The 140,476-nt window shown below is 45.3% G+C and overlaps 7 protein-coding genes across 12 annotated transcripts in view; 3 read left to right on the forward strand and 4 right to left on the reverse strand.

Annotated features, from left to right (window-relative positions):
- Positions 1-19,642: 19,642 nt before the first annotated feature.
- On the reverse strand, positions 19,643-42,299 carry AREL1 (apoptosis resistant E3 ubiquitin protein ligase 1). 2 transcript variants are annotated; one of them, XM_056492784.1, is made up of 20 exons: positions 42,226-42,299; positions 37,226-37,487; positions 36,007-36,066; positions 35,126-35,352; positions 33,251-33,488; positions 32,104-32,273; positions 31,845-32,025; positions 30,881-31,128; positions 29,158-29,235; positions 28,509-28,650; positions 27,981-28,102; positions 26,322-26,397; positions 25,801-25,910; positions 25,108-25,287; positions 24,830-24,955; positions 24,503-24,632; positions 24,364-24,422; positions 24,085-24,174; positions 22,943-23,118; positions 19,643-22,764 (listed from the first exon to the last, which is right to left on the reverse strand). In XM_056492784.1, exons 2-20 carry the CDS (start codon positions 37,314-37,316, stop codon positions 22,662-22,664), a joined length of 2,607 nt encoding a protein of 868 aa, XP_056348759.1. In that variant the 5' UTR covers positions 37,317-37,487; positions 42,226-42,299; the 3' UTR covers positions 19,643-22,661. The 2 variants fall into 2 exon arrangements, with proteins under 2 accessions (XP_056348759.1, XP_056348760.1); XM_056492785.1 differs by lacking the exon at positions 36,007-36,066.
- On the forward strand, positions 42,226-47,385 carry FCF1 (FCF1 rRNA-processing protein). Its single transcript, XM_056492786.1, has 8 exons — positions 42,226-42,346; positions 42,453-42,520; positions 42,649-42,720; positions 42,985-43,133; positions 43,535-43,607; positions 44,435-44,522; positions 44,973-45,067; positions 46,765-47,385. Exons 1-8 carry the CDS (start codon positions 42,344-42,346, stop codon positions 46,811-46,813), a joined length of 597 nt encoding a protein of 198 aa, XP_056348761.1. The 5' UTR covers positions 42,226-42,343; the 3' UTR covers positions 46,814-47,385.
- A 3,335-nt stretch (positions 47,386-50,720) lies between these two features.
- YLPM1 (YLP motif containing 1) lies at positions 50,721-85,688 on the forward strand. Of its 3 annotated transcripts, none has more exons than XM_056492744.1 (21): positions 50,721-51,782; positions 56,873-57,109; positions 58,036-58,230; positions 59,383-60,125; positions 62,269-64,578; positions 66,913-67,018; positions 69,006-69,249; positions 70,418-70,510; positions 70,876-71,050; positions 71,209-71,354; positions 71,710-71,897; positions 72,518-72,580; positions 72,871-72,990; positions 73,265-73,441; positions 73,659-73,742; positions 73,977-74,060; positions 75,372-75,458; positions 78,432-78,483; positions 83,233-83,363; positions 84,727-84,906; positions 85,289-85,688. In XM_056492744.1, exons 1-20 carry the CDS (start codon positions 50,760-50,762, stop codon positions 84,871-84,873), a joined length of 6,405 nt encoding a protein of 2,134 aa, XP_056348719.1. In that variant the 5' UTR covers positions 50,721-50,759; the 3' UTR covers positions 84,874-84,906; positions 85,289-85,688. The 3 variants fall into 3 exon arrangements, 2 of the variants coding, with proteins under 2 accessions (XP_056348719.1, XP_056348720.1); XM_056492745.1 differs by having other exon boundaries at positions 71,743-71,897; XR_008840616.1 differs by lacking the exons at positions 78,432-78,483; positions 85,289-85,688 and having other exon boundaries at positions 84,727-84,815.
- Positions 85,689-101,868: 16,180 nt separating this feature from the next.
- Positions 101,869-108,078, reverse strand: PROX2 (prospero homeobox 2). Its single transcript, XM_056493319.1, is given in 6 exon segments — positions 101,869-102,054; positions 102,146-102,340; positions 102,801-102,912; positions 103,352-104,910; positions 106,473-106,654; positions 108,021-108,078. Coding segments are annotated over 6 exon segments (2,292 nt in total).
- A 242-nt stretch (positions 108,079-108,320) lies between these two features.
- On the forward strand, positions 108,321-124,745 carry DLST (dihydrolipoamide S-succinyltransferase). The gene is made up of 15 exons (XM_056493458.1): positions 108,321-108,508; positions 112,901-112,934; positions 114,237-114,285; positions 115,429-115,484; positions 115,828-115,902; positions 116,281-116,336; positions 117,035-117,146; positions 117,634-117,789; positions 118,072-118,157; positions 118,799-118,896; positions 120,758-120,888; positions 121,388-121,461; positions 122,309-122,392; positions 122,921-123,088; positions 123,533-124,745. The coding sequence occupies exons 1-15, from the start codon at positions 108,440-108,442 to the stop codon at positions 123,665-123,667; spliced, it is 1,383 nt and encodes a 460-aa protein (XP_056349433.1). The 5' UTR covers positions 108,321-108,439; the 3' UTR covers positions 123,668-124,745.
- A 972-nt stretch (positions 124,746-125,717) lies between these two features.
- On the reverse strand, positions 125,718-134,746 carry RPS6KL1 (ribosomal protein S6 kinase like 1). Of its 2 annotated transcripts, none has more exons than XM_056493457.1 (10): positions 134,451-134,746; positions 134,080-134,204; positions 133,146-133,238; positions 132,302-132,343; positions 131,429-131,561; positions 129,044-129,955; positions 128,168-128,257; positions 127,934-128,016; positions 127,591-127,686; positions 125,718-127,490 (listed from the first exon to the last, which is right to left on the reverse strand). In XM_056493457.1, the coding sequence occupies exons 1-10, from the start codon at positions 134,686-134,688 to the stop codon at positions 127,380-127,382; spliced, it is 1,923 nt and encodes a 640-aa protein (XP_056349432.1). In that variant the 5' UTR covers positions 134,689-134,746; the 3' UTR covers positions 125,718-127,379. The 2 variants fall into 2 exon arrangements, with proteins under 2 accessions (XP_056349432.1, XP_056349431.1); XM_056493456.1 differs by having other exon boundaries at positions 125,719-127,490; positions 132,302-132,349; positions 134,451-134,745.
- A 2,580-nt stretch (positions 134,747-137,326) lies between these two features.
- The window catches only part of PGF (placental growth factor), a 7,326-nt gene continuing 4,176 nt past the window's right edge, over positions 137,327-140,476 (reverse strand). Inside the window, exons 5-7 of one of the 2 annotated variants that reach the window (XM_056493461.1) lie at positions 140,301-140,330; positions 140,193-140,212; positions 137,327-139,437 (exon numbers count right to left, since the gene is read on the reverse strand). In XM_056493461.1, coding sequence (XP_056349436.1) covers positions 139,373-139,437; positions 140,193-140,212; positions 140,301-140,330 — 115 coding nt within the window. In that variant the 3' untranslated portion in view covers positions 137,327-139,372. Of the gene's footprint in view, positions 139,438-140,149; positions 140,213-140,300; positions 140,331-140,476 lie in introns of both variants that reach the window. The other variant, XM_056493460.1, reaches the window with a different exon arrangement.

Consider the following 140,476-nt stretch of genomic DNA (forward strand, 5'->3'; position numbering starts at 1 on the left):
CCCGGCTTTGGGAGCACGGAGCAGAAGACACGGATGCCAGAAGAATACACACTGCCCCTCGGCATCTGGGGACTTGTGGAGCTGCACCAGCACCGCTAGCCCTCTCGCTGCCCTGGATCACATTTACCAGGAGAAAGGCACGGCAATGGGAAGAGCCTTGCTGGCTATCCCACACTGGCTCCAGAGCTTTTAGATTCTCTCAGCCCCATTCAGGCCTTTATAAACTTCCTTGTGTAAGTTCAGGCTAGAAAAGGACCCACCTATAAGTTTCAGGTCCTTCAGTCTGAGAGATCTTTCAGGAGACATATTCCAGAAGCTTAGAGTAAGTGTCCATCCTTCCCCCATCTATCTCTGCTGAGTACCAAGATGTCGAGGGAGGACTTTAAATGACTGCTTTGCTTTATATGCCCTGAGAAAGACTGAGAGTAGGAGGAGGGAGAGCAGGGCACAAATCCCCTTTCAGTCACACACATCAGCTTGACCTTGTGCTCTGCCACATCTCTACAGATCTCTGCTGTTCTTGGCCATCTTGGGCAAGGAGCAAATCCTCCCACTGGAGTGCAGACACTGTCCTTTATTTGAGGTGGGCTCATTCCAACCCACGGAAACATTGGTTACCTTAGCTGGTGACTAAAGGCGTCTTGCTGCATCTCTACATGCAAAGACACAGATTAGGGCTCCACAAATGCTCACAGGAAGGAGATACTCACTGGATTCTGTCCCTGCAGTGGGTCCTGTGGTGAGCCTGAGTGCAGCAGCTGGATGTCTGTAGGAGAACACAAGGAACTCTGCATGTGCAAAGTGATCCTCTGGGTGCACCTTTCTATCTTCCAGCAGCTTGCAGGGCAGGGGCTCCTTCAGCCAGCTGCTGCAGCTCAGCCACTGGGTTTAAAAGGCAAATTGTTATATCAGTCCATTATTTTATCTGATTTCTTTTGTCCCTTTTGATGTGTGGGGTGACTGCAACATAGGACTGCTGGCTCCTCTTCTGTGCCCACTGCTCCCCCAGCCCATTACAGCCCCATCCTACTGATGCTCCTCTCCCTTCAGCCTCTCCTTCTACAGGTTCTGCCTTCCCTGGTCCTCACTAAGCTGTCTGCTTTCCAACAGCTCTGTGGCTGTCCAGCTCCCCCACTTCTATGCTCCAGCAGCTGTGCTCCTAAAGCCTCTTCTACTTGAAACCAGTGGGATGGGAGCACTATTGCCTACCCTCCAGTGCGCAGAGGAGCTGGGAAAGGAGCAAATGCACAGGGAATGAATCCCCCTGAAAGCATGCTGCAGTGGAGCAGCACCTCAGCACTTCCCTTCTGGCTGTGGATGGCAAGTGAGAGAGATGGGAGGTAACGTCACAGGTGAGCAAGTGTGACCAGAATGATGGGCAGAGTGGGTTCAGGTTTTACCTTGGTGCTGGCAGCTGGCTTACAGGGCAGCAGAAATACCAGAGGGTGCTTTGGCACTTGCTGGGATGCAATCAGCTTGCCTCTCTGTCCTCTCAGGGCAGAGAGAGACACTTGGGCAGGAGTTTGCGTGGCAGTGGATGTCATAAGCAATGCCCAGTAACAGCCGTGGCTTGTTTCTTTGTTCTGAGGAGGAAGAATGTCCTTTCCATCCTCACCTAATTACTTTCTTATGCAGCAGTGGAAAGAATGCTTGTGCCTAAACCTGACACGAGAAAATTATCAATGCTGTAAACAAAGCCATAAACAAAGCAGCCAAGAGCCAGGGTAGCGCTCAAAGCCAGAGCAGGAAACCCCAGAGCAGGGGCTCAAGTGGATTCCTCCTTCCCAGAGGTGCTGGATCACCCCAGAGAAGTCTTCAGCAACCCCAGGGGGCAACAGGAGCCTGCACTTGGGGCACCAAGAGTAGTGGGACTGCAGGAGCTTGTGCCTCCCTGATGGGGCTGAGAAATGAGATGTACAAACACAACAGAGCCATCAATGGCCCCCTGGCACCTCTTGCAGCCCCCCTGGCTGCGTTGGAGCCTGGCCCAGGGACTTGGCATCTCTTCTCAAATCTGCTTTGCACTGTGTTTACAGTAACCCCCTGGAGCTGGACACTGAGCTCCCTGCAGCCTCACACATGCAAACACTCCTTAGCTTTTTCAGGGATGTGCTGATGTCATTTGATCCCACAGAAGTGCTGCAGAAGAGCAGGGGCCAGCTGAGGGCAGTGGCCCCCGTTCCCCCCACCTGAGGGCTGTCTGGCACAGGAATTATGTGCAGGTGCTCCATGGCTCATATTTGGCCATTCCCAAAAACAATGCCAATGAAAAAGGGGAAGGGCAGGGGGTGTGGAGAGTCCTAGTGCAGGTTGGGCTTCAGCATGCAGCACAGTGGGGGCTCAGCAGTCAAACATGAAATACCTCATTGCTCAGGAACTCACACAGGCAGAGTGTGGATGCTTGGGCTGCTTGCTTCTGAGGTCAAGCCCACACTTGGGAAGAGAAAGCAGCAGCAGCAGAGTGAGGATGGGGCAACAGGCTGGCAGGCAGGGTTTGACAGCCCAGCCACCAGCAGCAGGGAGCACAGGGCTCCTCTGAGGACATGACCTTCAGGCAGCCAGCTCAAAGTGTTTTTTGCTGCCTTCACTTCCCTTAATTCACTATGTTACCTTCTAGACAAGAGAAATGGCACCAGAGGAGAGTCCAAGGGCAGACACAATTGCAGCACCTCTGTGAGTTGATGCTTTCTAGGGCCAGGGCACTGAGCTGAATGAGGCAGACAGTTCAGAAAGCAAGGGCTCATCAGAGCCTGCAGAGAAGAGGAGCAAGGGTGGCCTGCATTGATGGCACTTCTCACCTGCCCTGCCTGTGGCAGAGAGAGGGGGTGCCTGGGCAGCTGAGGGTCAAAGCCACAGGGCCAGAGGCAGGGGGGTCAAAGCAGGCTGTGGCCTGGAGGGACGAGTGTGAGTCACTTCATCTTGAGCCCTCTCAAAGGACAGGAGAAGGGACTCTTCCAGACTGTGCTGATGGGGGCCCCTTTGTGCTAGGCCCTCTCACACCTTCACTACCCCACCCATTGGGGTAGGGGGTCCACACCAGCTCTGCACAGCTCCCTTGGGTGGTAACACCTGGGAGCCATGCTTCCAGGGCCAGTTGGCCCCCAGATGTGGCTCCTGGCACTGTATCCCATCGATTAATTAGCCTCTTCTCTTCCTCTTCAGAAGGGTTCACAACCCACATGTGCTCCTTCCTCTACTGAGAGCATACCCTAACACACTGCAGATGGGACACATTCCATGGATTCAGGAGCTGCCTGCAGCTCCTGCACAGGAAGAAGAAGTGCTCCCCTTGCTCAGTGCTTAAGGGCAGGGGAAGGTTGGCCAGCTTCACTGGCTTAAAAATCGTGGTGTGGAGCCAGCCTTGTAGAGGTACAACTTGCAGCTTCTCTGAGAAGAGCCATCTCACACTGGGAGGGAGAACATGGCAGCTGTGGAGAGCTGGGTAGAGAAACAATTTCAAGGCAGCAGCACACAGAGGTCTCTGGAGAGGATCTCTGTGACCATGGGCATCAGAGGGGCAGCAAAAGCAGCTTCTGAACTTGCAAACACAGCCAGCAAATCTTTCATGGATAGCATTCTCACCCATTGCTTTTGCAGAGATACACACAGCTCAGCACATTCATATTTATGGCACCCAGGGAAGTTGACATTGCCACCCAACAGACAAGCCACTACAGCCAGACACAGCCTGGCCCTTCAGCCACCTCCACACACTCTTGGTGCATCCCTCAGAGCCTTGGGGACATCTTGGCTTCTCCCTGGGAGGAGGCCACCAGCAGGCAGCTGAGAGCTGTGTGAGCAGTGGTTTGTTGTCAGAAAACAGAAGAGAAATTGTCCGGTTCCTAGCCTAAAGCCAAGGTTTGCTGGTTTTGTTGTTCCTTCTGCTTTCATTTAACCAGGGCAATCTCTGAGATGGAGGCACAGACCAGGCAACTGGGTGTCCTACAACTGGATTTCTTGGTCATGCTGTTGTCTGAGCAAATGTCCATGCATTACCAAGGGCTGAGACCACAGGCTGAGACAGAGGTTACAAGAGAGGACAAACACATGCCACTAGGAAAAAGAGACCTGGGCAGCAGGATCAGATGGCAGAACCCAAGGGATGGGAGTGCAATGTGAGGCAGAGAGGAGATTACTATGGACTACTGCTGTAGAAAGGTCCTGGTTGGGCTGGCTGCAGAGCACAGCTGGTTCCTTATTTATCCATCAAACCAATTTGACCCCATTTGGCAGCTCCTCAGGAGAAAAAAAAAAAAAAAGAATGCTCAGTTAGAATGTAATTCATGCAGATCTACAGCAGCTCAATGGATTCTGTCCATTTATAATTAACTAAGTCCTGTTTGAAATTATCAGACTGCAATCTTCCCTCTTCCCAAGAGGCTGATCTGGCCTCTCTGCTTCTTCAATACCTGTGGCTGGAACTGCACATGGCAGTGAACAGGGCCTGAAAATCAGGAGAGCCTGATCATGCCCTGTGAGCACAGAGGCTGCCCTGACCAGGAAATCCATGTTCCATCACATGTTCCCTGTGGAACAAGCTTGCTCAGGACATCAGCTGGATGGAGGACTTCAGCTGCTCCACTCATTTGTTGGCTGTTCTCACTGCAGAGAGAAAGGGAAAAGGGAGCAGAACATCTTGCCATTTTTATGGGTTGAGACCCAAGAAGAGGGAGTCAGGGCACGCTGAAAACAGTGGAAAAGGCCCTGATAGTGTGAATTTCCATAACCTTCTCTTGCTCTTTTCTCTGGGGTCTCAATGCCAGGAGGCTATTCCTGGCAGCTATTGAACATCAGCTTGTCACAGACTGGAAGGGACAGGGAAGCAGGAACTGCAGCTTGAGGGTATGCAGGGAGCCTGAGGTGCTCTCCTAAGTAAAAAGTCTCCCTTCTTGGTGTCTGGTACAACTTCACAGGCAGCACTTCTGAAGGAAACCACAACCTGTAGAAAATATAAGAGATGCAAACCAGTTGATCCAGCAGTGAGGACAGAAGAAACCAAGCAATGCCCAGAATATGTTGAAGAAGATCTTCCTGAGAAATTCCTCCCATACTGAACTTCTTAACAACAAAGAAATCAGAAAAAACCAAACCAGAATCAAACTGAATTCTACAGAGTGTTTGCAATTAAAGTAGTTTCATTCCTAGTTCTGATTCCAAAGCAATCTTCCTAAAAAGCAATGATTAGTTTCCTTGAGGTTGCTGTTCCTTCCTTAAGAGCCTCATGGTGGATGCCATGGAGAACTTGGACTTTGAGTTCTTCAGCCCATAAGCTTTGCTTAGCAGAGTAAAACTGATGATGGTAGATCCTGAAATAAGAATGATTGGCGGGGTGATGTTATATCTGTATATTAGTTTGATTACTCTGCCATCCTGAGATCACAGAATTCTAGGTGCTTTCCTACCCTTCTGGGCACTGCCATGACTGTGTGAGCAGTGATCTCAGCTCATTGCAATGCAATGATTTCAAGGGGATGTTTAATAGCTTATTAATAAGTGAATCTTAGGGACCTGAAAAAAGTAGCAATTATTAGGTGGCTTGTGTTAGAGCTTAAATAGTTAGCCATCATGCAACCAAGTAGTGCATTGACACTTTACAGTCCCATTGGGTAATTATTTGGATTAGGCTGAGTACCCAATTTTCCAGCTATGACTTCATAGGCTGGGAATTCAGCTCTCTGGTGACATCAAGTTCCTCAAGTCTCCCTCACCAGTTGCCATGCTGACTACTGTAAGGTGGTGACTCCATATAGGTGTGGCACACAGCCTTAAGAAAGCACTCACACTCTTACAGGAAATAAGAATAATGATGAATGAGAGTCTAAGAAGAAAATAAACACAGGTCAGCTGCAGAGAAGATGAGCAAAGCCCCATTTCTTGCCATACCATATCAGGTCATAATCTTCATCCACTTCCCACCCAGACACAGACCACACCAGGCACAGAAGCCCATAACATGATTAAAGATGTGGCATGATTCTTCTACCTCTCCCAGAGGAGTTTGGAGCTAAAGACAAAAGCAGGGACAATGTTCTCTGGTGATGATGATGACCTCTGTGCTCAGTTCTGGCATGCATTTTCAGGCTATGCCTCTGCCTTCTCACCCTCACCTCTTTCCCTGTTTCAGCCCATCTGAGCAGGCAAGGAAGACTTGCACAGCTCAAGCACAAAGCAGTGCCAACAGCAGAGGTGGCCACCTGCCTTCTCTCAAGGCTGGCAAGCCCTGACAGCAGAGGTGGCAGCCAAGGAAGGCAGCTGGCACCATTGATGTGGGAGAGACCCTCTCCTTCCTCCCTCCCAGAGCCAGGCCCTCTGCATCCCTGAGCCAAGGGAAGCTCCTGGAGCGTGGCAGGACTGAAGGAGGTGGAAAACTCCTGATATTTCTGGGGAACATCCCTACATCAGCAGCATCAAATCAGAACTTCCTGCTTTGAGGCCATGCAAGCTGGGCTGGTCTATGAGAGGACCAGGAGGAAGGCAGACAGGGCTACAGAGCAGGAAAGTCCTTCCCCAGCCAGAAGTGCAATCTGGGAGCAGATGAGAATGAAGCAACAGCACTAGCTAGCCTTATGCCCACAAAGAGGCCCTTCTTTGGTAGCCCACTGCTGCCACTAGCCCTTCCACTGGGACTGTGCTTCTCCCCAGCACAGCTTTCAGAAACCAGATCCAGGCCCAGAAAAACACCTTTCCCTGCCCAGGAGGAACATCTGCTTTTCAGGACTAAGGTGCATGTGAAGTTTGGTCCAAGGAAGCAGCTGCCCCACTTATTTCAGTTCCATGGCAATGCCAGCAGGGAGGGGCTCTGACCTGCAGTGCCCCCCAGACCACAGAGCTCCTGGGGATGTCAAGAGAAACCACAGAGGCTGGTGGCCAGCTCTAGCCCTGTGCCTCCTCACCAGGACAGATCCAGCCAAGGCCAGTGCACCCCAGGGATGCATCTGTGTTACCCATCAAGCAGGGCAGCCTCTTCTGCCCCAGATGCAGTGCTGCTCAGCCTGGGGGCTGAGGGATATTCTGGCTTGCCCCTTTCTTCCCTCACAGTCTGACTGAGTTGATGTGAACTACAGCTGACCTACAGCTCTCTGCCTCACCTGTCCCTGCCCTAGTATCCATATCCTATATGGCATCAGCCCCTTGGCCCCTGCTCAGTTCAAGACTCCAGCTGGCTTTAGAGCCACTGCTAGAAACATTATAGCACACCTGCTCTTCAGATGAGGATTTACAGCCAAGACTAGCACATCTGGATTGTAAAATAGACATTTGGAAGTTTATCAACATGTTTCCAAACAGTCTGAGTATGGCAGAAACTCTGTCTGGTTGCTTTAGTGAAGGAAGCAGCTGGGCTATAAGGATGGTTTGGTGCCCTTCTCACGCCCCGTGCAGGTTGGGCTGAGCCTCTCCTCCCTCCCACCTTCCCCTAGAATCTGAACTGCCCCTTCCTGACACTAGTGGTCCAGGAAGCTGTGTCAGCAAGGCTCTAGGAAGGAAACAGGGAAGTGAAATCCAGTGCCCTTCCCACCCCAGAACCTGCTGACACATCTACACAAAGCCTAGACTTCAGCCAAACATCTCTCAGAAACTCCATGTGCTCAGAAAATTGATTGTGAATCTGCATCATATGGTCTAGGAGGGGGTAACTGACTCCATCATCTTGGTCCTGTGGAAAGCTCAGCTGCCAACAGACTCCAGGGCTTTTGCTCTCAGCAAAGTCCTGATCAGCAGCACCAAGCAGATCTAATGGGTTTGTCAGCACCAAGCAGATCTGAAGGAGGAACAGCCCCACTGCTCTGAGCTGTTTCACGTGCACAGCCCCTCTCATTGTATTTGTTTCTCAGATGTGCAGCACTCACACCAGTGCTAACAACAGACCTCCCATATAAGTGCTCAGTAACATACTCCACAGATTTTGGTCTCTTTCCAGGCATCCCACACCAACAGAAACACAGCTGATACTTGGGGTGTGAGTGACAGAGGCAAGAGGCACAGACAACCTGTACAGCTGATAGGCAGGAGGTAGCTCTACCCCAGCATGCAGGACAGCTTTGATAATGTGGTGGATGATTCCCACAAGATCTTCAGATGGCCTGGGCCGAAGTTAATCAGCAGCTGATTAACAGTCCTCTCATCTCCTTCCATTCTGAAAGTCTCCTTGCAGGTGAGGGCAACATTCCTGCCCTGCAGTACTGACTACCATACTGTGCTCTCATCACCCCTGAAAGAGAAACCACTCTGCTAACACAGTGGCTCAGCACTACTGAAGACCATTGAGCCATTTGGAGACTGGGGCAAACACGGATTCATCAGCTTTACCTCAGTGAATACCTTCCCTCCCAAACTCACATGCTCTCAGTAATACTGAACTACCTCTTTAGAGTCACTAATTCAAAGTGGTTCCAAATTCCAGAGGATTTTGTGGAGGAGCCTGGGGAGAGATAAACTTGTGAAGGTCAGGGGTGACCCCAAACCTTCAAATAGTATGCCTGCAGTGATGAAGATACAAATACATTTCTATGGTGCTTTGCACTCAGCCAATTTGTCTTTATGTATTTGCTTTAAAAACCTGGGGGAAAGCAGACCACTCTACAGGCCCACTCTGTGTTTGCCCATATACTTTGCTACTCACTGTGATGCTAGAACGAGCCACAGTTCATAGAACAAAGGGCAGGAGAAAACTCCTGAATTAATGTGAGAGCTGCACACAGATCACTGCTGAGGGGGAACCACCATGTTTAGCTGCTCCTACCAGTGAGCACATATAACATTGTCTGAAGTCCATGCCAGGGCCCGGTTCTACTGCTGGGTACTTCTTCCATGGGACTTGAGAACCTACAAAGTTGCTAGAAGGAATTCAGGTTAAGAGGCACTGCAAGACATAACAGAGACGAACAGGTTGGAAAATAGGGGAAGGTGATTCAAAATATCATTTGGATCTTGCCAAGCAAAACTCCCTTTTGCTTCTCCATGTGCCAGTGAGCCCATGTGCCCAGACCATTCCAGATGGTGTATTTTTACTGAGAGGGGAGGCAGCACAGCTTCACATTTCTCATTAAATTGAGCTGGTCACCTCCAAGCTTACAGGTCAATGGGTGTGCTGTCTCTTCCTCCCCCTGGACTATAAATCTGACCCCCACCCAGGCCCACCCTCCCTGAGGCAGGCAGGTCCTGCTCAGGACAGCCAGTGCTTTGTTTAGCAGCTGAGCCAACACTTCCTCCCAAGGGAGGACGTAGCTCTGTAGAGGCAAAGGTCAAGTGTGCTCTTCCCAAAGCTGAGAATTTGCCTTTGCCACTTAATCACAGCCAGCACAGAGCTTCTCTCAAGCCTGGGAACACAGCCTCTGTGGGCAGAGGAAGGCACACACCTGAGGCACAGGTATAAATGCAAACATCTGCCCTTTACCACAAGCCTTCAGGGCACCAGCAAGGAGGCAGCTAGGAAAACAAAACCCCACCAGATACTGACTTCCCCCCTATTTTGTGAAATAACCCTGCCCACACCCTCCCCAGTTGAGGCCCAATGCCAAAGACAGCCAGTGGCTGCTGGTGCCCAACTTCCAGGGCTTTACAGCCCTGCCTCCCATTGGGAGCTGTGGAACCAAGTCAGTTTAGCACCAGCCCAGCTCAGATGGCTTCCAAAAGCACTGCTGTGCCCTGGAGTGATCCTGCCCTGCAGGTCTCAGCCACAGCCCTGCAAGGATTGGCATAGGCAAGAGAGTGGTGCAGGACCCCATCACTCTGGTTTCACAGTGGAGGTGAGGAGAAAACAGCTCCTGCTGTCCTTGCCTCAGCCAGCTGTGAACCTCCCAGCCACAGCCAAGCAAGCAGGCTGTCCTGGCAGTGGAGATTATCCCTTGGTGCTCTCCCACACACTCACAGACTGGTTGAGGTGGGGTGTGACCTCTGGAGAAGGGCCCAACACTCGGCTCAGGCCAGGATGGTGGAGTCACATTCATTGAGCTGGGCCCCTCTAAGGATGGAGGCTCCCTGGGCAACTTGCTCCAGCATCCTTAACTCTTTTCTGGCCTCTAACACAGGTGTCCATCCACCAACTTTGCTGTAATGGGTTTGGTCACCATCAGAGGAGGTGGAGGTGCCCCTCTTGGGGCTGTGACACCTGTGGACCCACAGTTGTTTTTAACTGCACATCCTGGCTCCAATCCCAAGGGGCTCCCTCAGTCCCCAAGTTACAGGGCCTTGGTCAAGAGGCTGAGCCTGGAGCCTCGTTCTACCTGACCATGCAAACACATGATAGCAGATCCAGCCCTTGCTGTTTCCCCAGTTTCTTGCTCTTTCCTCAAGACAATGAAGAAGCAGGGCTGGGGAGCATGGAACATCACTTGAGAGGAAGACTTTCTTTTTTCAGAGTTGATTGCATCTGAGATTCAGGAGGATTAACTCTTCAGCCCCTCCATAAACACAGACTACCCCATGGCCACCCTCCCTACCAGCCCTTGCAGTCAGCACAGATCCATGGGGATCCCAGGCCCACATGCCTGTTTTCACAGGTCTGTGCCATTTTACCTCCTGGTGTTTTCTGGTTCTCATTATCTCTGCAGAGCTGATGACACTCAAGACATTTAATCTCCCTGGAGGCTTTCTCTGGCACTTTAACTCTGACTTATGCAACGTGTCCTGATGTCCCATTCACCCAAGCTCACCTCTGGCTTGTTAACACCCTGGCTGGCCAAGGACCCTGCCCTGCCTGCCAGCAGACCTGAACCAGGCTGAACCTCTGCACTCACTGGAGTTAAAGCTTTGGCAACTTTCTCCTCCTACCCCTTCTCCTCTTATTCATCAATGGTCATTTATCAGAGCAGCCTCTTCCCACAGGAGACCCATGTCCACAGACCCAGATCTGCCCCTGCAGCTGCCAAGAAAATCCCAGGGGCAGGCACAGAACAAGAAGACCCAATTAGCAGTTGTCAAATTATGCTACCAATGACCTTAGCCTGGTTATTAACCCCAGCTGCTGGGAGGGCATCACCAGCTTAGGATCCCTTCCCAGACCATCAGGATGTTTCTGGAGGGGAACACAGCCTCTTTCCCAGCTTTCTGACTTCTGCTCTTGTTAGAAACCAGCTCAGGAACATAGGAGTTTGAGAACCAAACAGCTCTTAACAGTTATCACTGCCTGCCCCCAGAGACAAGCCTAATTCCAAAGTACAGCTACAACACATGTATATCTGTTTGCAGCACCTCATTGGAGGAATGAAAAAGTGACGATGATACTGTACTTGGGACATGATGACAACTGCTTCATGCAGCCAAACAAGACTGAAGCCAAGGCTGGTCCAGCCTGCTAAATGGTGCTAGAGCTTCAGGCTGGGCATGGTACCAAACACTACAGTGGAGCCCCTCTACACGGCCCCTGGACATCTTTGCATTTGCAGGCCTGGCGACCTTTCCAAGCTTTTCTCCACTATCCTGCTATTTCTTTTCAGTCTGTTTCTTGCTTCTTGTCCACACTGCCTGCACAAGCTATTTTGCAGGAAGAAGGGTTGTCTCTCATGAGCTGCCTGTGCTGTCCTAATGTGAGGTGGGGTGAACAGCCTCTGCAGAGCAAACCTTCCACTGCTGGGTTGTACTTGGATGCACCAACACCGCCTGTGTTACGGGAAGGGCCTGTCCTCTGTCCAAACCAGCCCCTGCCACCACACAGAGAGCAGGGTGACAGACCTGGATGCCCCACACATTCCCTCCAAGACTTTTGCACTGCTCACATCCAGCCAGGCCCACCAGGGAGGCAGATTGAATGAGGGCAGCTGGACAGAAGCCCTGCAAAACCAACCAAGCCTCCACATACTGGCCACTGAATTTGCATTTGAAGCCACTAACAAATGAGGTGAAGGAAAAGGCTGTAACAGGGACCAAGCTTGGGTTTGAGTCCTGACTGCAGAGCAGCTGGTGCAGTCTGGCAGGCAATACACAACTCAGCTGTCCCCAACACCCTTGCTGAGCTGGAACTTCCTCCAGCCTTCCCACGGGCTAAGTGTGCCTCCTTGAACTCCTGCAGTCCCCACAGCTGCAGATAGGGAAAGGACCCTTGCCCCCTCCCAAAGCAGACTTTATGCATCCAGGGTACACGAGGGGGTAGTTGAGAGCAGCTGCTCAAAGTGGTTTGCAGTGATTCACCACAGCTGAACACCCTCAGCCCCAAATCCTAGACCCTGAGACCCCAATAAGACATCATGTAGAGCACTGGTGCTCCTCAGCTCCTGTCGTGCTGTGAGCTTCCCTCATACCATGGCTGCCCCTTCCCACTCTGCTTGCAGAGCTAGGGCAGGCTTCCTTCCAACTGGATGCCATCCAGAGCCTCCACTGAGGTCCAGAGAAGGGAGCAGGAGGTGCTCCAAGGGGTGGGAGAAGGGACACAGAGACTCAGGAGGTTAAGGTGGCATTGCAAGAGCCCAGTACCTGTGGGTGGTGGGGTGAGAGGTATCACAAGGTCATTGCTATTTTTTCTATTGCTAAAGCTTCAGAGATCTCTCTTTCCATCTGCCTTCCCACCATCTGCTGAGGCGACTGCAAGGGAGAGGGGGTTTGCAAGGGTCACTCTTGGGCCAAAGCAGATGGAAAGGACCTGCTGCAAGCATTTTACTAGACATGGGCCAGACAGCTGCAGTATGCCCCCCAGCCCTGCTGACAGCTCACTGGATCATCCAGTGCAGAGTACCAGGGTGGAGGAGCTGGCTCACAGCTGCACACACTGCCCTGGAGGCTTGCTTGCAAAGACAAAGGGTCTGCAGCTGTACCAAGAAGTGCATTAACAAGCTGTTTAAGTCCTTCATTGGAGGCCTGAACAAACAGATGCTGCCAGGAGCTGGTCTCTCCCCCTCCTGGGGACCATCCTACAGGTCAGAGATGTTTTTTCTTGGTGCTCTCTGAGGGGAAAAACCAGCAGAACCTTTGCTACCCAGAGCTCCAGGGCCTTCTCCTCCCTGTGCCTTTGAACCCTTTCCAAATTTCTCAGCTCTGCAGGCTTCCAGACCTGGCCTGCTGCAGACCTAATTAACTCTCTTGTTCTTTTATGGTCTTTTGTCACTAAAGCAAGTAATTGGTGCACACAGGCAGCAGATCCTCGTGTGCTCACATGGACTTGACTGCTCCCTTTGGTCTGCTGGGGAAGCCCTCTCCTGTTCACCAAGGGAGCCTGCAGTCCCTCCCTGTGGCCAGCCACTTCAGGATCATCTGTGGAGAGCACACTGCCTCTATTTACAGCAAGTTCTCTCAGTACTTTTGCAATCAGAAGACAGGGATCTCCTCAGGACATGGCACCTTTGAATTCCTGGGCCACACCTTAGCCCTTCTCCCTTGCTAGCACCAAGAAACCTCTTGGGGTTTCTCATCACACACTGTTGTTTGCTTGCTCATGCACACACACACATACTCAGAAGCCTCCAGCTCAGTGGGATGGTGCAGACACCAGGCCTGGCAGGGATGCTGCTGCCAATAGAGTTTCTCCCTGCATTGGTAGTCAAGTTTGCATAATGCCAGATGCATGCAAGAACAACATGACCCCACTGCTCTTTTACCACCACCACCCTCTGTGTTCCCTCTCACCCCTGGCACCACAAGGGTGGAGAACAGCTGAGAGAGGCAGGGCCCTTTCACAGGGGGATAGCTGGGCAGGATTATCCCAGGCTCCTGGACCAAACACACAGCTCTTCAGCCTTTGGAAACCTCCCTCACCTTTGTTCCTTGGCCTGGTAGCATTGGGGGAAGGGATCCCAATGAACATGTTTGTGCTGTTCTTCTTAATAGGGTGTTGTGTAACACAGAGGGAAGTGACTACACCGGGAACCCCAGCTGAGAACAGAGACTTTAATCCTGCTGCCCAGGAAAAACATGGAAAAAATACCTACATCTGTTCTGTTGCATTAGGCTCATGGCTCAGAGGCTGACAGCTGACCCTGGCTGCTCATGATGCCAAGGTACAGCCCCTGCCAAACAATGCCAGGGTAAATTACCATGACTGATTAGAAAGGCAAAAGGCAGCCAGAGAAAACTGGGGAGAGCACTCTTCCTGGACAGAAGGAAGAAGGCCAAGCTGGAGTTCATCAGGATACATCTTCTCCACTGCCATACTGGCAAACAGAGCAGAAGGAGCAATAGTGGAAGAGAATAAGGCAGAGGATGAGATGCAGAGAGAGGCAGGAAGGTGAGGAGGCAGAGAAGAAACTACAGCTGCATCCACCTCTCCATGAGGCTCACCAAGGATGAGCTTCAGGAGACAACCCTCCCTCTCCTCAAACCTGTGCTAGGCTGAGACCACAGAGGACAAAAAGTACTCTTATCTACAAGCAGGCTTCACAGCTCAAGAAGGACAAAAGGCAGGTGTTGGCCTCATGGAGCAGTACCATGGCACTCCCTGCCAGGAGTCTGCCAGCTCCAGGACATGTAAGAGCACAAGTGTGGAGCTTCCTGATGCAGCATCTCAACACAGTTCTCCTCAGGCTCACACTTTGCCATCACCCATACAACAATTCAGAGAGTGAAAAGGAAATTAGTTATCCAGCCAACAGAACAATACTGAAATTTGACTAACAGCAGACTCCTTGACACTCTGGAAATATGTCAGACTTCTCACCATATTTGGTGGAGTTCTACATTGATACATCCACTGGGAACATGGTAAGTGCTGCACTGGGACCACAGGGCAGGAGGAAGAGCCTGTTCTCCATGTAGTCCCTCTTAAAGACACAGCAGGATGCTGAGGGTGGCCCTCCCCTAGATGGGAGGGGATTTTCTGGAAAGACATTAACACCCAGTTTTGTGAAGGATATGCCTGCTCCTTACTCATGCATTAAATTGGCTCAAGCCTAATTAACACAATATCTATGATAGGATTAAAGCAGATTCTATCTTCTTCTTCCTGCCTAGGGCTACCTGCTACCAAACACTCCTCCAGGTCAGCATCCAGCACAGGGCAGTGGATAACTTCAAGAAAAGCAGAAAAAAACCCTCCTTTCTAACTTCTGTCTGTCAGAGACAGCCTTTGGCCCTGAAGCAGGAATGTTTATTTGCTTTAAATCTTATTTAGCCATGGATGTTTTCATTATCCACATGCATGTCACACTCTTTTATCTGCCCTTAGGAGGATAGGCAGGAAAGTTCATGCTTTCCTCAGTCCATATGTGGAGCAGACAGTTTTGATTAGCCACGTGCTTTTTGCCTTTCAATTCCTGCTGGCTTTCACTTTGACCTTATTCAACAAGACAAAGGCATGAGAAGCAGTGTGTTTCCTTCAGTCTCTTATAAACTTCAACACCACAACCTCACATCAAACTCTCCCCATCTCCATGGGCTAACAGTTCATGCAGTCCTAAACCTCCAGCACTAAACTGAGCACTTAAGGATCAGGGATCCTGCTGAGAAATGTAGGTCCAGGTACCTTCTGACCCAGGTGCATTTCTGCACTAGAATCCAAAGATGCCTCCTGAGCCCAACATCACCAGGCCCATGACTCTTTACCACCTTCCAGCCCTCTGCTGTTGTTGACCAAGCTGGTGCCTTTCCCCTCTGCTCCTCACACTGCAGGGGAGCAGCCCTGTCAAGGTCAGAGCTTCAGGCCTGAATTAGCTCCACAGCATCAAGTGCATTACACCTCAGTAATGTATTTGTTACACAGCTCCTCTGACATCCTGCCACTTCAAACTTGAAATGAAGCTCAGCCCTGCCCAGGGGGAGGAACCAGAGGGGGTGAGGCACAGCAGAGCCAACTCCTAGAATGACATTCTTAGAGCACTTTCCAAAGGCACTGCCAACAGGCTACTAACACCACTAACTGCAAAGTGTAAGGTTAGCTGGCCCAAGCCACCTCTACTCAAAAACAACCTGATGCAAAGAGTATTCAAGGAAGGCACTGGCCTGTGCAGGGGCCACTTGAGGACAATTGCCCCCCAGAGGGTGGTAACAGGGTCCTTTTTCCCTCCTGTCTCTGGAGCTGCTGCTCTGTTCCAGTCACTTACTGCAACTCATCCAAACTCACGTCAGCTTCCACTCTCCCAGGTTCTCTGGAAAGGCTAGTGGTGCCTGCAGTTAATAAAAAAAGTCCATTATGCTATAATGAGTCCTAAAAAGAGAATATCAGCTCTGTGCTCCAGCTCAATTCTGCTTTCCTGGTCCACACAATAAAACTCCCTCTCTCCTCTCATACTGATGAGTAACCTGTATCTCAAAGCCTGAGGGAGCACATCTAATCTGGTTAGTGTTACTGCTGTTGTTCGTTCATATTAAGAACATTATTCTTACTAAACTATTTGTGCTGAATCTCCTGAGAGAATGCTGCAGGTTAATCATACATATGTAAATCCAACTTCCTTTCATGCATTTTAAATGTGTTGCTTGTTGGAAAACAAAAGGGCAAGGAGGGGACTGGTGCAACAGGGACTTGTGCAGAACCAGCAGATGCTTTCTAGATCCTCACTTCTCACCCACTCCAGTTTAGGGATTAGAAGCACAGCAAGTGACTCTACCAGCTAACTTGTTTGCTAGATTAAGAGGTCTGCTGAACAAAAACAAAACAAAACAAAACAAAAACAAAACAAACCCGGACAACTGTAAGTCAAACTGCACGGTTTCAAGAGAGCTGAAGTTGGCCACTTTCAAAAGGAGCTACCGGCCCCCCTCTGGTGGCCAAGCAGCCACAGCCAGGGTGTGACAGCACAGCAGGGCCCCACTGTGCATGGAGCTATGCAACATCTGACACAGAGAGTCGGTAGGGTCTTTAGGATGGGGAATAAGATGGAGAGAAAGAACAGAAGATGGACAGGAAACGAGTGAGCAGCAGGAAATAAGACAGCACTGGTTAGCACAGAAGACAGCAGCCAGTGAGATGCTCCCAATGTGTGAGCACAAAGGCAACCATTCAATGTCTTACTGGAAGATACCAAGGCAACATTTTTGGCACGTAATTTTTAGTTTCAACAGTGTAGACAATCGCTAGCAGTGTATTGCATGTTCCCAATATAAAGGGGCCTAGGAGAAAGAAGGCTGAATACCCTTGCTGACTGCTCTAGTCACAGACATGAAGAGACTGCCAATTTTCCCTGTGATGGTCTGAGTCTGTCCCACTAGCAATAAAGACCTCTGCAAATCTGAGCTAACTTCCATTCAGCAAGCCACTTCTTCAGACAAACCTGAAACGCCCACAGCTATTTTCATCATCCTCCAAGAGGACTGCAGGGAATTTTATATCCTTGCATTTCTTTACCCGCTGCTGTAAAAGCAGCACTATCTTATCTCAAGGCAACTTCACACTTCAGCTACTGGAGCACAAGAAAGCCCCAAACAGCTGTTCCATCTGCTAAGAAATGAGATTTCTAAAATTACTCAGAAAATTGCATGGGTTTACAGGCCTTCAGTATTATGTTAGCACAAATCCCTAAAATAAGGGGTGGGTATGGGCCAACATACTCACAGCTTAGCTGAGAATTGCCTCAAGAGGGTTGGAAGAATTTGGTTTTGGCCATGCAGTCACTCCCCTCAAAAACACCTAAACTCACTCTGGCCTTCACGTGCCTCAGAGAAAACTCTGGAGCAATCTTAGGCCTATTCCAGTTTCTCCATCCCTCCTACATTGCAAGAGCTCCACTTCCTTTGTCTGCATTGCAGCTTTATACCAAGATGGAGAGGCTTGGCTCAGCCTCACTCCCCATTTCCAACCCAGTGTGCAGCTGCCTATGCCTCAACACACTTTGTAGCACACCACTCCTGCAGAAGGGTAGCTGGAAACGACTCATCAGGAATTTTGGGTGAACTTCAGCTACAGCTGTTTTGTTTTACCGCAAAGAAGTTACAGCAAATTATGTCTAAAAATGAACACATTCATGCAGTAACACCTCCTCTCCTACAATCAAGTTTCATGCTCTGGAAAGCAGAGATTTGCATCTCTCACGCATTCAATGAAAAAAACCAAAGAGTTTAAGAGGAATATTCTAAATCTTAGATTCTGCTCTGTACAGCTGATGCCAAGACAGGCTGAGGTTCTGGTAAGCTGTTTCCCCTAAATGTTTCCCTTTCAGAGGTCCTGTAATCACACATTCAAACACTTTCTGTGCTCATGTGCCAGGTCAGTCAGACACAAGATGGTAGCAGAACAGCCCAAACCATACAAAATGTAGTAGTTCACTATGAGAACCAGGAATTTCAGTTTGGTTCAACGGACCAACTCAGCTATAACACTATGAAAGTAAGAACAGATCTTATCCAAATCTCCCCATTTTCACATTTAGGTACCTGAAGAAATTAATTCTCTGTAATTCCACAGCTGAGGCAAAGCAAGTTGAGAAGAGGAACTGAATGAACAAAATCCATTTTCCCAAGCAGGACATCATGATACCCCTCAGGTCAAGTGGCTGTGTATGGAATCAAGAACCCAAATATATCAACTCTTTGGTATTGCTGAATAAACAAGCTGAGGCATGTAGGATTCCAGCATGAAGTGCTTGGGTATGATTTCTCTCAGAGCCCCAACTCCATGCCAAGTGCCAGGATAAATGGAGGCTGTGGAGTCAGCAACAGGGCACTGTCACCACTCCAAGAAATCAGGAGAAACTGGAGATGAGGATGGACAATGTGAGCAGCCAGATGATATCATGCATCCTGCCTGTAGATAGAGGCTGAAACTTTAGAACTTACTTCATGCTAAAGTAATCTAGCAATGCTGAGCTCTCTCCTTCACACCCAAACAGATAGTTTCTCAAAGCTCCAGGCTCAACTTGGCCCTCTTCATATGAATTGTACTGGTCATGGCATGTAAAGGCACATCCACATGGCTTGCTGTGTATCATTTTCTTCCTGCCAGGTTTGCTGGCAAAGTCACCCACCTTTTAGTAGCCCGGCCCCAACCCCAGCAGCTCTAGGCTCACAACCTCTGCAATCTTCAGGGGACACTGGAACTTCAGTTTCTGTATTCATGATGTCACTCCTGATTTATGGAACCTCCCTCATCTGAGTCCAGCACAAGATAATTCTGTTGCCACAGAAGCTTTTGAGTAATACCATGACCCAACACACTGTTAGAGGCAATTCCTAAGAATCACATGCACCACTCACTCTTTTCTTTAGCCAGTGCTCAAGGCCTGAAAACCAGAATCTACTGGCTCTGGAGGCACAACACTAGATGCTGGTTTCACATGTGAGAACATCCATCTAATTATGTGGTGGAACACACACAGCCAGCCAATGCTCTTTATCCTTAAGGTGTAAAGGACTTAAAGGCCCTTTCTTCTCCTGGCTTCACCTAATCTTGACAGTACTGTGAAGCACAAGCTCTACAAGTACCTGAAGCTCAAAAAGTCAGGTAACGCACGGTGAAATGGAAAAGTGATTTAAACTATTAATTTATATGAAAGAATCCTTAAAATTCCTTCTAGTATTACTAGCTCTTCACAGCATTTTCCAGCCTACCTGCAGTGAGGCCCCACAGTAGCCTGCAAGGCCAGCCCAGAGTCCTGCCTCTTCCCAAAAGCTCACAGGTCCTGGCTTCAGTCAGTCATCCTGAAAGGCTCCAGGTGGAGAACCATACCCTCCCCCCTGCACCAGATTTCTGCCAGACATCTGAAGACCTGGAGAGGTCCTTGCCCACAGACAGCAGCAGCTTGATTCCCTCTGTAAAGCCCAAAAAGAATGTTGAGCTGAGAAGGCAGCATTTTTAAAATATTTTATTTATTATACAAACTATTTACAAAATCAGCTACTACAACCATAGGCTTCCAAATTTTGGCTGTACTCTGCCAGAAATTCATCAGAGGGAAGTAGGATTTGACCTGTATCATCCACAGCTCCTGGTTTCTATAAACATGCAATATGGCCTGCAGGTGCAGGCTGAAGCTAGGCCCCCTGAACCTCAATGCAGCTTCAGGAAACATGGAAACCTGTCTAAGATGGTATCAGGATCCTAAAGATTTCTACAGAGGAGTCTCTATTAAGTGGCAATAAATAAGGAGTAAAAAAGGAAAGGAATGAGCCTCTGCCAGAAGTAACATACAGTATGGGTGACCAAAGCACATCCCCACTGCCAGCACTAAGGGCAGCATTAAAAGTGACTGTACTGGGAAAGGCTGTAAAGAAAGAGAAGCTTAGAAATATTGTGGTGGAACTCAGGAACATGGGGGCAGTCTAGGGGCCTGTGCAAACAGAGGGAATGGGTTTAGTTGACTCAGAGTTCCCACCCCAGCTCTGACTGCACTTGTGTTAAGAAGGAAGTCCTTGGCATCTTCACAGCTGCTGCGAAGGGTTGGGTGCTGCCTGCAATGAAATGAGAAGCATTTAGGAGCTCCTTCCAGTAGAAGTCCACTCAGTGGTCAGCTACTTCATCCTCAGAATAAAAAAAGGCCAGCTCAAGAGAAGAAGGGAGAAGATTCCTGAGGGAGATGTCATTGTCAGAGCTGACCCACAGCTACAGGACTGAAAACATCCTCAACCAGGTGAGGCTACAATATGGAAAAAACACCAAGCTATGCCTCCCAGCAAACTGGAGTTAAGCTGAGCACCACCACCTCCTCTCAGCCCCTGGAGAAAGCACTGACACAGTGGCATGGTGAACACAGGAGCTGTAACTCTACTGACCATGGAAGCCACCTGCAGTATAAATAAAATGGTACCATACTATCCACCCAAGGAAGGTCAGAACCTTGCAGAATGCAGCCTGCACTAGAAAAGGGAGAACAGCCACGACTAATGTGGTCTGTCAGAGCACAACAGTGGCAACTATCAAGCTGGCAGCCTCGCAGCACCTTGGTGCCAGTGAGGGAAAGAATTCACAAGGCAAAGAAATCCCCCTGAGTAGTCTCAATGTTCAGCTGACTGCTTTTTGGCACCAAAATGGCTTAATTTTTTCTGTTCAGAAGTAACACACTCAGCCCAAGAATGACTAAGATGCTGCCTTAAAAACATTTTATAGATGTAGAATATTTCCCACAGATTCCAAATCAATTCAACTAAGCTATATTTGAAAAGCACACACAGTTAAAATATCCATACTGTGCTCAAGTCCGACCAGATCAGCCTGAGGACAGCAGGAGGGAACTGAAGAGGATGATGTGACATTTTATCCAATAGTGTTCTAAAATTAGCTCAGGGATGCCAGTCTGAGAATCCATTCTGGAAGAAATCCAGCAATTCCATAATCCAGTGAAAGCTTACATTGCAGGTAGCAGCAATGCATTTCTCCCATTTTGACTCCTGCATGCCTTTGACTTACTTGTAGACTGTAGGATGAAAAGATCTTGAATTTTGCTTCACTGAAGAATTCACCAAGATTCCCAGATTCTCCTTCCCTTTACTTCCCTGGGAAGGGCTGAAAGGATTTTCAACTACAACAGAACCCTGTGCTTCTCACTCTGGTCTATCCACTCCTTTTCCCACAAGCCAGACAATGGTGGGTGCAAGCTGTTGAGTGACCACTTAGTGAAATTTTAGTTAACACTTTGTGCTGGAAAGCTAACAGCACTGAATGGAACATGTAGAAAGGAAAGACAAAGAAAGGTAAGAAAGCTGGAAGGGCAGAAATCTAGCTGCTATCCAGGCACCAACAACTCCCTGGACACTCTGCCTGAAATGCAGTAGAGAAAGAGAAGCCTCAGGCTGCTGCATGATAGAGGTAGAAGCCAAGATCCTGTGGGACGCTGGGGTGGAGGTACCATACTTTGCCCAGTACCATCATTCCAACAACCAATGCAAGCACAGTGCACACTGTAGCTGCTTATTGATCTGTCACTGTTACCATATAACCTACATATCCTGAAGGTGAATGTGGGATAGGCATTGGTGCTCAGCATTGAGGGATCATACTCATGCCCATACTCTCTCTCCTGAGGAAGGGAAAAGAAGGCAAGGGCATGGAATAGCTTCCTGTGCAACATCAACTGTCAGAAACATTCAATGGAGGAGAAACTCCTCTTCCAGTTCATTTGCAGAGGCTAATTACCAGCCACTGCTGGAGAAGGGCGCTTCTGCTGCTGGACCCTGGTGGAGGTAGTACAGGATCACTGTCAGGGCCAGCACTTGTGCTCCAATTAGATTGTTTTCCTCTTTGGGTTACTCCCTCCAGTGGATACTGGCCTTTTTTGTCTGTGGCACAGGCAACAACAGCATCCAGAGCAAGATGGAGAAGGAGAACCAGAAACCCTTCTGGGGTTCATGCTGAAAGGATGGACAACTCTATTCTCCTCATGAGTCATAGTGAGATATCAGGGAGCATCACTGGGAGAGTTGAGCCAAGGTAAAGGAAGTTACTAAGACTTCCTATGAGCCAAGGCTTCCAGCAGAGCTCCATGCTGGTCTTCCCTCTTCCTCCTAGAGAGCTGCAGTAAAGGCAGCTGAGCAGATCTCCTGCACCTCAATATAAGTTCTGCTTATGAACTTCATCTTCTCAGAGAAGGATAGATATATAGGGTGCAGTATCTCCTTTACAAATGCACCAGTCCTTTTGCTTTTTCACATTGAATCAAAGGGAGAACAAGGAAAAGGGAAAAGATGAGCTCTTGATGACATATTTGGGACACAGAAAGGCCACATGACATCTTCTGGATGACAAATTCCTTTACACGGAGTCTTTGTTCTGCCTCCACTGCCAAGTGAAGGAAAGGAGAACAAGCAAAGGATTGAACCTGGGTCTTGCCACAAAGAGCTGAGAGGCTAAATGGTCTCCTGGGAAGGGAAAATCACAGCATGCCAAATCCCTCACAACCCTCGCTGATAGCTAGCTGCAGCATCTTGTGCACTTCTTCATAGGAGTCATAAGTAGGGAGGCACAGCTGGTTAAAACTGTAAAACAAAAGAAAAGTTCCATTCAAACGAGGTCTGAGAGGGAACCATCCCCATTACCTGCCTTTAGATGGACTGACACAAGCATCACACACATTACACTGTTTGCCCACCACAGCTAGCTGGTGTCATTCCCAAAAGCACAATGGAGAAAGTCCTGCCACTCCAGGATACTTGCCAAGTGTGAGCTGTCGGCAAAGTACTGTGAGTTGGAGCTGCAATGATCTGGAAAGATGGACAGAGTGCAGCAAACCCTCCTGGGGGTAGCTGGGAGGAGCCAGTAGTGAACTGCAAAAGCCTGGCCAGCTCTTCCTGTGTGAAACTGGAGACCACAGTCCAAAACCATCTCATGACCTGTTACAAACCAAGAAAGGTAAAGACAGGTCAGCCAAGGAAACCAAGCAAGTGTATTAGCAACTTGCAAGGATATCAGTCAATTGCCCTCACAACCAAGTGTTCTGTGAACAGTCAGAATTAATTTGTTTTACCAGGGTGACACATACAGGCAAGTATTACATAGTTCCTAATCAGTTATTAGCATGGGACATCTCCTATCTCCCACCAATACTTTCCCTTAAAGCAGAAAGGCATCTTCTGCTTCTGCCCTCACCACAGAGATTTAATTTTCAGAAATACCTGCATAGGCAATGAGGTAGGTTTACAGCGCAGAAAACACACTTCCTTCTTGCACTATGTTAATCTTTGGGTTTTCCATATCATCTAGTCCTTCCGCAGACAAATGGAACCATCCCAGTGTTTACAGATTGAAAATTCAAGTTTCTACCTCTTAGTCTGGCATGTTTTGGCAGCTTCCATCATTTTTCTAAACAAAGCAGCTACTATTCCCATACCCCTCCCACTGGGAAATGCAGAAAAGGATAAGAATCATTAGGGGGTATGAATTTAGGCTACTACATCAGTAGTACCACAGCACTGAACTCCAAACATTACATGTGGGCTGAAGCATGTTTTTCAAGCATCGCTTAAAGATAAATATATCACCATCAACATCTTCTGTAGCAGTAATTCCCACCAACTCCTCCTGACTCCCTGCTGAACTGTTCTTAATTAGAGCTGTGTTGGATTTTTTTAAACTGCTGACAATTTGTACTTGCTGATATTTGATTAAGCATCACCTCTAGACAGCCAGGCTGAAGGGATATCTCTCTAGGGGGAAACATTATATCATAATGTGTGCAGTCCTACCTGACCCCTGAAATTTTCAATTTGTCCTTCTGAAACCCTAAACTCCAACCAATTCTGCTGTATTTGGGATAACTGGTATTGACTAGCAGGAAGGAGACAAACCCTTTCATTTACCTTCTCACGGAAGTGCCAAGATCCTCCTACCACGACAGCATGTGCCTTGAAGTCACAGACACTGATATCTCCAGTACCACACATAAGCAGCTGAAAGGCAAGAGACTGCAGTCAGAAAGTCAGGAGCCCAGGAAACAAGGCAACAGCTACTGTGAAATTGCAGATGTTTAAAGTGCTTAGAGAAGAAACATTTTGGCTATCTTCCAGATCCAGAAAGCACTCCACTTGTCAAACAGGAGGGGAAGTAAAGGTAGAGCTGCTTAGGGAGGCAGCAATTACCTCAAGCTCATTCTCATCAAAAATAGCCAGGAGGTTCTCAGGAACTAATTCATTCAGACCTGGAAGAGAAGAGAAGAGCAGCATGTGCTATGCCCTAGGACAGAAAGGCAGAGAGAGCAGGGAGAAGGCAGCATGTTACCTTTCAGGAAGTGATCCACCTCCTCTCTAACCTGATTTGCCAGCCTGTACTGTGCAAGCAGATTTAGGTACAAGATTTTGTTTTCATTGGTCACTGGCACTTGAGCCCCTCCTGCCACCAGCTCTACCACCTGAAAACACAACACTTGACTTGAGCGTGACCAGTAGCATTCCCCAAACCTAAACTCCCCAGCCACAAAAAAAAACCAAGAAAGGAGTTACTTCCCAGAGTAAGCTCAATTTTCTAGGGCATAGCAGAGCTCCCAGTCCCCACTGCTGCAGGCAGTAGGGATTAATCTATCCCACTTTCAGGAACTGCTTCCCTTACCTTCTCCAGCTGTCCTGTTTTGCTATACTTCTCTTCAGCAAAGACTAGATCCATCTCACTCACATCATTGTTCAGTATGAAGCACACTTTGGATTTATAAAATTCTGGGTCATCCGTTTCAAAATACTGTGTGAAAGAATAAGAAAGCAGGGACATGGAAGGAAGAACAAAAAAATAAACCCTTACATTGTTAGCCATAATTCTGGGTCTGCTACTACACCAATATTCAACTTTTCCCCAAAGCAGCACAGGCTTCAGACAGGGCTGGGAAGCTTTACCTTGTAGTGCATCCGGAGCCCTATGATCTGAGCCAGGAAGGATCGAGTGAAGCGAGCTCGGACCAGCTGTTTGTAAGCACCTCCCAGAGATGATTCATACAGACACTTCCCTACCAGGCGGCCTGCAAATTCATATACTTTGAGTCGTAAATACGTGGGACGCCCTGGGTTTGGATGCACCTGCAAAGGCAAAGCAAAATGAAATATCCAAGCACCACACCGACAAGAACAAATAGCAAATATGGGACCATTTCAAGTCACTACATCTCTCAAGCTGGCCAAGGAGATTTAGTGCAATGTCCTCAAAGCCAAGCAATAGAATTAAAATGCCTAAGCCTGCGTAGGAAGAACATGAAATGTTTCACATGCACACACAAGAAACTATATGAGAGCAGAAATGGATTCTGAAATATTCAGACCCAACAAAATCTCTAAACACTTTGATGTCTTGCACCTCTTCTTGCCGAATAATCCAGCCTTCCCTGCTGACTTGCCACCCTCTACTGCTCATCCAGCCAGTTCTTTGACACTTCAATATGTTAAGATCATTAAGCAAAGTTTTGAGAAAGGCACTGGAAGTGACAATGAAGGCAAATTAAAGAATGAGTCAGGTAGCACACCACTTAAAAGCAGCATTGTTTAGCCATCAATGGTCACATTTCTGTGCATTCAGCATAGGAACTGCAGACTCACCAAGGCCTGGTTGTTATCACTAAAGCGGGTAAACAGTTGATTGGTGGTATCAAATAATGCCTTACAAATGAGCTCAAACCACTCTCTTCGTGGACCTCCCCAGTCCAGAGCTACAAAATAAAACAAGTTTGGTCATCAGCTCAAGAGTTTCATGTATGCTGCTCAGTATTACCCAATACAAGAGTTCATCACAATGAACAACTCTGCAGCAATATGGCAGTAAACAGGGACTGCAAAACGATAGGTTCTTCTCCCAAACCTAGTCCTTGTTGGCTTTTTGGTTTGTTTTGGGTTTTTTTAGGGGTAGAGGGGCAGGACTTACATAAGGCTTTAGGTCCCTATGTGAAGTAGGCATAAAATAGCACCAGCAGGATAATTCACTAACATCTGTGAGAAAATAAAAAAGGGCTGGAAAGCCACAAAATAATGGACATACTACAAGAAACCAGAATTTCAGACTAAAACTATTCTGCCATCATTCCTTTTGCTTTCTCTGTGTATATATTCACAGGATAACTCACCTTCTTCATCCTGAAAAATTACTTCAAAGTTTTTGCTCCAGTCAGACACAGAAAAATTTCGTGTTGCTTTAAAAGACTGAAAAACAGAAAAAGAAAACAGCAGCAACCATTATTGCTTGGCATCCCAGTATGCAGTCCTGTACATGTGAATGGGCAAAGACAAAACCCCAATAGTCTAGCACTCGAAAGTATAAAAGTGAAAATTAGAAACACCCAAGGTCTAATTCTTACTTGTCCAAGCCACAGAAGAAACTTCCTCATTTTCTGTTATGAGGCATTACCCACATAAAATACAGCTCATCTTAAAACCAGTGTGAGGTCTTAGCACAGAAATATCACTCTCAAGGCTGCAGTAAAGTATTGTTTGAAGTATTAAAATGCCTGTGGGAAGGAGCAATTTCTGTAAAGCACTTTCAGCCCACGAATTAGATTTAAAATAGGAATGTTTCAAAGAGCACTACAAAATAGCTTGAAGAGAATTACTGAGTTCATACTTACAGCAAGTCACGATGCAAAAAAGTAATAAAATACCCCAAGTGTCTAAAATTTCCTATGCCCCGATTCTGGACTCCAATCAAAGAAACTTTAAAAAGCAACATGGTAGTCTTGAGTCATACAGGTAGTTTTGGCTTAGTTTACCCTCAAACAGGTTAGAACATCATGCTACTCACACCTCTGGACTAAACATGTTCATTGTGCCCATCAACCTTGGTCTCTAGAGCTTATATTTACTGTTATTATTATTATCATCATCATTATTATGGCACTGGATTTATTTCATCTTACTAGACTGTAACAATGCTCAAGACAGTGCAGGAATTTCCAAAATAATAAGAAAAAGTAGTCATGGAAATACTGTTTAGAAATGAAGTAATTTTGTCCAAGCTATTAACTGAAACATAATCTCATAAACTCTGCAAGCTTGTACATGCAGAAAATACTCTGAAACACAGATTTACTGAGAATAAATCAAGAGAAATCCCAGCCACTTTGTTCTTTCCTCAGAAATATTCTCTCCATCTTTGCAACATTACTGTTGTGAGATGCAGGTGGCAATTAAGTCAGGACAACTGCCTCCCCCAAATACAAAGTATTTAGAATGTCATTTAAGAAATGTATTATAAGAATGACTAAGTTTTATTTTGGAAACACACAGTTCAGGTCAGAAGTGGCAAAGACTTTACTATGTGATTCTACAGAATATTTTATCATCACTCTGAACCACTACTAGTAGCCTGTTGAGGCAAGAGTTTCATTGCATGCAGCTCAGGAACATCTGACTTGAGAGCCTATCCTACTGAATGGCTCTGTGCCAGAAAACAGTAGATAAAGACTCAGGAGCTCTATGTCCTGCTTCCAAATCTAATCCAGTCTGTCTCCAGGACTCAAGTTCCAATATAAAATAGGGACAGAATAGCATAAGCAGTAAAGGCTATGAATCCCTTTACAGAATCACTGAAGTTGAAAAGGACCTCTAAGATCATCAATTCTAACCTTTGACTGATCCTCACCACATCAACTAGACTATGGCACTAAGTGGTACATCCAGGCATTTCTTGAACACTTCCAAGGATGGTGACTCCAAAACCTCTCAGAGCAGTCCTTTCCAATGTTTAACAACTCCTCACTGGGCTGAAGTAACTTGCCTCCCACACTCACCGACTCCAGCAGACAGTGGCGGCTGACCTTCAGCGTGACCTTTGAATGAGGCCTTTTCATATGCACCTGACGCAGCTCTCGCTGAAAGAAGTTCACTTTGTCTTGGAAGGTTTCAGAGCCTCCTGAGAAGAGTGACAATTTGGGTGAGGCCTGAGCTGTCAACACCTCAAACATCTACAGAGCATTCCTAAGATTAACCTCACAGATCAGCTTTACAGCCCAAAAGTGCGTTTACCACAGCAAGGTTTGGAGACAGAATTCTCAAGGTAGTTTTGCAATTAATCTTGCTGGTATTCATACTCACAGGTGCATTTTCAAAGAGCCTGACAGAGAAGCCAAGCTGAAAAGGAACAGCTGCTGTGATGAAGTACATTCACTGGAAGCACCAATAGGAAGAGAACATGATACTCCAGGAACCAGAATTCTCATCAGAAGTCATTCAGTGCTGGCAATCTTTATTCCCCAGGGAAACTAGCAGACTCAAGTGCTAAATTCCTGACTGCTGTACCCACCTCACTGTCCCTTTACCTATGTTTTTATGCAGAGAGCGAATGAAAGTGGCTGCCAAGATGTTCCTCTCCTTGCAGCTGAGCTCCACAGGGGGTTGGATCCCATCATCCACCACCAGTGTCAGTAATTTGTGCACAGGATCAGGACCAAGGTATGAAAACTAGCAGCAAAAAGATGCAAGAAAGGGTAAACCCATCATGCAGAAGGCACAGTATGTTCAGTAGACAGAGCAACACCACCTGTGCTCTTAAGACTTTCTCTGCTCCCCCATGTGTATGCATGAAAACAGGAAAACTATTTCAAGTATCCAGACTCCATTTAGGAGGCAGCTTTAAACTTCACACAAGTCTGAGGGCTTCAACGGACACAATCACAACATTTCAGGAGGGTTATGCAGAAAATAATCAAGAAAAATGCAAAGGAATCAAGATTTTTGCCTAGCATTGGGACAAAAGGCAGGAAAAAATGATAAGACTGGCACCTAGTCACAAATACTACGAAAACTTGGGCACTGAGAGGGAAATCCAGAGTTGAAATTTATGCCACACAATGTTGTTCTGTGAGTGGAAGCCCTTCTCTCCAAAAGGAAAAAACAGACTGTGATTCACAAGGGATGACAAGCTAACAACATGGAGGTGCAGTGGCAGGTACATGGAAAGAGGCTCACCTTTGTGCCAGGACACACTCTAAAGGTGAAAAGGCGCCATGGAATGATCTTCAGGTAAAATTCTTTCACTGAGAATTGCTGAGTAACCACAAGGAAAAGAAAATGTTAAATGTCACACATCTGTTAAGGGCTATCCCTGAAACACATGAGGAAGAGTACAGATCCATAAGGCTAGACCTCCCTTCAGCCCCAGCAGCAGGTTTCTGCAGCATTTGGCACAATACTTGGGAACCTTTAAAGCTCCACAGAACTGTAAGCAACTTGTCAGTAAGACTTCACTGCGTGCATTTGTGACGCATGTGGGATGGCAGCATGACACAGATTTTACAGCAGTAAGCTATTGTGTGCAGCAGAACGTCACCAGTCTAATTGGAAAGTAATCTTAAGTACACTTAAGAAGCTGAATTCAGGACAAGACTGTAATGCACTGGCAAAAAGGTTTTGGTAAAAGTCATGTCAATGGATTGCTCTTATTACTCCCCAATTTTCACCACCATTTCAAACATCTTTTAAAAAGCATTTGAGATTCCTAAATCCATGAGATTTGCAGAAATTTATTCTTAATGTATTTCTGGCAGAACAAATGACTAACTGTGCAACTCCTGTCTTCTGGAGAGCAAGTTAGGACGAAATCTTAGCATCTTTGACAAAAGAAAACCATTGCAAAAACTGACAATCAGCATTTGTCCAAAGCTGAGTAGGAACAGCAGCTCTTTAAAATAGCAGCGTAACAGTTTTCTACTGTTTCTATTTCTATACATAGAGACATCCAGGGATACAATTATGCAAGCCTAAGAATCACATTAACAACTTTGGCACCTAAAGGGAGTACCCAACAGTAGCCACTTCTGGTGGGTGATCTGCTTTACCAAGTAACACAATAGAAAAGAGTATGGAAGTCCAAAAGTATCCACCAAGGATGAAAGGACACTGAGCTCACAAAGACACAGCAGTCAAAGTCAGTTCTTAGAGCCATGTGCAGCCCAGATTTAGAAATCTCTAGCAACTCCCTGCGTCCTATAACTGTTTCACAGCCCTCTTTCTCCCATTGGCAGGAAAGCAGTTCCTGGATTAGTCTTTCACTTTGGTATTTATTACTGCATTTTTCAGAATACTTTTGAAGAGATAGATGAACAGAATTAATTTAAATTCATTATTAGATTTAGAGGAATTTTCCTTCTAGTTTCTGAACATTTTTAGGCAAAAATAATGGGAAATAGTTACTGTTAACATAATCTTATTGCTAGAGAACCTTCAGTTTTTCCTGTTTCTTCTAATTATAAATTTACCCTTTGTTCTCTGACTATTTTTTCCCTTTTTATTTTTCAGCAAAATTCCAGAAACAGGATAAAGACATAAAATCTGAGGTGAGATTCTCTAAAGTTGAAACTCACAGGTATCAGAAACTGAGAATAGGAATTGCAGGTCTGACCTGAACAAAGCAAAGGAAAGGCAAATAGAATATCTATTGAACAATCAGCAAGAAAATTTCCAGTAAGATTTGGATAAGACCTAGAAAGATCCTAAAATCTAAAAACACAATCCTAAAACTTCCAAGGCTCATTTTAACATTATTCTCAGTCATAAACTCCATGTGTTTGCCATAAGCAAACCTTTTTTAAATCAAATCTGAGGCACCTGAATCTGAAGCTAAGATATAGAAGACAAGGAAGATCTGAAGGTCTTTAAACATGCACTCAAGTCTGGTAACTTTGATATCTACCTTAGGTGACACATAGCAGTACACTTTTTTAGGCTTCTTCACTTTCTCTGGGGTCTGGCTGTCAGAAGGAGAATCTTCATCTTCATCCTCAATAGCAGTAGAAGGACGGCGCTGGGAGGAGCTCAGGTGCACAGGTGGAAGTTGCCACTGAGTGTTGGTATAACTAGGAGCATCGTAAAGGTAAGCTTCAAAATAAATACTGACACCTGAGGTGGACACATTGCGTTCTACAATGTTCTTTTCGTTCTCTGAGGGAAACAGATATGAAAGAGTTGTGTAAATCCTAATGGAGACAAGAATGAAAAAGAATGCACAGTCCACCACCAAATCAGTGACTTTGATTTTAAAGAAAAGGTTATACATCCAAAGGAAAACCTGGTCAAGTGAAACTTTGATAAAGAGAACCCAAGAGTGGATGAAAAGATTTCAAGATGGCCATTTGTCTGTTAGTGACTGGTTGAACAAAAAAGGCATAGAGAACCACTCTCTCAGAGAACCAGCCTGAAGGCATAGCCACTTGACAGCCACACTGAAGTCTGGCTGATTCCTGAAGAAACCAGGAATTATAGCATTGTTTAAAAAAGAAAAATAACTAAACCAAAAAACCATATAGGTTACATGCAGTGTTCTTCCTCCATATAACTTAACATACAATACATGACTGGCTCAGATATCAACTACTAGTAAGCAACAAAAACTGCCTAATTTCAGAGGTAAACCTCCTGACATAGGGGAAAAACACTTGTTTTTATCTGCTGATGGATCAGAGAGTATCAGCCCCCAGAGATCTCCCCTGCTAGAAGCAAATTCATTTACCTCAGCATTTTTAAATGAATAGGCTTTCCTTCAGCAAGTAAGCATGGCCAGCCTGCAGGGAAGCCACAAATAGCTCGGCTACATGAGAGTTCAAAGCACATTGTAAGAGCACACCTGGAGAATGAATACTGATTAGGTCTTGACTCACCACTTAGAACAATGATGTCAAAATCACCATTGCTTATGGGCTGGTTCTGGTAGGAGATGCAGGCATGGAAGCACCCCCTAGAGTGCAAGGTGAGTCGAAAGAACACCTCACAAGTCTGCCGATTGGACACCACAGACTTCTCAAACACCACATCAGAGCTTGCTTCTTCTTGAGGACCCAACTAAACAGAAAACAAATTAATAAAAGGAGCTCTCCAGCTCACCTGAAGTCAAGCAGCAAGGGGTGAGGTTGCACTGACCTCGTGGATGGAGAGGCTGTAATTGTGCTCATCTATCAGGGACACAGAATTGCTGGTGGGATTGTCATACTCATCTCTGGGAGCTATCTGCAGAGTGTGCTGCTGCCCACAGGTCAGCACCAGAGTGGAGAAATGGCATACAATTTTGGTTTTGGAGGGAACCACCATTCCTGAAGCAGACAACAGTAATTCAGTCAAATAAATTCTAAGGTGAAGCTACAAAAAGCAAAAGAAAAGCAACTAGGGGCACAATACCCTTGAAAATTGATCAAATCTAAACACATTCTGTGCCCTTACATTAAAAATGCAAAGTATCTGAGCACAGAAGTACGTGGTGTAGTGCAAAGCATGTGCCTTGGATCAGAGACTTAATACTAAAAAAGCAAACTAAGTTACTAGTCCTCTAAAGAATGTTTTCCACCATTCTAACTTTCTGCTCAGGAACTTGCTCCCACTGTACATACAAAATATACGCTAGCTGACACCTAAGAAAACTTGCAAATGCAGCTTACTAAACAAACTTTATTTGGGTTAAACCTGATCTTCTTTCTGAAGGGATATTTTAGCAAGCTTTTTATCTATTCACAAAGCAATGAATAGAGGTCCTTTCAGTGACATGTACATAAAACATAAAAGATACCAATTGGGGTAAAAAAAAACAAAAGTAGAAGAAAACAAATTTTAGATTAATAAAAAGGAAATGTTTTTACAGAAATGTGTAATCAAAGGTATCAGCTGCTCAAAAGCTTTCAAGAATATAGCAGGGTATTCAGAAAAAGAAGAGGCAAATTATGACAGCATCTCCAACTCAGATACAAACAATTCAATACTCCACAAAAGGCACTCTCTGACTACTGGATTATGAAGAAGTTACTACAAAATGGAGAATGTGACAGAAGTTGATAGAGATTTTAAGTAGCACTGATGTGTTATTCTGTAAAGCAGTTTCTGTCTTGTTATGTACTGGTAGACACAAGTATGTTTTACTCATGGGTCTGTTGCTGAGATCTGCACATGGCAGGAGGAAAATGGTGAAGGGTAACCCCTTCCCTGTCACCTACCAATTTTAGCTGGAAACACATTTACCTAAGGGCCTCCAATACCTCCAAATCTACTTTGAATCATTACAGGGCCACTCAGATCTTACCTGGCTGGAAAACCTTGTAGTAGGGGCTGTAAGCCACATTCAAGCCACCGAGTTTTACGGTGATTTCGTATCTCCCAGCCCTGCGCACAGTGAAAGCCACTTTCACCACATTGGAATTGGGCTCTTGAAGAACTTCCTGGGTCACAGGAATATCAATTGCTAGCTCCACATGGCAGATGTGAACTCGCAGCCCCACAGGCCGGTGAGCAGGGAAGGGCTGCCCATTTTTATAGAACAACTGCATGGGAAACAGGAAAGTCCAGGTCAGCAAAAGCACACAGTACACAGAGGAAGAGGAAACAAGTTGCCTTAGGGAAGGGCAAGTACTTCAGCTCAGAAAAGGAAAAATAATTAACAGATAACTCTGTCACACAGACTCTATTTTCCAAAATGAACAGGGACAAGTGGGCATTGAACAGCCCCTATTCTCTTTTGTGCTGAGGTTCAAATGCATGCCCTGAAAAGAACATGCCTTTAGGCATTTCCCATCTGCACTTGTAGTGCAATATTATAGCAGAAATCATGAGAATCCACTAGCAAAAGGAAAAAAGTAAAGCCATACCCTTTCAGAGAAACAAGCTGATCTTGTTTATTTGTACAGCTAAGCTCTGAAAAAACTCTTACCAATTTGTTACAGAAAACAGTGTGATGAAGATGTTGCCCTAAAGAGTTGACCCAGTCTTTACTGCTAATAAGCATCGTAATGAAAACACCACCTTAGATAAAACCACAGGTAGTTCAATCACCAAAGTAATCTCCGGGGCAATTTCAGAAGATAACATACTTTGACCACTTTCCTTACAAGGAAAGAATTACACCTTGTAACTCCATGTATGTCTTTTCAAGAGCCAGCAGCTTGTTGGCCAGAGCCTGCCTACCATCTGCAATCAGACTGCAGTCAGAAAAAAGTTACTATTATTCCCTGTTTCTAAGTAAGAGAGTGTGTGGGGCCTGAAGCAGCTTGCATCTTGACTGAAATCAGGAGAAACTAGTGTATGCAAAGCTACTGTTGATGAATAAAGGGCTAAGAAAATGGCACACAAGCATGAAGTGGAAAGGCACATTGCTGTAGCTCACGAATTTCAGCAAGGTGAAGGAAATACATGTAAATAGTAGGAACAGAACAAGTCCCTTTCCCATTAGCTTTTTTCACTCCTTGCCCTGGAGATAGAACTCTTCGCACACCATTGAGCAGAAGAGTTTTCTTCACCTTCCCAAGAGCGATGGGTATGGCAACCCAGCTGAACCTTTCTTCCTATTTTGATACTCTCTTGGAGAAGGGAAGGTGGGATAGAAAGGCACATAAGCCCAGCAAAACCTGCTCAAACTTTCTCCACATAGCTCCAAACTCTCTGTGTTCACTCATCTTACTTCCCCTAGACTTGGCCTTTTGGGATTAGAGGGAAACAAGAGTCCTTGGCAGGCTTTTCCAAGTCTGACAGAATAACAATCCATTTTACAGTTAATGGGGAGTGGCAATGAAGCTTTACAGCTCTTGGGTTGGTAAAATGCCCATTCCCACACTCTCAATTTCAGCTGCACAACCAAAGGATAGCACCACATTTGTTGAAGGCAAGGCTCAGCCTACTCACTTCCCAGTAAAAGAAGCAGCAGTCAGGACAAGCCTGCTCTCCTCTGACTCTTCAGAGGATTCTGAAGAGAGGGAGATTAGACCTTAAGAAGTGTTAACCTCTAATACACACTTAGAGAGTTTTGCAACATAGAAACAGAGCAGAAAGCATAAACAGATAGCTTGGCTACTCCTCAGTTACATCTGGCTTAGCCCCAATAGAAAAAACATTTGAAGGGCCCACCCCTAACTCAGACCTCTATTCCCGCCCACGTAGCTGGATGGAAACAAAGATATCGCCTTACATGCACTCGGAAGGCCATGCTGTGGCCCACCTCATAGGGGTCCTTCCAATCCCAGGAGATCTTGCAGGACCGGGGGTCCAGGTAGTTGCCCCGCACGTAGTCATAAATAGTCCGCTCCCCTCGGCGCTCCCGGTCCTCATGCTGAAGGAAGCTGACTATACGTGCGGCAAGCTCAAAGAGGAACTTAATGGTGAAGAAGAAAGCTACAACAGATACTGTGATCCCACCTGCAGCAGGGAGAGAACAAAGGCTGGTTGCAGAAGCCAATGGCTGAGTCAGGCTTTAAAATCCCCTCCGCATCAGCCAAAGATGCTTTTCTGTTAATGATATTCTACTTCAATGCAAATTAGCTATTTAAGGCAGACGCTATTGTGTGAACGTTTATGGTTTATGTTATGATACAAGTAAGGTTAGAAAATATCAAGTCTCTTAAAACTCTGCAACTGACTGCAAACAAAGGAAATAGTTAAAGGTGGTAGAGAGTCTTAGGTAAGGTTTGCAGACATCCCAACAGAGACACAGTATTCCTTTCAAGTTGCAAGTTAGAACTACAGCAATACCTTTAAGGGAAACAGATAACCAGACAACTTCTGCACATCACATTATGGCTGGATTAAGAAGCATCACAGAGGCAACAACCCTCCACTAGCTCTCAAAAGAAAAAGTAAGGGGATGGCTTAGGAATTAGGCCAATGGAAGGACTTCAGGATCAAGAAGAATGGTCGAGAGGAAAGTCTGCCAAGGTGGAGGGCACAGTGTGGAGTGACAGTAACTTCATGTTTGTTAGGTAAACTCTGAACTAAAATCAAAGGCTTCCAAGAAATCCTTTTAAAGCCTACGGGGAGGTCATCAAATACAGTGGCAGCCTTCCCTTCACTTACCAATAATGTAAAACATCAGGTCCCTTCGGTGAGACACACAGCCGAGGATCACAGCTGCATCTAGAACACAAAATACGCCAAGTCCAGTCCAGTGACTTCCTCACACACACTGGCCTAAATTTAATCTATGGTTCCTCAGAAAAAATGCCTATTGATCACTTGTCTTCCTCTCCAAGGACATCCCTAAAGCATTATTCCATAAGACTGAAATATGCGAACAGCACAACATGCTACAATTAACAGTTCACCCTCTGTCACAGATTCCCATTCAGATTCAGGGATTTATAAGAAGGACAACATATCATCCCTCTGAAAACAGTGAGAGCAGGCTCTGGGTATGGCAGGAAGGAAACATTTTTTTGTAGGACCACCAGCCTAAACAACAGTGGCCAAAGCCACTCATCCAAACTGTTACACCTACTTGAAAGCCTTGAAGTCAACTTCTACTCTGATACAAAAGCACATTTCAGAACCACCACCAAAATGGACAGAAGCTGACCCTTAGCCAGCAACCTTGGAAGAAAAAACTATGGAATAAAAGAGTTGCAGACAAAACCATCCCCATTTGTTAAGAACAAACAAAATCCTTCTAGGGCAGAGTTGAATCTATTTTTGCCCTGCAAGTTTACTACAGAACGTACGAATGCAACTGGGAAAGAGTCCACTAGTATTTTCCTTCTCACTTCTGCAAAGTGGAGCCTCTCTGCTAAAACTCTCACTGATCAACACAAAACCTAAAACCTTCTGTTTGTACACCATTAAGTTTACAGCAATTTTTTTAAGAGACACCAATCTAGACTCAAGTTTTCACTGAGGGGACTGCTAAACAAACATGTTGTAAAAACACCACACCCAGAACAACATGCTGTTTGGTTGATAAGGCATAGCTGACAGATGGAACAAGAGCAGCAGCAAGGAATGTATGTGACAATTAGACAAAGGATCTGGCATACAGTGATGCATACAATATAGCTCACCATGTCACCATTCAGTTAGTGAGAAGCTACATTGTGCAATCAAGCTGCCTTCTTTTTTAAACAAACACAAAAGAGGAGTTATTCATCAGTCATCTCGACAGTAGCAATAATGGACATCAGCATGCAGGAAGCTTCAATGAGGTATTTCCCCCCAACAATAGTCATGACTTTCTAGTCCAGCAAATCTCCTTTGCTGGCCTTGCCATATAGTCCAACCCTCCAACCAAAGAGCAACCACATACCTTTACACAAGTGCCCATGTCCTAAAAGCCAAAAAGTGGGTACCCATTCTTCAGCATCCTTCCACTTTGATCCCAGATCTGGGACAAACATCAGCAAGAAGAGGCCATTGCGAAGATGATCACAGAAAGAGTAACTCTTTGAACTTGCATCACAGTATCACTGCTGTAAAATAAGGACTTGAGCACAGCAGTTTCTTCCTCTTTGTGGGAAAAGGGTTGTCCTGCTGTGCTGTTTCCTTTAGCCTGCAGTTTGCTAGCTTTCCTGGAAAAGCAAAACAAAAAAAAGAGAGAAATGTTAGATGTCTACATTTTGGATAAATCTAGCAAGCAGAAACACATAAGAGGTGCAAAACGCAAGAGCATCACTAGACATCAAATCCATGAGAGATGCTATAAAAGTACCACTGCTGATGAGGTGCAAAGCTTCACCATATCCTCAACCTCTATCTGTCACAATCTCATTTCATTATATGACCCCTGAAACTAGCATGTTCAAGATGGAACAAAACACATCCTTGCCTCCATAGGTTTCATGGAGCAGCTAAGAAACTGCATGATTCTCATAAAGGAGTATTAAGGATGGAAGCAAGAACTGATAGCCTAGGAGGAATATAGAGAGATTGTCTCAACAGCCAAAGATCATATAAGAAAAGCTAAAGCCGAACCTTGCCAGGGATATCAAGGGCACCATGAAAACTTTCTATAGGTACATTGGTGATAAATAAAGACTAGGGAAAACATGTAACCTCTCCAGAAAGAAACAGGAGACCTAGTTACCCAGGACAATGAGAAGACTCAACAACTTTTTCCCCTCAGTCTTCACCAGTGACTGCTCCACCACACCAACCAAGTCACAGACAACAAATGCAGGGACTGAGAGAATGAAGAACTGACCACTGTACCACAAGATCAGAGGGATTTTTTGCAAGGGCATGTAGTGATAGGACAAGGGGAAAGACTTCAGACCAAAAGAGGGTAGGTTTTGATTAGATATAAGGAAGAAATTCTTCAATATGAGTAGTGAGGAACCAGATCAGGAACCAGAGAAGTTGTGGCTGCCCCATCCTTGGAAGTGTTCACGACAAAGTTGCATGGGGCTTTGAACAACCTGGTCTAGTAGAAGGCATCCCTGCCCACGTCAGGGAGTTGGAATTAAATGATCTTTAAGGTCCCTTCCAAGCCCAACCATTCTGTAATCAGGTAGCCCTTCAAATCTCCATACCCAACAAAATACTATATACTATTCTCAAAACCATTTTGCCCAGATTTAAAGGGCTATTTGCAGTCAAGCCTTAAAATAAAAGAAAAAAAAAAAAAGATAATTCTTGAACCACAAAGCAAATTAGATTTTGGGTTTGGTACTGCTGTGTTAGGTATTCAGGAAATTGAGATCCTCATAAGGGACTTCAGCTTCAGCAGCACTATCCACTAAATTACAGTTTACTGTCAGGCTTGAGATAAAAAAAATTAAAATTTAACAGCAAGGATTGACGCAGCCCACAAAAACCAGGACACATGCCAGAAGAAACACCACAGAGCCTACACAATCAGTCTCTGCTCATTCAGAGCACAGATTACATAAAGGAGTGAGAATGAAAAGAACAGAGCCAGGCTCACCAAGGCAGCTGTCTGTTAAGATAGTCACATCTTCTGGGGATGTAATGTGCTCCTCTCGCCTGCCATGCCACCACCTCAGCTGTCACTTCTTCCTTAGTCCCCCTCCTCTGCCTTCCTCTTCAGATGGTTTTTCTTTCCCTCCATGCCAATAATCCTATAGATTTGGCTGCCTTTACACACTTCTACCAACCTTTCTGACACCCATGAAAATCAACCAGTAAACCTGTGCAGAGCTTTATCATCGCACTGCAGAAACAGCCAGACTTTCACTGCCTTTTCCTCACCCACATCTCAAGGAAAGTCCCACCCACTCATCTATTTTCCTCACTGCAACACTGTTGCAGTCCCCAGGGCACCCCCTCCTAGTGAAAGCATCAGCTTTCTAAACTCATACATTTCTGCGTGTTAAGGACCACAGAGCTAGCAATTTCCTTGGTATTTTAGTCATTTCACAGTATATATCCAAGATGTGCTACAAATGACTGGTTGAAACCCTGTTTCAGCACGGCCTGGCTGTGGAAGGCATGTGAGTGCTCCCCATACAGCTGGGGAATTTCACAGAAACTTACCAATATTAGGAATCTACAAAATCTGCCTCCAGCATCTTCCAGAAGCAGTCTCTTCATGTCACAAAAAAACCCACAAAGCAGTCTCTGTGGGTTCATCTACTCAAGCTATTTCTGCTTCACTCCACAACTCCTTTCCTTCTGTGAGGCACACCACAGGTTACAGAGCCTCTCTCTCAAGCATAGAAAGATCCATCGTTTAAACTTCAGGGTTTTTAAAGTCAATTGGTACCTGAATCTCTTGACCTGGTTTGCAGAACTTTTGAACTCGCTGGACACAGGGAATCAGTTATCTCAGTTGTATTAATTAATCAGCACAGCAGCTTGTCATTTTATTACCCCTACATGATGTGGTAAATGGGTGGTCACCAGAGATGAAATGGATGTTATACAATCACCTTCCTTCTAGCTTACTCACTGCCAGCAGCTTTAAGGGTGCTCTTGCAGCTGGAACATGTTGAGGTGAAGAACCTACTTGCAAGTAGGTGGTATCCAAGATACCATTTTAATTCACATCTGCATTCTGTTAAGTGAGTGGCAGTGTATCTGTGCTAAGAACTGCTAGGTAACAATCTGGGAAATAAGGTGCCATCATAGCTAGGCTGGAAAAAAGAAGTGCTGAATTATCCAACAGGTCTTAGTAATCTTGATCCAAGGACAGAGTAAACAATGGTCTCCTGCCACCTGCAGGGAAAATGGGGATTTGAAAGCTTCACCTTCGTTTGACTTGAGGAGAGGCACTGGCATAATCAGGATAGACACATGGAATCATAAAATAAACTGCATTCACGCCGTTCTTCCTCATGACAGCAAGGAAAGGAAGCTCAGTAATAGGATTACATCTAGTTTGTGTCACTGCCCCAGACGGAAGCACAAGTGTAACACATACAAAAGGAACTGTAACATAGTCATGTCACAATCATGGGCTACAGCTACAAAACCAGCTAGGGGCATGCTCTACAGAACAGATGAACTGAACTCCTAGGAAATCGGCTCTGCCTCTTGATTTTATTTGGTGCACTGATAAATTGTCATTCTTCTCTTAACAATAAACCTTTATTTTTGTTTTAAAGCCTCTTTGCAGGTTAATACTACCTCATCCAATCTCTGTGCAGAATCTCTCTCAATCCACGTGCACAAATATCTACCACCAATATCACATCTATCTCATGCCAAGCACAGATGACTATTCTCTAGTGAAAGAGACAGTATTTCCTTACACCAAGTAAGGCAGGCACAAGCCAACAAACAGGAATGCTCATGAGAAACTAACTTTAAAATACATTCACAGAAAACTAACAAGTCAGTACAAAAAGCACTAAGCAAGATTCAGTATCAGCTGTCAAGGACAAAAGGTGCATCAATGGTCAATGTCTACACAAAACAGTCATTCTCTTATTAGGGATGGAATTTGTCATGTGCATTTACATACAAGCTATATAAAACAGTGGCAACAGGAAAATAAAAACAAACAAACAAACAAACAAAAGAGGGACTTCTGTCAGCTGCTTAGGTCTAAGGACTTTCATTGCAAATGAACCACCAGCAGCGCTGCCAGCTCCTCCTGCCCTCCTAAAACACAGGAAGCCAGCCAGATGGCGACTTTCAAGCCAGTCTCATCTTAACACCAAATCTGCTTCCTGAGCCAGGACAAAATTCAGCCACTTGCCCTGCTGCCACATCAGTGGGGAAAGCAGATCACCCCCTTCTTCCTCGATTATTTCTCTTCCCAAACCATTGGAGGTCATCAGGTTGAACAGCATCATGTGAGTTCTACCAACTGCATTTCCTCAACCAAGAATTAAGGAACAGTTAACAGTATGATTGCTCAGGTGGAAAGCTCAGGCGTGGTTTTCCCAATAAACACAGTTTTTCTTTCAGTCTAATTTTCTTCCTCATTGTCAGAGCATCAGTCACAATTCTACAGAGGTCACCACTTCAGGAAAAAACTCCTGAGTGGTTTCTCATTGGCTGCTTTTTCTCACCAGCACACCAGATAAAACCGGTTGTATTTGGGAGATACTAACAGCTACAAGATCTCACTAATCCCAGAAGCTTTCGTAAGAAACGCCTTTCTTTCTCCCTTCCCTGCACAGGGCATGAGAAACCAAGTGCCCCGGACCAGTCCAAGAACTTGGAGAACATTTCCATTCATGTGCAGAAAAGACATTTCGGGTCAGACTACACCACTATGACCGCATAAAGTACAGCTAAAATTATGCTCATTCGCTAAGATTTCTGATCACAAATACAGATAAGATCTAAAGATAATGACAACCCACCGCTTTTCATTAAGAAGTTCATGAGCTAGAGCGTAGCAAAACCAGCACTACTCTTTAAAAAACTCTTTTAAAAAAACAAAAACAGAAACAGCCCAGCAAGCTCAAGTGAGTGAACTAAAGACCTCTGCAACATCCCGGCTCCGCTAAAGAGAGAAGAGGGGAGGGAGGGCGATCGGTGCGCTCCCCTCCAGCCGCAGCAGCGGGGGCTCGGAGCCCACAGTCCCCACGGCCTTTCCAAGGCAGCGGCTCGCCCCCACCCACCCGCCGCGGCCCCGGTACCCGCAGCGCCGCGCACTCGGCGGGGCTAAGCCGAAGCGAGGAGCCGGGGCCGCCGGCGGGCGGGCAGAACCGGCCCCGCCGCGGCCCTCCCGGAGCCATCCCCGCCGCCGACACCGCGGGGACCCGCCGCGGTTCTGCCAGGCCCACCGCGGGTGCTCCGCGCCGTCACCCCGCGGGGCGGCCGGGCTGCGGCTGCAGCGCCCTCGCCCCGGGAGCCCGGTCCCCGCCCCGGGAGCGAAAGGCGCTCCGCTGTTACCGTGGTCTCCGCCGACGGCCGCAAGCTCGGGCGCGCTGCCGCTGCCCGGCGCTGGCAGCCGGAGATGACGCTCCTGGGGCGGGGCCAGTGACGCACCGGGAACGCCGGCAGAGGCAGCATGGTGGGCCGGGAGCGGGCCGGGACGGGGGGTCCGGCCGGGATCGGGGGTCCGGCCGGGATCGGGTCTCTCCCTAGCTCATCGCGGCCGTGTGTCCGTGTCCTTGCAGGGCAAGCAGAAGAAGGCGCGGAAGTACGCGGTCATGAAGCGCATGATCAGCCTCCGGGATGAGCGCATGTGAGTGTGGCTGCGGCTGGGCCTGGCCCCGCTCGGGAGAGGCGGGAGCAGGTTCCGGGCCAGGTCTCAGCGCCGCTGGCAGCCCTTCCTTATCGCTGTACCCCAGCAGTGCCTGTGCTTCTTTGCAGTAAAGAGAAGGATCGCGCAAAAGCCCCCGTGAAGAAGAAGGAGGACCCGAGTGCCATCAAAGAGCGGGAGGTGTAAGTGCTGCCGAGGCACTGGGGAGGGGGAGAAGGAAGGAAGGAGGGAGGGTCGGCCATGCTGCAGTCTGGGACTGAGGGTGTTTCTGAGCAATACTGTCAGAACAACAAGTGGTGCCCCAAACGAAGGATTGTGCTTGGGAGGCCGCAGGGGGCCTGATGGGTCTTTCTGCTCGTTATCCCTTTTTCATTCTGTGCAAGCTGTAGGACTGGACATGGTGTTAAATGCAATTGACTGATTTGAATTCTTTGTCTTCCTGGCAGCCCCCAGCATCCCTCTTGCTTGTTCTTCCAGTATAATACACAGCTGGGCCCCCCTTACCACATCCTGGTTGACACTAACTTCATCAACTTCTCCATCAAGGCCAAACTGGACCTAGTACAGTCGATGATGGACTGTCTCTATGCCAAGTGTGAGTTTCTGCACCACTCACAGCTTCCCACACAGTGCCACAGTGTGCTCATAATGTACTTCGTCAGCCTCATGCCACGGGCTGAGAATAACAGAAATCTTGCAAAAAGAGTATGTGCTACAATCATGGAGCTGTGGTAACCCTGTCTCTGGTTTCAGTCAAGTAACGGTTTTAAAATGTTAATCTCAGCAAAGGTAGCGTACTAATAACTTAAAAATCTAAAATTACCATGGCATGGTTAAAGTTGGTGGCTCTACATTTCATCACTTTGAAACATTATCAGCTGTCACTGTGAGTAATACATTGTAGAGTTCCATAATGTTTCTGGGGCACGTGGGCAGTATGTAGGGGTCTGGAAATAAATACTGCTTTGTTTTAATACAGGCATTTTCTGCATTTAGGTATTCCATGTATCACAGATTGTGTGATGGGTGAAATCGAGAAGTTAGGACAGAAGTACCGTGTGGCATTAAGGTAGGGCAGGGTGTTCTCTGTTTCTAGAACTTAATGGTGTAATATAAATAAATTTAAAACACTTGCTTCTGTGCTAGTGGGTGATTAGGTTGTTGCAGGGTCCTGAACTTGATTTTATTTTTGTATCCTTTAGATCAATCCAATGGCTCAAGTTTTAGACACAAAATCCTATGTATGAGTGCACAATATTAATCTGTAAATCTTTTAACCTCCTAAGACTTTCAAAGAAATGCTTCTTCCTGTTTCTCAAAAAAAAAATTAACTACAGAATTTCTAAAAATGAATAGAGAAGTGACCCAAGTCTTACAGAACTTTTCATTCATACTCCATGTTATTCCTGTTTGAGTAGGTAGCAATGTAGTTCATGTACATCACTCAGATGTATTGTTCTTTTTATTTTGGCCTGCTGTGTTGCAAAGTATACAAGTGCATACCCTCAACAGCTTTGATGTTGCCCTTCAGGCAAGAGATGAAATATCCCTTTGTGCATGGTACAAATGATCAGGTGCCAGAAGTTCTACTTTTTCCTAAAAATTACTTATTTAAAATTACTTTGTTTGGCAATGGCCCAACATTGTACAGATTTTGAATCCAAAAAACCAGTGCTAAGAAATACTTAGCCTATAATAACTAGAAAAATTGCATTCTTTTTTTTTTTTTTTTTAGGTCATTTCAGTTGACCTTTGTCTACCATTCACTCCATCCCTTCATCCCTTGTTTTGAGAACGATGTTCTGTATATCACAGAAAGGGGTGTTCTTATTCCTCCAGACTGTGTTAGTGTACTCTCTGGTCTGATTGCTGTGATGCTGCTTTTTATGTCCCCAGAATTGCCAAGGACCCTCGGTTTGAACGCTTGCCATGTATGCACAAAGGCACCTACGCCGATGACTGCTTGGTGCAGAGGGTCACTCAGGTATTTCCCTTTCTGACATTTTCTATACCATGGTAACGTATTAAAAATTCCTGAGCCCTGCTAATTCCTGACTGACTTAAATTTCCCACAGAGGAACTATAAAATCTCACAAGGGGCGTTTTCAGTTCTAGCACCACTTTATTTGAAGCAAGGTATTATCTTCCTTGAGCATTCTTGTTGTACAGGACAGCATCAAGAAGCACTCAGAATAGGAAAGCTGTCAGCTTAAAAGGCTGGACAGAGTTTCAGAGATTTCTTGAGTCTATTTGGAAGGGCAGGAGGATATTATTAGTCTGCTGCAGAATTCTGTACAAATTCTGGTAATGCCTTGCTAAGGACTCTCACCCTTCTTGTGTTCCAGTGAGCTCGGTGAATTGGAACCTTTAGTCAGCCATGACTCCTTTCTGGGGATCACTGGTGTTGAATCTGACTCGCCTTCTTTTTTTGCAGCACAAATGTTACATTGTGGCCACAGTGGATAAAGAGCTCAAGCGGAGAATACGAAAAATCCCTGGAGTGCCTATAATGTATATTTCCAGGCACAGGTAAGGGCCTGGTGTTTACAGAGAAATTGAAGTACAGCTACTGCTGGGAAGAGACTGGTCACAGACCCATTAAACCACTTGTCTTTACCTGAAGAAGTGGTTTTCTTAAGCCAGTGTTTCCATAGATCAGTTTTGCTTACCAGCTGCAGCAGGACTACCAGGAAAATGCATCCTACAGGTTCTTGAAGAAAAGAACCATTCTTGTTCCATATTCTATTTGGTAGCTTTGCATACCCTCAGCTAAGAGACTGAATTTGCTTCTTAACTAAAAACCAAACCAACTCAGAAGGATACTAGTGCATGTTGGAAATGAGGAGCTTGATTGCTATAGAAACATAAAGTTTTAACTGATCCGTAATTAGAATGCGGCTCAAAAGATTTTTCTCTCAAAACACTTTTTCTCCTTATTCATTGTGGCCATGAACTTCTGAAAAGGTTGCCAAGGGTGGTGATGGAGTTCACCATCCCTGGGGGTGTTCAAGAAATAACTGTACATGGCACTTAGTGCCATGGTCTAATTCTCAAGGTGATATTTATTCAAATGTTGGACTCAGTGATCTTGGAGGTCTTTTCCAGTCTAAATGGTTCTGTGAATTATAAGTTGAATATAAGTTGAATCACTGTCAAAGGAAGACTAGTAAAAGCAGCTTTTAGCTGTGCAAATTGAGTTTAATGGCAAGGTTCATTCTATTACTACATGGATGGAAAATACAAAGGAAAATCGACTTAGAATCACTTTAGAATGTTTTGCATGGAAACCAGGAGTGCAAAGGAAAACCCTCCCATTGAGTCATGAGGGTCAGTCATAAGGTTCCTTACTTTTCAAACTCCTGATGGAGTCCAGATGCAGCTTCATCCAATCTTAGTCCCAGACTTGGTCAACAGTCTCTGTCTTAATTAGATTTTAAAAGCACTTAATCATTGACTGATTTAATATTTATAAAGTGATTCAATAGGGTTTACTACAGTTATAACAGTGACTTAATTATAGTTTCAGGAAGCAATATTCATACTATACTCAGTCAGAAGTATTTCAGCCAATTCACATGCATGCACACGGACACAGAGATGTATATGTAAATGTATAAAAGCACCAGTTAAACTTCCCCTCAGGTTCAGTGAAACACATGGAATGCCTCTGTGTTTCTCACAGGCAAGGCTTGAGTAATGGTCCTTCAAGTGTCTCAGCCTTGAGACCAAGAGGTGTTCTGCTGCGAGAGAGGGGCTGGTGCAGCCCATGGCAGTCCAGGAAAGCTACAAGGGCCTCACTTAAGACCACTGCTTATAGGGTCACAAGATGACTGTTTTTAATCATGCATAAATTTTGCATCTTGGCCATAATCCAGATTGGTAACTACTAGAGTTTCCAAAACTCTGGTAACATGGGTACCGTTCCACTTAGGCCACAACTTAGGCAAGATTGTCAGAGAATGACTGACAATCTCATCCTTCACCTCAGACCAGCAACAGAAGTTCCCAGGACAGTCAGTGCTGTTCTCACCTTAGTCATGCAGGGCTTCCTGGTATAGTCAAGGGTTGCTTCACCACCTAACTCATTACACAAAGGCCAAGGTCTAGCAGGAATCCCTGAGATGGTAGTGCAGCCCTGAGGAGGAAGAGGGGGGAGATGCACCACCACAGTGAGGAGAGGAGCAGTGTGGAATAGATTGTCTTCATGAGTTTTCTTTCTTTCTCAGGTACAATATTGAGAGGATGCCAGATGATTATGGAGCTCCTCGATTCTAACCTGTCCAGCCAAGCCATCAACGCCAGGACTGTGAGCCAGGATGAGGGTTCTTCTGATTCCAATCCTCCTGCTTCTTTTGTTGGAACTCTGCTCATAGGACTGTGGATAACACCAAATTGACTTATTAACCTTGTTTTTCTAAGAAAAAGCTATTTTGAAGAGTCTGGTTTTATTCATCCCTCCTTTGCATTGGTCCAATTATCTACAGCTGGGAAAAGCATATCAGAAACAGAGGACAGCAGGACCAAGAATGTGCCTAGCTCTGCATCAGGACCATTGGAAAAAGTGATTTCAGAATTCTGAATTAAATATTGATGATGCAACTCTGGCTGATAATGAAACCACAAGAGATTTTAAAAGTTTCTTACTGCAGCACCTGGAGTGGGACAGGTATTCCTTTGGGAAGCTACCTCACACCTGTTTAGTCAAATCAGAATCTGCATTCTGCAGAAAAGACATCAGATCTGCACCAGTTGGTGGCTTTCTCTGGAAAAGCAGTCTAGATTTTAATTCAGAATTGATGGGCTTTTATTCAGCTACAAAGTGAATGAAGTTTGTTTCAGTGTCCTCTTAGAGTGCTCTTCCTGTACTTGTTAGCTGGTGGTCCTTTCACTTACATGAGAGTGGTGGAGGGCAGGGTTGGGTTGGGACAGATCTCTCCCTCCTGTTTGTTTGGGCCCTATGCACCTCAAAGCCTTTTCACTTTTGTTAGGTATCAGGGACAAGAAAGAAAGTGTCTAACAGGCAAAGGTATCAATGTGGGCTGGGAGCACAGTCCTTGTAGAGGAATAAGAACAATGGTTGCAGATAAAGAGTCATCTGCAGAATTTGCTGCAGGGGAAGGAAGTGGTCAGGGAGGGAAGGAAAATAAATTATTAAGCCACATGAAAAAAGGTAGGGGGGAAAGTATTTCAAAGGTATACCTCTGCATTCTCATATCTCCTCCATTATTCCTTCATTTTTAGCAATATAATTTGCTTTTATGATCTCTGCTGTGTGGTGAGGAGAGGGTCACCAGGAGCCAACATGCCAAAGCACACTTCCTGGCCAAAATGATGGAGGTATAGCACAGGAGAAGACTGGCAATTTATATTCTTGGTATAATTAAGAAAATTTCCAAACTTTAATAGAGCTTTATCCTATAGTCCCTTACACTGGTTTGGCTGCAGAGGTGACCACAAAGGCCAACATCACCCTTGCCAGTATCAGAAATAGTGTGGCCAGCAGGACTAGGGAAGCAATCCTCCCCCAGTTCTTGGTGCTGGTGAGGCTGCACCTTGATCCTATGTTGAGTTCTGGGTCCCTCACTACAGGACAAGACATTGAGGTGCTGGTGCTTGTCCAGAAGGGCAGTGGAGCTGATGAAGGGTCTGGAGCACAAGTCTGATGAGAAACAACTGAGGGAGCTGGCATTTAGTCTGGAGAAAAGAAGGCTCAGTGGAGACCTTATCACTCCCACAACTACCAGAAAGGACAGTGTAGCCAGATCTCTTCTCCCTGGTAACAGGTGACAGGATGAGAGGAAGTGGCTTCCAGTTGTGCCATGGGAAGACTGGATATTGGGAAAATTTTCTTCACTGAAAAGGTGGGAAGCATTGGAGCAGGCTGCCTAGGGAAGTGGTAGAATCACTAGGCCTGGAAGTGTTTAAGGTGTGGATGTGGTGCTTAGAGACATGTTTTAGTGGTGGATTTGGCAGTGCTGTTTTAATGGTTAAACTCGATGACCTTGGAGGTCTCTTCCAACCTTAAAAATTCTATAACAGCTGAACTTGGCTCTCCGTATGCTGCAATGCCAGGGAACCTGTGTACCAAACAGTTGGTTCAGAGGAAAATATTTACTCCATGCACACAATGGCATCCCAGTGTCTTATCCAATTTACAGTATGTCAAAGGAGGAAAATCATTGTCACAGGAGAGAGTTTGGTAAACTACAATATTTTGATGTTCCCACAAGTGCAGAACTCTGTTAATCCAAACCAGAAGAGAAATTCCTTCCTGACTCAACTCTGGCAGATGGCTTAAACCTGCACAGGGTTTAGATATCAGATGCTTGCAGTGTTTCTTAGTAACTAGAGAATTCAGCCTCCCTGCTAACATCATGTCTCCTGCTGTAGCTGGTTTCCATAGCTGCAGAAGACCGAGAAGGTACAGGAGCACCACATAAAGAAAATCTGAATATATGCGAAGAATGGTAGAAAATAATTTCTACTCCTTTCTGGAGCCACCAGAAGGTTTAAGATTACTATAGCCTTACCAGATGAAGAAATTTAAACTGCTGATCCAAGATGTGACACTGGTTAATTGAGGGGTAACTGAAATGTGGTATAATAGTGTTTGGAAGCAGGAAGAACATGAGCTATTTAAAAAAAATTAACCCAAGCTATCATGATGGCACCCTTTAATGATACAGACTGAACAGAATAAAAGAATAAAAATAACTCATTCTGAATAAAAGAATCAGAGGGCATAATGTGAATTTAACAGGGTTGCTTTAAGGACAAGGTAACATTGAGTAAAGCCAGTGTATCCTGTCTAATGGGAGTCAACTGTACAGCAACCCAAACCAGATTTGAATATTGAAAAAGCACCTGTCAAGTTATTTGGAAGTTACATTTTGGCTTTCACAATGTAGGCTGGAAAACAATTACTCTGAAAGTGTTTAGGTACATGTATTCCCTCAAGGGAAGTAATAAGTCTCTTGTCAATATTGAGTAACCACAAAAACCAGCAAAATAGTAGGCGAGACCTGCCTGCAGGAAATAACTGTTAGTAAACTGATCACAAGAGAACTCGCGTAGAGTGAATAGATCAGGAGGAGAAATTAAAGGATGTTTGCAACAGAAATTCTCTATATGGGAAGGACAGGTTTTCAAAAGCTTCAAAAAGTGAATAAACTGGCCCATAGAATTCAGGTATATAAATGTTAAATACAATACAATGAACAGTAGATGCAGGCTGAAAATGCAAATGCTCTCTGAAAGTCATATTCCCTGCTAGAGAAGTCTAAATAGACCATCCTAAATAGAAAAGGATCAATAATCACCTCTAAATGAAAAGAAGGAATACCAAAGAATAGAAAAGGCAGTCCTATAAGTATAAAATTAAGATAGTTTTCTTGAAGATTTGCATCTCAGTTGAATTCACTCAAATGTTTTTTTAACAAAAAATGAACATAAAGTTCAGCTTTTCCAGGGAGGATAAAGCTTCTTCTCCACAAAACAATGTGATTTTCTTGATATTTCTCCTGACTGAAAAGTCTTAGGACCTGTCCTCCATACCTGCCTTTCTCCACTGGCCAGGGATCCTTGATTCAACAGGCATGAACCAGAGACTGAACATGACAAAAGTTGCTCAGGCTTTCTGTGCGTGTAAAGGAGACCAAGAAGAGACACACGCAATGCTGGTGTGCTGCTGGCCCTTGGCCACCAGGCTTCACTGCCCAGTTACCAGAATTCACACATGCACACGGCCTCTTCCCTGCGATGGGAGCTCAGCACTGGGCATGAGCCATTGCTAACTGCCTACGGGTCATACTTGTATGTTTAACTCACACTTCAGGCTGGATAACCGATACCACGGGCGGCTCTCGGCAGCGCCGGGCCCGCCGTACACAGCCTAGCTTGCGGAGCGCCTGGCGGCGCCCCTACACACACCGGAGGCCCCGCGCCGTGCCCGCAGTGGCTCCCGTGTGTCGGCTGCCCCCGTCCCGCCCGCTCCCATCCCGTCTCCGGTTCGCGGCGGGGCGGGCGGGATGCGCCGCTCCGGGCTCGCCTCCGCCCTGGGGGCAGCTGTCCGCCAGGCGGCGCTGCCACCCGCCCAGCGGCGCGCGGGGCGCTCTGGCGCGGCGCTCGCGCTCGGCGGCCCGGCGGGGCGGGGCCTCCCCGCGCAGGCGCCGTGCGCCGCCCGCCGCCGCCGCCGCGGCCTGCGTCCGCTCCGCGTTCCGCCATGTACCCGGCCTGGGGCTTGTACGGGGCGGCCGGGCACTACCCGCCGCCCCCCACCTCCATCCCGCCCCCGCCGCTGCCCATCCCGCCCCCCAGCGTGCCGCCTCCCGCCGTTCCGCCGATGCCGCTTCCCAGCTACCCGCCGCCGGGGCCCGCGCCCCCCGCCGCCGCGCCGCCGCCCGCCGGTTCCTCGGGGTTCCTGAGCCTGCAGGAGCAGCACCTGGCCCAGCTGCAACAGCTCCAGCAGATGCACCAGAAGCAGCTGCAGTCCGTGCTCCTGGGCCCCCCGCCGCCGCCGGGGCCGCCCCCGCCGGGGCTGCCGCCGCCGCCGCTGCCCGGCTCCTTCACCGACTGGCAGCAGCAGCCGCCGGTGCCGCCGGTGCCGCCGCCGGTCCGCGGCTACCAGAAGCAGTACGGCCACCGCGAGCCGCCGCACCGCAAGCCGCCTCCGTCGGCCCGGGACCGCGACGGGCAGGAGCCGCCGGGCGGGCACGGCGACTGGGGCGAGCCGGTGCCCGCCGAGCCGGTGCCCATGGACATGGAGCTGTCCTCGCCGCCGCAGTCCCCGCAGTCCGCCGCCCAGCCCTACCTGCCCCCCGGGCAGCCCTACCTGCCGCCGCCCCAGGCCGAGCCTTACCCGCCCGCAGCCCAGTCCCCGCCGCTCCAGCCCTACCTGCCCCGGGCGCAGCCCTCGCAGCCGCCCCCGTCCTTCTCCGAGCCCCCGCCCTCCTACCTGGAGCCCCCGCCGGCCACCGCCTCCCAGCCCTACCTGCCGCCTCCTGCCCAGGGCTACATGGCACATCCCCAGCCCTACCTGCTCTCCTCCCAGGCCTCCCCTTCCCAGCCCGCGCAGCCCGCCCTGGCCCCCTCCATCCCTCCCCCGGTCAAGCCATCGCAGGCTCATTTCCCCCCGCCCCAGCCGTCCTTGCCCCCGCCCGCCGCTGCCCAGCCGGAGGCCGCGCAAGGTGCTGCCAAGGAGGGCGGTGGGACGGAGCAGCCGGACCCCTCCACCATGACTCCCCAGGTAAGACGGCTCGGCTGGCAGCGGGGAGCCGCTAGCAAGTAGGGGCTGTTGCAAAGGTCCCCGACTAAGGGCAGTTAATAAACACACCCCATTTGCATAATATTGAAAGGATTTGAACGCAATCCGTGCAGATGTGGTAATGGCACAGCTCAGGGGAAACTTCATAAAGGCTGATTTATCCAGTGGTGGTTGATAGTATGTAACAAATTGATATTTCTCAAGAAAAGTTGTTTAGGGAAAAGTGAAATCCTGACTGACTTTACTTTTCTTGAGCGAGCATTGGTCTCTGGAGAATGTATTCCAAAGCACAGCATGTGGGCAACCCTCACCTAACCCCGTTTGTTTTGTCTGGCCTGCTGTGGGATGCAGCAGTCTGTTTGCTTGTTGCACATTGTGGGATGTCACTCGTCTTCAGTGATTTCTTTATTATTGTTTTTCTAAGGGGTTGAGTTGCAGTTGTCTGCCTGATTAGCAGAATTGTGACTATTTTAATCTTATCACACGCAGTTAAAGCTGCAGAAATGTTTCTGTTTCAATACAAACTTGCCCTGTACTTAGGCTTAATCCACATTTTTTGCTATGTGTGCTTGATCTTCCAGTATAAAATTGCATAGGGCATTGGAGGGAAATGTTCTGAAATGCCTTGAAGTGAAAAATGTTATTGCTGTATGTTTTTCATGTGTGCACTAGGACCAAAATACTGCAAAGTATTTGTGTGCTTCACTTCCTAAATGAGACCAGTTCCAGTGAACTTGATGGGACCATTCATCTGCATTGTCAGGGACAATCCAGGCTTAAGGTTCAGCATGCACAGTGAGGCACATGTGTTGAGGCCCTCAGCTGTGTACATGGTTTAGGCAGGTTCACTGATGCTTTTGCATGGGTTTAGAGTTATCTTATTGGGATCCACCTGCAAGATCAAAATTTAAGTGCATACTTTAAAGTTTATTTAAATCTATTTTGTTGGTAAATTGATCTTGGGGTTCTGAAACTAGGTTTGCAAAAATCCTGTTGTGTCATATTGAAGTCGCTGACACTTTAAATTTGCTGATTGCTGGGACACCTTTTTAATTGTATCTATGTAAATTCCATTTTTACATTTGCATTACATAACTAATTACTGCCTTGCAAGGTAGTACTTTCAGTTCATTTCACTTAATTTTATGATGGTTTTTGACAGTACTAATTGATCTTTTACAGTGGTAACAACAAGACTTAATTTTTTAATGACAAAACCAAAACCTCAAAAAGTCACGTGTAGAAAGTGGTGTTCATTTGGTATTGAGGCAGCTTGTTGACTTCTAAATTATTGAGCTCAATGATAAAATAGTAAACACTCTTCAGAAGAGTTGCAAATAATGCTTTATTGTGGTACACACATGGAAGCAGCAGGATACTGCTGAAGTTTGTGTTGTTTGGTTTACGAGTGTTTATACAAATAGCTTCTATCTTGAGTAGTTTGCTTGCTCACATTCACAATTCAGTGTTAATTCCAAAGGAATATGATACTTTCCTGGTAATAAATTTGTTATAACAGATTGATAAGATTTTGGTTATCTTAGGCTGTAACATGAGACAGGATTTGGAGTAAGAAGTTCTTACACAATAGGAATAAGAAAAGCTAAGTGTAATGATGCTTTCATGTTAGTCGTCTGAAAAGCTCAGTAAAGAAACTGTAATTTGTCATTTGTAGTATCCTATTAAGCCTTTGTTTAAACTGGCAATTGAAAGCAATTCTTTCTGTTCTCATCCCACAGTAACAGTGGCTGCAGACAAATATATCAGTGTTTTTTTCTTAACTCAGAAAATATTATGCAACTTGCCATGAGTTGGTGTTTTATTATTTTCCTTTCCTGTCTAAGATACTCTTCTTTGCCTTGACAATATAATGAGTTTAGCATAGCTTCTTCTGTGGGTATACAGTTGGACTAAATTGCTGGATTCTTGTCAAATCCAGTTAAAATAACTGTGGTATTTCCTTAATTTTCCATCTGCTACTTGGGTAATGTATGCTGCTATTTGTTTACAGAACCACAGAATAGTTAAGGCTGAAAGGGACCACATGGGGACACCTGGTCCAACCTCTCTGCTCAGACAGGGTCATCCCAGAGCCCATGGCACAGGGTTGTCTATTCCAAAGAGTTCTTGAATTTCTTCAGTGAGGGAGACTGCACAATTTCTCTGGGCAGTCTGTTACAGTGCTCAGTCCTCTGCATGATAAAAAAAGTTCTTTCTCATATTCAGGTGGAATTTCCTGTGCATCAGTTTCTGCCCATTGCCCCTTTCTGTTCCTTGGCATCACCAAGAGCCTGGATCCTTCCTCTTGCCATCCTCCCTCCAGATATTTGTGTACATTGACGAGGTCCCCTCTCAGTTGTCTCTTCTCAAGCCTGAACAGAGCCAGCTCCCCCAGCCTTTCCTCGTGAGAGAGACGCTCCACTCCCTTGGCATCTTTGTTGCCCTCCACTGGACTTGTTCCAGGAGTTCAAGTCTCTCTTGTACTGAGGAGTCTAGAACTGGGCACAGCACTCCAGGTGTGACCTCACCAGGGCTGAGTAGAGGGGTAGGATCACCTCCCTCAACCTGCTGGCAATTCTCTTCCTGCTCCAAGGATGTGTGGGTACATCTGTACCCATAAATATGCATTTATCTGCATCTGTTAAAGCTACCTCAGCTTTACCACCTCACCATTTAACTTTTAAATAGCCCCTTTGTTTTATAGAGGGTGCTATACTATTCATCTGCAATATTCACTTGGAAAGGACACAGTGTCCCCCAAAACTGGTATTATGTTATGGCTTAGAGTCACCTATATTAACTTTGAAGTAGTCTTTTGGTGGACTTGGCATTAACGTGTTTGGTGGTATGCCCTGTGGTCAGGAGCTGATAGTGCTGGTTTCAGTGTTCCTGTAAAATGCAACAGGCCTAGTCTCTTGGTCAGCCAAAGATGGAAAAAGGACTGTGGTGAAGCTCATATTTTCCTCAGGCTTAAGGATTATAATTGGACTTGAAAAATGACAAATCCAGCTGAATGATAAGTCATTGTGAGGAGATAAGAACTCAAATAACTGAACTCTTCATCATGAAAAATTTTCTAGACTAGCACTTCTGTTTTGTTCCGACTAAGCTGTAAAAATCTACTTTTCTGCCTTTCTCATGCTTTTCTGATAACACAGTAACAGATATCACTGACTCATCTGCTGAAAATAATAGGTAATTGTATTATCGTTGCTCTGGAAAGCCCATGTCATATTTTGAGTTCTAGTCCTATGTCCAGTTGGTGGAATGAGAAGGAAACAAAATAGATCTGCAAAAATAGATCAAAGCAATTTTGTAGCAGTAGAACATGTGCTCACCCATCACAGCATCTAGCACCATGATGGCAAATCACCTTATAGTGCATTTTGAGATGGAGAGGTGAATTAGGTTTTGTATAGATGGGAAAGTATACTCCTCCCTTGAGTTGCAGTTCTTTCAGCATGTTGTTGGAGGTTTCTGACAGAGTCCGTGCTGCAGTGTGAATACATATCTTCCGCCCAAAACTCTTGGCTCTTCTGAGACGTATTCTTGTTAAAAAGATTCATGGCAGGAAAAATGGCATGATCAATTTGAAGTCTATGAAGCATAGTCTCTCAGTTCACTGACCTCATTTCCAAGTTACAGAAGTATTTAAAATACAGATCCATTTTTTTGTTTGCTACCAAGAGAAAACATAATTTCTGATCTCAGCAGAAGGTAGGTTTCTAGTAGAAAGTTACTCTTCTTTTAAACCTGTTTAAGATGGGCAAAGTGATTAATTTTTGTCATCAGACAGCACTTACTGCTTTGATGTTGTCACACTTCTATTTTAAAATGCCTGCATCTTTTGGATTCTTTTCTGTTTCTGACTGGGCTTTATATAGGTGTTTTTTCTTAACTGTGCATGCTTGGATGGAAAGGAAGAACAGAAGGTATAAAAGATGGAAATCAGTCAGAGATACTTGGAGGTGGTGGAATTGAGAGCACAAGAATGGTTGCACTAGGTTAGACCAAAAAGTACAGTATTTTGTCATTCTATCTTTGATAGTGACTAGAATCAGATGCTAAGAGAACAACTTAAAAATCAAGGGTGTAGCAATATAGCAATACTTCCCTAAGATACAGGAGCTGCCTTAGCTGTAAATGATGCATTTATTTTTCAAATATCTGGATTTTTCTGAGCCATGTCTTGAATCCACAAAACTGTAGCCCTTGGAGAGGTTTGTAATAGGGACTCTGGTGGCACGAGATCATGTCAGATGAAGACCTGCCTCCCACAGATGTCTTTCTATTCATTTGATGCCTGATATTTCTCATATTTGAAGAGATACAGAATTGTTGGTTCTTCCTCAGGTCTCTTTAAGACATTACTACTTTAATGTTGAGATACTTATCTTTAGTCTTTTGTTCTTTGTGTTAGTGGCAGCTTACTTTTTGAAGCTTCTGTTACCTGCCTTGTGTACTCTTAATTCTACCCTGAAATATTTTAAAGAAAGCTTATTATTTCTTAAATGGACCATTTTTTTGGGTGCAATCATACCTGCTTCCCTTGTCAGCTATTGAATAAATCAGGATTAATGAGAATTCAGGTGGTACATATATACTGGTTCTGATTGTTCTTTTTACTCTCCGTAGCTTTGTTCAAACATCTTCACCACAATTTCTCAGCTGTCATTTTCAGTCTACTTGATGTGTGTGTTCTCTCTTCCTCCTCTTCATGTCTTCTGTACACTTCCTTCTTTAAAACCAATAAATATGGTATTTTATAGGATGTCTGTAGTAATTTTGCTTATTATTGCCTGTGTTCCAGATTTTTGTTATTATTGTTTGCTATATTTATAGAATAGTAAGCTTGTTTGTGGTAAAAAGTAAATTCTGTTGTGGGTTCTGTGCATCACATAGTGGTTTTTGAATTTTGATTTGATCTTCTGACATCCATTGCTGAAGAAGTGATGTTTTTCCTCAAAACAATTTAAAAAACTTCTCTACAGTATGATTCTAGTGACGATTATTAATGATTTTCTATTGTTTTTCTTGTGGAAACTGTCTTAGAAAATTTACACCTATTACAGGAACAGCAGCAATACTGGTACCAGCAGCACCTGCTTAGCCTGCAGCAAAGGGCAAAAGCCCATGCTCAGGGCCAGCAGCAGATGAAAAGTCCAGTAGTGAAGGATGAACAAAGAGCAAAGTCTGAAGAAGGGAAAATGAGTGCTTCAACTCAGCAGTCTGAACCTTCCCCTCTTAATGAATCCCTGCCTCCAGCATCCAAAGAAAACGAATCTTCTCTTACATCCACTGAAACTCAGGTAGGCTTTGTAAAGTGATGCCACTCTATTTGTGTCCTAGACGAGCCAAAACCTTCAGTAAAATTAATGCAGTCAAATTCTCATGTATACTTTGTAACAATAACTGAATGTTGTGAAGCAGTCTTAAAAAAAGCATCTGCTAAAGCTGCACCAATTAGAAAATATATTTCTTGCGTATAAAATTACTTATTCACCCACACATGCACCAAGCAAGTCTGAGCTGACTCCCCTGCACCTTCCACGACATTGTCATCTTTGTCTGTGAGAACACCTTATGATACCAAAGTGCAAAATCAGGTAAGTACTCCATAGCTGAGGAAGATGTTTAAGACACTATTTCTTAGTTTCTCTCTGGCAGTTTGTGAATTCTGGCTCCCCTTCCATCTGGGCATTAGAGTTGATCTGAAAGCCAAGAATTTTGCAGAGGATTTTTTGTCAGCATGCTCGGTAACAATTACTATATAATAGATGGAGGTCATGATTGATGTTTGAGCAGTATGTGCTCCACTTTAACTTACAGCATGCAGGTTCCTACAAAGTGGCAAAAATAATGCACTTGGAGTTACTTTTCCTTGTCATGAAAAACCACTGTTTCTCATTACCTTTGCTGTGAGCAACAGATAACAGATTTTCATTAATCTCTTTCCTGTAGGTGGTTTCTTTATGTATGAGTAACCTAATTGCCATTGCCTAACCTTTAGATTAGACTGTTCACATTATGAAGAGATGTGAAAAAGAAAACATTAAGGAAAAGTGGGATAAAAATCAGCCTTCCAGAACCACCAGAAGGGTGGCTGGAACACTGAAATGGAGTGATAAAGTAAGGAACAGTGAGAAAGTTCCTGTAAAATATGTAGTGAACAAGTGTATTTTTTTCTGACAGAAACAACTTTCCTTTACTTATAGTATTTGCCTTTTTTCTGTAGCTCAATATTGAACCTCCTGATGACCCTGAGGAGGATTTGAGATTGCAGCAATTGCAAGCGGCAGCAGCTCAGTGGCAGCAGCACCCCCATCACCGGGTTGGGTTTCAGTATCAGAGAATAATGCAGAAGCATGCTCAGCTGCAGCAGATAGTACAGCAGTATCAACAGATCATGCAACAGCCTCCACACTTAGAGGTGAGACACTAAGGAGTTGGTATTTGATATACATCCTGAGTCACCCAGCACTCATAGTCTGCTGAAAAATATGTAGTTGAATAATTCGTGATGCTTGTCTCATTTGTCTAGCTACTTTTTCTTCTTGGGTAGAAGTTTAAATCCATTTTCCCTAATATCACTCAACTTCAGAATGAAAAAAGCATTGACAGATGGTGATGACGCTTCAGTAGGATGAGAAATACAAGACTTCTCGTAAGATTTTTCAGACATACCTAGGTGATTCAGGAGCAAAGCTGAACACAATATTGAATTTACTCAGCTTTGAATGTTTTGCCACTAGAGAAACAGTTAAGAAAGGTTAGGTAAACAGATGGTTGCACAGCATAATTTGAAAGCTGCTCTTTTTTACAAAAATAAATATGTACAATGATAAATGTAGATGCCAAAAATAGACAGTAAATGTAATTAAGAAAATCAGTATCTCACATTATTTTTAATTCAAGTAATCAGTTGAAACCAGTATTTTAACCTTTAAACTTTTAAGTAGAAGTTGATTACTGTATCAGAGTTGAGTCATCCTTTGCTGGGTTGGTAGAGTTCGTAATTAAGCATTTCTTTGTAGGTTGGGCTGTCTGCATTTTTCTTAAATAAATCTCTTTGGGTAAACCTTAAAAATCTCAGGCAAGATCAAGCCATGAATATTACAATATCCTCACATAATGAAAGACAGAACTCCTTGAAAGAAGCTTCATTTGTGCAAATAAGATCTGGCAAAGGCTTAGAGAAGAGTAATTGCAGACAGCTGAGGTCATTCTGAGCAGGTTGATAGCAAAAACTGAAACGTCACATAATGTATATATGTGAAGATTGATTTGGGCTTTAGCCATTGTTAAGATCCAGTAATAATACACTTTATACAGATACAGGTTTCTTCATCTGTCCTATTGAAGTCTTCTATACATAGATATAGTATATAGTCATAAAATATGTAAATTTTCACAATGTCTTTAGATGTACTGTTGGTGTTTGCTTTAGTTTCGATGTAGTTCTTCCTCGGGCTTGTGGCCAACTCACCAGAAATTGTGATATTACAAGTGATACTGAAATATGTGGCTCTGAGAGTAACTGACTGTCTAAAGTATTTTGAGCCTATTCTTGTTCTCATTGCAGACAATGTCAGTGGACATGCAGCTGCGACATTATGAGGCACAGCAGAAACAGTTCCAGCAGCTTCATAAAGACTGGGAGCGATCAATGAACCAGCAGTGGCAGCATCAGCTTCAAACCTACCCTCACAAAGACCAGCTTCAAGAGTATGAGAAACAGTGGAAAGCTTGGGACGAACAGATGAAGGTCACTCAGTCGCATCTGCAGGAAAAAGTGACCTCACTCCAAAATCTCAAGAATCAATATCCTGCAAACGTTTCGCTGCCACCTCCATTTATTCCGTATTCCCAAACTGGTCAAGGTGGCATTCCTATTATGCCTCCAACTTTACCTTCAACTACCCCTCCACTGGTCCCCCCGCCTCTCTCTTCTGTTTCTCAGTTACCCAATTCTTCTGTCCCTTCAGGATCCAGTTCTCAAAGCAGTCAAGCTACTGAAACACCAAGGCCAGCTCTCCTTCCCACCCCTGGTACCTATGCCTCAAAAATAGCTAGTTCAACTAGCTACTCACCTTATCATTCTCAAGGAGGTTCATCCTTTAGCTCATCTGACCACGGAAAGTCTCAAGGTCATCTTAGTAAACAAACTGTAAATATTTCATCTGAACAACAGTGTGGGGAGCTGAAAGGCACTTCTTCAGTGTCTTCAACACACACACCTATTGTGCAGGATAAACCAGTGAGATCGGGTGGATTGCTTCCAGATCCTCCCAGATCAGCACGTTTTGAAGGCCCTAGAGGCCCTAGGTAAGAATGGTTTTGTTGATTTATACATATTCCAGGCTACAGGATTTTCAGTGATTTATTAAGAAACTAAATATGTATCTTATCCTCATATCTTTCTCAGGTTGTGTGAAGTGTGTATTTTTTCAGTGGAGGTTTTGTTTTAATATATGTACACCACACTCTCTGTATTTATATTTTAAAGTAAGGTTACATAGACCTCTTTCACCTGAACATAATCTAGAGTAGATTGCTTTTTTTTGTTTTTTGGTGAAGTGCTTAGGGATGCTGCCCCTTTTCATTCACAGAGACACAATGCTCCTTCTTTGAAAATAGGATAGCTGTTGTAAATATTTGATACGTCTTTGCTGATTTTATATTTGCTATATAATTTAATCCATGATCTTGTTTTTTGAATGTTTTTTTTAATACACGATATCAGGGTGCAGAAATGACATCTCTTCTATCTGCTCATTAGTTTGAGATGGGTTGGTGTGATATCTGCTGAATCAAAGGATAGTGGTGTTCTGTTCAATTGTTTCTATCCTTGCATATTCTGCTAGACTTTACAGTAATATCTTCATGGTTATTACCCTTCTCTTTGCTTCCAAAGTGATCAATCATGAATAATAATTTGTGAATTGCTAGCAATATACATGAACTTTATATAAATGAATAATTTTCTACCTCCTGATAGTTTTTACAAAGTGTTTCTGTTTCTGGGGATTTGTTGGATGTACAGGCCTTAACAGACTGTTTTCATGACTTGCTAGTGCATGTCTTTTATGTGTGTTAGTTTAGAGCTCAGTGATATGCAGTGATAGGCACAGGTTGTCTTTTTGGGCTGTGAGCAGACATTTCTAGTTCATGTCCAGCTTTTCATCCACCAGCACCCCCAAGTCCTTTGTGGCAGGGATGCTCTCGATCGCATCATGGCCCAGCCTGTGTTGAGACCAGGGACTGCCCCTTGTACTTGGCCACATGAGGTTCCCATGGCCCTACTTCTCAAACTCTTTTAGGCGTCTCTAGATGGCATCCTGTCCATCAGGCATGTCACCCACACCACTCAGCTTGTTGTCCTCTGAAACTTGCTGAAGGTGTACTCAGTGCCAATGTCTATGTCATTTATGAAGATACAAAACAGTTCTCACCCCAGTCATCTGAGGGACACCACTTGTCACTGATCTCTGTCTGGACATTGAGCCATTGTTCCCTATCCTCTAGATGTGACCCTCCAGCCCGTTCCTCATCCACCAAATAGTCCCCTCCATCAAATCCATCTCTCTCCAGTTTAGAAAGAAGGTTGTTGTGGGGATGCATGTCAAAGGCCTTAAAGAAGTCCAGATAGATTACATCCATAGATCTTCCTTTATCCACTAGTCACTCCATTATAGAAGGCCACTGGGTTGGTCAGGCAGGACTTGCTCTTGATGAAACCATGCTGGTTGTCTCCAGTGACCTTTCTGTCCTCCGTGTGTCTTAACGTAACTTCTGGGATGATCTTCCCAGGCACAGAGGTGAGAGACACATGTCAGTAGTTTCCAGGGTCCTTCTTTCTACCCTTTTTAAAAATAGGTGCAGTGTTTTCCTTTTCCCAGTCACCAGGTACTTCACCTGACTGTTACCATTTTCCAGATACCATGGAGAGTGGCTTGGCAAGTACAGTAGCAAAGTCCCTGTGTATTCTGGGATGTATCTCATCAGGTCACATAGACTGAAGACAGGTTCTTCAGGTCATTGTGAACCTGATCTTCTCCTGTCATGAGAGTGACTTTGCATCCCTGGTCCCTGTCTTGCAGTCCATCCACTCAAGAGTCATAGGGGCTGTCAGTGAAGACTGAGGCAAAAAAGTTATTGAGTATCTGAGTCCTCATGCATCATTACCAGTTTGCCAGTCATGTTTGTCCAAGGGGTACACTTTCTTAGACTTTTCTTTTCTGGCTGACGTACCTATAAAAATCCTTCTTGGAACTCTTTGCATCCATTGCAAAGTTCAGCTTCAGCCGTGCTTTGGCCTTCCTGACTCATCCAGTTATGTATAGTGAATCCCAAACATCTAAGCAATTTGACTTTAGACATGAGTTCCCTATTTTGTGTAAAATTAATCTCTAGGATTTTAATATGACATGTTCATTTGAATAAAATTTCTATATTGTGTCATCTGTAGATTTGATGGACCTCGAGGAAGAGGATATGACAAATTTGAAGGCTCCAGACAGAGAGGACCTCGTTTTGACTCCCAGCGCTCGGAAGGATACAGGTCACGTTTTGACCGACCAAATACGGACGGACAGTCTTCGAGTAGATGGGGGTCTATCCCACGAGGACCAGCAGGACAGTTTTATACAACAAATGCATCACATGGACACGGTTCCCGACCTAGCGGTCCACGATGGATGGGGCCCAGGCCTCATTCGGGACAGCAGCAGCAGCAGGCACAGACAGACTCACAGTCAGAAAGCAAAGAACCTTTTACAGACACAGCTGGCGATCAGCAGTCTGTAACCAGAACGGAGTCTACTCCCGACGCACAGAGTGCAGATTCCATTGAGCCAAATGAGGACCTGACAGACACTCAACAGGAACCATCCAAACCTGAAGTCAAAGAACCTAGTTCAGACCCTCCTAAAAAGTGGACATGGAGTTCACATGATCCCAACCAGCAAGTAGAGGAGTCCAAGGCACCCACCCCACCTATTCAGAACCAGAATACAGTAGCCCCTGCAACAGGAAATCAGGATTTGGATTCAGCAGATGGCCAGTTGACAGCTTCAGATAGCACCCAGGGCCTACCTGGACCAGAAGGCAGTGGAAGAGGGCCATTTATGCATGAAGATAGAGGAAAGGGACCAGGAAGCAGAGGAAGGGGCCGTGGCAGAGGGCAGGGGGATGGCCGCGGCTGGGGAATGGGCCGTGGCCGGGGAATGGGAAGGATGGACGGTGGCCGGGGAATGGGAAGGATGGACGGTGGTTGGGGAATGGGAAGGATGGATGATGGCCATGGCCGGGGAATGGGCAGGATGGACGATGGCCGTGGTAGAGGATATGTATACAGAGGCAGAGGGCAGGCTAGGCAGGCATCTATCCGTGGCAGGGGAATGTTCAGGAGAGCAGACAGCAGGGAGAGGATGCCAGATAGACGGTCAGGCAGCAGGGAGAGGATGCCAGAGGGACAGTCAGGCAGCCGAGAGAGGGGACTGGGTGGACGATCAGATAGCCATGAGAGGGCATTCTCTAACCGAGACAGAGAGCTGCCTGGACGGACTGGCAGCTGGGATAGGGGACGGGATGGAAGCCGGGAGAGAGGCCCTGTCAGACGGGCCTGTAGCCGTGAAAGAGAGCCCATGCGAGGGACAGGTAGCCGAGAGAGGGAGCCCATGCGGCGGGCAGGGAGCCGAGAGAGAGTCCCTGTCAGGCGGGCAGGGAGCCGTGAGAGGGTCCCCATCCGGCGGGCAGGGAGCCGCGAGAGAGACCTGGGCAGGCGGGCAGGGAGCCGGGAGAGGTGTCCCATCAGGAGGGGAGATAGCCATGAGAGGGAAGCAGGAAGATCTGAAACAGGCAATTTGGGTAAGCCCATTCACCTAGGAGATGACCCTGACAAATTGCCTCCATACCATCGAGATGAAGCATTCAGGGGTTCTTGGGGTCATGAAGATGATACAATGCAGGAGGAGTTTCCTTTAGATAATCAAGATGATCCATCTTTGGAGCATGAGCAGTTGGATGAGTGGGAAAGAGAACAGTACTGGAGAGATCACAACTCTGATTATCAGGATGATTCTGTACATACATATGATAGAGATGACAGATTGCAATCCCACCATTCACTGCCTCCATTGTCTCCCTTACCACCACTACCTCCTTTATCGTCTGATCATGACAGACGAGATTCGTGGTGGGATGACTGGAAAAGGCCGAGAGAAAGGGAACTAGATAGAGATCTAGATAGAGCTGGAAGATCCACAGATATTTATGATCAAAATTTAGATAGAGAATGGGACAGAGACTGGGACATGAGACCTATGGATGACAGAGAAATGGGAAATCGTGACCTGGATATCCCCCCTCTACCACCATTACCACCCCTTCCACCTCTGGACAGGTATCGTGAAGATAGGTGGAGGGATGATAGGAACAGAGATCATTATGACAGAGACCTCCAGGACAGGGGGGAGCTTAGGATTCGAGAATATCCAGAGAGATACGACACGTGGCAGGAGAAGCAGGACTACCTTCCCGAAAGGACTGACTGGGAGAGGGAACGGTTGTCAGATAGGTGGTATCCAGATGATGGAGAGAGACTGCGCTCTTTGGATGACCGCCCAGATTCATCCCTCCCTCCACCTTCACATTCCTCTGATATGCTGGGAGCAGATTCAAACCTGGACTCTGACCAGTCCTTGGGAGGAGTGATGGTCCTAAGCCAAAGACAGCATGAGATAATTCTGAAGGCTGCCCAGGAGCTCAAAATGCTTCGGTGAGTTGCCTGGTTCTGTGATTTTGAATAGGAATCCCATTCTGTGGGATCCATTTGAATTAACACAGTAATGGCTTTTCTTTTACCCACAGCATGATAGTAGGGGCTCATGTGGAACAAGTTATTTGGAGTACCTTTATCACAACTTTTGTAGATGGACTTCTTTTCTTAAACAGATGATTGTCCCTTTCTCCGTGAATATGGTGTTCCCTGTATATTACTTTCCAGGAAGAGATCTGTCCCATCACCTGACCAATCTTTTTGTTGTTCTCAAATAAACTTGTGGATAATTGGTTTTCAGTCTTTTTGGTGGGATCAGATGAGCTTAGTGATACTTGCATTTTAGTACTTATCCCTCAATTAAGACCTACATTAATGTGATTCCTAAAGCCTATTTAATTTTTTTTAAATTGCTCACTTTTAAGTTAAAGTATAGGGGTATTTTTATTTGTTTGTTTGTTTTACAGAGCTTCCTCATTTGAAGCACAATATTGTCCATGAACAATTTTGTCAAAATTGGTTCATCTTAAGTTTAGGAATCAGCATAAAAGGAGTAATATAACAACTAGGAGGGTATGAATGCAAGAGTTCATCAAGACCACATTTTTAGAAAGCAGCTACTAGACTTCCTAAGGCTTTAATAAGTGTTTAGTATTAAATTAGTAATAGGAGAGACTGGGCTGTATGAGGCTTTCAACAACCTAATCTACTGAAAGGAAGACTGGAGCTAGAGGATTTTGGAGGTCACTTTCTACCCAATCCATTTCATGATAGAGATGTTTTGCACATTTCTTCAGGCTGTTCCTTTTTCAGGTTTGTAAGATTACTGAGCACCTATTCCATGTGGAAGATCTTAGTTGCCTGCCAAAATGCAAGAAAAATATTTTTTTTAAAGGGAGAACTTTTATTCTGAATAATTTAATAATTTACTGCAATTAGATTAATTCAGTGGTGCTATTCACTGTGGAATCTGTGTTGTAAAGTAGTATTTACTACAAGTTTGGAGTAATAGATTATTTTCAGCTTCCTGACTTTTCCATTGCCTCAGTTGCCAGGCATATGTTTTGCTGTTTATTGTGATTAGCTGCAAGCCAGTCACTTAGGCTAAGGATGTAGTTTGGGAATCACTACAAAAGTGATTTATTAAGGCTGAAATATTTTAAACATAGTCACTAAAATGTTTTCTGTAAAAAATAGTTACATATACATCTTTCAAAGCCAGTGAAAAGGGGAAATATAAACATGATACTGTTTTTTAATAGAATATGAGGGTAATCTTAAAATTAGTTACACTAGTACTTCTCATTAGGTTCTTATAGGCAGGTGATCCAAGTCTGAATAGTAGGAACAACTTTATGGAGATTACTTACTGATTTTTATGGGGATTTTTTGCCAGTAGTGTGGTAACTTAACTGCTTTCATCTCCAAAACTAAAACCTTCGTCTGGCTTTGCTTTTATTGTCTGTAAAACAGCATACTCTCTGCTGCAGACTGTTCTGTTTTTGTGATCTAGTGTAGTAGTCAGTTTACTCTTTGTAGTTACAAAATGCTGAGGATTCTTTCCTTTGAGCCAAGTTCCCTTTCTGCTGAACACTGAACAGAAGCATTACTCATTAAGGAGTTTTCTGTTATGTCTTGTTACAGAGGGATCCCATTCTTAGTTGTTGTTTAGAAACTGCTTCAATACATAGAGTTATTAGCAATTGGAAAACTTAGATTAAAAAACACAGACAAAAGCTGAAGGGAAGGGAAATCATAGTCACTAGAACTTTGTAATCCAGTGATTGTAGTACTCACAGCTGAACCTGGTCTCTGCTCTGTAGACTAGGTATTGGTTGTATATTAAATAGCATTTTGATATATAAACCAAAGAAGCTAAGGTTAGACTCACAGTTTGGTTTTTTATATATTGGAATCTCTTGTGCTTTGTTGGCTTCAATCCTGTTGCCATGTAAACCAGAGCAAGTAACTGTGAACACTTATGTATGCATTTCCGAGGGATTTCTTGCTTGCAGGTGGTGTTGACAGAAGCTAAAAATCCAACTTTGCTCTTTACTGTTCAGATGGAGTGGTTCTGGCAAAGCACAAAAGCATAACTGCATGTCTCAGGAAACTTGTGATCAAAAAGCATGCAGCTAATACACTAAACACTTTCATGGTTAGGTGGATGTGAACAGAGATTTCTGAACCACAGCATTTGCCATGTAAAGCTTGCTGTGTTCTTTTCTTCTTTTGACTTCACCTCTGATTCTAGTGTAATATATGTTTTCACCATTTCTTTAATTTTTCATTTAAGCTATAGACTGATAATAGTTTCTTATGATGTATGTGCAGGGAGCAAAAAGAACAGCTACAGAAGTTGAAGGAGTTCAAACCTGACATTTCCACCCAGGACTCTCCAAGATCACAGAACACAAGCACAAGGCCAGGTGCCTTTCAGGTAAATTCATCTTACACTGATAACATGTTACTATTTATGTATGTTGAACCAATTCTACGCACTGGTGGTCACATTTCTTTGTGGAATGTCTCCCCAGCTATCCTCACAACCTTAGCTGTCTTCTGTTGAGGCAAAACAACTTCTTAGTTTCTTTAAATTTTCCAAAGCATTTTCTACTCAGTCAGTTCACCATGTCTTCTGAGTATGACCTATCAGGGATGGTTGCACATGAGGTTCAACAGTCTAGATTGCTGTGGGATAATGTGCAAAAAGAGGTGAGCTCTACCAAAACAGGGATGTAAGGTTCACAAGAAGACCCTGCCTTTCCTTGCTTAAGTTCTTCCAATTTGCACTACTTTTCCTACTTTAGCAGCTATCTCCTCTCTGAAGTTGGAAAAATTTGAGGATACGTCAATCAGAAATTGAGATATTTCAATGTAGCATGAGCATTAGCCTTCTGTTTGCTGTTTTTATTGGGAATTCTTACTACCTTCTAGAATATCATCAAGTGCATGTAAATTCATGTTTGTGTACCTCCATCCTGCTGTGATGCAACTACTCCTCTGCTTAATTTCCTGTGCAGTTCTGGGAACTCTTCTCAGATGCTTATATTTGTTTTTTTTGATAATTCAGAAATCAACTGAACTTCTGCAGACATGCTAACTCAGGTTGGTAAATCCTTCCTAGAATGAGTAAACAGTTTTGTTAAATGTGTATTGGAGGAGATATCTGAGTTGATGCACATCTTAACCCCAGAGTTACTGACACCGATACACTTAGTCATAAGGTCTTTTGGGTCTGATGTTTAGCCAGACCAACCTTTTTTGTCCCTCTGTCCAGAGAAGTGTTATGCAGTGAATGAGGCACTGCAAGTTTTCTTTTTGCCTAGGTGACCTCTTCCTTGTTTACAGTGTCTGTAAAGTAAAATAATGGAACTGATTTGCTACCAAGGACTGCAGGTATGTTGATGCCTTTAGGAAGTTACTTTACTCAATTTTGATATTTTGTATCTCAGACTCATCTGCCTAGAGGTTTTCAGACAACTTCTGTCTTTCTTGCAATTCCTGCCTCCAGGTATTTCTGCTGTGACTTTGAGCTGTTATTACAGAGTTCAATTTTGTATCTACAACTATTGTGCAATTTTTGTTGCATGTTGCTAATAGAGCTGCCTTTAACTAGGCATCTGCTCTGATGCTGAGAAGTCTTGTAATGCGTGGGGTTTCTTGTGGATGTTTGATTTGTGAAGGATTTGGTTTGGTTTGGTTTTCCACTAGGCAAGACCTTCCAATTTCTTATGTTCTTCTGATATTGATTTTATTAAGGTTTTCCAGGTATTTCTGCTCTCTGTGAATTTTTTCAGTGGTTTCCACAAAGAAACTGGCTTTATCAATCCTTTTGCATCACACCAAGCTGCCCTACTTTCAGATTTTCAGCCTTCACACAGACAGCAGGATTCTTTGCAGACAGCAGGAGTCTTTGGGAGTAAAACAGTAGACACTTTTGAACTGAGATAGGCCTACTGGAGCTAAAATTGGTAAGGTTATTTTGAGGATAATAAGTAGTGTTTAAGCCTTCACATAGTGAACAAACACAAAATTAAATCAGTTTTTAAAAATAGTCCTCCTTCTGTAGCACCTTGATGGAGGTACTAGAAAATGTGTATGATTTGACTACTGATTGCCATTGCACGTACTGAGTTTGAGAGAAGGTTAGTTTACAGGTCTACATTACAAGTGCTTTCTGCATCTAAGTCTCTTCTCAGCTATCTTCAGAGGCACCAGTAGAAGCCCAAGCTATTAAACCTTCTCCTGCTGTTATTATAAAGCCTCCTGTGTTGTTCAGATAGCCCACCCCTGTGACAAGACCAAGTGCCCCACTGGCAAGGCCTACTAAACCTATGACAAGGCCACATGCTCCAGTTTCTACTCCAAGTACAACCCCAAGTCATGGTCAATCTTTAAAACCATCACCTTCTGCTGTGGAACAGGAACGCTGGGATGAGGACTCTTTCCATGGACTGTGGGACACAAATGAGGATAAAGGTGCAAATATGGAGTACGAGTTGTGCAAACAGGAGTCGATGATGCCTCCACCTGTCTCCTCGCCTGTGAAAGTTCCTGCTGTCCACACCTCCATTCCATCAGCTGTACCAGTGTCCCTTTCTCCAGTAATTCCACCAGTTCCTAAAGCACCCATCATTCAGCAAACGGTGGATTATGGCCACGGGCGAGGTGGGTATTACAGTGTATTTTATATGTATCAAAGAGCTAATTAGTCCTCTTGACTTGTTTTTTGAAAGGAGGGCACCTTGCAAAGTATACATGTTCTGCAGTGGATGTGTAGACTTGTGTGCATTAATGATGTAATGCTGAGCAGTGAAGTTATAAGGAATCTCTAACCTCTAACCAGTTATGACTCTGAGTTTAGTGTTTTACTTTATTATTTTAGAAAGAGCTATTTTGTGTTGGTAAACAGTGGCTGCTATTCCATGAATGGTGTATAGCCATGGGTGCTTCTAATAAACACAAAATGATGTGTGATATTTAGATTGCTACTGATACTTTCCCTTAATCCCTTTGTAGGTGAGTATGGAAGTAATTGGGCTAGAAGGTACTTCAGATGATTACAGTTCTTAAGTGTGACTTAGTGATTTAAAGCAGATTGTGGCTGGTGTTTGTGTTATTTATATACTGTATAATGGGTGTGAGGTACCCTCTAGCCAGAGAGGGAGACAGAGTCTGGTTTTGAAGCCAGTATAGCCATACTGTACAGGTGTTTAACATGTAAGTAGTGGAGGGCTCTGCTTTTTACTATTGAGCTTACCAAAGCTAAAATTCAACATTATTTTTTAAATAGAACTGATCTCCCTTCTTTGACAGAAGTGAAATCATGTCACAAAGAAATGCTTAAATTGCGCATTGTCATTTAAAGACTGTTTTTTTTCTCTCTTAAAGTGCCATAACAGGACTGGAAGCCATATCTGTTCCATTAAGTAGATGTTTTACTAAAAGCTGTTAGAAAAAATGTCATTGTTGTGAGACTTTTAGTTACTATTCTTGACATTACAGTAGTTCTGTGAGTTATTGAAACTTACAGAGCATTTTAATGTTTATAATTTTCTGACACTGCATGCTACCTGAACTCACCTGAAAAGGCAGAAGACCCATTGTTAAGATGAAGTGGTTTACATCCACACACACAAACCCACTTGAGCATTTAAAAACCATGGTGCTGTTTATTTAGGTAAAGCTCTTTTTTCCTTATCCATTCAGAGAAATGATGGTAATTTGTTTTAGTCACTTTTAATGCAATTGTCTGATTACTTTCTATGAAGAGAAAAGAAAATGCAAGATATGGGTTTTTAAATCTTAATTATCTTTTTGTTTATTTTTCAATCAGATATAACCACCAGTAAAGTGGAACAGATTCCGTATGGGGAGAGGGTAACCCTTCGTCCAGAACCTCTACCAGACAGGCAAACATTTCAAAAAGGTAGGATGTGCTTGGCTAGCTTTCAAACAGGTAGTTAGCTCTTAAGAAAAATTGTAAGACACTAAAACCTTGTACAAACTAAGTAACTCTTGTTTAAGCTACAACCACTGTTTTTCCCTCAGAGGTCCATAAGAATAACAGTTGATATTTTCAAGAGGGGTACTGCAGTTAATAAACTAGCCACTTTAAAAATTAAATTTTATAGCTTCAAGTAGGATTGCACTGTATGGTTGTCTGTTACTGTTTGGGGGAGTCTGTGACTAAGTCCATCCTAGCTCACATATCATATACTTTTCTTGCACTCTTGCCTGTTACCTTCTTTTTCCAAATTAGTAGTTTGGATTTCCATGGGTTTCTCCCCTCAGACCATCCAGGTCGCTACAATAGAGAAAGAGATCGTGAGCCTTATTTTGAGCGTCAAGGTAATTCCAACACAGATCATCGGGATTTCAAGAGAGATCGGGAATTGCACAGAGACCGTGGTTCTGTGGACTATGAACGAGAGAGGTTTGAGAAAGAGCGGCATCCCCGAGATGATAGGTACGTGATTTTGGAACACTATGGAAATCAATGCAGTTAAGGCTGTTTTGTGCATCAGGCTGTCCATTTTGCCTGTGAGGTACACGTTCCTTTCACTCTGGAATCCATAGTGGAACTTCACAAAAATGCACAAAATACACTAAATACTGTTTTGGCAGGGTTCTTCCTACTACACCTTCAAGAACTCAGTCTTACCGTGACAAGAAAGACCATCCATCCTCCAGGCGAGGAGGTTTTGAAAGACCACCATACGAACGAAAGACAGACCGTCCAGCATATGATCACGGGCCTTCCATGTTTGGAGGTACAGTTTCTCAGTCTTGAAGTCATGTTAGAATATTATGAAAAATAACTTGCAAAGGTGAAGATTAATTGATAGAAGATTAATTGATTTACAGTATTTGTGTGTTCAGAATACATAATTCAGGAAAATTTCTTTAGGTGGTGGCATTTAGTTTTGTTTCTCAGTGGTGATGAGATCATGAATGAAACAGTTATATACTCTGCTAAAAACTGTCTTTGATTGCAAGAGGTTTAAGGTTAGAAATTTTAATATTTTTGAGGACATATCTATGAATTTAACTTAAAATAATGAAGGTCTGTTTAAATCAGCTCAGCTGGGTATGAACATCTTAATTTTTTTATTTTACTGAACTAAGAAAATTCTTCTGTCCAAACACTGGAATTTGAAGGTGATCGTAGAAATTACCCTGAGGAAAGGATTCCTATTTCTGCTCCATCAATGCCTCGTCAGCCACCACCTGCTCCACGAGTAGAAAGAAAGCCAGAATCTAAGAATGTAGACGATATTTTAAAGCCACCAGGACGGGAGAGCAGGCCAGAGAGGGTGAGTATATATTCTGAAAGCAACAATCAATTTTGACAAGGTCTGTGTTCAGATAAAATGCTGGTGCATGTGATATGTTGGGAGCAAGTGTACATTTGAGGAAGCTCTGGAAATTAGCTTGATTCCTTTGCAAGCACCTAGGGTGTTGTAGTATTAGGAGTCCACAGGAGAGGTAAACTTCCTGGGAATGTTCAAAGCAATTTAGTGTGTAATATTAAGGTATTTTGGCCTCTTCTGAGGCCTTCACTGTTTTTTTGTGATGTATCAGGAAAAAAAATTGTCTTTACAAAGAGATTTGGCAATGTACCGTATTATATAAGAAAGAACACAATTTAGGCTATTAAACACTTGGGTAAGTTTCATTAAGTTGAATGAAGGAAATTAGTGAAACTGAACCAGATCTATAACACGCAGCCTTAACTGCTGAGATGATTAACATCAAAAACTCTGAATTATGTGTAATTATTACCATTTCTCACAGCCTGGTTTCTAAATCAGACAGTGAGTACTTGATGGGATTGAGTGTGAGACCACAGCACATAATTCTCTAGAAGAAAATCTTTGCAAAAGACAGTCTGTTAAATGTAGTACAGTATCATCTTACTTGATCTTTGTTTCAGATTGTGATCATCATGAGAGGGTTACCTGGCAGTGGAAAGACTCATGTAGCAAAACTTATCAGGGTATGTAAACAGGCATTCACTGTGTAGTGCTGCTTGTCTTTTACATGTGCTTCCTTTGTTGTTTGCTATCTGTTTCCCTGGAATTCAAGTCTGTTGTTATTTCGTGTTTGATGTCTTCTTGTGCTGTGTGAATCTCCACCACTATTAGCAAGCAGGAGGGATACTACTCTCTTCTTGTTTTGAGTGTTGAGCAGGGAACTGCTGTTGACCAAAAGGATTTTGAAAATCCTTTGTAACAGAATGGAATTTTTACAGCAAAGGTATATGCTTTCTTTTTGCTTTCTTCCCAGGATAAGGAAGTAGAATGTGGAGGACCTGCACCAAGAGTGCTCAGCCTAGATGACTACTTTATCACTGAAGTGGAGAAAGAGGAGAGAGACCCAGATACAGGAAAAAAAGTTAAAAAGAAGGTAGTCTTAACTTTGTTTCTTTTCTTGACAATGAAACAAGGCATTCCAGAAAAACATCAGAATTCCAGTCTGTGGGTTGGGAAGAGTACAAAGTTCTCTGGGCTGTTTTTCAAAACAAGCCAATATAACATAGGGTGGTATGAACAAATTCTTAAAAATTGACCTGAAAGGTGTTTTTCTCACACGAGAGTACTTTGTGGTCATGACATTCAGGTGTTATATATTAGCTGTTTTATAGATGAAATCTTTCTTAATGTTTTTGTCCTTGGTGAAGGTGATGGAGTACGAATATGAGGCTGATATGGAGGAGACTTATCGTACCAGCATGTTTAAAACTTTTAAAAAGACCTTGGATGACGGTTTCTTTCCCTTCATTATCCTGGATGCTATCAATGACAGAGTGCGACACTTTGAACAGTTTTGGAGTGCTGCAAAAACAAAGGGGTTTGAGGTAATGGAACCTAAATAGCATTTGAACTTGCTAACAGCCATATCCTGATGTTTCTAAACTTTTGAATGGAAATGTCTCCCACATTAAGGAAAAATGCTGTGGTGTGCAGTTACAAGTTTGCCTTTCTTTAAGTGTACAACTGCAGAGTGCATCACGAGGTAGAAAAAGAGCTCTAAAAATTGGTTCACAATATTTAATATTGCCTTTTTGTTTCTAGGTCTACTTAGCTGAAATGAGTGCAGATAACCAGACGTGTTCCAAGAGGAATATTCATGGGCGCAAGCTAAAGGATATCAGCAGGGTAACTGTGTACATCTGGAGTTATACTGTGCTTTTGGGCCCTTTTTTTTTATAGTTTGAAAACTATAGATTACATCATGCTTACACTTTTCCTCTAAGAAGTACTGGGAGTTATTTCAGGGGGTTGTTTAAAATAACTGAAGTACAGATACATCTTGTTATCAATCAGAAGCTGAATTTTCCAATGAATCAGTTAGATTTTTAGAGGTGCTTCATTTTGTGTGTGTTTTGTTAGATGTCTGATCACTGGGAGGCAGCACCACGCCACATGATGCGCCTGGACATTCGCTCACTGTTGCAGGATGCTGCTATCGAAGAGGTGAGAATCTCTGTGCTTGTTAAAACTATAGACTAGGTCAATGTGACTGTACTGAAAATATGAAGCAGACAAAGATGTGATCACATCAAGGCAGTTATAAGCAAGGCACTTTGGAAAGCTGGAATTACTGCGTCAGGAAAGTGTATTTTGTTGTTCTTATCAATTACCTCAAACATAAAGGTACATTTTTACCTTTTTTATCACCCTTTTGAAGCTCAGACTTAGGCATCTTTGAGCAAGAGCTGAAGTCACTTTGCTCTTAGCCACTGTTGAATATCAATTGAGGATATTAAGGAGAGTCTTTTGAGAAAGTAGTTGGAGAAAGTAAGATAAGAAAATAAACAAATTTGAACTCAGTCCTTGTTTTGAGAAATACAGATGTTTAGCAGAGAATGAAGAGATAACACATAGCAGAAGGTTACAATTGTCTTTTTATTTCATTTGCAGTTTGCTGTGACATGCATCCTTGGTGTGTCAGCTTACTGCATTGTTGCATTCTTCTTTGACAGTTGTGTCAGGAGCTCTGGGCATAAATTAGTGTGTTTGTGTGGTCTTTGTGCATGAACCATAGCTGCTTGTTCCTGTCTGAACAGCTCTTGACATAGCCATAGAAACTGGTGAACTGCTGAAATAGACAGAGGGTCTTTGAAGTTTGTCATTATGTTAGCAGGTTATTATTAAATCTCCAAATTCTTTGTACTGGAAAATAGTAATCGTTAAGAGGACAGCAAATGGTTCCACTCTAAAATAGGCTCAGAGGATGGCAGATTGGGATTTACAAGGTTTTGCAAATTATGTAAAGAACAGTACATACTTGGAGAGCTTTATGTATTCCAGAGTATATTCATGAGTCCCCAGTACAGCTGTGGACCCCAGAAGGTATTGCATTAGATGAGCAGAGTGAGATGTATGTCTTCAAGCATTCTTGTATTTTGTTATCCTGAACTCTATGATTACTATTATTCTTTACTGTGATTTTAAAATATATAAAAGATAAGGGCTCAGCAGAGACAGCCATTCCAGGTATACATAGATGGCAAGTTTGAGAACTTTTTCTGAGACTGCAGGTCTTGAAATGTGATTCTTGAAATGTGTGGGAAGTAAGAGTTATCTTGCTGTTACAGATAGTGTAACACAAGGAATGCGTGTGAAGGAAGGGAATGAAGGATTGATATGTATTGCATCATCATACTTTCAAAGATGAATCCTTTCTTTTCTATTTTATTTGGATATCTATATTTACCCTGTTAAAAAGAAAGTACTTAAAAGCCAGGCAGTGCCTTGTAATTCTGTGCATGTGCTTTGGAACAGGTGGAGATGGAGGACTTTGATGCAAATATTGAAGACCAGAAAGAAGAAGTCAAGAAGGACACAGCAGAGGAAGAAGAAAGTGAACTGGTAGGAGACACATCAGCCATCCTTAACAAATTGTTCATTAATGTGTCTGAGGGGGAATCTCAGTCTTACAAGTGCCAACCCATTGCCGTTCTTAGCGGTGCGATCTTAATGCACGTGTGTCTAGTTTTTTTGCTTAAACATTTCTAGGAGAACTTTAATGATAAATCTTATTATTTCTTCCTAATTTATTTCTAAGAATACGTGAGTATATGCTACTAACAGTATTGTCAGTGGAGCATGGTAACATGCCTCTTAGAGACATTTTAAATTGCAGTACATAATAGTGCTGTCTTCCAGATAATCTAAGAATTACAGAAAGTGAACAATGGGTAAAGATTAATTTAGCTTATTTCCTTTCACATGTCTAAAGAACTCTCTTCAACTGTCACAGTATCTGACAACAGTTATGAAGACTGCTTTTTCTGCCATGGTTGACTGACTTTGTTTGTCAGGTGGTTTTTCCAAGGTGAGGCATTAGGTCTCTTGGATAAATAAAGGTTATAGAATGGCCCTGAGGGCTGGCTTTTTTAGGTACGTATTTAAAAGACTACAAAAAGCTTCCTGCTGTAACTTCTTGGTATGTGTTGGAGCTGCAACTGGTCCGTGCTTGATGAGTTGAATGTCTCAAATCTTGGTTCCCACAACCAAGCAGTTAAAGTTCAATAAACAGGAAGTAACCAAAGATGTCCAAGTTGATCAGTGTTTTTCCTTGATGGGAATTTACTATTTCTCAGGAGTGGCAGGTCAGAAAGGAGATGAAATGAGAATTTTAAAAAGCTTAGGAAAAGTGGATTCTAATAAACATCTGTTTTTTTCAACGTGACTCATTCTCTTTACTAAATTATTCTTTGGCGCAGAATATGTGACTGCATAAAGTGTGGTCAGAACATTTCAAAGACGCATCCATGTTTACAAGAATATGGCTGCTAGTCCCATTTCCATGAGCTATAGCTAAAAGAGAAAGTTGTCTTTAGCTTTTAAGACATCTGTGCATAAATTTCTGTGTGTATGTGTGTGTTTATGGGTTTGGGGGAGTGTCCTAATGTACAGCACTTGTAACAATAGGCCTTTTCTTTGAGACAAAGAGAAAGCTTGGTGGTGAAAACTATTCAAATTATTAAAGAACTAATAGTAATCTGCATATAAGAATGTGTTCTATTCAGATTCACAAGATATGAAAAAGAGCAAACCATTATCTGCCATTTGTAATCTCTGGAATTCAGTTAGATGGCTAATCTCAGAGAATTATGTCAGACAGAAAGTGGAACGGGTCACTGTATTTGGTATCTCTTGCCTTTTTGAGAGCATTTGATAAGGGTTCTGCGATTCATTTTGCTGCATTTAATTCTGTGAGAAAAGAGAGGTTTGAAGCTCCTGCCATCTGGCAGATATCCTTGAAATATCCAGCTGTCTTGTACCAAAGGATAAAGTCTGAATCTTTGCTTATCCTATTTGAGCACGAGGATATTGTATAGATTCAGCACACAATAGGCCATTTCACACCATCAAAGTCACTCTTCTTGCTATTATCAACTCCCATAGGATTATTTGTAGCGTTCATACAATTCCAGCTTTTCTGTGCTTGATGGTATGAATTATTGATACATTTAATTTAGTGTTCTCACTAGTGTATCACACATCACTTTGTTTAATGCAGGCTTATAGCTGTGGTGTAAACTTGCTGAGCAAACTTTAAAGTGCAACTTGGTTTAAATGTATAAATATATGTATATATATGAAGTTTATTTATTTGTTACAAGGAAATATTGCAGCACAAACTGTTCTGGTTTGCATTAATTACAGATTGATTAAAAACAGGAAAATCCAGAGATCTAATAACCTCAAGTCACTGGTATATAATAGAAAAAAAGGTTGTTCAAGGATTTTTTAAGCGCAGTGCTGAATTCAAATGCAGTGTGGCTCTCTGGAATTTACAGGAATACACTAATTTAGTAACATGTAGCATTTACAAATACACATATATTTTTACCACAGTGAAAGCAACCTTTAAATAAAGCAGGAAAGAAGTTAGTGTAATAAAACTGGTTTGTGGATTGTTGGTTTTCTTCTTGAAATCTTCAAGAGTAGTTCTTTCCTCTCTCTATTAAAAAGCATTCTAAAAAATAATTAAATTCTCACAAGGCTTCCATTCACTACCTTCAGCTTTTTTATGTTGTTGCAGAGGAACATAAGTACTTTTATACCAAATCTGAACGGCTGAAATGAGGGTTGCTTAGTAACAACTTATTTGTCAAAGAATATAAAAAGAAAAGATAACAAGATGCTAATTAAAATAAATAACTTTTTGCCAAATTTATTTTCATTATGCTCATTTTCGAAGAATAAACTGGCTAAAGATCATTACACATCATGACGTTATTTGTAGGGAAAAATCATTTTATAAGAATTGTGCTAAGAGTACTATTTTAGAATGAAAAGTAGTACTTAAATCCTAGTGGCTTAGCAGATACTCTTATTTAAAGAAAGAATTTGTTTAATTGTGGATTAACCACTCATACATTCATTTAGTATGTCCCTTCAAAAGGAGTAAGTGAAGTTTGTGTGTACTAAATCTGGTCATAAAAGCTTACGGTAACTTCTTCATTTATGTTTGTAAAGCTTTGAATATTCGTTATGCCTGAAAGTTGTGTTGCAGTGACTTTGCCACCTGGGATAGTACAATACAGTAACTGCACACAGTGCCTTTGCTGTCTGTTAGACTCATTCTGGAGTTCTGTGTTTCCAGAGGGCAGCACTCTTGTAATGATTTGCAAGGGCTGCTGAAATCACTGAATGGGAAGTGGATGCAGAAGTTCTGAATTACTAAGTAATTGGTCTCCATCTGATAATGAGAATTGTGCCTTACAAAAAGAAATACCTTAAGCTCCCATTGTAATGCTGTTTCCAGTTCAAAAGTGATATGCATGTGTGTCTCTCTCTAATCCTCCGAGCTTCTTTCTGTGTATGATTTAGGGTTACATTCCGAAAAGCAAATGGGAGATGGACACTTCTGAGGCAAAGCTAGGTGGGTATTTATTTTTTCCTGTTTCTTATAGTTGGTATCTAATAATGTTTGCAAGACCTGAATTTTTGTTTTTACTGTGCCTCCTTACAAAGACCAATAAATGCGTTGATTTCATATATGTGTCTGAAACTGCAAAAGCGTCTATACAAAAAAGGAATTTATCTTCTGACAGAGGCAGGAGACTTTACTACTTTCTAATCATCCCTGTTTTATAATACTCATTAATTGTTGTTCCATCTGTTCAAGGAAAGTACTTTGTCTTCAAATTTTAAAAGAACAGTATTTATATTCTTCATGTTTCTGTGTTTATTATTTTATATAAGCAAAGAGTCAACTTACATCGCACTGTACTCTTTTCACATTACATACTTTTATTCCTAAGTGTCATCAGTAACTTCTTGCATTCTTGGAGACATTTCTCATAGCTGAACTGTATTTAAGATGTTTCTCACTTTTCAAAATTGATATCTGTGAGGAGAAAGAAGTGGCATGCTTTGAAATTGGTTCTGAATGATTAGGTGTCAGTGTATCTTTTCAACATCTTAGGCATTGAAAAGTTAAAAGTTCATGGTGCTTTGCAGTTCCAGGAGAGCAATAGAATAATTCTTAGTAGTATGTAAAATGGACTTTGCAGAAACACAAGGGCACAGTTTTTGCTGTACTTTTTTTAATTCTCATTAGTGCTAATATTAAGATTGTGTCAAAGTCAAAAGCAACTTTCAGGCAGAAGTGCATGCACCACATCTATGGTGAAAGGATTATTCATGGAAAGGAGCTTCTGGTCATTATGATCAGTTTTGTTGTTTTGTTTTTTTTTTTACTGAACAGAGTAAGTTCTAAATTAAGATTTTATCTGGACAACTCAGAATTGCTATTCTTATGTCATGTCTGTGAGAAGTCACAAACACCTAAATGGGATGCCGCATGTCTTAACATTTTGAGGTTTGCTTCTTCTTGTGTGGTACAGCCCTGTGCATCATAACTTTCCAATAACCCAAAGCACAACTACACCATAGAAATAGCATTAGAAGGTCTGGCTTACATAAAGCACCCTTTCACCATTTGCTGCTAAGGGCTTAGCTACACCCTCTTTTCTGCTGCTGTGCTCTCTTATAAGTCATATAAATAGTTGTGGATGATACTGATGATATGGCACCTGCAGTACAAGCAGAGGCACCTTGTACTCAATGATTTTTGGCATACCAAACAGCTAGGATTAATAAAGCTAGGATTGCTCTGCATTTTTGTTATAAGCAATGATTTATTTAATAATGTAAAATTATTTCTTAAGTTTATGCTAAGAACTGTGTTGTGTTTCCTTCCATAATGAAAACTCCATAATGTAAACCACATGATTTTTATATGGTCTCCACTTAAATGTAAAATGGGGAGCAAGCAGCAGGGTCACTTTTATGCTGAAGTAAGTTACTTGCAAGACTGTTTAAATAATCCTTTAACAGTCAAACTTTATTAACAAACTGGATGTTAGCATGCTGCAAGACACAGATCGAGGTGCTGAAAAGGGCTTTCTATTAAATCTGTATTCACAATTTTACTTTTATAACTACCCTCTATTCAGTTTTATACATACGTAGGACTATAGATTAAAAGTAAATTCTGACAGAATTTAGGAATGCCTGGCTTTTTTAAAACCTATGTAACAAATGCAGTTTCTTTGGAAAATTACTTTGCCAGGGTGGTCACCTTTTAGCTTAAAGTGTACATTAGAAGCACTTGCAGTCTGTGAGTAAGAATTACTATATTTAGTTCACAATAAGACTTTATTGTAGGTGACCAATTATAATTATTTCTGGAAAGGTATGTAAACCGTGGTATGCATTGGTTACTCCAAAACTGAGTTATTTCCTGGGAGCTGGCCTGCCCCTTAGGTTTATTGCATTAGTCCCAGAGGGCACACTTTTGCAGAATGGTGTAAGTACAGACTCCAAAAATGATGCTCTGAGTCTTGTTTTGCTTTTTTGTTTTCTTTCTGAGTCGATGTTACAGCAAAGCATAGGAAGATCTTACTAGTTGTAATAAACCTCAGAAAATGTCTGAAAAGTTTGAGTTCTTTAGCTGCATGTGACAATCGTCAAACATATGCCCCAGAGCTCCGCGTGGATTTACTTTATTCTTACATTCCTCTTGAGTATGTGTGTGATTTATCATTTCCTTACATGCTGTGAACAGCCACAGTTTTATTCTGAAAGTTTATTCATGGGTCTTCTCAGCACACAGTGCACACAGGTTCTTATATTGAAATTTAAAGTAATGGACTCTCATTTTTAACATTTGACTGTAGTGTTTAGTGTAATGCTCTGTTTCAAGACGTGGCTTACAAACTTTCAGAAATGGAGAAATGAGCTCTGGTGTCGCTGAAACTTTGATACCATTGTAAAATTTGCTCTAGAATGCAAATGGGATTCTACATAAAACTTTGTGGCTTTTGTATAAGAGCAACATTTAACTGATTGATTCATTTAGGTTTTGAAGGAGCTAATTAAATTAGTTACTTTCACATGTTACTTTAAAAATTCTAAAGGTGAGTTTTTAAGTTTTGTGTGTTTTCAGAAATGCTGCTGCTTTGTTGTTTTTAAATTTGAAATGATAAAATGATGTTCAGTAGTTTAAATAATCATCAGCCGTAAATAATCACAAGCACCAGTGTTACAAAATGGCACCTTGTCTCATTTTCAGAAAAGAATATTCTGAAATAATCCTTTGTGGCAGGTTTTTGACATTTGTGTAGTGTCTGCTGCATGACACATGTACCTTGAACACAATAGTATGGATGGAAGCAGATCCCTCTGGAAAAGCAATCCAGCTTCAAACATGGAAGGACATAACTTTTTAAAATAAATTCTGTGTAGCAGTAACAAAAAAAGACAGAGGGGAACTGCATATTCAGAACAGCTTCTGAGCTCCTCTACTGATGTTTGAGCATTCTACGTTTCCTGGTGATGTTTTCAGTTGTTTGGTGTGCAGCAGGGAGTGGGAGACTTAACTTACTTTCACAACAGTCATGAGGTGAGCTTGCATCACAGCTTACCTCCAACAGAAATATATGTCTGTCTACAGGAATTTGCTATCAGAGAGCTCCTCAGTTTTCACTTCTTCATGTTCCTAAATGCTCCTCAATGAATTTGTTGATCTCCTTTTCAATGTTATTTTTTTCTGGAAATGCTTAATGCCACAAATGATCTACACTGATTGAACGTAGCTGGAGTAACAGTGCAATATTGTATAAATCAATTTTTTCTTGTAGAGGGAGTGTCGTCTTTCTCTGGAGATTGAGCATCTAATTTGGCAGATTTAGCTTAGAGCAAAAGAAGAACCTTAACTAAATCATGTAACAGATACAAATATTCTGAACATTTTTCTTAAATGTTGGCTATTTTAAGAAGAAACAGGAGGATTATGATGTTTTATCAGAAGAAGTTCTTTATCTGTTCCAGGGAACTGGGGCAAAAGGTAAAGTCTTTAAAAGGTTTTGAGCTGTATGAGGGAGAAATAACTTCATTAGTTTATGGACTTTAAATTATACTAGCATGTCTACAGTACCATTGCCTCACATTATCTCCATTGTTACTTTTCTCTCTCCCATATTAAGTAAAAAAACTCATCTCTGAAGCTTCTTTAAGTACATAGTTTTGAACATAATCTTCTGCTATCCAGAAAAGAATGCTGCCTTGTATTTGGTCTTTTTCTGAGACCTTTTGTGGGTGAATTTGATTACAACAGTGACTTCTGAAACAGTATTCTAACATCACTGGTGATGGTTTAATGAATGTTATTGCCAAGCTTAGTGTTCTTCCCACACATACTTGGATTGTTGGCTTATAATTTGCTAGTTTACATCGACAGAAATAACAGGATTTCCTTTGACTTGTAGAGACGGTTTTGCTTTTCATGCTTGGTTGTTCATAATCTTACAATGAATGTTTCATCTCCTTTCCAAAGACAGTTTGCCACATAATTTCAAGAAGGTGTTGTTTTCTTTACTGAGGATAAGTGCCTAAAGAGGAACAAAATTTTAGGACCTAGGAATGGAATTGTTTCTCCTCATGTTGTATCGGTTCAGTAAGAAAAAGAAGAAAATGAGGACTGTTGGACAAATGTACTGCTCAAATATTCATGATTGACCTGTTACACCATCAAAGAAAAGATTCCGAGATATTTTTCTCCCAGTCCTGGAAGACTTTTTAAATGGTTTGCCTTATGGGGAGAGAAAAAGAAAGGGAATGATGAGGCTTTCCAAGGAGCGTTTTGTTTAGCAGAAACTTGTCTTTGATGCATTAAATTATATAATTGCTACTTGTTTTCTTGATGCTGCATGTATACCATGTTTGACATAGTATTGATCCCCAAATTTGGGGAAAATACTACAGCTTTAGTATTGTGTTCAAATACAGAAGGATGGATCTGTGGTTCCTGGCTATTGTTGGCTGTGTTGTACCTGTAAGGGCAGACTCCATATAGATCCAGAAGACCAAACTTTTTCTCCCTCATATAGAAAACGACACTGAGTGTTATTGCCACACAGTTAACATGAAAGATCAATAAAACTTGAAAACTGTGTTGAGTCTTCTCTAGTTTATTTCAACTCTCATCATTACGCCTGTCAAGAACAAGCTGGATGTATAAATTCTGCTGCTCATTCTTTTGAAAAGTTTTCCACTCTTGTCTTGTTTGTGTGAATAACAGAAAAAATAATCTCCCTTAACGCTGAGGCTCTGTGTTTGTTCTCAGACAAGCTGGATGGTTTGCGGACTGGCACTAAAAGAAAACGTGACTGGGAAGCAATTGCCAGCAGAATAGAAGATTATCTGCAGCTTCCAGATGACTATGATACACGTGCTTCTGAACCTGGAAAGAAAAGGGTAATACATTTTCAAATGACTTACTGTCTGTATATAACCCTTTAATAGTCTCTGTGAAAGAGAATTGGTGTCAAATCATCCACTGTCTGTGAATATGGGAATTTCATTGACTCACTTCTCATTTTGCTGTTCCATTAGATTCTGTAAGAGATTATGCTTGCAAGTAGTGTCTTCCAGAGGTAAACATATTAGTTATAACTGAGCTAGGAATTGTAGATAATGCATTACGTGGTCTGAATACAAAATGCTGTGTGTTTAAATGCTGAGATGAAAAAAAGGGGGAAAATCATAGCGGGAGACAAAAGAGAGGTAATAAAAAGAGGCAGTGCTCCTTTTTTCCCTCTCCAAAAGTGAAAGACCAGCTTTTGCCACTAGTAATTTGAATTAACTATCAGTGTTTGGGTACTTTTTTGCTCTTTCTATTTTCAAATAGAAAACTGATAGTACTGTACAGTTTGTCTGAGAGAAATGGAGACACTTAAGGCATTGGGAGAGGAGATGATGGTGGAAGAAAACTGACATTGCTTATCAGTAGAAATGTCAGGGGAAATCCAGGTAGACTGTGGATAGGGAGGTGCTAGCAGAAAATCGATAAGGCTACATTCCCCAGTAACACAAGGGCATGAATGAGATTAATCAGTATGGCAAAGAAGAACTCTTTCACTTACTGTTTTTTCTTATCCTGAAATGGTGTGTTTCAGCTGAGTTTCTGGACTGTAGCCTTTCCTCATTGCATCTCTCCCCACCTCCTTCCTGTTGCTCTCCCGCCCATTGTGTCTTGCTTTGTGTGTTTGAACAGGGTAAATGCAAGGGATCTGCATTACCACGAAGAGGTGCAGTGCAGCTATGGAGATGTAAAGATGGACAAACAGCACATATATGAAAAAGTTACTTAGTGTAAAGAAATAGTGGAAAAATTTAAATAGAAATGTCTCACAGAAGGCAGAGAAGAAAATTGTCCTTCATTCATTTATTAATTGCTCTCTCACTCTTTAACACTGTCTTTCTGTAGTTTCATAGTCATCTTCTAGATGTTTCCATTGTGCAATTGAAAGACAGATTTCCCAGAAAATTAAAACAGTAAATGAGTCTTGGATAATTCTGCCTGCCAAAAGTGTTACTTTGAACAGAGCAGAACTATAGCACTGAAATGGGAAAAGCTTATCATCTATACCTTTCTTCTACTCCACGGAACACCTGGTAGATTCAATTAAAAATAATTTCCCTCTTTGCCTATCAGAAAAAAAATAATAAGGAAAATGAGTAGAAATTAGTATTCTTGTATTCTTACTTGCAGTGGAAAGCCTAGACTCACATCAGGATTTATTGGAAGATTATTGTACTGATAGGATGTTCTCCGTAGGTGCGATGGGCAGACCTAGAAGAAAAAAAAGATGCTGACAGGAAAAGGGCCATTGGTTTTGTTGTTGGACAAACTGACTGGGAGAAGATAACAGATGAAAGTGGTCACCTTGCCGAGAGAGCCCTCAACCGCACCAAGTATATATGAAAAAGTGGTTAAGTGGATTTTTGTGCCTTTAAGGTAAATATTCAGTCTTTCTGTGTGTTTATAGCCTTGATGTTTTTCAAGAGTTGAGGCTGCTTATTGTTAGAGCTCTCCCAGAGTTGAGGCTACTTATTATTAGAGCTCTCCTAGACAAGGCTATTTGATTTGGAACTCTGTATGATAGGTGTCAGCTGTGCCTGTGTCAACGTGCACCCTTCTGTGCAGCACCTGACAAGAAAGGGGGAAGAATTATCAGCTATCAAATCTCCCAGCCTTATTGCAAGGGAGCTTGTGGTTTCATTAAGAGTAGTTTAGCTGTGTGCCTACTAGTCCTGTTGAATTCAAATGTTGCTTATTATATTTTAATTCTAACCATGCTAATTGCTGGTTTACAAACAAACTTTTCCTTTCTTTACAGGCCATTTGCTCTGAGGAGAAGTGAACCAAGGTGTCATGAGCATCTTGCATGGGTCATGTCACTCCCACCTTCACAGTTTTTCTTTGTTACTTTAGTTTCAGCAATTTTCTTGAGATACTGGCACATAACCAGTGCCCTCAAAAAACTCATTGAATCCCACTGCTCCTAAGTGAGAGAGACAGTTTACTTTTTAATATTTTTGGAGGGGAGGGAGGGGGAGGGTCAGTAGTTTTAGCTGCTCTTTGTGGGATAAAGTGGAAGGATTAGACAGATGTTACCTCCACTGTACCATCACAGAATGTTTATCACCCTTGCTCTGTGGATGTTCTCGTTTTATACTGTATGTACCTGTAGCTTATTGTATTAGGAAGCGGAACAATAAATTTCACTATAAACTCAGTGTTCTTGGTGGACCCTGTAGTATGGCTTTTGTTTGACATTTTAAATGTGGTCTGTGTTCACATGTTAGTGCTCAGCACCATCCTTACCTGGAAGATGTACTGTGCTTATATTCTGGAGTGTGTCCTGTCTTCTAAGTTTTTCACCTGCTCTTCTTCTCATAGAGAGATCCATTAAGACCCCAGGTCTTGCTGGCCTTTAGAAGTTCATGTTCCTGGAAAGCAGGAATATCATTATGTTTGAATCCTAGTTTCTCAATTATGTCAAATTTTTATTACTATGTGAATATGAATTCTGTTGGGTGGTTCTGTAATGTTGAGGGTACCAGTGTATGAAAAACTTGTTTTTAATGCTCAGTATGAAGACAGATACTACAGAGTTCTCTGAGGGGCAGCCTAGAAAATTAGTTTTGGTCTTACTATGCCTTTCAGTCAACACTGATCCCTATCAGGGTATTTAATTCCATTCATTCATAAGTCTACTGAGTCATATAGATACATCATTAAAAGAAGTGACAAAGATCAGAAGTTGTACCCTTCTTTTCCTTTGATGAATGAGTTAAGCTTCATAAAAAAAAAAAAAAAAGAGTTAATAACAGTCCACACTGTTAAAAGTGGTACGGATTCTTCACAGATGCTGGGATATCACTTCTGCAGAGCATCAGGTTTGCTGATGAAAACTTTCTTTTGTCCTCCCAGGTTTCAAAGCAAATGCTTTGCATTAACAATATTGTAACCAGGAAAGAGGTTTAAATCTGAAAATAATTCCTTTTTTAATGGTGAATTGAATTTTTCTCCTGATCTTTCTGAGGAAAAAAATTAAGCCCTGAATTTTCCTTCTCTGTTGAGTGATTACATTGTGCTTTGCATCTAGGCTGGTAAATCAGTTTGTTCTGGTGTGGTGGTGGTTCAGGTTGTTGAAGGAGAGTGTGGTTGTAAAAGATGGGTTTGTTTGCCATTCTACTGTTTTGGTTTATTGGCTGCTTCTCAGCCTGCTGTGTGGTGCATGATTAGAAGTTCTTCAGTAAACAAGGGGAATAGCTGAACTTGTGTTATGCCCTGAATATGTTTAATACAAGAAAATTGAGCTCCCTGAAAGCATCATTTTTTAAAATAGAAGGCATTAAATGCACATTTTCTCTGTACATGTACTTTACATAGCATATATACTTCTCAAAATGTTGTTAAGTACTCTTTGAATTGTGATGGAGAATTGTTGACAAAGGGAAACTAATAGTTAACAAGAAATGAGTATTGTGTATTGCTGTGGAAATCAGGTGAGCTTCACTATGGAGAAGTTACTCTCAGGTATGTCTAAAATGGGTTTCCATCTATACTTAGTTTTCCATAACAAAACTGTTCTTGTGGCACACCATGAGTTGATGCTGTTTCTTGACTCTTAAGAACTGATGGTGATTTTGTCTGTATTTTTGCTAATACAACTGTACCAGATCCTTTTCTAACTTTTTTTTTCCAGACTAAAAAGTACTACTGGAGCATTCAAATGGATAATGTGTGAGAGAAGTTACAATGTTGTTTACTGGTTTTATGAATTTTGAAATTATTTTAGCTGATAATATTGAGAGATTATGTCATGCTGGTTATCCTGTGGTGCATGTAGAACTAAAGAAAAATGAGCAGAGAATATACATAAAATTATACTTTATTCTGATGAGAACAGACAGAAAATATATCAATCTTGAAGTTTAAAGCAAAATTCAGTTATGAAAACATACCATTGTAGACTTGTCAGACTGTTTGACCAGAAGAGGCTGAAAGGCTTGGGTTTTGTTGTTTTCCTGAAGTTCAGAAATTTTTCCCTTCTTTAGTACAGAAATATAAACACATCTGTAATCTTTACCATTTGTTTCAGTTGGCTTGAATGTTTAGCAGATCAGTCTTCCATTTTTTTGATGGAAAGTGGTTCTGAAAAAAAAACTTATGCCAGAAATACAGCATACAGCAGATTCTACATACTCTAGACATATAGTGACTGGAGAAATCAAGCAAAAAGGAAATATTCATTATTGCTGCTGGCAGAACTGAGAACAGCTAGCTTGTCTCTTGCTTGGCTCCTAACCAGAGGTTGGTGATTAGTGATTTTGCTTTTGTCTGGGGAGTCCTTCAGTACAGAATACATTGTCTTGATCCTGATTTAGTTCTTATTCGTTTGCTCACTGATATTGTCAATAGAACCTTTTACAGCACTAAGCACAATGAATACCAACTTTCATTGGCAGCTAACTAGGAAGTAATGATCTTGTAATGATCCATCTTTGACCACGCATGCAATTGTGCTGTGTTGAGCTGTTTCTGTGCATCACATTGAAAAACTCAGCTCTGAAAATAACATCAGCTGCTGCAGAAGGGAGTTGCTGCCTTCTCATCGAAGTTGACTGTTAAAATAGTATTTTCTGTGAGTTACAGTTTCTTGTGACACTTCAGTTTTTTTCAAGTCAGTTTGCTTTTTGGTATTGAAGCTACCTATCTCATGATAGAAGCACGTGTGTTTTTTGCAAGGAAACATGCAACATGCTGTGCTATGTGAATAGAGCACAGTTGTCATCTTCAGCAACCTTGTGTTTTACTGTAGGATTGCTCGTTAAGCATGATGGTCTGACTATGGTAAGAAGGAGTGAAATAATAGGTGAGAGTATTAGATCAGCTCTAGAAATTTGTATTTCTGTTTCCTTGAATGTTTGCATCAATAAGCATAAATAATTTACCCTGCATTATTAGGTCCCAGTCTTTAGAAGGGAAGAATTGGTATAGGTACAAGTTATTTTTACTTTTCACACATCAAATTGGGTTTAGCATTTTTTGGACTTCGCTTCAGTCGTCTTTGTTCACCTTGTCCATTAGTTTTTCCTTGCCTGTCGATACATGGAATACATCACTGATCTTGTCTCTTCATAAGGCATTGTTTTAACTATTAAGGCTTTAACTATTTTCCAAAGCTTTTTAATCTCTGAGCAACCATTTAGGTAACCATGGAAATACTGAGTAGGATTTCAGTAGAGGCTTTTCTGACAGGATTGAATTGGAAAAGTAGAGTTGTGACATGACACTGAAACAGATATTAACCTATTCCTAAAAAGCCCACATCTAATGCAGTTGAAGAGTTAAAAATTATCATAGAACAGAAAGTTGCAAGTCACATTAGAAAGTATGATTTCCGCAGAAAAATAGTCTGTAGGTAGTGTGCTTTTAAATGAGAGAGAAGAACATGACCTCACCAGCCGAATCAGATTTTCCCAATTTGAGATTTCAAAATCATCAGAACACTTGAAGAATCCTTTTCAAAGGACTGAAGTAATTCTACCTGTGGGTTACCTTGCTGTCACCTAAACAAATTATTACCAGATTATTATATAATTATAATAAATTATTATTTATTCATTTATATAAATGCAGCTGTCATGGTGAATAATTTTGTGCCCTCAGGAAGCTAAAAAATGATGGATACATGGTTCTTTTCTGTTAAGTCTCTCTTTGCTGTTTAATGTTTCCCAGATTACTTCTGGAAAATGAGTTTTAAATTCTGATCTTGTGGACCATTGTCAATTTGAGAACAAACTGCAGCAGGACAACTTGCATACTATGAGATAAAATATTTGAGGAGCAGAGGTGGCCATCTCAGTTGAGATCTGTACACTTGCAACATCAGCTATTCTAAAACTGATTATACTTAGTTTTCATCATAGTAGAAATGAGAAGAGAGAGAACAAAAGTTTCATAGAATTTAGAGTATGAATGGCATATATCTGGAGTCTCGAGGGCAATCATCTTTATTCTCTCATAAAATGAATCAAAATTGTTTTCTGCTCATCTATTTCTACATGTGTGGATCAGAATCCTTCAGCCAACTAAAGGACTGTTTACTCCAAGGAACAATTCTAATTTCTGTCCAAGATTTATCACTTACTTCTTCATGGTGAAAGTGTTTTGTTTTATTCTTACCTGTGGAGTGTTCCAGCAATTGCAATGTCTCTTCCAAATTTGCATGGCACTGAATCTGCAGCCTGGAGCCTTAAGTCTTCCTCATGTATGTGGATTGGAAAATCAGTAATGACAATATTCCATTCAGGTGTTATTTATCACCTTCTAGCTGATTAGTACTCTTTGGAAGAAGAACGTATTTATAATTACGATTTTGCTTAAATCAGGTAAGCTCAAGTACTGTTACCAAAGGCACAACAAGTTACTGCAAATGGAGAGGCAAAAGTGTTTTGAAGTTGCTTATATTTTCTATTCTGTCTTAGGTTTCTAGACAGAAGGCTTTAGTCTCTTTGAATTGCAGGATTTAGTATTTCAATATGCAAAACCAGAGATGTAAATCTGTCTTGATGGAAATGGCACAGTTTCATTTTTTCCTAAGACCTTTCTGCCTCATGGAACTCTCAGATTGAATCTTTTTGGGAGGGGAGACCTCTCCGTACTGCTTGTGCTCTGGAATGTCAGTCAGTCTAGTGTTTCTCTATACTGTTTCCCTTGTACGTGAGTACAGGGAAACTGGTCAAGATACGCCTGTATGAATGGATGTTCACACAAGAAATTCCTAATGCTGTGCATTAGGATGGCATCTGAACTGTCTGCTGTGACAGTATATTCCTATATGAAGTTACTGTTTGAACATCTAATACTCTAAGGAATACATGAAGACTGCAAGGTTGTCATCACTTCACCACGTCCTGTGATGTTGCCATCTTTGGAGAGAAATTATAGCTGCAGTGATCCTTGTTGGGGGAGGAAAAAAAAAAAAAAAGTTCAGTTACTTTTCCTCTAATTATCAGAGCTGGAATCTGTCTTGTGTGGGTCGAATGTGCTAGCAGCCCCACTGTCTGAGATGTCTGATTTAGCTACTGGCCGCATATATGTTTATGGAGGAGAATCTTAAATTAATCCTGGCCATTTTTTGCCTGCAGGTCAAGGGTATAGTTGAGTAAGCTGACTCAGAAAGCAGTTTGACTTGAAGAAGCTTTTTAAGGGTTACATGTAAACTGAAACATTACCAAAGGAAATGGTCGTTGAAATCTAAAATGTTTTCTGTTTAAATCTTGTAGGGTGTTAATTTTCTGGGATTAGCGCAGAAAGGGAAGAGAGCTGCATGTCTTCCTGGTGTCAGAGTGTGAATAGCCATTAACTACAGAAAATCTAAATATTTGTATTGAAAATTACTTTAGTGGTGACATATGTTCTATGTGGATGACAAAATATCTTAAGCAGCAGTTAATTTTAAATTTTTTAATTCTGCTTTGGTAAGTTCAATGCATATAGTAATAAAAGTTTTATTTTACTGCTGTTACTCACCCAGGTACAAGCCTTTGCATGTGTGTGGTTTGTTTTTTGAGAAGACCGTATTACTGTTTGAAGGACAGAAAACCTTGATTACAAACACCTACATTGTTTCAATATATTCATCTGTGGATGCTCAAAATTCTTGTGCAAGTGATGAGTCTTGACTGCTATGCTTTGAGGTGTTCGTTTTTCCATTTCCATTGAACTACAGTTGCCAAATTCTTTTCTTTAAAGGCATGGACAGTTCAACTCCTCAATTAGTCACACAGAATTCAAGATTTTTCATGTAATGACAACCAGATGGCAGTAAAGCATTGGATTAATGTTAGTATTAAATTGGGGGAAAAAACGTGATATTGATTCCACAATAATTTGATTTTTGTGGTTTCATATTGCTTGATAGAGTTATAAACCAATAGCCTCTACTTCATGAAGGAAAGTGGCCACTTTTCTATGAAAAAAAATCAGTGATTAACATTGTGCTGTTGTGTGGAGTATCACTTGCAGTCCACAGTCAAGATTTTGTGCTCCATTGAACCTACAGGCTGCATAAACATGGAACAAGATCTTTCCTGTGCTTTAGTGAGAGGCATCAAAATTAAATGGTCATATATATCCTCTGAAAAAGCATGACAACTGCTGATTTCTAATGGAAAATGGGATTTAACTTGCTAATAGCTGCTTTTGCAGTGTTAAGCCTTTAAATATATTGTAGTAAGAATAATGCTTCTGAAGCCTTCCAGGATTTCTTGTTGCATCTTTTGTGGGTTTTGGTTTTTTTTTTTTGTTTTTTTAGAAAAGTAAGGATAACTATCCAAGCCAAAACACTAAGGATACTTATTGTAGAAGAACCTGCTAACTTTATTCTGGCTAAGAAGTCTCAGAACCACAACTTGATACAGAGGCACTACTGAGAACTGTCATAATGAAACAAACTTGAAGCTCTAATGTGAACTGTTCAAATAGGTTTCCACAATGTACAATGTGATTGCTGCACAGTTTGCAGGAGGTACTTTATAGTTAGGTAGGAATGTGAATATTCTTTTCCAAGAAGTTTATGATCTTCATGTTGCTTTATTAAGAATGTAACTCCTTGTATCTCTTTTCTCCCAGTAGCCAGAGAAAGTCTGCTGTAAGGCTGAAGGGACGGCCCTAAAGTTAACTTGGGTATAAACTTCCTCATTTTTACTTCAAAGCCTGCCTGTTATAGTCTCATTGCAGTGTATACAGTTCAAATGTAGAGAAAAATGTTCAGGTGCCTTTTAAGCAATTCTTTTGCTAATCTTTTGGAAGAGACACTGAATTGGTGAGTATGCTGCATTGATAGCAGTATGCTAACGGTGCATACTGTTATGTTCTGTTTGAAGACAGACTTGAAGCAAAATAAAAATTAACTCAAAAGCTAGATTTACCTCAGTAAAACCAGAAATGACTCTTTGACTTTGGTTCAGTTTTGGGGGACTTTTGAGACTTGTGACCTTCAGTGATAAACATTTCTTCATCACCTTCCTTACCAGTTATATCAGTGCTGGCTTGTAGAAGGTCTTCCTTCTACAAGACTTCCATCTTTCTCTTGTTCCTTGGCTACATTTAGCAATATGCTGTGTTCAAGGAAAGGACTTTATAGAAGTTAAATCTGGCACAGTTTGTGTTTTGCTTATGCAAAAATGCTGACCATATATCATATCATATCATATCATATTGAACTCTGCTTGCATAGTTTTTTGCATTATATGTGTAAGTAATTTCATTTGAAAAGCTACAGTTGTGCAGAGAATTTCTCTCTCAAAGGCTATTCTTCACTACATCCTCTGATGCAGCAGTAGTCATTGCAGAGTTTTGGAGAAAGATGGCCTTTCTCAAGGAACATTGCAATATTTCTCTATTCATTCAGACATTTCTTCTTAGTGTATGAAGTTTTTGGTGCTAAGTTCTGTGAGCAGAAAATGCCGGTGCTGTGTTCTTGTGCATGGGCAGTTGTTTATCATTCCTAGTGAAGCAAAATTTAATCTACACACCACCTACATGTCTGCATGAGGTCCAGGGTTAGTAATGAGATGACTACATTCTTGCAGGAGTGTAATACACATTGGTTTTTCTTTTCTGGACTATTGTGGCATTTCCTTTTATCTGAACTTTTCCTTGGCTATATGCATCAAGTTGAGGGACATCTTTTTTCAACAGCAAAAGCTACTTGCTATCCTTGAGGTACAGGAGAGACAAATAAACTTCTGTTGTGAACATAATTAACTTACTTGGGCATAATTTTTTAAATGCGTTTGCTAGCACAGGTCATGAACAAATGTGTAATGTGCCTCAAATGTATATTACATAAATGTGCAATGATGAAATTGGTTTCCTTTATATTCAGTTCTCCAGCTGGATTAGTCCTATCCAACAGAGATTTAAGACCTGTATGTGGCCTTCAGAGCCTTCTGCACTGCTGTTTTTCAGACTTTGCTGTTACTTCTTTTTTCTCAGTGTTAGTGTCAAGTTGCATACACCTGGCAAGCAGATTTCAGTGTAGCTGAGTATACACATGGAGTCTATATGTAGTAGAGACATTACTAACTTCCTGCAATATGTAGGTGCTTTTTTGAAACTAGTTTCAGTGTTTCAAATCTTTGATAAATAAGCAATAATGGAAATAATGACATTATTAATACATTTTGCAAATATGCATATGGTTGGCATGTTCGCTGGCAAAAAGAGTGTAATTGGCAGCAAAATCAAGACTGGACAATATTCTAGGGAATTTTGGAAAGTGTAAAAATGTAGGAATACATTGTGAAAAAATTAGAATTGGAGTTCAGCATTCAATGTCAGATTCCTCTTTTTTTCTGGTTTTCTAACTGTGATAAAATAAGGTTTTGAAAACAGAATAATATGTAAAACACCACTTTTGCAATTAGGCACCACATTTTTTTGACTTAACACTGCTACCAACTGGTATTTTTTTGTTTGGCTGTGGATTTTGCTGATGTCATTGTGACAGAACTTGGTTTATTTTAAGAGCAGTTTTGCCTTTGGAAGCAGCAGCTTGTCTCTGGCAGTCACTGATATGTTGCCCTTGAACTCTGTGCACACAGGGATTCCATCCTGTACCCAGGATACATCTGAGCCAAGCTCTGAACAGTTATGTGGAGCAGATAAGCCCTGTTACCTGAGCAGGAATGGCACAAACATGCATGTCTTCAGGGATGCTTCTCAGAAATTCACCTTGTAACTCTTCATAGACTAATTAGGTTGATTTTTATCTAGGGGTTTATCCTAATGAGTCAGTCCTCTTCCATTTTACATTTGGGGGAATGCTGCATCTTCATGTGGGGTAGTGGATGAATGTCTTGTAATTTGGAACTATGTATGATGTGAATTCATGTGCTGAGGCACACCGAATGTCTGAAGCCATGCTATGGTCATATGTATTGATAACATAAGTGTGCTCAATCTTATCAGTGCAGAAATGAGTTGTCATGGCAGGACACTTTCCCAGTGCTACAGTTCTTTTGGGGAAAAACAGGCATTGGAGAGGCATCTGCATAAAACTTTCCTCCTTGTTAATTCTCAGTGCTCTTTTCTTTGTACCAGGATTTAGAGCTATCATACGTAGATCTTTCTCATGTAGGACCTGATTTTTTTGAATGCTGTATTTACCTTGTCATTACTCCATTATTTCTAGATTTCTGTTTTATGCCTGCATGATATCTGAGTTACATCTACAGTACTTGGCATTTCTCTATCCTCTCTACCTCCCTCTCCTCCAGCTTTCTTAATTATTTTTTTGTATGTCTGAGAATCCTTTCTTGACTTTGGCTTCCAGTGTGCTAGAGGTGTTTTTTTTTGGTGTGGACTTCTAGTTCTGTGGTTTAGTTCCAGCGGGAAAAGCCACTGAATGATTGCAAACATATGACCATTCAATAATAGACTGAATAAAGACAGTTGAAATGGCACCAAAAGGCTTACAGGAGCAGCTTTGTGAGATGGTGAACTGAGTTTTGCTTACTGCTGAAGCAGCAAGATCCTTGAATCGTGACTATGTCTCAGGAATGATGCAAGGGACAGTAAACTTCCTGAAAAGGCCTTTGGGGCACTACACTCTGCTTTCAGGTGATGTCAGTGCAGTGCTGCCAAGGAACACCTCCCACACTGGTTCCAGCATCATTTACAATGAGAAGCTGATCTGCCAAGGACTGCTACTGCCACTATTTGCAAAAGAACAGCCTCTGCAGAAAAAGCAGTTGGATGGCCCTGAGGCTGATGGTTGGCTCTGGCTGACATAGCAGGCCACACAGTAATATTGAGAGAGGTAAGATCTTGTGGTGGTAACTGCATGTCTCCTGACTGGCTGAGGCCTTCATAGTCATTATTTGTCAAGTTGGCATATTCTCACATAAATACTGTGATTCATGACACATGTGATTGGCCTGTGACTCATGACACAGTGAAGAGCTAAACTTGCTTTTCATTGCCAATAAATTAGGTGGCAAATGGTCACAGATGGTGTTGTGGTATTCGGAGTATATCAATACCATTATACTTGTTACCAGGGAATGGGATAGTCATTGGTGTTGCTGAGGGTGTAAAGGAGAGAAATTGCTTTCTTTTTGCTTGAAATACCCAAAGCGGTTTTATAGAAATGGCCTTGCAGGAGCTCAAGAGAAAGACGATTCTGTAGTTTTGTCAAGAGTTCACACAGCAGCAATTTGTTCTGCACCAAACATGCTCTGTGCCACTGCAAATCTCCACTGTCACTTGTCAAGAAACACCGGTCCAAAGATAATTCCTTCTAGCAGGAGGTGGCCCCTTCTGCAAAATGATGTCAGATCATCTTTGAGTAAGCCCAGGATCTGCAAGGATTTTGTTTCACTGGTCAGTATGACTATTCAAATGCAGAAAACATTGCCAGCAGCATCCTGGTTCCATTGCAGGTTGGAAGATGCTTGTGCAAGCAAATTATACGGTGTTAATGGACATGTCTCCAGTTAAGTGCCAACACGTGGGTGAGTATAGTGTTGTGTCTTCTTTACATTCCAATAAATAAAGCTCAATGAAGTTCTTGAAGCTGAAGGTTTGTGACCAGATCAAGCACTCCCACCTTGGCCTGGTCTGTCACAACTTTGTTACAGCCAAGAAACTGTGCCATGAATGCTTTCACTGACAAGACTGAGATGGTGTTTCTAACTTCTTGATGCTTCCAGTTCCTGCAAAAATTGCCCTGGTCTTTTGGATGATATTGCTTATTAAAAGTTTAGTCAGAAATGGAGGTGCTTGCACTGAAGTTCAGGGGTTAGATAGCTGCAGAAGAAGTGTTTGAAGTCACAGAAAAAATTGTTTGTTTGAAGTCACAGAGCAGTGAAGCTCCAACAGCAGCAGTGACCCTGGATGCTGCACTGGAGCTTGTGCTTTCCCAAGAGGTTATTTGAAGAGCACTGCCAAGTAAAAAGCACCTGGTGTTCTGTGCTCAGAAGGAAATGCCATTGTATGGGCACAGCCTTCCTCAAAAAAAACAACTGGAAAATCTGTGTTCTCACAGCTGCAGCCTTGGGACATTGCAAAACATGAACAGGTGATAGTTCTGCTTTATAATGATTGTGCAAGAGGGGTGAGCACTCTGGATTTTAAAACCACCATTTTACAGCATTACCTTTTTAATACTAAATGTAGGTACTATTCCAAAAGTGTTTTATCTAAAACCAGCCTTTGTAATTGTTTTTATTTCAACACAGGTTGTATTGCTAATCATAGGGACTCAGTACATGCAGAGATGTATAGGAGTGGTCTCACTTTTTCCTTGAGCATGAATTCTTGGTGGCTTTTATTGTTCTCCTTATAGTTATTTTTTCTTAAAAAGCTGGAAACTAGAAATTGTAAACAATTACTTAAGCTGTTTGCTGTCTGAAAACCAAATGAGGAGAGGTTTTATATTGAGATGTGTAGATATATTTATATGTGTACATGTTAGGTATTTAGGGTTTTTTTTAATACTACTGTGTTTTTTGTCATTTATTTGTATAAAGCTATGGATGACACAAATGTGCTTTGGAAAACCCAGTAAAATTATCTTCCTTGAAGTTTAACGTTCTTTCCTCTATTTGTATTTTTCATATTCTCACCTTTTCACTTCACCACTTAGCTTTTGCTGCTTATTTTCCATGATTGCAGTAAGACAAAAAGATTGATGCTATTGGGTACAGACTGGCACTTTTAAAAATTATCCTTTTAAATCTAGTAGAACAACTAGTGAGAAAGCAATAAACACCAGGAGGGAAGCTACCACTTCAGCTCGTGCCAGTTGGACTTTATGCTGTGTCATTAAGAGTTGCTTAGTAGGTAATCTGTAGTGCCTGTTTTATTGGATTAGCAAAAACAAGAACAGTGTTTAACCTTTGCACATAAAGTGAAAATTACCCTATAAACTTTTAATCAAAAAACCTAGTGCTAAATAATGTTTGCATATTACCAGAAAAAAAGGAAAATGTTGATCGTGGGATTTAGTGATTTAGTGGCAGGTGAAGTCCCTGCCACTCAGCAGCCTGTACAGTTAGATGAGAAGGAATTAGTATATAAATATGAACAATATCCTCAAAGTGTTGAGTGCTGACCTAAATCTGCTTTTCCCTAGGATCTGTGCACGGCTCTCTGTGGTTTTATGTGAAGAGCCATTCTCAAGCCTCCTCTATCAGGCCTGCTTTTAAAAATGGATTTATTGGTTTGGTCTTTATGTATTCATGTGCTTTTTCTCTAGCAGCCTGTCTGCTATCATCTCCCACCCTCTTCTCTAAGACAAGCACCAGTCTTGGGTAGTGGAGACAGCTTCCAGCAGAGGCTGACTGTGCTCTCACTCCTTTGTGTATCCTTGGTCAGAGTATCTCCCTCAAAAGCCCCTGGGCTACATGCTGGCAAGGGAGAGCAGCTCACCTGGCTGCTGCTATTAAACTGGCACCTGGCAGAGCCCCAGTTCCCATCTCCTGGTCCATGGCTTATCTATTACATTATTTCTTGGTGTTTGAAAGGAAAAAGCTTTTGCTATCAGGTAGACACACCAGTCTGTCCTGAGTGTCTCCACAGCCTGTTTTAGCCTTAGGACTGCTCTCCACAGTCTCTCTGTGCATCGCTTCACCTTCTCCCCAGGTGGTGCTGGGTCTGCAGCACAGGGCAGCTCTGCACACAGGAGGCAGAAGAAGGGCTGTCTGCTGCAGAGGAAAGTCAGAGCTCTCAATTGTGGTAATTGTACTATAACCTGGATTAATCTGTCCTTCCAGTGCATTTAATGGGACAGCAAATACTGAGTTTTCATGAGCGTGGGCCACTGGCTCACCAAGGGACACTTACATGGAGATGTGTCCTGATGTCAAATTAAGCATGTGTGTTTGAGGGAAGGATCCTTTCACAAACATTCATTTGAGCTGGGAACTTCTAGGGCTGGTTCACTCACTGTAGATAGGTGCAAGTTATTAAATGGAAGAAAAGAAAAAAAACAGATATGTGTTATTGTCAATTTCCCCCAAGCTATTTTGGCACACAGGGCACTCATTCACTAGGAACTTCAAGCTTTAATTAGCTGCACACGAGTAATAAGGGCTCTTATGGTAAGTATTAACATAGAGAAGTACATAAGGGCTCTCAGGCCCTTGCCAGCTTAGTCAGTGTGGTTGCACCTCTCTCTTTCAGCAGCCACAGCCTGGAGGCAGAAATCAGTGATTTTAAATATTTAGCAGCCTTTGCTGCTGCATATCTGTGTGGACTTGGTGTGTTGTTAGGAATGCAATTGGAAATGTAAAAGGATAGCCCCAAGGAACTGTTCCCAGAGGAGATGGTTATGAGTGCCTGTGGGCTTTTTGCATATACCACAGAAATTTGGATAGAGGGAAGGAAAGAATGTTTTATTTAAAGATGAAATTCAGCAGTAGTGACTGCACTACCCCAATTGCTTCCTTGGCTAATTAGTGGGAAATGGTGAAGCAAGAGCCCAGCCAAGCCTGGGAGTCATGACCATTGTCTCTGTGTGGGCAGCAGCTCTCCCTTCTCCCCTCAGCCCTCCAAGCAGACCCACTTTTTCAGTAGGAATCTCCCTACTGAATTGTGGTGATAGGCACCCATTAGGTTCTGTTTGAAAACCAGCTTCTATATCTTGGGTAGGACTAGAACGTAAATGACATTACACACCGTACCCTGCACAGCACTAGTGAAACCTTAATTTCATAGAAGCATAGAGCGTGCTGAGTTGGAAAGGACTCATCAGGATCCTCAACATTCAACTCCCCTCTCTGCACAAGACACCCCAAGAGTTATACCATGTGTCTGAGAGCGTTGTTCAAATAATTCTGGAACTCTGTCAAGCTTGGGGCTGTCACCACTTCCCTGGGGAGCCTGTGTCAGTGCCCAGCCACTCCCTGGGTGAAACACCCTTTTCTGATATCTAAACTAAACCTCTCCTGACTCAGCTTCATGCCATTTCCTCAAGTCCTGTCACTGGTCACCAGAGAGAAGAAATCGGTGCCTGCCCCTCCACTTCACCCTCTGGGGCTGCTGGAGGTACACAACCAGGGTTGCCCCATCCCAGGTGCACAGTCTGGCACTTGCACTTGTTCAGCTTCATGCAATTGCTGATTGCCCATCTGTCTGATTTGTTGAGGTCTCTCTGCAGAAGCTCTCTGCCCTCAAAGGGAGTTGGCATTGGCAAGTTTATTATTCTTAGTATTCTTCTGAATCCTGAGTCTAAGTCATTAACAAAGATGTTGAAAAGAACTGGAGCCCTGCAGAATCCCACTAGTGACTGGACACTGTGAAATTCACACCCAATTTGCCTCACACCTCAGGCTCCATTGCCCCTAGAGTAACTCCAGCTTTCCCCACCTCCCACCTGCCTTTTCCATATCAGTACATCTGTGACCTAGATAGGAGGGAAGGCAGTGTGAACTCATCCTTTCTCAGCTGGCTGCTGCTTTCCAAGGCTCTCACAGGAACAGAAGACTTTTTGATTCAGCTCACTCGACTTCAGCAGCAGAGTTGTGCCTGTCTGGGTGCAACCTCTTGCCTCCAAAGAGACAAGTGGCCCTGGAGGAGGCAACTGCACCTCAGGCTCCCCAGACAGGATCTCTGCTTGTGAGAGGACCATAGGGTGTCGAAGAAGTGCGTGGATTCTACCTCTGCATCTCTGACACTTCTGTGGTCTCTCACACTTGGCTGAAGTTGGCAAGTTGCATTTCAGAGCAGATGATTCCATGAGGCATTGGGGTGAGGGGGCAGTTTAAAGGAACTGATGTTGGTTAGTGGGGCCTGCTTCACCCCGCCAAAATGCTGGCTGAAGGACTGCCCTTCTGCTGCAGTGTTATTTTTCCCAACAAAAAGCAAGAAATTCCTAGGATAACATTTTAGAACAGACATCAAAATAGGTCTATGTGGTTGTGAAGGGGTAACTTAAACAACGTGTTTATTTAAAAAGGAATCAAGTAAATTTGGTGTTGGAATTGTAAAATATATAAACTTGGAGAAATAAACATACAAAAAGAAGCAGGAAATCTGCGTGGCCACACTCATGATGGGGGAACCATTGTCACACTGCCTCTATTTCAGAGCTCCCCATTGTGTCCTGATGTTACCACCTCTTTATTCCTGTAGATGCATTGCCTGTGGATCATCCCATGTGCTCATCTGATGCTGGAGCTGTGGTTCTCCTCTCAAGTCACTTGCTGCACTCTAGTACCAGTTGACACCTTAAAGCACACCCAAAATTATCTTGGCCTTTTCCCAGTCTTCTTCTCCCTGAGGGTTTTGCACAGGTATGTTGTTCCCATCACTGCCCTCCCAGTGCCCTCATGCCATGCCCCTGTCAGAGCTCCCTGCTCTTCACAGCCTTTTCCTCTCCACTGCCACCTCTGTCAGGATTAGAGAGCCCTTAACACAAAAAGCTTCACCATCCTCCATCAGGTAGAAGAGTGGTCACTAAGTCTTGGCCACAGGGTAAAGAAAACTCCTTGAGTTTACAAACCTTACAGCAGTGGGGTTGTAGATGTCAATGCCCAGCTCTTCCCCAGCTTGTGTTAAACCCACAGGGACTGATGGATCCCAAATAACATTCTCCTCTTTCACCAAGGGCAGGGTGTAGAGCAGAGATACTTGGGGCAGTTTTGCCAGCAGGAGCACGGTGTGAGGGAGCATGGGTGGGTGTTTAGCATGGGGCTGTCCTCCCAGGTGATGGGCTGATGGAGGCTCTTTGGAGTGCCAAGCAGTGCTGGCTGTGCATGCTGCTCTCCTCCAGCATCCCAGAGAACACTGCTGCATAGGGGGGTTGTCTAACAGCACAGGGGAGGTGGAGGAGAGTGTTATTCTTGCTGGCTAACACAAACATAGTTTTACATATCCCAGACAGAACAACTGTCCCCATGGAGTGCTTGAAATGCTGGAATTCACTAGCTGTTTTCTTTGGACACTGGTGTGTTGTATCTGGACAGAAATTGAGTCATGCTTTTGGACTCAGTACATCCGCTAGTCTGCTGTGCCAAGGAAACTTTGCCCACTACTAGGACCTCTTCCTGTTTTATAAAGAGCAAGGCTGTTTGCCCTGGTTTATGACCCTCTGGAAGAGAGAATGAAGACAGCTCAGCCAGGGTCATGAGGAGAGCTGGGGCAAGGCAACTTCTCAGGCTCCAACCTGATGGCTTCATCTCTGTGCCTCCCATCTGGCAGTCCTCACCAGTTCTGAGCAGCAGAATAAAATACACAGCATAAAATCCCAGCACAGGAGGCTAGTGATAGGCCTCACCTAAGGAGCTGTCTTACAGAGAGTGCATGGCCCTCAAAGAGTACCCCAAGTAACAGGTGCTGTACAGAGTGCCCATGAGGTGCTTAGCACACACGACCCAGGGCTGCTTTCACAGACACTCAGCTGTGAAGCAGTTCCTGGGAGCAGCCAGCAGCTTTGAACCCTTCTGGGATGTCACTGTCGAGTTTGGAAATTATTTTGTAAATGGGTTTCTTCCAGGAGGGGTCGGCATCCTTGCCTGCCCTGACGGCGCTGAAGAACTCCTGCAGTGTCAGGCTGGCCACCTCCAGGAACCGACCTGGCACCTGCAGCAAGACAGGCACCAGCCAGTGGCACACCCTGTCATGGTCCCTCCTTAATCCCACAAACCCCCTTCCCTCAGATCCCCCTGCTCACCTCGAAGTCGTTCCCTTTGTTATAGTGCGTGTTGAGGGCACGGAAGAGCTCTGAGTCCCGGGAGACCTGGAGAGTGCAGGCATCCACAACGCCTTCCAGCAGGGCCTGCCGGGCAAACTTCTCCACCTGGATGTAGTAGAACTCACGGAAGTTGCTGAACCACTTGATGAGCTGGGAGGTGATGCAGCGGCTGAACTGGTGGGGGAGAGCAAGAGGATGGTGTTATGCCAGCTTGGATCCTCCCCACCCACGAGGCCCTGCAAACCCAGCCAGGCACTGCTGGACTGGCCCAAACCCAGCCCTGCCCCAAGGCTGCAAAAGCCCCAGCTGGAGCAAACGACATCGGGGTGTCCGAGTGTTCTCCACACTGAGACTCAGATCCCAGCTGCCCTGCAGTGGGAAGGCATATTCATGCTGTGCTTTAATCTGAATATCTGGATTGCACAGAGTGAAGAGCTGACAGCCCAGGTGTGCCAAGCCCTGTGCACCTGCTCCTGGGCAGCCCAGGCTGAAATGAGTGCTGTCCCCCATCTCCTGCCAGCAAGGCAAGGGAACACAAGAGCAGCCCTTTCCTCATGGTTCCCCAGGGAGGCAGGCTAGATGCTACACCACATGGAGCCCTCCCTAGCACCAGCTCTGTCTGCTGCTCTTTTACCTGCACATCAAGGAAGTAGGTCTTCAGCAGAGTGGAGCTGGGGTAGCGGGTGAAGAAAAACATCAGCTTGGCTTTCTTCAGGTGCCCGGGGGTCAGCGCCTCCTGCATCTGCCTTGGAGTCAAGGAAAGCCTACACATAGCAAACCCTGAGCACCACTCCTGACACACCCATGCCCATAGCCCCTCATGGCCTGTCAGTGGGGCAGAGGGGGTTCATCCTTGGCTGGACAGCCACTGGTTATTTCTTTGAGAATCCCTGGGAAAGCTAATGCTCCCCACAGTCTTGTGAGAACTAGAATTTCCATGAGACACCTGTTCATGGTTTAGGATGATATGACCCCCAGTATGGTCCAAGAGCAGGCTTGTACCCACACCTATGCTACAGCCTCTGACCAACCCTGAGGAGTGGCAGTACCCCTCCATGGCTTAGGACTCTTTTCCTGCCTGTGTAGCCCCCTGTGGAGCAGCAGGGACCTTGGCCTTGCAGAGACTGGCAGGGGCAGTGCCAAGCTATGGCTCCAGAGGACCAGGGGAGCACATTCCCCAGAGACCTTTAGCTGCCCCCAAAGGATATATGGGTCAAGGCAAAGGGCGCTCCGTCTTTTGCAGCTGGCAGCTCACTGTGGCCATCCCTGCCAGCTGGCACTAGTGCTGGGCTCTCCATGTTGGCAGGGCTCAGGGGCAGGGGATGGTGCTGCTGCTGTCTCACAATCGATGACCTCAGTTTAACAGTGCCCCAGTGCAAGTTGAGGGGCTCTGGACAGCCCCTCTCCAGAGCAGGTGGGCTCTCACGAGAGTTGCTGCTCCAGAGGCTGTGCTGGCTGTAGCCCAGCAGCTGGCTCAGCAGCTGGCTGTGCTGGACAGGGGTGGCTGAGCCCAGTGAATAACCCATGCTGGGTACCTGAGAGGATTTTCTGACCGCCTTTGAACTGAAGGAGCCAGCATAAGAGCCCAGGCTCTTTCTCGAAGCTCCTGGCACAACTTCAGCCTGGGGTGAGCCCAGGGAGCCTGGTGCATTCATGGGAGATGGCTTAGCAAGTGGCTTTCTGCATTTTCCACCAGCAGAATACTCTCTACTGGCATCTGGCCCCAGCGTTGGAAGGTTGTGCTGCTCCTTCTGGATGTGGCTGTCTGCCTTTGGCCAGGCAGTCTTCAGGACAGAGTCCACTACCTGGGATGTCACCACAGCCAGCTCGTGCTTCAGGGCCTGTGAGAGTACCCTCACTGTCAAGGGCAGGCCACCTGTGTCACCACTGTCCTCAGCCTGCTCCAGCCCACACACCTCCAGGACACTCCTCCTGAGAGGCACTTTGCATGGATTGCTGGTGGCAGTGCCACTGTCCTTATTCAGTCTATCTTCAGGCCTTCCAGGCAGTGAATCTTCCTGGGTTTGGGCAGAATCCTCAGCATCACAGACTTGGTAGAACTTCTCCTGAAGCCACCTCAACTGCTGCTCTAGAAAGCAGAGCTGCTCTTTCAGCTGCTGGCAGCCCTTGGCATGGGAGCTGCTCCCTGTGGGAGCCACTTGTCCAGCTGTCCCCATGCCCTGCTGGGGCACCCTTGGCTTCCTCTTGCTCTCCTGGGGCATCTCACCACCCCTTTCCCTCTCATGCCTGAAAGCTGCCTCTGGGCTGGTGTCAAATGCCTGAGGGGCTGGTGGGAGGCTCATGCCCTGGATGATGCTCTCCACCCTGGCCCGCTTGGCTCGCAAGTGCTGCTCCCGTGGGTGCTGCTTGGAGAGCTGGTCCCCATCAGGAGCACAGGGAGCTGGGGCACAGGTCCTGGGGAAAGCCAGGGCTTCTGCTTCTTCTCCAGGACTTGCACCACGTTTGTAGTCATGAGGTAAGGCCACTGCCTGAGAGGAAGGGAACAGAATGGTGGGATCCAGGTTCCTGCCAACCATTGTGTGGCTGAGGAGCTGTGGTATCAGGGATGCATTGGGGGAAGGCAAGAGAGAGTCATTCTGGAAACAGGGCTCCAATTTCAGCCCCTGGCCATGCCCTGAAGTGGCACAGTCTCTGTCCTGCTCAAAGCCAGTCCTGCTGTCCATTGTATCTTCTTCCTGCCTGGACAGACTGGCAGGCTTCCCAGATGTTTGATGTTCAGCCTGCTAGTGGTGTGAAACTGGAGAAAGAGCAAGAAACAGGACCTCATACAGCAGTTTTCCAAGCACAGAGCCAGAGATTCCTTTTTCCCAGATTTCCGTGGCTCCCCTGCTAAGCCTATTTCACCAGGAAATGACCCAGACAGAAACCTCCAGGCGCTGCAAAACCTGTGAGCAGGCTGTCAGATGTCACACGACAGCAGCAACGCCCTGGGCACCGCCACACCTCCCACCACCAGCCAGGCATACACCGAGATGTTCAGGCTAACGCAACACAGGGTTCCTAAGTGCTTGGCAAAACACTGAATAAAAGAAATGAGGATGGGGATTATCAGGGAAGAGAAAAAATACTGAGCCAGCAGCCCCAGGCTTAAAATTGTCGTGCTGGCTCCAAACAGGGATCCACCCCCTCCACTGTTCCCCGCTTACACAGCTTTGCAAAAGGTGTAAAACATTGTATCCTGGGCAATTACACAGTAACTGTCCCTGTGGGATGTTTCTTCCTTGTCCACTTTAATTAGCAGAAGCTTTACAGCACTAAATTAGGACATCTCTTGTCTTTTCCGGACACCTTTAAAGTCTGAGATTCTTTTGCTATTCCCAGAAATGCCTGATCATATTCAACACCATCAGTCTCCTGCCCTTCTCAGTGGTTTTTAGCAGGTTGCCTTTTTTCAAACACCCTTGAATTTCTCTACCTTTTGCAGAGCCATAGTCTTGACAAACCAAGTATTTTCTGGGTTATCTTACACCAAATGTTCTGTGTTGTCTCCCCACCCATCCTGACCATTAGGGTTTCGATTTTCTAAGAGTCTGCTGTAGGGTCTCTAGGTTTATCCACAGCCAGCACAAGGCCGGGGTGCCAGCAGCTCTCAGCATCATGTCTCGTTGCCCTTGTGTTCCAAGCTTCACCACTGCCTGCAGCTGCCTCAGCCTGCCCTCTGCACCCAATAAAGTCACACAGCAAACGCTTGCAGTCATAGATTCCATCCTTAATCCTTTCCCCAAAGGTGTGGTTCCTGTAACCTCACTTGTTTTTCTCCAGGAACGCCTTCTTTTCACACTTGCTCACAAATTCTCTTTTCTGCTGTGCTCAACAGCAAGGTCAGGAGCTTACCTGTCACCTGTGCTGAGGCTTCCCAGCCCCCTGGAACCTGGGTGTTACATCCCTTTTAAGCAGATAGCTCAGAGCTGGAAAGGTGACCTCCACTTTCCAAAGGTTTCCAGCTCTACCACTTTATTCTGGAGATTTGGAAGGAGGGAACAGAGCCTCCAGCCCGAGGCTGTAGCAGCTCGCTGTGGATGAGCCCTCACAGCATCCCTGGCACAGCAGGAGCAGAAGGTGCTTCCCTAAGCAACACCCCTCCTGCTGATGCAGCTCTTTCCCCACAAAGTTAATAGGTGTGTGCCGTGGTTCCTGCTCTTACTGGCAGCTTTCACCAGTGCCACCCGTCAGAACTCTAAAAAGCAGCCGAGACTCCTCTTACCTGAAGAAAAGGACGGGAGCGAGATGAAGATGCTCAGAAGAGGAGGGCAGAGCGTCTTCTCCAGAGCTGAACCCGCCGCACACGGGCTCGCTGGGCGCTGCTCGCTGGGACAGCCGTGCGCGGGGCAGCGTGCGGTCCCTCAGACCGCAATTGTCCCCGGGTGTCCCCAGAGCCCTCGGCAGCTGCCACATCGCTGTGCGGTGGCCGCGGTGCCCGGCCGAGCCGCAGGGGCAGCGCCGCGCGTCCTCCCGCCGCGCTCCGGCCTTAAAGAGGGAGTGGGGAGGCCGGAGGCAGCCAACCAGCTGGGAACGACTCCTGAATATGCAGATGGACACCCAGGAGGTCAGCTCCGACACCAGCGTCCAGCCACCTGCCCTGCTGTCTCACACCCACAGCCCCTGGAGCCAGGCAGGCAAGGGCTCTCAGATGCCGAGCTGCTGGTGCCCAGGTGGGCAGAGGCCCACAAGAGCAGTTTTCCCCTGGAATTTGGCTGGAAAACCCAGGAGCCAGGATGGTGAACTGTTGGTGAGATGATGCAAATACACCAGGTTGACAAGCAGTGCCACAGGCAAGGAAGGAGCTGGCCCAGATCCCACCAGCTACCCATCTTCCATGGAAAGAAGGCATTTCCAACATCCCACACCATGGGGGCACGGAGATGTTTTGGCTGTCCTGGAGGTCTGCAGAGCAGGACATGTCCAAGAAACGGGACAACACAGGAAAAGCAGCCACACAGAGTCCCTTGTTTGTCGCAGGGTGCTTCACCTGCAGAGCTGCCTCACTCCCAGCTGAGCACACCCTGACCCCAGCCCCAGGACAAACCTGCCTGCCCCAGCAGCATATGTGATTGTCAGACACTTCTCACGCAGGAGCTGTGGGTGGGTGAGCAAAATCCAGCCATGCATGCCACTCCTGGGGCTTCATCTGCTTTGCTTCCATGTGCTTACTGAGAGCAGCAATGTTTACTGTATTCATTGGGTAGACAGGAGGCTGTGGTTAAAAGCAGTTGACATCAGGTGGTCAGTATTGTTCAAGGATATTAGCCTTCGAAAGGCAGATCACAGAGAAATCCCTGGCAGAGAGCATTTCTGGCTCAGTAATCTTTTATTAGAACAGTCAGCTCATCCTCAAAGCTTCAGAGACTATCCCCTGTTGGTTTTTATTCAACATCCTTCCTTTGAAAATGATCTCATATTTTGAAGCTTGTAGTTTACCATTCATATATTATTAAGCAGTGGCTAAATAAAGCACATGTGCATAACCCAGACTTGGCTCCCTGAGAGATGCCTGGCTGCCAGACAGCCCTTTATATCTATCCCAGGCTGATTCTCAGAATCTGTAAATAGGTTCCTTGGGTTTTCTTCCACCTGTGGTTCCCTGCCTGGAAGCAGAAAGAAAACAGAATCTAGCTGGGGAATTCTCAAATGTTTTCAACATACAGAGCAAACCTGAGGAGCAGGGCTTACTTATGGGCTAATCTTCCTGTTTCCCACGGCGAAATGACCTCACTGCCCGTTTCTAACCATGCAGCATCCCAGTGGGTGATGCTGGCGGCAGCATCATCCCACACGAGCTCAGCCCCACGGTTTGCCAAGGTGAGCCGGAAAACCGCAGGTACAGCTGCCATACAGCAACGCAGAGCTGCTTCAGAGAAGAGCGTCACGAAACGACACTTTTCGTAATGCATAGGGTTATTTATTACACATTACAATACATGTACTGTTACATACAATAGCGTCTATATACCTGTTCATATAAACACATGTCATACATAGATATTTTATACGTATGTGATCCATAAATAATACTATTTAGTATAACATATATAGAATGCATTGATACATATATTATCACGTATATGGTAATACGTTATGAGCGGGCCCTCGCCCCCCCGCCCTGCCCCGCAGCCCCGCCCCCCGCGATGGTCCCGCCCCGCCGCTCCCCTCGTTCCGGGCGGCTTGGTGCGGTCCCGCGCGCTTCCGCCTCGCGCCGGGCCTGGTTCCGGTGTCCGCCCTGCGGCCCCTCCCGCCGCCGCCGCCGCCGCCGCGATGGTGCCGCTGTGGCGGTCCCGCTGCCTCGGCCGCGCGCTGGGCCGCTCGCTGCGCGCCCTCCGACAGGTACGGCCCGCGGGCACCGGCCGCGGAGAGCGGGGCGGCGAGGGAGGGCGGCGGCTGGGCGGGCGAGGTCGGCGGCGCCAAGGGCACCGGGACGCGTCCCCTGCTGCCTGGCGCTCGGCGCCGCCGCCCCGGGCACACGTCAGGGCCGGGCGTGGGAAGGGGTGGCCGGGCTGCCCCCCAGCCGGGGCCGCGGCGGGCGCGGCGCTGCCCGTTCCAGCGAGTGCCGCTGCCCCGCTGCCGCCCGGCGCGGCCCGGCCCGGCCCGGCGGGAAGGGCGGCGGCGCTCGGAAGCCCTTCAGCCGGTCAGTTCTGCCGGTGCCGCTGCGCCGCCGCCCTCGGGCTGCGCCGGCCCCGCCTGCCAGCGGCTGCAGCATTCGCGGCCCTCGCTGCTGGCAGCCGCCGGCCTGCGCCGGCAGAGACATCCCCGGCCCCGGTGCGCCCGGGGCAGGAACGGCAGCAAACCGGTCTGCGGTTTGTTGTTTAAATTCTCTGCTCGGTTTTCAGGGCAGTCACTGAACCGCTGCAAGCGGCGTTAACCTCTGCTGGCTGCAGCGTGGGCTGGCAGAGCCCAGTAGCTGCTTAACCCTGAAGTTGCCCTTGGCCAGCTGGGTCCTGTCGTTCAGTGACTGCGGCACACATCTTCCGTTTAAACAGCAAACACGCCCAGCTTCATGTGTGCACACATGTATGTGCATACCTACGAGATGAGAAAGGTCACTTCTGTTCCATTGACCGGCTTGAGCCTTAGAACATGAGACTTGATTTTAGACATCCTGTAAATGTAGGCGAGCATGTGTTGACAACCGATTGAAATGTAATGACACGTTTATGTTTATAAATGTGTGTGTATACATATCAAACTGCATTATGAATAACTTACAAGTAACTGTACAGTTACAGTTTGTACGCATATGTAGAGACAAATTTATTATAATGCAGTTTAAACAAGTGTATTAAAGTGGCATTTTAGCAATATTCACACTTTGTCAGCTCTCAGTGATGCTGTGCAGTTATAAAGAACAGGGAGAAATCAGATGAAGTATTCAGACCTTGCACAAAGCTAGTCTGAAAATCAGATTTTAGGCTGAATGCTAGTTAACCTGTTAGATGTATTGGAAAAGTTCTGGTAGTGGTTTGATTTCCATTTGAGCAGCGATATGGGAAGTAAAATTTGATTATGATGCAGTACAGGCTTTTTGGACACAAATCTGTGATGACAGAAGTGAAAGCAGTAGTCATGTATAAAATTCAGAAGTGGAGGATTGAATGGGAGGAGAGTGGAGTCAGTGAGGAAGGATTGACTGGGTTTTGTCTGTCTGTAAAAGAAAAAAAGGTGCTGAATTCATATCAAGTAGAAACCATGAATGTGCATCAATAGCCTGTAGCAGGTAAGAAGTTGAGGCAGGGGCAGGCAGACGTTGAAGGATACATGAAAAAGTCTACAGAAGAACTGGTCTGGAAAAGATTGGTTTGATCAGGAGCTACGTAAAATGCTTTGAGAATCAAATCCTTCTGTTCATCTGGACAGGAGTTCGTAAAGAACTTTTTCTTCCCTGTTTGATCCTCCCCTCATGCTGGAGGAGTTCTGAGCCTGTTGTCTTAGTAACAGTATCATTCACCACTCAGCATTATCTCCATCCCATCTTGGCATCTGCCCTCCCAAGCTATGTATAACCCCTGGAAGCCCTGCAGTGGGGTTTTCAGGTGTTGCAGTGGTTTGTGCTCATCCTCGTTGAAGCAGCAGTTGATTTGCTCTCAAGGAGCCATGGCTGGAGAACCAGTTGCTGCTTTGCCTGTTGTTGGAGCTGCACAGCACTGGCCCTCTGGTTTGCCTGCGTTGAAATGAGCTGCACTGTCAAGTTCATCAGATTCCTCACCTGAGCTGGTCCCTCACTGTTGGTGTACTGGCTGTTGCTTTAGCTGATGTATTCCATGCTTTATGTCAGTGTGTAGTGACCTACTGAAAGGTGATGGCTCCTTGAAAGGTGTGGCCTGGGATGTTGCATGCCAGGGTCACTTTGACCTAATAACAGTTGTAAAAACAATTCTGAGAAGTCATGTGAAACGAGAGGGAAATATTAATCACTTGGTACGTGAGTCACTGGTTAATTAGAACAAGGCTTCTTTCCTGAAGTGAAGGCTGCCTTTTTAAAGTGACCCAAAGTGCTAATGCCAGGTAGCAAAGCCGAAATATTTTTATTCTCACTGAAAAAACTCGAGTAGAAGGCAGAGGGTGAATTTAGTCAAGTGATCCAGGAACAAGTTCGATCAGAATGATTTCCTTCAGGGAAAAAAGGGAGCAGCAGGCAGCCCTGGCCAATGTCTCCTGAAGCTGCATGTTCATCTCTGAGGTACTGTAGTTAAGAGATAGACACACGGCAGTTCTGCAGAATGTAAGCCAGAGTTAGTGGCTTCCTCCTCACATTAAGCTCTTACCCTAATTTCTTAACCTAAAAGACAAAGAGTAGAGTAATATTAATTTTTCCCTTAATTTTGCTGCAGTTGCAGAACACAGACTTGACACCACTGATGGAAGAGAGCTGCAGATGTGTTTTCTCGTGCTGATTTATTTTAGGAAGGCCTTCTAAACTTTCCTTTTGTGTTTTAACTCCACAGTAAACCGGTCCTTAGCAAATAAAATAGCCTGGTTTTGCTTAAGTCTGGGGCTGTTCCTTTCTTTACAATTTATTGTCTGTCATGCTAGGAATGCCTTTAACCACTTTTTTTAATAAAGCACGCAGGGAAACATTAATGGATAGAGGGGAATTCAGGTTGCTTGATACTCAATTCGTGATTGACTCCATGGTATCTGGGACACTATGGAAAGTGGGAAAAATATGACCAATGCAGAGTGCTGAGGATTGTGGTGCTCTAGACAGCTGACCCAGTGAAGTTAAGTTGGAGTTTGTCTTACTGATCCTGGCTTAGAGTTGACTCTACACAAACTAGATCTGAATTAGCAGGGGCCAGTGCTGCACCAAGATTAGGCATTGTAGCATTCAAGATGACTCTACAAAGTCTACACAGTGCTTCCTGCTTTCACTTACCCAGCCAGGCTTGGGGCAGGGGCTCCAGCAGGCCCTGCCAGAAGCCAGTTTTGCAGGACTGTTGGTTCAGAATCGTTGATTGCTGCAGTGAACTGGCAACCAGGGTAGCTGCATGGTGTTGTGCTGGAGTTTAGCAGTAAGTCAGACTTGCTGCCTGCATCCTTGGCACAGCTAATCACAGCTCTGTTGAATTGGCCATTGATCATTGAGTTGACTCTGTGTTAATATCCGACAAGTAAATCCATTTATAAGCTTGCCTAATTAAACCACCAAGGGCTTGATTCCAGGCCTGTTAGTAGCTTTGATACAAAGTGTTCATTGGATATGTTTCTGTACTCTGCAGCACTCACTCCTGTAGATGGTGTTCCAAGCTTAAGTACATTGTTGGTCCTTGGTCTCTGTGTTGTCTTGCCACACAGCTCCTCAATTTATTTTGATGTTTAAGATCAGTTATATCCCATCCTGCTTGCTTTGCTGAAGCTGAAATCAGGGATTGTATGCAAACTTCACTACAGATGCTGAAGGTGTGAAGGAAATCTGACTTTTACCTTAGCTGCTGGATAAGGGCTTTGATAGCTGCTTTGAGCTCTTGAGTTGCTGTTACACTAAGCCAGTCAAGTGCATTTCAGTTGTGGTTACAGTGCTATTTTCTGATTGCTTTTAAAGAGCTTCTAAAGACCTCAGTCCTGCAGGTTTGATGTGAAAGAAATGTAATAACAGTAGGGGAAGTAACTGGAATATTTTGAAATGGCTTCTACTTTTGAGCACTGTTGTGCTGAGCTAGGAGTGCAGTCAATGATTGCACAGGTATGAAGTACAACCAAAGAATGTGGAATTCTTGGCTAATTGACAGCAGTAGAAATTTTACCATTGAGGGGAATTTTGGCCTTCTTGAGTTCAAAGGATCCATAGCTTTAGAAAAAAAAAAATTAAAACCCTAGATGCTGCATTCATGCCTGTAGGAGTAAACATCCTGGGATGTTTTTTCATCATAACCAGTAGCTACCCTTTACCTTCTCATTCATAGCAAATTTTATTGGAAATATGTTCCTTCTTAAAGAGTAGGGTATGCATGAGAAGGTCAAAACTTCTGGATCCAGAACTGGAAAACGAAAGCATCAAATTTAACATCACTGCATCAAAAAGCACCCTGGGAGGAGACAAAGGATAGAGAAGGGCATAGGTGCTCTCTTGGTCTAGCACACTGTGGGAAGGTGGCATGCCTGCAGACTGGAGCATGGGAACAGTGGGTCCTGTGTCTGATTCAGATCTCAGGGAAAAACCAAAGTCCTTCTAGGATGCGTTTGTCTACTTGCAATACTGATACATCCTCTTCTCTCTGACAGGGGAACTGTACTCTGGCAAGATGCCCTCTGTCTGGTGAGTCTTACACTTTTATTTCATTTTAGACTACCTAGAAAAGAACAGAGCTGATGATGGAGGTTGGTAATAGGTCTGATTGAGGTTTATTTCTATCAGTCAGGAAGTGAAAAAGCAGTGAAATGAGCTAAGTTTCCATGGGAGTGCCTCCCTTGCCTGATGTACATGCTGCCTGATCCATTTGGCTCTGGTGAAGATTTCACAGCAGCAGCACAGTGTATTTCAAGCATTGCAGTGCTCGAAGCACATGCTGTTGCAGAGACCTAGCTCTCTAATAAACTCCTTTGAAAATTATGCATTAATATTAAGTGACCTGTCAAATCTAGTGTGCCTATGAACTCCACTTCAGTGCTTAAACTGTTTTTCCTTAGAGCTCTGTTTTTTCTTGCTGTGCTGTGTTCATGTAGCATTACTTCATTCACTTCTGATTCTACTTTGAGAAACCAGTTAACTCTGTTTTTTTGGTCTCTAGAGTTCCAATATCAACTCTTTAGTAGAGGATGGTGTAGAAATTGTGTTGCTTTTTTAAAATATCCAGTAGGGGAATGGTTCTTCCCTCTGGCAATGTGTAATTGAGATAATTATGTTCTCCAGTTACTATGCTGACTCTTTTTAAGATCACTCTGGAAAACTGCCCAGTGCCCTGTTAGAGACAAAGGACAAGAGTTCAGTTCATAATAAAAATTGCAGTGTCAGGGCATATGAGCAGTGTCAGAAGGGGATAGTGGGGTACGTGAAACTAGGAAGCTGTGCAAGTATTTCCCTGTTGCGAGTTTTGGAAAATAATTCTCTGGACAGAGAGTGGGCATAGAAGAAGGATGATGGTGGCTCATTACTCTGCTCTACACCCTCTTTTCAGTCCTTTTTTTCCTCCTTGGCTGTCTCTGCAACTGTGAGGCGTCCTGGGGATGCCTCTTAAAGGGCTGATGCCTTGCTCCTACCCCTTGTATGAGGTATAACTCAGCAGCTGTGGAGGTAGTTCCTCATAGCTCTTGCCTGATTTTGCTCTGAGCAGGATAGCTGCTGCTTTCTTTGCCCTTTTCCAAGTTACCCTTATTAGCTTTGTTGTCAAGCTATAACTGTTTCCCCCATCTGTATAAATCTTGATGAAGACAAGACCAGTGTTCTTGGCAAGCTCTGGGCAGGTTTGATGGCACTGAGGTGGCTCTGAATGGATATATTCCCCATTTGGTCCCAAACTTCTTTCAGGGTGGGCAGCGGTGTCCTCTGCCTTCTTTTATCTGATGGGGATACTTGAGGGCTGGACAATATTGCTGTGGGTAACTCCTTTCTCATTCACAGGTGTGTCTGGGAGCCAAGGACTGGCTTACACAAACAGCAGGAAGCTTGTGTAAGTATCCACAGGAAAACTGTCGTGTGGGGAGACTGGGGCTGCTCTAGCCATGATAAGATTTGAGGTCTGAGAAACAGAATATGCTTGGCTGTCATGAAACCCTTGTGTGCATCGTAGGAACATGGTGCTAGCCCTAACAAAATCTAGGTTTTGCAGGTTGAAAACTGAAAACAAGCTTTGTCCGCAATCAGATATCTAGGGGAGGGACAGGAATGAGGAAACCAGTGATAAATGGATTTCTACTTGTTGATTATCTGACTAGAGGTGTTGTTTGCTCTGTGATAGTCTTCTGGTAGATTTTCTTTTAGGAGTAGTGGGGTCATTCACAGAGCTGTTATTCATATGTCAAGGTTTTCATTACTGAGATGGTCTTATAAAAATGCATTTGGGTAAATAACCATAAGAGTACATGCATAAAAGCCTGAAATATCAGTCTACGTACAAAGTAGCCTGTGCTAGAGGAAATGCTAAAGCATGTTTGTTTCAGTTTTCCAAATGTGATGTCAGTAGATATAAAAATCATCCTTTGGAATGCTTGAGATTGCCAGCTCCCTGTGAAGAAACATGGTGGAGGGAAATAATTGGTTTTTGGATGCATTGCCATAGGCAATTTATGGTGCTTTTCTCTTTTTTTCCTTGTTTTGTTTGTTTGTTTATTTTCTTTGGTGTTTGGTTTTTGGGGGTTTTTTGTGGGGTTTTTTTTTGGAGGGTTTTTTGGTTTGTTTTTTTTTTTTTTTGGAGCCATCTAACAACTTCTGTAGAGATGACAGTCCTAATCTGGAGGTAAAAAAATTGCTGCTGCACTAGTCTTAGGTATTGCATGGGCTGGCCAGGTCACCCTTTAATCGGTATTTAAACTACAAGGGTTCTGTTGGATTGTCTGTCTAAATTAAAATTCCATACATGTCAGTTCTCGCTGAGTTTCTGAGAGCACTCATGGATGGCAGGATGTAATGTTTCCTTTCTTACTGGATTGTTGCAGTTTGAACAGTAAGTATGAGTCCTTTGGAACAAATGCATCAGAACAGCTGAGCAGCCTTTCACATCAGTTAAGCAAATGTAGATTCTGTGATGTAGCTTGGTGCCGGCAGCCTGCGGAGGAATGATCTTCTGTGTTCATACTTTTCTGTCTTTCTGCAGAGTCAATAGCTCCAGTGTCTTCACTGTCCGCTACTTCAGAACCACTGCGGTACATAGTAAGTAAAAAGTCAGGAATTCGTGTGATGTGCCTCTTGCTGTCCTGCCAACAGCTACCTTCCATCCTTGGTCAAGGCTCACTGCTGTCCTGCCTGCATGGATGACTCGGTTTATATCCCCAGGGCCCTGAAGATTTTGTCTGGCATTCCTGTCACAATGTGGCTTTCAGTCAAATGTGAATTTCTCTGGTGTTTAAATGTTGATCAGTGTTGAAGCAAGGAGACTGAGAGCAAATGATGTCTGATAGCCTGTCCCCTTTAGCAGAGTTGTGAAGACAAGAATGAAGCAATGCCATAAATGTTTAGCTCTGAGTGCAGTCACATCTGTTTGTTTCTCTCACAGGGGATGAGGTGGTTACAGTGAACACACCAGCCTTTGCAGAGTCAGTCACAGAAGGAGATGTCAGGTGGGAGAAAGGTAAGCAATTGCCTCTTCCCTGAAATTCTCATTGCTGTTACTGCTGTGTTGGACACCTTGGGGATGCATTACAGTTCACTGGCTGGCATCCTGCTCTGTGCCTTTCAGTCTGTGACAAATGAGGCATTTAATTGCAGCTCTCCTAAGGGGTAAACATTGCAGTTACTGCCTCATCACCTCTCTGTCAGAGGTAGTGTTGGATGAAAGGAGATGTCTAAGCTGGAATCAGACTCTTACCAGATTGCTTGAGTTAGTGTTTTCTTTAGAAGAGAACTGGGGTGAAAGAGTTATGGGTTAGTGCGGGAAACTGCTGTGGGTAAAGAGGGGAGGCCAGAGCACACCTCCCTCCTCACAGTGGTCTTCATATCTGTCATTCAGCTGTTGGAGACACAGTGGCGGAAGATGAAGTGGTGTGTGAGATTGAAACAGACAAGGTAGGAGTTTCTGCACCAAAAGTTTTTCTAGTTCTATGGCAGGTACCCTGTATGGCTCCTCTCCTGCTAAGAGCTCCTAGAGCCTGCATGGCCCTGACTGTGTCTCCTGCTCCCTTCATGGAGAAAAGCTTTTCTCATCTAGTATGAAAACTTGCTGTGCCTTAAGTGAGAATTCTTGATAAACCTTACTCATCCATTTGATTAATCATCATGGTGTTGATGTTTGTTGGAACTGTAATTCTACTCCTCCTTCCAATTTGAGCACTGTGATTTTTGAAACCTGTTTGTGTTTAAACAAAAGAGAAGTCTGTAAGCCATATGTTGTCTTCAGATTGTTTTAAATTTAGTCTTTAAGTTTATCGCCCCCTGAAAGGACTGTTAAGCCTTGAAGTTCTTGCTGAATTCTCTGCCAAGTTCTGTTTTCAGCTTTGCTGTCAGGAAGATGCTGGCAGTGGGTCAGTTCTTGACTGTACCCTGGAGATCAGGCTATACTTACACTGCCAGCATCTCCTGAAGCTTCTAACTATTGACACAAAATCCCGGTGGAGGGTGTGAAAAACTGGTGCAAATAGTGTGAGACATAGCTGCTGTCTGTTCCAAATTACAATGCGAATGTGTACATTTTGACATCTTCTCTTGGGCACTTGTTCTCCAAACCATGTTTGGGAGAATTTCACTGATTTCGGTTTTCTTTTCAGACATCAGTGCAAGTTCCAGCCCCAGCAGCTGGTGTGATTGAAGCCCTTCTGGTACCCGATGGTGGCAAAGTGGAAGGGGGGACACCTCTTTTCAAACTCAGGAAAACTGGAGGTAAGTCAGGCACGTATAATTTGCGTAGGCCTTTGTGTTTCCACCTTTTTTTTTTTTTCTGAAGATGAAAGCAAAGTATTTAGACAGGTTAAATAATTTCTCCATCTGCCTCTGTAACTGGAAGAAAATATTCTATTCTATTGTCCATTAGAAAAGTGTCATTTTAGTACTTCTGAGGGGGATCTTCTCTTTTGTTTGCTCTGGAGGAGACTGAGTTCTTAACTATAATTAGTTGAGAATTCTCCTAACTCCCTTCTGTGCCCTCTTCTCTCTAGCATCCAGCCTCCTCCAGTGAGGAGTTCAAGGGTGTTCTTGAGTAAAACACTTCCACAATGGCTTTCTCTTGTGGTGAATCTTCTGTCAACTCAGAAGTGCTGAGAACATAAAGGCACTCTGCCTGAGGGTTTACTTTTTTAGGTTTGTTGGACTCACAGGTCTCTGCCAGTGGAAGCTGGTGCCCTTACTGTGGTTCTTCCTTGTCTCTCAGCTGCTCCTGCCAAGGCTAAACCAGCAGCAGCCCCTCCTCCTCCTGCAGCCCCTGAACCTGTAGCTGCACCTGCTCCTCCCCCTGCTGCAGCACCAATTCCCACTACAATGCCACCAGTGCCGCCTGTGTCAACTCAGCCCATCGACAGCAAACCAGGTGAGGCAACAGCCATTTGTTCCTGTTCTCGAGTCTCTCTTCTTTTGGGGGAGAGTGTATAAGGTTAAAGACAGCAAATAGAGGCATTTATGGTGAAGGCCTCCCACAGTATTGCCCTACATGCTCCAGACAGGATTGCTCAGCTATGCCTGGAACCTTCTCAGTCTAATTCAAGGCTACTTCCATACTGTGTTGTTTAAGCAAGGAGCTCAAATGTGCTTTCTACCTCAGGGCTTTTTCTACCTGGCTTCTGTTTTTGACTGATGTGTTTTTTACCCTCAGTGTCTGCTGTGAAGCCGGCTGCAGCCCCAGCGGCAGCCCCTCCTGGGGAGGCAGTGCCCACCAAAGGTGCCAGATCAGAGCATAGGGTAAGCTGTGAGAACAGGGGCCTTGCCAGCACTTCTGTTGCTAGGTGATAATCTGTTCTGGCATAAGCCCTGAGCTTTCTGGATGTGTTCGTATCCACCTGTACACACCCAGCTCAGTAGAGCTGTGACAGGTAGGAGATTTCTCTACATGAGGGAACCACTTACAAGTAGTGTGGAGGAAGAGCCTGGACCAATCTGGCATGGGCCTTTTTGAGGCAATAGTCTTGTCTTGAGCTCTGCTGACACAGGACAGAAGAACTCAGTGTGATCTGCTTGGATCTGCTGAAACTGCGTTGCACATTCTTAAGAGAGCATGGTTGAGCAACCTGCTTTCTTAGCAGTCTTGCTTTTCTCACGTTAGCCACATGGAAAGCTGTGCATGCTTGGAGGTCTTGAGGAATGCAGAGGTCAGAAGTAGCTATACTGTGATGCATTTCAGCACTGCTCTTCGGGTGAACTGTGTGTTGAGCTGAGCAGTGAAATAAACTCCTCAGCCTGTTGTGTTCCTGACCTAGAGTGAAAACCTTAGCCCTAGGCGTGTAGTCAGTCAGATGGCAAGAGAAGGGCCTTTTGGGTTTCTTGTGCATTTTGCCTTTGGATGAGCTTGAGGCAGCTTCTGCTTATACCTTTTTAATTTGCAGGTGAAAATGAATAGGATGCGTCAGCGTATTGCTCAGCGGCTGAAAGAGGCTCAGAATACTTGTGCCATGCTAACCACTTTCAATGAGATCGATATGAGGTGAGGAGTAAACCTCTTTTCCCCTTTATGAGTAGAAACAGGTGAAGGCAGTCATCTTTAAATAGCAGTCAAAACCTTGCAGGTTTTCCTTGGAGAGATTGGCAGCATGTCTTTTGGGACCTCTTTCTTAGGTGTGTACTATGGTCTGCGCAGCTTCTTCAGGACCGTGTTGGTGTTGTGGTGTGAGGGGGTGCATAGCTTCCTAATGGCGTGTCCTTCCATGGGAGTCACCTGCTACTTGTAATAGGGGTAGTCTCTGGTTCCTCTTCTGTGGACTTTTTGGTGGAAGACAGGTAAATGTTGAGCAGAAGATCAGAAGGGGCTAGTATCACTTGTATATGGTGGCTGTTAGAAGGCAGCAAGTTATAGCATCTGCTTTCTGCCACTGCACCAGGTTACTGCTTTTGGAGGTATTTAACTTCCAGTGAGTTGGTTCTCTAGGGCTCATCAGCCTTTCAGGTGAGCATTGCTTAGGCATAAGGCCTTTGCTGTCAGATGGTACGGTTTTCCAGAGACAGACCAGCATCCTTCTCCATCCTCTCAATAAGGTGGGGGGCTCCTGACTCAAGTGCTTGTGTGGACTGAGCACACTAATGTCTTTGGAGGGTGGGCAGCTTATGTTACAGTGCATTAAGGGGAAATTGTGCCCAAATCAAATTGCCTTGTGAAATCCTATGCTACTCCTTAAGACAAAACATGTAAATATTTGGGTCTCAGAACAATAAGGCTGGCAAAATAGTCTTGATTGGAGGGAAGTGCTGCAGCTTTATCTCCTCTCAGAGGCTCATTGAGGTGTCGCTTTACGCCAGCCTGGGGCTCTCATTGCATCTGGTAATGTAGTTTGGATTGATTACTGTGAAGTTGATTTGTGAAGACCTGTGATGGGGCCTCCTGCTTCCCACGGGGGTCAGTGTCTGAAAGGTGGAGGCCTTAATGAGCCAGTTCCATAGCAAGCTGCATCCTCATTGCTGCAGTCCTTGTGTCTTGGGAGGCACTAATGTCTTTGGGCGGTAATCCTAACCCTAAACAAGGTTAGGCACAGGAAAACAAACACTTTAAACCATGGAAAATCCTGCTCCTTGGTGAAACTGTCTCTTCAAAGACTCAAGGTCTCTGAAGGGGGAAGGGATGAACCGTGCAATTCTACAGCATCTGGTGTTAGCTTGGAATAGGCAGAGCTTGTAGCCATAGCTTGGCTGATGTTTAAAAATGGCCTCAATTTTGAGTAGTATAAACAGTGAGAAAATGTGATTTGTTTGGTCAAGAGCTGTGGATAGACTGGCACCCACTACCATAGCACCTGGGAAAACTCCTTTCATATTCATTCAACTCCCAAAGCCAGAGAGTTGGTACAAAATTGGTGTGGTGCTGTCTGGTGATGAATTTGTAGAGTGATTGAGATCTTTTCATTTGATCACTTTGATTTAATTTCCTGCATGTTTACTGCTTTTGGCATTTCCTGGTTTTTCACCGTTCTATGTCAACACAGCCACACCTGCATTTGCTGTCTGTGGTGCCACACTGGTATGAGCACTGGCATCTCCAGAGAATAGGTGGCAGCATCAGGCCTAAGCAGGAAACACACCATGCCCCATCTTGCTTCTGTGCTTGGCAGTGTGGGCCTTGCAGGTTTACCCTGGCTGTGGAGTTCGTGGTCCAGAACCAGTTTACATTTGATCCTTTGGCAGGAACTGTAGAGCCATGTTCATATCACCCGTGAAGGGTTTTGCAGCAGACTGGAGGTTTCCCATTTGGTGGTGCAGATTTGCATCCTTGGGCCTGGCACTGAAATCTGTTACAGAGTGAGGGAATGGTGTTTTCTTGGACTCCCACTTTACCAGCATTATCATTTGTTTCACAGCAACATCCGGGAGATGAGAGCTGTACACAAGGATACCTTTCTCAAAAAGCACAACCTGAAGCTAGGTTTCATGTCAGCTTTTGTGAAAGCTGCAGCCTTTGCTCTGCAGGACCAGCCTGTTGTGAATGCAGGTGAGTGGGACCCTTGCTGGTGGCTTACGGGTCTAGGGAATGTGGCAGAATGGGGGAAAGCAAACGTCCAAGTCCATGGTAGGAGTAGTAGCTTGGAGAAGCAAGTCAAATACTCAGGAAAAATGGGGACAGTCCTGCATACTGCAGCTGATTTTGCTAATGCCACTTACATAGGTAGAGGACAGCTTGCCAAGAGGGACTCAATTAGGAAGGGGGGAGCAGGAGTGGGGCTGGGGCCATGCATATGCAGCCTGCAGAGGGCTGAGCCTGCTGGTTGGTGTACAGGTATAACCAAGGGGAGAATTATTGAGGAGGACTGAGCTGTGTGGACTGTTTTCTTTCTGTCTATCCTGGTGCCTCTCCCACAGGTACAGCGAAGGCTCATTCTTCTCTGGAGTTACGTTTAAGCTAGACATGAGCAAGTTGTTATGATTTTGTAGCCTATGAAACCCTTGATCTTAGGTTCTGCATATGTAACACAAGTTTTTTCTCTTTCTAGTGATTGATGACACGACCAAAGAGATTGTGTACAGGGACTATGTGGACATCAGTGTCGCTGTAGCAACTCCCCGGGTAGGTACCTTGAGTGCTTTATCCATGCTTCCTGCAGCCTTTCATATGGGATGATCTGATAGTTTGAGCCAGCTCAGCTTTGTGCTCTGCTGCAGCAGAAATTAACTGGTAAGACTGATTGTATAAATGAGACACTTGATATATTATGGACTGCTGAGATAGGTTTTGAGAGAAGATGGACTACCAAGAATATTTTACCACTAGATTCATCTTAATAAGAGGTCTGGTAACAGGGTCAATATAGATCTCAGTTGTTAATGAGTAGGGCCAGGTTAGGGAAACTGTCTTGTCATGAATCCATGACATAGGCAGTAAAAGGTTTGAATGTCCTATCCTCTGGCTAACTTTGCTGTGCTGTTCCACAGAGATGTTTCTGCCAGGGAGAGTATGGGATAGAGTTGCAGATGTGGAATTAGTGAATTACCTTCTTGATTAGAGGGTCCTGCTATGAAGCAGAGGTTTGTTGAGGACTGAAGTTCTGTCACTGCCTTCTCCCAAAGTCTAAGGGAGGCCCAGCATAAAGAGGTGAGAAAAAGGTGCCAGCTGAAATCTCCCAGTGCCTCACCTGGGAATTTTTCAATGTGAAGCTGGCTCCAGACAGACCTGGTTAATTTTATAAGATAGGCTAACAAAGGCAAAGATGATGGCTTAGTTTAAGGTGTCAGCCCTTGATGTGTGTCGTGCCAGTTTTCCTATCACGCTGCTATCGTGTGAGGCAGCTCTGCCAACCAGCTGCTGTGGGCTGAGAGGGAGGCAGGAACTCTCTGGGGTTGTGTCTAGGTTCCATGACAGCTATCTGTGTGTCACTGCACTGAATTTGCTATTCATGGACTTTGCTTCTCCCCAGGGTCTGGTGGTCCCTGTGGTTAGGAATGTAGAAACCATGAACTTCGCTGACATTGAGCGGGCTATCTACGAGCTGGGGGAAAAGGTAAGGGCAGTTTTCTGAAGAGGGTTGGGAGGAATGGAAAGAATTGGAAATGCTGGATCGACATGTATTGATTTGGTCTCTGTGTCGTCATCTCTGACCTCTAACACACTGAGTTGTGCTGTGAGGAGTGATCCAGTTACATGGCTGGCTGTGCCTCTGCCTTCTAGGACAGCTCTACTTGTTGCGCTTCCAGAAGGCTGCAACCTGTGCATTAGTGACATGGTGTATCTTCACTTTTGTCTTTAAAGGCCAAAGGTGAGCTGCCCTGGGGTAGAAGTCTCTGTGTCAGTCTTCTGCAAAAGCAGGAGTTGGAAGCAAATGCAAGAGAATCCTTCCCCAAAGCCACTAGATGTTCACTCTAAAGACAGGATGCATTTTCAAGCAATTTGTGCTGGTTTTCAGCTGAACAAATCAATAAGCAAAGCTCTTGCAATCAGTGTTTATTCCTGGAGAGACTGGATGTCCAAACCCTTGTTCTTTGCTCTCTGTGATGTGTGTGGCTTTCTAAGACTTTATTTTTGCTTCTAGGCACGGAAGAATGAGCTGGCCATTGAGGACATGGATGGTGGCACTTTCACAATCAGCAATGGTGGGGTTTTTGGGTCACTCTTTGGAACACCTATCATTAACCCACCCCAGTCTGCCATCTTAGGCATGCATGCCATCTTTGACAGGCCTGTGGCTGTAGGAGGCAAGGTAGGTGGACCTGCACAGGGGGTTTTAGTGAACAAAGGACAGGGCTCAGCAGACTGAGGACCTTTTTCTAAGGGGTTAGTGTCACTTCTGAAATACTTTACTGTGAAGGAGAAGCAGAGACTAATGGGTATAGGACTCCTTTGCTGGCCCTGGTACTTGTCTGAGTTGTGGGCAAACTGGTTATAATCTGTTTAGGTGTGGGAAGGAAGAGGTTGTAAGGTTGTAGCCTTCGTGATAGGGAACAATTCCAGGAAGGGACCTTAACTTGTCTGTGGCCTGGACCCAGCCTGGGTGGGTGGGTAGGTAATTTTGCCAGGCAGGACACATCCAGGAGGGCCTGAACCCAGGATTCAGGGTCCAGGAAAAAGCCAGGTTTCCTGAGTTCCCAGGAGGGGAGCGTGCAGGCAGGAGCGCTGAGCTCACTAACGCCGTGTCACTCCTCAGATCGAGGTGCGGCCGATGATGTACGTGGCGCTGACCTACGATCACCGGCTCATCGACGGCAGAGAGGCCGTGACCTTCCTGCGCAAGATCAAGGCAGCGGTGGAGGATCCCCGCGTGCTGCTGCTCGACCTGTAGGGCAGCCACACCCCCACACAACCCACCCAGGACAGGGCAGCACCAGCAGGGACAATGCAGGGCATTCAGGAACTGGCAGGGCTCATTCCAGTCTTTCTCCCTCCGCTGTGATTGGAGCTGTCCCAGAGGGAATTGCGGGGATAGCTCCTACCTCCTTTCCTATTTTGTTTAATGAAGGTTTAGTATCTCACAATGCAGTGGGCCAACCACTGAATGGCACTGCCTTTCCAGAGCCATCTATGTGGCATCCTCTCCCTCACAGCACCAAACTCTCACCTCTAGCTTGTCCTATACCACTGGAAACTGCTTGCTGCTGCTGTGCTAGGGTACCCTTCCCTGCCCCTCTGTGGCAGGTTCAGCTTTATTGCCTAGCACTAAGGTTCCTGGGAGGGAGAGGAGAGGAAAGGCTATTGTCCTGTCCATGTTTTGCTTGAAAATATTTCACACTCATCTGCCTTGCAAGGGTGGTCTGACCCTGAGGCCACTTGCAGGAAAAGTTTTGGTCAGAGCAGGGTTTGAGGTAGGTGTTGTGTCATGCTTCTGGCAGTGCCCTAGTTACACTCCCTCCACAGACAGTAACATGGGGTGGCAGCTCCCTTTCTCCCTTTCCGTTGGAGATTGTCTTTCACCAGCCCAGTCACCATGGCATGAATGTTCTTGTTGGGGTGGGCAGAGCCCACTGTGACCTCTGTGGAGGTAGCACTGTTGCTGGGGACAACCCTTTCACCATTACATGCCCAACATGGGGGTGAGAAGCAGCCCCCAGCAGCTCTCCTTGGCTCACAGCTCACTGGCGGTGGATCTGACTGCTGGCTTCCTGCGTGCGGGGGCTTGGCCTGCTCCCAGCACACACAGCTGGGGGGGCCAGGCCTTTCACTGTCATGTAATCCCAGCCCACGGGTGCTGGTTTTGGGGGGAGGGGGGCAGTTCTTAATCTGATAGCGCACACATGAATTGAGGGGTGAGGGGGTTGCTAGTGCCTGCAGAGTCTATTACTCTTACCCCCTACACAGAACTTGTAACAAAAATATTTAACACAGCGGATTTTAAATGAAATAAAACTGTGCAACGACTGCAAGGTGGGGTGTGTTTGAGGGGGTGAGGACTGGCATCAGCAGCATCCTGAGTGTAGTGTTATCTGGTGGTGAGAGAAAAGAGGCAATGGGAGCTGATCCCATCACTGGTGATACTAAATTGAGTCTTCTCTGCCTGTGAACACTGCTGTCCTTAAACTCTGCCAAAGAATTTGTTCTTCCCAGCAAAGAGGAGGTTTTTAGAGCTGGAAACCATCCTTTTCTAGCAACAGAACTGTCAGAGATGGTGAGGAATTCCCAGTGCTAGCTAAAGGGCATGATGGCCAAGTAGGAGTTCTGGGACAGGCTCATAAAGCTTTTCAGAAGTTGGGTTTTTACTGCTGCAACAGGGGAGTGTTGTAATTCATGCAAGAGTGGGAAAGGCTGTTGCAGAGGGAGAAAGGAAGCAAGAACAAGGAACAGCAGAAGCTCTCTGTGGTGCTGGGTGTTTCCCCAAGAAGCTGTCCTTGTTGGGACAATACGAAATCATTCCTGGGTCATGGCAGGGTTTTCCCAGCTCTGACATCAACCTCAGAGATGGTTTACCCTTCCCAGGCACAGGTGGAGAGGGCAGTCCCTCCTAACAGAAAATGATTGCACTCACAGCTGCCAAGCGAATGAAAGGGAGGGCAGTTCCTAGTACTGGTGCCTGCATTTTCCTGGCAGCTAAGGATGAAAACAGACTGCAGAGTCAGCTTTTTTGCCTGGCCCTGGCTAAGGTAGGTTAGGGGAAGAGGGAAAAAACCCTTCCTTTTTCTGGGAAGGGTAGAGAGTCTAATTCTTGCACAAAGATAATGTTTTGATTAAAATAATGCTGCTTGCACTCAGCCTGTGTGCTGGTTTAGGATACACAGGGTCCACCTTGCCTTTATACATGAGCTTGGGGAGGCCTTTATTCTGTCTGGAGCTGTAATAAATGAGGCCTTTGAACCAATCAGGAAGGGAATATACAGTCAAGATCTTAAAATTATGCAGCCTAGCAAACTGCTTAATGTAATCTGCCCTGTCAATGCTTGCTGTAAGAGAGTAGTGCTTGAAACTTCTTTTGACTCACTTGGATGATACCCATGGCACTGAGCTGCAAGATGTCGTGCTGTGGCTTTGGACACAGGGGCCTTCCTCCTGAGCCTCCCTTGAATCACAGGATTAGGAGGCTGGTGGATTGGGGTGCAAGGCTGCAGCTGGAGGGTTCAGCCAGTGCAGGCTACCAGGGAGAGGAAAAGCCCCAGGCTCAGCTGCTCCTGCTCTCTGGCCTTCTGTGGCATCAGTAGCCAGCTCCCTGCTCAGTCCCCCAGTTTCTGCACAGCAGTTGAGGTGTCTGTACCTTTGCTGGTGTAGATGAGTTTGTCCAGAGCTCTGCTTCCCTCTGGTGGACGAGTGCTCCTGCTGCTGCCTGGGAGGGTCTCTTTACTGCTGCGGGCAAGCAGGAGCTGGAACCAGTTAGCCACAGAGACGTGTTGCTGATACCAGTAATTCCTTACTATAGAGTGGGAGGGGAGGGACAGAACTGCCCCACTGCCATTGCGAGTTCATCCTTCAGCCTGTGGCTTTGACTTGCACAACTGAGCGCAGCAGCCTCCACCTTGGGCTGTCAGCAGACACATGTGTTTGTGCTTTTTCTTTAATCCAGAATGTATGTACACTTGGCCTCCTTCCCTCGGTGCTGGCTCTCAGAGTTCACTCCTTTAAATCCTCCCTGTGTGGTCTGCCAGGGATGACTGTGCTCAGAGCATGGCTGGGAGGGCTGCTGTCCTGCCAGTGGAAAGGAGCACCCAAACTTGGAAGGCTGGAGCCACAACACATAACAATGACAAAAGGCTGGAAGAAAACCCAGGCATTTCTCCCAAATCTGAGCTGCAGCCATACAGCTGTGCAGACCTGAGAGGCTGTGAGGCAGGGAGGAGCACAAGGGTGCCAGTGCCACATGGGGTTTAGCTGCAGAGTGCTGATGGCTGGGGGTGACACCGACCCAGGGCTCATGGCAGGTTTCAGAAACAGATTTAGGTCTCTTTTTGGGTCACTCAGCAGGCTTGGCCTACACCTGGCTGATGCAGCTCAGAAACAAAAGGACACTTCTCTAAGTGATACTGAGTAGTTTATTTTTTTCAGAGGGCAAGGGGGAGAAAAGCAGAGGGCTGCTCCTTGTCTCAACCCTGCAGCAGGGATGACTGACCCGACCCCCCCCCCCCCACCATGCAGTCAGGAAGGGGCAGAGACCAAGGGCTTGGGCTCCAGCCAGCAGGGCCCAGCAGGGTGCATTTGAAAGCCACAAAAACGAACAGAGCAGGGGGTTACTGTGAGGATAGAAAACACAGGGAGGGAGTTCCAGGGCAGAGTGCTGAGCTGAGGAAGGGATGTCCCAAGAAGAGGAACACCACCACTTCTTGGAGGTGGGCATCCAGGTTCCTTTTCCCACCAGGGAGGACCTGGAGAAGACAGCCTGGCCCAGCCTGATGCCTCCTATTTGGAGATGCCAACAAACAAGCAGAGACAGAGGATATGTAAGACTGCAAAACCTCATGTGTACCCCAGCCCTTGAGGCAAGCCTTCCCCAGCAGGCAGTGCTGCCAGTGCCATGTGGGTTCACAAGTGCCAGGGAAGCAGCCCAGGGCCCCTTTCCTGGGGGAAGGACAGACTACCTAGCCCACCAGCTTGTTCCATGGGACTGTGCTGAAGAAGGAATGAGACTTCAGCTTTGTTATTCCACCTCCTCCAGAGCCCAAGCGCCGTTTTGGATTGTACTGCAGGAGCTGCAGAGAAAAGTAACAGGACAGGAGGATGGGGAGATGGGGACATTGGAAAAGGTCCCAGGCTGGACCCTGCCCTTCCCCATCCAACCAAGCCCCTCACCTCAGTAAGCAGCGATGTAGCAGCCAGGCTGAGGCCCTCTGGCAGGTGCAGCTGGGTATGAGGCTGAATTCCTGATGGATGGTTTTGGGAGAGTGGCTGCGGAAGGCAGAGGGTGATGGTAAGTAGAGGCACCAAGGTGAGTTGTAGCTCTACACAGCAGCTTTTAAAAGCCAGGGCCCTTAACACCCAGAGACCAAGCACAGACACTGGGAATCACGTCTAAAGGAGCCTGGCCAAGAATTGAGGTGCTGGCAGGGCAAGGCACCCTCCCAGCCCTACACAGCAAAGCAGCCCTTGAACCTCCTCCTCACTGTCCTCCTTGCACAGCTCCTCAGTCTCTTACCACTCCTGTCAGCAACTCATACAAGAGAGAGCCAAAGCTCCAGCAGTCAGCTGCTTCGGTGGGTTCCATGATGCCCCCCACTTCTGTAGAAAGAGACAGAGAGGGGTTAGAGCTGGAGGCAGGGAGCACTAGCAGCCACACTGTGCTGGGAACATCTCACTGCCTGCAGAAACCTCCTCGCCAATTGGTGCCACTGGGCAGAAAGCTGGAGCAGTCAGGGAACACAGCCCTTACCTGGAGCACTGTACAGCTCTTCCCGTGCCTGGCTGCAGTACTGGGGCTCCACCTCTGTCCACTGGCCAAAGAAGGTGAGACGGACATGACCTGCAGAGCACCAGAGTCAAAACCAGGAAGGTTAGGACAAGACTGGGGACTTTGGTCACAGCGTGAAGCCAAGCCATATCCTGCCACTGGGCAGGGCAGGGCACTGGGCCCGTCATGCCCTGAACACAGAGGCACTGAGCATCCCCTGGCACCACACGTGCCCCAGCTGGCCTCCCAGTGCTTGCCCGAGGTGCCCAGCATGAGACTGCTTAGGTGGGCTCCAAGCTCACAGATCTGAGTGCAGGCTGTGGTGAGGAAAGAAGTAGCTTTTAAAAGGGAAGGGGGGAGAAGCTTAGCTTTCTCCTTGCAAATCTATTTTTCTTAAGCAAATTGCAGCTTCCAGTTTGTCCCAGGTGTTGCCAGCTGAGCAGGGACTTACACTGACAGTAATACCTGTGACTCAGAGGGATGGGATGGCTCCAGAACACCCCCAGCAGGCAACTCTATAAGTAGGTGAAAACTAACCCACTAGTCCTACTAACCTCAAGCACAGCTCAGCTGGTCTCAGCTTCCCCAGGCTGCCACGTGGGAAGCAGGGGCTGAGCATTTCTGTGGCTAAGGCCCTTGACTCTCCTGCTGCAGAGCCATCTCTTGTAATAATTATTTGGAAAACCTAAGTGAGATCACACTTCCAATTTCAGAAATACCAAACCTTCCCAGACTCCCACCCTCCACCAAAGCAGACACAAGAAATTCCACATCTTCTGGAAATGGGGCAAGCAGCAGTCTCCCAGCTGAGAGACCAATTTCCTCCTCCTTGGGGCAGCAGCATGGGGCATTACCTACCAGCTGTATCAAGCAGCAAGTTCCTGGGGTTGAGGTCCCGGCACAATACCCCCTGTTGGTGAAGTCCCTCTAAGGCCAGGAGGATTTCTGCTGCCCACAGCTGCACCTGCTCTTCCTTTACAGCCCATGCTCTCCGGTTGTGCCCATGGGAAGCCAAAGCCCTGTATTGTCCTGCTGGTGGCTGTTTGCTGAGCCGGCCACAGGTCAGGCTTGCTCCCCACGAGGGCTCCCACATGGCTGGGTCAGACACACTGGGTTTGCCAGAGCTGGACAGGGCAACTCCTGCAGGGAGCTGCCTCTCACCCACAGTATGGAGGGGCTGAGCCTGGCAGGCCTCAGACACTTTCTGAGCTGGCAGCTGCCCTGCCCCTGGCTGGCCCCTTCTCACAGTCTTTGGTACAGGGACAAGTCCCTGGGGAAGCCTGGGGCCCTGTTGGGAGGCTGTTCTCTCAGATATGCAGCCTGTGCCACTGGTTAGATCATTCCATGGGTAAACAACCAGGCCCTGCTGGCTGTCGAGGTGGCCAGGACATTTGGCTGACGCTGCTGGAAAATGGTCCACAACACCAGACACAGTCTGTGCCACACTCAGATCCTGTCCTCCAGGTGCAGCCCCTCTGCCACCAGCAGGAGCCAGGAGAAGCTGGCAGTGGTTCCCTGAGCCAGAGTCTGTGTTGCCAGGGGACTGCTCCTGAGGGAGTGAGGCATCCGTGTTTCCCAACACTTGGTAGTTCACAGAGCCTGGGAGGCCACTGCCTTTCCAAACAGGGAGGATGGATACTTGGCTGCCACCCTGGGAGTTTCCCACACCATCCTCTGTGCCATGGTCCCTCAGGGTTTGAATGGTGCTTGCATCAGCACAGTCCTGCTGGACACAATACTTGGAGCGGAGGTGAGACCACAGTGTCTCTCCTGGAAAGCAGAAAGGAGAACAAGTGATGAGGCAGAAAATATCTCTGGTTCCCCCACTGTTGACATGGCCCATTCAGGCCCAGGCCGAGGCCCACACAGTGGGGTTGTGACTGAGCACCATTAACGTCCCCAGCACCGAAGCTCAAGTCCAGGCAGAATGCACCCCTGCACTCCAAGCACACCATGCCCAATGCCACACCTTCCCTAGCACCTGGCACACCTAACTCCCATTCCCTCCTCCTTTAGCAGCCCTCTCCCCATTCTGCACAGTCTTCTTGATCCCACCTCTGCCACTTCCTTGTCATAGACAAGCCATATATGCACAAATGCTCCTGATCCCACTGTCATCCCCACTTTCCCCTGAAAGCCTTTCCTTCCTGTGTGACAGAAATGCCAGAGAGCTCCCACAGCATGGCATGAAGCCATGGGCCAGAAATGAGCCAGAGCAGCAATCCTTGGGGCCCACAGCCTGTAACCAGGGCTTCCCAGCCTCACTACATTCAGTGCTGGCTTCTTTCTGTAAACTCATCCTATAGCAATGCACAAGGAGTTGAGCCTGTTCTCCAACACACATCAGCCTCCATTTGTCATTATTGCCATCCAGCTGCTGCTCCTTACACATCCATTTAGCCAGCAGAGAGTAAATAAGCTCATCCTCCACCTTGTCACACTTCTTCACCAGGATCTGGGACAACCTCAAGTATGCCTCTTGGACGTACTCAAACCCCAGTATGCTCACTGCCCCTTATGCCCTGGTTTTCCATCTCCTCTCTTTGGTATGATCTCAAAATCCAGTGTGACCTCTTGTAAGAAAAAAAGAGAAAAAAAAAGTTTTATAAAGGTCTTGTCAAAAGATTGTTTTGTTCTACAGGATTCAGGTGAACTACCTCACTTCATTTTCCTTCTCCACCACCTTCCTGTTATGGTCAGACAATGCCAGTAAAATGCTGGGATTCAAAATGCAAGAAATTCTCAGAATATTGGGCCTGTAAGCCAAAGCTTATTTGATGATTTGGATTTGATGTAAAAATCCATTTCTACAGTAAAATGACGAGGTTTTTCTTTTCAAGATGCTGAATCACATCAACTTCATTACGTAAAGGCATGACCATGCCCTCCCATGAGGGCCAGTGGCTCATCTCTCTAAAGACTAAGGCTGTTTTCCATATAACACACACACACACACACACACACACACAGAGCCTCTTTCTCTTTGTAGGTCTCCATAGGCCCATTTCTAGGATTTTCCCCAGCCAGTTCTTATCAAACCTCTGCAATTCACAGCTGAGCAGCTCTGTCCACTGAGTCTCCAAGCCCTGGTACCCACCACCCTCCCACGAAGAAGACAGCTTACACTCTCACTATAAAAACAGTCCCAAAACAGGAGGAATAACATACTTTGTATTTTAAAGAAAGGACAGTTAGGGATCAACCAGAAAGCTTCAGATGGGAGTCAAGGCTGTCCCCACTTACCCTGAACGTGCTCCAGATGGAGGAAGATGGAGTCCTCACTCACATAGTAGCACAACAGCTTGACCATGAAGGGGACCCCATGAGGGATGATGGTCTGTCGCTTACGGGTCTCAACGTGGGATTTGGGGAGGCTCTGAGGAGGTACAAGTAGATGTGGTACAGCACAGTAGGGACTTGGGCTCTGTGCAGCCTAGCACATGGCAGGGCTGGAGGCCAGCCAGATGGGAGTGTGCCTTCTGCCAAGCCCCATGGCTGCTCCCCTGCCATCCATGATGGAGCTCCCCCACCTGTGCAAACTTGGGGCTCATAGGGAGTCTCAGTCTCCAGCACCCAGCTGTGGTGAGGCAGCACTCTGCAAAGCTCTGCCAAGTTAGGTCACTCCCCATTTGCACTCTGGGACCCAGAGGGAACAGCTGCTCCAGAGCAGTGACTCCTCTGCAACCACTCTGCTCCCTTCAGGGAGGAACCTGCCATCCCAACCCTTTCTCCTCTTTCCCTGGAAATGATGCTTCTCCCTCTCATGCCAGATCTCCTTGTCCAGTTATTGAAGTACTTCACTGTTAGTCCAAAGGGCACTGAAAAATACTCTAGGACTTGCACTGAGCACACCTCACAGCCTGTTTAAGCTGGTTGACCCAGTTTAACACAGGCTTGAAGTGTTACAAGTCAGAGAAATGGGTGACCAAGGAAAACCATTTCCATTCTGATCAGAGGATGACTGAGGCAGCGAAAAGAAGATTTTTGAACCATGAACTTTGTCCAACCTCTGAGAGCTGCTATTTTTTATCCTCTCACCTACCCTAGCCATCAGCTCGGACAAGGTGGCCCCCACCTGAGAGGGAGAAGCAGGCAGATGAAACTGAAAACACCCACCTTGAGTATAAAGGTCTCACCAGTGGCTGGATCCTGGACAATCTGCACCTGGGACAGAATGTACAGTACTGGTGAGAAGTGGTGACCCAACACAGCCTACAGGAATGACCCAAGGGACTCAACTGGGGAACTGAAACAAACTCCCACCCAACTGGTAGAGTTTTATGAGGCTCAGACCCCTACTCTTGAAAGACAGCACACAGGTTATTGGCAAAGAGTTAGCCATGCAGCCAAGAAGCAGGAAATTAGTTAAACCAAGAAGTGGCTCCCATGCCAGTTTTACTTCCTTCACACTGAAGGGTTTCAGAGTGCTGTTTCTGGGCTCAAACCTGGGCCTTGGCAGGACAGAAGGATCACATCAGTCCTGACAAACTGAGATGTGTGAGCAGCAGTGGAGAGCAATGTGCCATCTGTGTGTGGATACAGTAAGCCTGGCATCTTCACTCCAAGATAATGAACTTCTAATTAGTTTATTCATCCAGATAGTTCAGCTTCTGCTGAAGTCTAGATTATCCACAGGAGTCCACCATCATGGCACCTGGGCATCAAGCACAATTCCATATGTGGGAAAGAATGGGTTGCATAAACCTCCCCATAAATACCTTGGGACATCTGGTAAGCAAAAGTAATGGGGACATTAACAGATTTCCCAACTAACTCCTTAAGGGGTCTTGAGTTCTCTCCTATGAATTTTTCCATATGGGAATAATGTGGGTGGATACCCCAATGTTGCTTGATGGATGTGCTGAGGGCTGGCACCCCCATTCCAGCGGTTAGGACCCTCCAGGTTATGCTCCCTTTGACCCAACCCCAGCCTCCCCCCATCTCCAGGTCAAGTCATCACCTTATCAATCACTCCCACAACCTTACAGCGCCTCAGGTTCTCCACTGCTGAGCTCAGGGTCCTGATGGGCCGGAAGCTCAGGCTGCTGTAGCCCTGCAAGGTGGTAAGAGAGGTGGATGTAGCACCTGCAAATGCTGCTGCCCATTACAGTGGGTGAAAAAGTCCCTGAATTTTCCAGAGGAGGCAGCAATACTGCCCAGCTGTTCAACATGCAGAGACAACACTCATATGGCCATGATTCATTTCTAACATCAGCTGGACCACTTTTGTGCCCAACCCCTGGATTTCTAATTTTTTTTAGGGAAAGCTTGCACTTGCAGCAGACGCAAAAATCACACCAAAATTTGAAGCTAGCCCTGGACTGTTTCAATATTAAGGGGAACTCTGTGGAAGATAGTTGTCTTTCTCCTCACATTCTTCCCAATTAGTCTCTGGTCTTGCCCTGCCTCACTCCCTTCTCCCTTCTTTAACCACCTCCTTTCTACAATGCAGAAAGCAGCCACTGTCTTCAGTTTCCATACAGATGGAAACGATGACACAGGGGAAGAGGACATTTTTAACATTTGACAGGGTGGTTCTCTGCAGTGGCTTCAGTCTCCACAAAAATATCCATACCCACTCTGGTGTCAGCAAGCTAAGCACACACACTTTGGAGGGTGGGGTTCTGGAATCACCCTAGGCAGCCTGAGCCCACCTCGGCTCCTCGATCCAGGCAGGGCAAAGAGCTGCCAGCTCCCTTGCAGCCGCTGCCAGGCCAGGACACCCGGCAGCTTGATGTGCCTGCGGTTTTCTCTACACCACCTTACTGGGCATTGGCAGAGGCAGACAAGGAGCCCACCGGGGCTGCTTTACCTGCGTGCCCACACCCCCAGCCCCGTTCCCAGTGGCACAGAGCCGCTGCCACGGCACCGTGCGGCCCCTCGCCAGCCCTCACCGTGGCAGTGGTGCTGGCACCGCCCGCCGCCCGCTGCAGGTGGCAATTGAAGATCTCCTCGGCACGCCGCAGGTACTGGGTGATCTTCCGCTTCACGGCCTCCCGACGCTCCTTGTTGGGGTCAACTGCGGTCGGTGCAAAGGCTGCGTGTGAGAGGCCTGGCTCTGGCAGAGTCCCAGCCCCATCCCTCTCCTTGGACAGGTGCCCCAGTGCCCTCCTCACACTCCCTAGAGGGGTTTTCCCGCCCCCTGGTGACTCTCCCTGCAGGGATACCTTGGTCCCTCACGGACTCCCGGTATGACCGCCCTGGTCCCCTGGCGGGTGTCCCCGGAGGGATGCCCCGGTCGCTGCCCCCGGGAGGCCGCACACACCCTGCACGCCGCGGAGCAGCACGTCCACGCCGTTCTGGTAGTGGTTGAAGGCCTCCTCGTAGTCCTCGCTGACGTCCCGCTCCAGCGCCAGCCGCAGCTGCCGCGCAGCCTCCACCAGGTAATCCCGGCGCCCGCCGCCCTCGGGCCCCGCCGGGCCCGCACGGCCCCGCCGCTGCCCCAGGTAGGCGCGGGCCTGGGCCAGCGCCCGGGGGCAGGGCTCGGCCTCGGCGCGGCTCATGGCCCGGGGCAGCGGAGCGGGGCTGCGGGCTCACGGGAGCGGCGCACGGCCCGGCCCCTGGCTCTCCGGCACGGCCCCGGCCCCGGCCCCGGCCCCGGCGTGCCGCACCGGGGCAGCGCGGCCGCCAGCATCCCCCGGCGCCGCCGGGCGGAGCGGCAGGGGCGCGGCAGGAGCGGCCGGCGCTGATTGGCCGCGGATGAGATCACCATCATCATCACCATCATCACCATCATCATCATCATCATCATCATCACCATCATCGCCCCCGCGGGGTCCGAGCCCGGCTCCCCCCACCGCCCGAGGCAGGCAATCCCGCTCCGTTAACGCATGCCGAGCGCCGTCGCTCTGCTTGCTCTATTGTCATCCTTATTCACCATTAATTGCCCTTAATTAACCAAGCTGCCGTTCATTAAATGATGCCTTTGCCGCCCCGTTTCCTTCCTCCCATAACGCGTAATTAGATGTGTTTTGATTAGCCCTTGTGTCTGCCGTCCGCCCGACAGGTGCACCCATTCCAGCAGCTCCCCACTGCCACAGTTAAGGTGGTCGGTGTCTTCCTTCATCACGGCCAGCCCAGGGTACCCCTGGCTCTTCCCGATTTCCTCTTTCAAGTGGGTGCCGTTGGCTCTGACACTGGGCTCTCAGCCAGCCCTTCTACCAGCTCTTGCAGACTCATTGGGTTTTACAGACTTATTCCAAATGTACAGCACAGGAAACATCAGCACAAATGCATCAAGGTGCAGCAAAGTGACAACATAATCGAGATCCCAGCTGGTGGTTAACAAATGCTTTGTATGTGGAAAATGTCAGTCTTTGGTTCATCCTAGAAACGTATTCCTGCCCTCCTGACCTGGCTTTTTCTTGGAAGGCCAGGAGGCCTTGCAGGGCCAGCTGGATCACTGCAGTTATTAGCGAAGGAGATGTGCTGAACCAGGAGTACTCAGGTTACTACCAACTGGTTTGCGGTGTCTGTGGGATGGTTGGTCCCATAAATGGTCCAGGATAAATAACTGCCTTACCACAGGCAAGGGAGGCAATAACTCCCTTACCTGCAAAGGGAGGAGGGCTGGAATGAAATCTAAGGGATACCCTTAGAAAAACTGTGCTAAGTCTGTTTGGGAAGAGGGAGGTCCCTGCATCTTTGTCCATCCCTCGCTAACCTATGCACGTGTCCCATTGCAATAAGAAATGATCCTAAGATGAGGGCTTTCATTTTGTCAGGAGCTGGCCCTGTGCTGTGCCATCACAGCCACACCAGCCTGGTCAGTCACTGTGTTCAAACCCTGCTGGACCTGGTACTTGCTGTGGGACTGGCAGAGGAGGCACCCATTTGTGACCTGCGGTTACTTCATAACACAGTGAAATTTTAATATCAGGGCATCATCAGCTATGATGCTACATCTCTGTGTCAATCCCCGCATCACCTTTACAGTTACTTCCCAAAAAACATAAAATTTTGTTCCTGGTGTGTAAGGCCACTTTATGTTTTGTCTTCCTATAACTATCCTCCTAAACCATCTTACTGCAGCTCTGGCTCCTAAAGCCTTATTAAACAAACCTTTGCCCTGTAAGGCTGGAAGACACAGGGAGCCCAGGGACGCTGATAACCCAGTGGTGTTGTTCCTGTGGGACAGCTGCCTGTCTGCAAGGGGTACACAGGCAGGGAAAGGATGAGGGATTTGGGAGCACTGGGGCTAGAACATGTTTTCTGCCTGTGCATGGTGGGTGCTGCTAGCTTTGGGGCTGGGGTATGTCAGGGTCCCTTTATAAGGGCACTGGTTTCCCCCTACAGCGCTGCACTGCAGTGCTGGGGGATGTGGGGCTCTGTAGATGTAGCTGACCTTGTCAGAGTGCTCACACATCTGCTGTGGCCAAGGAGGGCTGCCAGGAGCTAGTGGTATAAAAAAAGCAATGGCCAGGACCACACAGAGTAGGTACAGGCAGAGAGTGCTTGGTCGCCTGGAAAGGAAACACAGGCATTGGACACAAGCCCTGAAGCCAGGAACCCCTCTCCCCCTCAGAGCAGCAGCCTCTCATCCTGATCCTCACATATCTATTGGGTGTGATGTCCTGCTGGAAGTCCCTGCCACCCTGGGGTGAGGAGGGTGTTAGGAGTCTCCCCTCTGGCAGGGGTAAGGAAAGGAGCTAGCATTTCCCTGGAAGTGTGACACCTGCAGCAGTCACTGGAACTTCATAAGCTAGGGCTCGTTGGGCTCCTGTTACTTCCAAGGAGCTGGAGGGAGCCCTGACAGCTGGAGATGCAGCTCCCAAACCTCTTGTGATGTTTCCCCCTGCTCATCACAGCTCCAGTGGGGCAACAACACCCCTCCCAGCATCCAGATTCTTGCTTGTTCAACACCCCATGCCACAGGAGGAGCAGGGGACAAGGCCACACACAGCACCAGGCAGCTCAGGTGGTGAAGGGAGAGAAGCAACACAGGGGTCTGTGCAAGGAAGCTGCCTGGCCCCACCAGAGCTGGAATATCTCAGTGCCAGGCACTGACCAAGCAGGTGACACCAGACACCAGGAACTGTTTGGAAAAACCACTGTGTGTTAGTGTGTTTGAATTTGTTTTAATCCTACTATCAGTCTTGCTAAACTTATTTTTATTAATTAACATACATAGATTTATGTAACTTCCTTTTTTAAATGTTTAATACTACTGGGGTACTAAAAACAATACAGAAACCATCACATACATTCTCAAGTGCTGCACATGGTTCTCCTTGGCCTCAGCGCAAAACCAGCCAGGCAGAAATGACACAGTGATAGGGAAAGCCTGTGTGGACCAGGCCACCACAAGGTCCACACAGACTCTGAGTGATGTGGGAAGGGGAGCAGCGAGTTCCCCTCATCCATGAGGTAGTGAAGGAGGAACTTCATGGGCTACTTTTGAGGCAAAGCCCATGTAGGTTGTGCTCCAGGATACTGTGGATGCTTGGAATGGGATCCCAAAGGGATCCAGCAAGCTCCTGCAGGATATGCCCAGCTGCACAGTTACAGCTCACACAGTCCATATTCCCTGCTACACGGTGGCAGAATGGAGTTTCACATCACCTCAACACCCACCTCCAGCTTTCCCTGACAGAGATCTGCCCTGTCCCCATGTCCTTGTGCCAGCCTCAGGCAACACAAGCATTATGGCTTAGAGAGTCATAATGTAACTCCCATTACAGGCAGCCCTGTCAGATGTGGGAAGGAGCCACCTTGGACCCCAATTCTTGCTATGTTAGGCTCCACCCTTGTTCCTCAGAGCAGGATAAACCACAGATCCCATCATTTAAGGGTAACCTCAAAGCCTTTGCTGATCTTGCCCTCCAGGCTTTTGTTTGAAGCTTTCAAGAATGACCCTTGGTTTTGTTTTAACCCAGTCCAGGAGTGCCCCACAAATATGTGGGTGCCCAGCTCACCCCTAGGGTTTCCAGCTGTATGCACTGCTCCAGGATATGGATTGTACAGATCAGCATGGGATGCCTTAGGCAGACAGCCCCAGACCCCCTGCAGTAGGGGTGGGAATGGGGACAGGAAGAGCCTCAGGAGAACTGCTTAAAGCATAGAAAAACAGGGGCTGTGGCCTCCCCCTGGACCTGGGCAGAGAGCTGGCTGAGTGGGGAAAGCAGCAAACAGTCCCCACAGCCACCTTGCTGAGGGCCACCAGCTCCTCATTCCCAGTAAGGAAAGGGGGCCCCAGGCCAGCCTGTCCCTGTGTCAGGTAAATGACCCTTGGTGGGGTATTTCCTGAGTGGGCAGCCTGTCCCCCAGTGTCCTAAATTTTGCATCAGCCCTGCCAGGGAGGACAGGACACGGAGCCAGACATTTGGAGTGGGGTGAGACCAGGATGGGCATGGTGAACAGGGAGAGGGACCAGTCCCACACTGTGGTGTGGAAGGGAAGGGCAGCTCAGTACCCAGCTGAACTCCAGCACATGGATAGCCCCCAGCCCAGGGAGCAACCTGCTCATTGCCCATCTCCAGCATCACACCAAGGGCAATGGTGCTGCAGGATTGGTGATGGGGACAAATCCTGGGTCACTGCCCTCCTCCAGCCTGAGTGGATGTCCATGGGGAAGCTCCCTGCCTGCAGGAAAGCAGGCAGGAGCTGCCAGCTCCTATGTCTGACCAGCTTTTATTGAGAAGGGCAAAGCTGGGATGTGGCTGTGAATACTTGAGGATCCAGCTCCCTTCTGTTCCCAATCAAAACAGCTTCCCAGGCAAGATCCCTGGCACCTGCCTGGGCTGCCCCATGCCAAAGCTGGGACGGATACAGCACTACAGCCTTGCCTGCCCCAGATTTCCTTCCTCCCCAGCTGCAGAGCATTGGCAGGACAGAAGTTTTGCAGTTGCAGCCCTGTGAGCCATCTCCACTCACTCCCACATCATGTTGTCCTCCCCAGCCAGTTCCAGCAGCACATCCATCAGCTTGGCTCCTCATTGCCCCTAGAATGTCCTCAAACACCAACACACTGCTAGAGCTTCTCATCTTCAGCCCCAGGCTTGGTCACAAGTCCTTTTCTCTTGCTGCCAATGGGGCAGATGGGGCAAGGGAGTCCTTGGTTCCAGGCTGTGTTCTCAGCAGGGCCAACCAAGAGTACAATCAGCTCTTCCGTGCTGGAGTCCTGCTCCCCATGCAGCTTGGAGAGTGTGACTCCACAATTCCCCCATGCTGGGGGCAAAGGCAGCTGGCTCAAACCCAGGTGGCAGGAGTGAGGCTGGGGGCAGGGCAGAGGCTACCTGCGTGGTGTGCCACATCTGCAAAGAGAGCATGGCACAGGGTGAGCACTGCCAGCATGGCAGGCTCACCTGCTCTGCCCTGGATCCCCCTCTTTGTGCCTGGCCCCTCTGACACAGAACTGCAGGGGTAGGGACTGCAGGCAGCCTCTTCATGGGGAGGAGTGAGGGTGATAGTGTTGGTGCTGGCTGAGCCTCCAACAGCAGGCTTAGGACAAAAGGGGGAAATGCTAGAGGAAAGTGCTAGCCACAGGTATCATACCTCAAAAGTGCCCACAATGAGTCCAGCCTCTGCTGTTACAGCAAGAAGTTTGAGAAAGTGAGATAAAGGACGGAAACAGTAGAGTAACCCAAACAACAGCCAGTCAAGGACAGCAGTAAGGACACAGCTGGCAGCAAGATGAGGCTGAAACTGGAAATTCATGGATCCATGAAACCCAGCATGGTCTTTGATGGCAATAGAGCTAAGTGCTGTCAAGTCACCTGGTCCATGCATCCCCATTCCACCCAGCTTTGAGCTGCTGAGCCTGGAGACTACCAAGCACTTATCTAGTCTTTGGTAAAAGGCCTGTTTCCCCACAGCCACTGTGCCCTCCTGCTTTCTTCTCTGTCTGTTCTGCACAAACCTTCCACTGCTTACAGGGTCAGTAAAGATCTAAATGCTTAATGAAGACACTCATCCCAAGGAAATTCACCCAGAAGACACCACCCATACCTGCCCCTGCTCACTTACGCTTCACAGTTTTTCCGTCCCTTCTTGTCTTGTCTTCTCTTACCTCGGCCCTTGGACTTCCTCCTTCAAAAGGAAAGTGCCATGAGAAGGGCTGATGTGGGAGATGAGACCCACAATCCCAGCCAGTACCAATGCTCCTGATGTCACTTACCTTCCCAACCTCATCAGGTCCTGCCGGGGCCTGCAGAGTGGGGAAGATGACAGAGAAGTGGTTATTGGGCAGTGCTGCATGCTGAGCTGCAGGAGCTGGTCCATTGACACACCCCAGTGCACAGCCCAATCTACCTGCTATCACTCATGTTTGAATGAACATGAGTATTTCTTCTC

The sequence above is a fragment of the Oenanthe melanoleuca genome, chromosome 5 (genome assembly GCF_029582105.1).
Source record: "Oenanthe melanoleuca isolate GR-GAL-2019-014 chromosome 5, OMel1.0, whole genome shotgun sequence".
NCBI lineage: Eukaryota > Metazoa > Chordata > Aves > Passeriformes > Muscicapidae > Oenanthe > Oenanthe melanoleuca.

Bases quoted from the DNA above. Each gene is read 5' to 3' on its own strand.
- AREL1 (XM_056492784.1), bottom strand. From the start codon at position 37,316: ATGTTTGTCCCAGATCTGGGATCAAAGTGGAAGGATGCTGAAGAATGG. The intron at 36,067-37,225 runs GTATGTGGTTGC...TTTGTGTTCTAG, and splicing joins ACATGGGCACTTGTGTAAAG to ATGCAGCTGTGATCCTCGGC. The intron at 25,911-26,321 runs GTGAGTTATCCT...TTTATTTTGTAG, and splicing joins AATTTTTCAGGATGAAGAAG to CTCTGGACTGGGGAGGTCCA.
- FCF1 (XM_056492786.1), top strand. The intron at 43,608-44,434 runs GTAGGGCAGGGT...TTATGTCCCCAG, and splicing joins AAGTACCGTGTGGCATTAAG to AATTGCCAAGGACCCTCGGT. The intron at 44,523-44,972 runs GTATTTCCCTTT...CTTTTTTTGCAG, and splicing joins TGGTGCAGAGGGTCACTCAG to CACAAATGTTACATTGTGGC.
- YLPM1 (XM_056492744.1), top strand. From the start codon at position 50,760: ATGTACCCGGCCTGGGGCTTGTACGGGGCGGCCGGGCACTACCCGCCG. The intron at 69,250-70,417 runs GTGGGTATTACA...TTTTTCAATCAG, and splicing joins GGATTATGGCCACGGGCGAG to ATATAACCACCAGTAAAGTG. The intron at 73,743-73,976 runs GTAACTGTGTAC...GTGTTTTGTTAG, and splicing joins AGCTAAAGGATATCAGCAGG to ATGTCTGATCACTGGGAGGC.
- DLST (XM_056493458.1), top strand. From the start codon at position 108,440: ATGGTGCCGCTGTGGCGGTCCCGCTGCCTCGGCCGCGCGCTGGGCCGC. The intron at 115,903-116,280 runs GTAAGCAATTGC...TCTGTCATTCAG, and splicing joins AGATGTCAGGTGGGAGAAAG to CTGTTGGAGACACAGTGGCG. The intron at 118,158-118,798 runs GTAAGCTGTGAG...TTTAATTTGCAG, and splicing joins GTGCCAGATCAGAGCATAGG to GTGAAAATGAATAGGATGCG.
- RPS6KL1 (XM_056493456.1), bottom strand. From the start codon at position 134,688: ATGAGCCGCGCCGAGGCCGAGCCCTGCCCCCGGGCGCTGGCCCAGGCC. The intron at 134,205-134,450 runs GTGTGTGCGGCC...CACCGACCGCAG, and splicing joins GCTGCTCCGCGGCGTGCAGG to TTGACCCCAACAAGGAGCGT. The intron at 133,239-134,079 runs GTGAGGGCTGGC...ACCACCTTGCAG, and splicing joins GTGCCAGCACCACTGCCACG to GGCTACAGCAGCCTGAGCTT.